The sequence below is a fragment of the Panicum hallii genome, chromosome 1, assembly GCF_002211085.1.
Source record: "Panicum hallii strain FIL2 chromosome 1, PHallii_v3.1, whole genome shotgun sequence".
NCBI lineage: Eukaryota > Viridiplantae > Streptophyta > Magnoliopsida > Poales > Poaceae > Panicum > Panicum hallii.
This window is the reverse complement of record NC_038042.1, coordinates 59,026,545-59,159,403: the sequence shown is the minus strand read 5'-3', so window position 1 is coordinate 59,159,403 and position 132,859 is coordinate 59,026,545. Positions and strand designations below refer to the sequence as shown.

The window sequence follows — 132,859 nt, the reverse complement described above, 5'->3', positions numbered from 1 at the left end:
CCTAGCCCAAAACGGACTCCTTGATGTACACAGCCCCGTGGCCCCGGGTCTGACAAGCCCCCGAGCTCTTCGTAGCTGAGTACTGCAGGCTCTTCGAGTATTTCTTGAAGCAATCTTCGACTTCTTTCGAAGCTCCGTCTTGAAATTTTTCTTCGAGTACTCTTCTGACTGCATCGAAGCTATGAGGTGCTCATGCCCCGAATTCTTTCTTTTATCTGGGGTGCGATGAATAATCGCACTCTATATGGAGTAGCCCCCGAGCCTTAGGTTGAATCAAAGAATCAAGCTGAGGGTCAAACTAGCCTTGAATCTTTCCTTCTTATCCTTCGAGTACTTTTGAAAAATAAGTAGTCGATGCCACGTGTCACAGCCCCCGAGCCTTGAATCCAAATTTTTTTGGAAAAAAGGATCCCAAAGGTCGTGGCAAAAATACTCCTGTTGGGAAAATATAGTCGAAGAGGAAGTAATTAGCAGAAATTAAACTCGAAACTCAAAAAATCTCTTTTTTCGGGACAGCTAACCCGGAAAAAATGGTTAAGCAAGTAACGGCCAAAAAATCCACCAAAAAACTGCCCGTGTCCAATTAATCCCATTGCGCGACGCTTCACCTTTCACACAGTAAACCACTGCCTGAGCGCTGGTTATTTAACCCCGCAGTCAGTTAGGGTTTTTCCTGTGCCTTCAGATCTGACGCGCCACCAGAGAAAAAACAAAATCCCAATTAAAGTTTGACCTGCCTGAGCCCTTCCGCCGCCCTGCGTAGTCGAAAATCTTCGAGCCCGCCACCGTAGCCCCCGAGCGTTGTGCGAACAACTCGTGGCTGAAAAGAGTTGAAATGGCGCCGAAAAAGACCGACCAAAAGGACTTGAAAGAAGCACAAGCAGCAACCGGCGAATGGTCAATTAGTAAGTGTTCTCGCCATAATCTAACAAATTTAGTGTTGGGAGGTCTGCTTCAGGAGAGGGATCTCATCAATTGGCGCCTTCCCTTTCGTGATCCATTTCCCATGGAAAGCGTCGATAAGATTGTTTCTTTCTGCTCTTTTTCTGAACGGGGATTCGCCCTCCCCACTTGTTCGTTCTTCCGTGGCCTTCTCTACTTCTATGGGATTGAGCTGCAACATCTCAACCCCAACTCGATCTGCCATATCTCCATTTTCATCCACTTCTGTGAAGCCTTCCTCGGAATTGAGCCACACTGGGCTCTTTTCCGCTATCTTTTCCGCGTGAACCCCAGCCCACCTCAAAAAATCCTTCTGCAATAGGGGGCGCTGGTATCCAGCTTAGGCAACACGCTAGTGACAAATATATATCGTACAAATTTCTTTCAAATGTCCCCGGGTGGAAACAGCACTGGTTCTATATTGTGAACCACGCCCCCCAACTCCCTGTGCGGTCCGGCAGGCCCCCTGTTCAGCGCGGCGAATGGACATTGGAGCCCAATGAAGCCGAGATGGACCAAGTAAAAGAGCTGCTCGAGTTGATTGCCGCACACAAAGAGACGGGGTAACCGGGGCATCTGTGATGTTATCATTCTTCAAACGCCGAATTCAACCCATCCAGCAGCGCCATACCTTAGATTCGAGTACATGGGTACTGAAGACCCATCCCGTATGTGCGCAGAAGAGCTTGGGGACGATGCTGCACTTGTTCGCGTCAAGCGAATTCTGCTAGATATGGATGCCGTCCCGTATGTTCCAGCGGGATTTACAGCCCAGAATCGACCACCAGCGGTAAGTGTTCGACTTCTCGACTTCTTCCCTCGATCTGAAGAGTTAATACTAACTGATTGTCTTAACACAGGATTCAACAGCATTGTATCGGAGTTACTCCCAACCCGATCTGCCCCGCCTTACCACATGCTGCCCAGCGCGCAGCCAAAGCACAGAAGGAAAAAATTGCTGGCAGCGAGTCGGCCGCGGGCAGCCAGGCAACTGGGGAGGGGGTGCAAGCAAACAACTCCTCCGGATCATCCGTGGAGTTATCTGACGACGCACCTCTAGTTCCCCGGTGGCGCCGGGAGATGCGGAAACGCAAAGCCAGCACCGCTGACCTCGCCGGGTAAGTATCTGTCAAACTATAAAGTGTCGAGTTGTTTCGCTGAAATATTGATAACAACTCTGCTTTGCAGTCCGTCGTCTTCTTTGCCCAGCCCCCAGCGCCAGAGGGTAGCCGAAACGCCCCTCACCGGGAATGACGCACCAGAGGCCAGACCCACAGAAGCGATGGGGTGGAACCGGCACCGTCTCGTGCCGAGGATGTAACGATTGCCGTGCGGGCCCTGCATCGAGGCAACTCGCGCCTTCGACTGAAGCGGCCCTGCCACCATCAGTGGGTGCTGCGGCCATCGCCACGCCAGTGTTGCCAGCCTCATCGACTTGCACGCCTGCACCACCGGCCACGAGTACAATGGTGAAGAAACCCTTGAAGCTGGTGTGGAAAAAACCAACGATGATCCGATCCGAGTGTAAGTAACGCTCTGGACCCTGCCCTTAGCCATGTGATGAAATCACAATAAAAGTGTTGTGCTGTTGTCTTAAGCAGGTCAACCGCTGCGGTAGCGCCAGAACTCGAGTTGGCTCCACCAGCCCCCGAGCTTTCGCCGGGTAGGCCAACGCGCTAGAGCCAGCAGGGAGGGCAGATGTAGTCGTGCTTGACTCGCCACTGCCCGAGCTCCAGCACGCGGAACTCGAAGCCCCTGGCGACGAGCAAGTCGAGGCCGCCACTGCCACACCTGTCGATGTTACAGGTAAATGATCCCACTGCCTTCTGCCGCAATCGTTGCTATGTTAAAAACCTGTCCTTTGCAGAGAGCCCACAGCCGCCAGCTTTGGAGGGTGCGGGTGCTTCCAGCGAAGGACCGTGCTGCCAACCCCTGGGGGAGAGAACACTGATACACTCCAAGAGATGCACCTCCCAGGGGACGATCTGAGCCGCCTGCGCCAAATGATCAAGGCGATCGACACGTTTGCTCTGGTAAAACTTGTCTAAACCGCTGGTAACTGTATGCTTGAGTCGGCTGTCTCTGACCCAGGAAATGTAGGACATGAACCAAAAAACTTCAATGAAGCTGGAAGAGTCCACCAGGCGTATCGACAAGCTGATGCAGGAGCGAGCCGGCTTCGAGCAGACCATCATCGAGCTCCAAGGCCGACTCAAGGAGCAGCGGAAAACCCATCAAGGTACGTTGAATTCGACTCTCAAATCGTACCCGTAGTCGATAACTTCATGGTCTGAAACCTGCTTATCATCGCAGAACTTAAACAACTCTTAAGTTATAAAGAGGGATTGCTTACTGATTTGAAGAACATGCTGTATCGCCGCGCAGATGAAGTCTAAGGTCTGCGGAAGGTGATGGACGACACGGAGAAGCAATCGCCGACTGTCTCCAGCAGATCAAGACTTTGGGCGAGGAGAAAGAGCAGCGCCAGAAGGAACTTAATGACTTGAAGACGGCGGCTCAAGAACTCGTAGAGATGGTGGATCCACAGGAAGACGGCGCTGGAAGATGGGCCACCACTACTTGATCGACTCGCGGGCGCCATAAAAGATCCTCAACTTTGTCACCGAAGCGGCCACATCTTACGTGGGTCATGCCCTGGCCTCGTGAAGTCCTTCTGGCCAAAGGCTCGGCTAGAAGTACTCGTGGAGGGTGCAGCTGCTGAGTGCACTGATGAAAACTTCCGCGAGTATTTGCTAGAGGTCCGACCGGTGGCTGAAAAAATTGTGGGAGACATGGTCCAAGGTTGAACCGTTAGTGTACATGACTTTGTAAATATAAGGAACTACCTTTGTTCTCTTGTACCTTGTATAAAGTTTAGGGGCTCCATCCGCTCTGTAGTAGGGACATGCGACTTCTGAGTGCAACGACTCAGAGAATAGTCGATTTAGCCCTTCGCGAGAGCTCATCGGGTGAGCTAGATAAGATCCCGCCAAAAGGGATCCACTCGTGCCCGGAACGCGCGGTCTGTGGCGCGACGACTAGGATGCTCATGGCAAACAGTCGAAAACTACCCTGAGGTGTAACCACCGCAGGAGTAGCCAATCATGCGGACGTGTTTAAACAAGTTAGATAGAGCCCGAGCCAGACGGGCCTAACCAGTTTGAAAGAAAATGATTAGCATCGCGACGACCATGTGCCACTAGCAAGTAGTCGATTTTGTATAAAATTTGAGCATGGCCAAAGCCGCCGCAGTTATATTCAAGAATTTACATTTCGGGTTGTGTGGCACAAAGCCGCCATATCGACCCGGAAAAGTAAAACTTGCCCTTGACACATACAGAAAATGGAGACGAATCTGCTTAGGGGTAGAACCGTCGCAGGTGCTGGATATCCATGAATTGGGTACATCCTGACTGTCGGGGTGTTGAAGTCGATAAGATACTGGACTTGTAACTCTCTTGACGATGAACGGTCCCTCCATCTTGAGTTAAGCTTGTGCAAACCCGACTCGTCCTGAACGCGACGAAGGACGACGTCGCCAATGCTAAACGACCTTTCCTTAATGTTGCGATCATGATATCGCCAGATTCCCTGTAGGTAACGGCTGACTGAACGAGAGCAGAGCAGCGAGCCTCTTCGACAGAATCCAACTCCAGCTGTCGTGCTTCGTCCGCCCCGCCTTCTTTATACATCTCGACCCTTGGGGATTTCCACATAATATCTGCTGGAGGATCGCCTCGGAACCGTAGACAAGAAAGAACGGGGTCTGCCCTGTGGCTTTTGAAGGTTGAGTCCTGAGCCCCAGACGACGTGTGGCAACTCGTGAATCCACTTCCCGCCCTTTTTGCTGTTGGCATCGTAAAGTCTCTTCTTGAGGCCGTCAATGATCAAGCCATTCGCCCGCTCGACTTGCCCATTTGCCCTTGGGTGAGCTACCAAAACATATTTGACCTCGATGGATGAGTTTTCACAGAATTCCCAGAATTGGTTGGCCGTGAAATTTGAACCCAAGTCAGTGATAATAGTGTTGGGGAAGCCGAAACGATGTAAGATGTCGGAGATGAGTCGACCACCCTGTCTGGAGTAAGTTTGGCGATCGGCTTGAACTCGATCCACTTGGTGAACTTATCGATAGCCACCAGAACATGAGTAAAACCTCCTGGCGCCGTTGCGAAGGGCCCAATCATGTCGAGGCTCCAGCAAGCGAACGGCCAGGAAGGCGGTATAGTGATGAGGGTGTGGGCCGGGACATGAGTTTGCTTACCGAAGAACTGGCAATTCTGACATCGTCGCGCCAGATCTTCAGCGTCGGACACGGCGGTAGGCCACCAGAAACCGGCTCTGTATGCTTTGCCGACCAGTGACTTTGACGCGGCATGGTTACCGCACACGCCCTCGTGTATCTCCCTCAATATGTCCAGACCGTCTTCTGTTGTGACGCACTTCATGAGTACTCCAGATCGTGCGCCGCGCCGATAAAGTTTGTCTTCGACTAGGACAAACCCCTTGCTCCGTCGCATGAGGCGGGCGGCAGCAGCGCTTTTGGGGTCCATCCCTGCTGGTAATACGAGATCTCGGATGAAGTCGATGAAAGGTCCTCTCCAGTCCTCACCGACCAGCAGAACCTCCCATTCTGGCTGTACAGAGCCAGTGGTGGTGGAAACCTGTGGTGAAGGGCTGATGGACGGGTGCTTCAGCTCCTGAACGAATACCCCTGCTGGACTTGTGCTCGGGTTGATCCCAGCTTAGATAAGGCATCGGCAGCGACATTGTGTTCCCGCAGCACATGATGAACTTCTAGGCCAGAAAATTTGTTTTCTAGCTTGCGTACTTCTTGTACATAGACTTCCATGGTCTCCTTGTTGCAGTCCCACTCCTTGTTGACTTGCTGAACGACCAAAAGTGAATCGCCGTAGACAAGTAGTCGCTTGATCCCTAGTGATATCGCCAAACGAAGCCCGTAAAGCAAGGCTTCATACTCGGCTTCATTGTTGGATACCTCCCAGAGAATTTGGAGGACGTACTTGAGTTGTTCGCCTCTTGGGGAAATGAATAAAACTCCAGCGCCGCCGCCATCGAGCTTGAGAGAACCATCGAAGTACATGGTCCAATGATCTGGCTTGTCAACTGGATTGGGAACTTGATTTTCCCTCCACTCTGCCATGAAGTCGACTAGAGCTTGGGACTTGATTGCAGTGCGTGGCTTGAAGTCGATCGACAAAGCCCCCAGTTCCACTGCCCATTTTGAAATACGACCCGTGGCGTCTTGGTTGTGTAGGATATCCGCCAACGGGTAGTCTGTGATCACGGTGATCTGGTACTCTTCAAAGTAGTGGCGTAATTTCCTTGAGGTGATCAGTATGCCATAGAGAAGCTTTTGAACCGCCGGGTACCGCACCTTAGACTCCGAGAGTACTTCACTGACAAAGTACACAGGCCGCTGCACGCCAAAAGCATGGCCTTCCTCGGAGCGTTCGACAACAATAGTACTGCTAATAACGTGGGTAGTTGCCGCAATGTAAAGCAAAAGGGTCTCACCCGGCAATGGTGCTGTGAGGATCGGGGGCGACTGTAAGTGCTGCTTGAGATCCTGCAGAGCCCGCTCGGCTTCCTCTGTCCAGTAAAACTTGTCTTGGCGCTTTAAGAGTTTGAAAAAAGGTAGTCCTCTCTCCCCGAGCCGGGAGATGAACCTGTTGAGAGCTGCCATGCACCCTGTAAGTTTCTGCACATCTTTGATCGTGGCAGGTGCCTCCATATAAGTGATGGCGGTAATCTTTTCAGGGTTGGCCTCGATGCCCCGGCTACTGACTATGAACCCGAGCAATTTGCCTGATGGAACACCGAAAACGCACTTGGTTGGATTAAGCTTCCATCGGTACTTCCTTAGGCTGGCAAAAGTTTCCTCCAGATCCGTGATCAGGCCCTCGGGACTCCGGGTTTTCACGACCACGTCGTCCACGTAGGCCTCCATGTTCCGGTGTAACTGATCAGCGAAGCACATCTGAATTGCCCGCTGATAGGTGGTACCAGCGTTCTTCAACCCGTAGGACATTGTCTTGTAGGCATAAGTCCCAAACGGGGTGATGAACGCGGTCTTGATCTGGTCTTCTTCCTTGAGAGCAATCTGGTAGTAGCCTGAATAACAATCAAGGAAACATAATAGTACACAACTTGTGGTCGAGTCGACTACCTAATCGATGCGAGGGAGCCCAAAGTGATCCTTTGGGCAATGCTTGTTGAGATCAGTATAATCGACACACATTCTCCATTCTTTATTCTTTTTTAATACAAGGACGGGGTTAGCTACCCACTCTGGGTGGATCACTTCTTTAATGAATCCAGCCGCGCGGAGTTTGGCTAGTTCCCGTTTGATAGCCTCCCGTTTATCAGGGGCAAAACGGCGAAGTCGTTGCTTCTTTGGTACAGCTTGTGGGTACACGTTGAGACTATGCTCGATCAGCTCCTTAGGCACCCCTGGCATATCCGATGGCTTCCATGCGAATATGTCTCGGTTAGCCCGCAGGAAGCTGACGAGCTCGAGTTCCTATTTGTCACCCAAGCCCGCGCCGATGATGGCTGTCTTGAATGAGTCGCCTTCTTGGAGCTGGATCGTCTTGAGAGCCATCTCGCCCGTCGACTTGACGCCCGATTGGCTCGCCTTCTTCGTCGGGATGTCTAGCTCAGCTTGAGAGAGTCGCTGTGCGGCCGCGAGTGCTTCAGCGGAAGCATCTGGCACGCGGGAAGTCGATGCATACTGGATGGCCTCTTGATTGCAGTCATAAGACTTCTTCAAGTCGCCTCGGAGCGTGAGCACACCACTGTATCCTGGCATCTTCAGAAGCAAGTAGACATAATGCGGCACCGCCATGAACTTGGCGAGCGCCAGCCTCCCCAGTATAGCGTGGTAGGAAGATTCGAAGTTGGCCACCTCGAACTTGATGAACTCGGTTCGGTAGTTCTCCCTCGTCCCGAAAGTGACTGGGAGAACGACTGTTCCAAACGGATGCGCGGCATTGCCAGGGACAATACAGTAAAAAGGAGCTTTGCTCGGAGTGAGCTTGTTGGTAAGGTCCAGACCCATCTTCTTCAGCGTACTGGCGAAGATAAGATTGAGTCCGCTCCCACCATCGATAAGAACCCGAGTAAGCTTGACCTCTGCGACCACGGGATCCAGCACCAGTGGGAACTTCCCAGGCTCGGAAAAGCTGGTCCATTGATCATCACGGGAAAATGATATGGGGACCTCCGACCATCGGAGTGGTCGTGGTACCGCCGGTTCAACTGATAGAATCTCCCGTAGCAGCAATTTCTGTTCCCGCTTGGAGCAAAAATCTTCATCACCGCCAAAGATGACGTTGACGGTCTTGGAGGCATCCTGGAATTTGGGCGTCTCAGATTTGTCATCCTGTTCCTCGTCTTCGGGCTCTTTGCCCCTCGACTTGTTCTTCTTGCCGTTTCCAGGAGAGCCAAAGGTGCGCTTGAGCTGAAAGCAGTCGATCGCTGCGTGTTTGGAGTTGACACACCACGGGCACTTCTTCTGCAGGAGTTTTTCAAACTGCTCCTGCGTGGTCGACTTCTTGCCCCGTGGAGGACGGTCCACAGCTGCGACAAGATCGTCTGGCTTGCGTTTTCGGGAAGAACCCGAAAAGTCCCGCTGGCCTTTGTCAGCCCGGTTGTTGTTGTTGCGCTTCTGGTTGAGGTCGGTGCGTCTTGAAAACCTCTCGCGCATCTTTTCTTCTTGTTCAGACCAGTCGTGCATCATGTCGCGTAGACCTGCAACCGTCTTCGGCCTGTTACGCCCAAAATCATGATATATACCTGGGTCTGTGAGGCCGTTGTAGAAGCAGTCGATAATGTCCTCTTCCGAGATGTTGGCGATGGTGGCCCGCACATCAAATAAACGGCGGGTGTAGGATCGGAGGAGTTCATTGCGCTCTTGCTTGCACTGGGCGAGGTCGTGCCGGGTTCCTGCTCGGGATATCGCTCCCTGGAAGTTGTCGATGAAGACCTTCTTGAGGCCTTCCCAGGAGTCGATGGAGTCGCTGGGGAGGCTTTCCAGCCAAGTCAACGGTGCAGGCTCCAAAGCCATCGGAAAGTAGACGACTTTGGTAGTGTTGGAGCCGCCAGCCACCTCAATGGCAGTAGAGTAACAGCGGAGCCATTGTTGGGGGGCCTGCTTGCCGTTGTACTTGGTAATGCCAATTGGCTTAAAACCCTCCGGGTACTTGTAGTTGTTGAATCTCGCAGTGAACGCAGGGAAACGATCGCTGCAGTCAGCATCGTCTCGCTCGGCTCCGTCGCCTCGAGTCGAGGACTGACCGGGCATCGCGCCCCTCATTGATCTTCTGGCGAAGATCAGGTTGTTGACGTGGAGGGTTGGGCTGCCTCGGGTTGTTTGCCGGAGGTGGCTGCCGCCTCCCACCGGTGAGCTGGCTTCCACCCACGCCATCATTGTTGTTGCTGCGTTGGGGTCGCGGGCGATTACCTGTTGTTCGACTTGGGGCCTGGCTTCGACTGTCTCTGACGCGCTCGTCCCTGACAAGCGATGCCGGAGCCTGCTGGTCCAACTGGACCCACGCCCGTTGGGCGTAGATGAGTGCTTGTCGGACGTTGGGGTCGTTGCTTCGCTCGAGTAATGCTGTTATCCGAGCAATGTTGGCCACAGGAGTCCTGAAGCCACGCTCATCTGCCGCGGCGAATTTGGCGTCGAGTTCGCGCTGTGCAGAACGTATGCGCTCGTTGGCTCGCCTTCTGCGAACCGCACGAGCTCTGTTCCTTGCCCGTCGCGCGTCGCGCTCGGCGTCGTTCTCGTTCTCGGCTTCAGCGGTGTCTTCATCTTCTGATATGCCATCAAGTGCGCCAATGGGGATGAGGGCATCATCGTCCCCTTCTTCCGCCATCAGGACTTGGCAAGTTGCGAGTTCTTCAGAGGGGGCTTCGACTAGCTCAGTCGAGCCCTCGGTTATGGTAGCCAACGCCCTGCCCTCCTGAAAAGGCAAAGGCTCAAGGTGGGCTACCAAGCGGTCTTCATGTCCGAGTAGATCGGACAGATTCATCCCCCTCCAATGAACAATTCGTCCTTCGGAGGTGGTGGTGATCATCAGCCCACAAGTGGCTAGGTGATCCTCAGCTTCCCGACATGCGGTGGCCTCGGAACCTCCAGCCTGGAGCAAAGAGTCCAGGTCCTTTTCCAACGTGGAAAAAGGAACAGTAGAGATAGACTCTGCCTCGGTTTCCCTGGCAGAGTCAAAAAACGGCAACTCGTCGAGACTATTGACAAAGTCGTCGAGCCTTGAGGCAAGTGTTTTTAGCTTGAAGGTGTCGTCGACGATGTGCCGACGGAAACCGCCTGCGCCATTGGCAACGCAAACCCACGAGCCAAAAACAAAGGTTGTGCTCTCAGGGAGCACGGGACTGGGGAACTTGAAAAGAGCCATCGAGTTCTCCAGCGGATCTCTGATGCGCTCCCCTACCTGGCGCGCCAGCTGTCGGGTTTTATCCGGCTGCCCACCGAGGGGTATACCCAAGGTGGTAGGTTTTCGGTTGGGATGCGCCGAGATCAGGAACTCGAAGGTGCAAACAACACAAGATTTAGACAGGTTCAGGCCGCAATATGCGTAATGCCCTACGTCCTGTATGATGGTTTGTATTGCTTTGATGTTGATCTGGTGATCTTGGTTTTGAGGGGGTCCCTGCCCCCCCTTATATATCCGGGGGGGACAGGGTTACATGAATCCTAGTCTGATACTAACTTAGAAATCGTACTCAAGTACAACTCGAGTAGTTTCCTTCTGCATCGACTAGTTCTACTCCACATGCGGGTAGAATACAACATAAATAAGGTACAGAACATGTCCTATCCCTTAGCCCAATACGGACTCCTTGACGTACGCAGCCCCGTGGCCCCGGGTCTGACAGATGACCCCATGCTGACGGCCGAAAACATAAAGACCTTCAAGAGAACCTTCAAAGAACTGTACGATTTTTCCTAGATAAGACCTGAGTATTGTTCTGCTTGTTCGTATTGACAAGTTGTTTTGACTCAATCTCCATCGTTACGCAGCATGTGATCACTCACTCCCAGAAGAAATCAGAGAAGCTGAGCGCGGTTGTGAGTGGTCACCAAGAGCTGGCTGCTCTGGACAAGCGCATCTGCGACGAGCAGACGAAGAACTGCTATCTAAAGAGGGAGCTTGATATGCTGAAACAGGAGAGAACTCGAGAGACTTGGCTGCTCAAGAACGACCTGCAAAACCTCGAGAAGGCAAACTACGAGCTCCAAAAACAGCTCAAGGAACAACAGGCGGCGCACCAAGAGCAGCTCAAGGAGCAAAAGAAAGCGCACCAAGGTAAGCCCTCGCTTCCCTCGGGTACGTTTCCTTAATGGGTTCCCCTGGTTGCTGAAATATCTTCACCGCAGAGCTTAGGAAAATCATAAAATACAAAGAAGATCTGCTTACTGACGTGAAGAATATGCTGTATCACTGTACAGATTACGTCGAGAGGCTGCAGAAGGTAGTCGCCGACACTGAGGAACAATTCGCCGACTGCCTTCGACAAATCAAGACGCTAGGCGAGGAAAAGAGACGGCGGGAGAAGGAATTGGAAATTTTCAAGGAAGCCGCCCTGGAACTGGTGGACATGGTGGATCCACCAGAAGAAGGCGAAATAAGCCCGCGGCCCTTGCTCGAACGTCTTCGCGGAGCCCCGCAAAAGGTGGTCAGATTCCTCTCGGAAGCCCCGGTCGCATGCGTCAGCCATGCCCTCGCCTTCGTAAAGTCTTTTGTGCCGAGGGCACAACTAGAGATATTTGCTCAGGGCATGGCTGCGGATTGCACCGAGGATCAATTCGACCAATACCTTCAAGAAGTCCAAACTGTAGCAGAACAAATAGTACAAAGTGTACTGCAGGATTAGGGTGTAAAAAACAAGTATTTACTTCCTTGTATATATAGTTTCTTTGATGTCTCAACTATGTGCCTTGGCTGAATTGGCATCCAGGCTTAAAAGGCTAAGTAGTAGACACTACTCCGGGTGCAGCGACCCGGAAGGTAGCCATAGCTCCAAGTAGGAACTCATCTAACAAGTTAGCCACAACCCGATCGGGTGGGTCTAAACTGTTAGGAAAGAACGCGAGCACCGTCGTGAGATTGCCGTGCGTAAGGCAGAAAAACTAAACTACTCCGAGTGCATCGACTCTGGATGTAGTCGAGGTCGCTCCTCATATGAGCACGCTCCACGAATTAGGTAGGAACCGGATAAGCGGATCAAACTCATTGGGAGCAAATGCGGGCATCGCCGCGGGTCTGCCTTATGTAAGGCAAAAAATGAAACTACCCTGAGTGCAACGACTCAGGATGTAGTCGAGGTAGCTCTTCATGCGAGCCCATCCAACAAACTGGGTATAAACCAGTCGAACGGATTGATTTTGTTGGGATAAATGCAGTAGTGAGAGACCATTCAAGGCTTTGGTGGAAGTCGATTTGTAGAAGGTAAGAACGGAGTTGAGGCCTCCATCCAAACATGAAGTCGATAAGATATGAACGTGGCCGTAGTCTCCGTAAAATTCATGACAAGAAGTCAATTTATATAAGTACTGCACGTGACCATAGCCTCCGTGTGTTCATAAAGGACTTTACAACCCGAATCTTGTGGCACATAGCCTCCAAATTGATTCGAGAGAAAAAAGATCGCCTAGGCGCTCGGAGATTCAGCTATCCCCGGACATCTTCTCATGGGTAGAACTTGCGCAGGTTCTGGATGTTCCAAGAGCTCGGGACATCTTGGCCATCAGGGTATTCTAGTCGATATGACCCTGGTCTTGTAACCTGCTTAACGACGAACGGGCCTTCCCATCTTGAGTTGAGCTTGTGCAGGCCGGTCTCGTCTTGGATGCGACGTAAGACCAAGTCACCTATGCTGAATGACCGCTCCTTCACGTTGCGATCGTGATACCGCCGAATCCCCTGCAGGTATCGAGTAGATTGAACAAGAGTGGTGCAGCGAGCCTCCTCAACAGAATTGAGCTCTAATTGCCTCGCCTCGTTCGCCTCGCCTTCGTTGTATATTTCAACCCTTGGGGATTTCCACATGATGTCGGCCGGCAAGATAGCTTCAGATCCGTACACGAGAAAAAATGGAGTTTGCCCTGTGGCTTTGGACGACTGAGTCCGAAGCCCCCCGTCGACATGTGGCAGCTCATGTATCCATTTGCCTCCCTTCTTGCTATTTTCATCGTAGAGTCTCTTCTTGAGGCCATCAATTATCATGCCGTTCGCCCGTTCGACTTGTCCATTGGCCCTTGGGTGTGCAACAGAGACATATTTGACCTCGATGCATGCATTTTCACAGAACTCCCAGAACTGGTTGGCCGTGAAATTTGACCCAAGTCTGTGATGATGGTATTCGGGAAGCCGAAGCGATGCAAGATATCAGAGATGAAATCCACAACCTGATCTGGTGTAAGCTTGGCTATCGGCTTGTACTCGATCCACTTGGTAAACTTCTCGATAGCCACCAACACATGGGTGAAACCGCCTGGCGCCGTTGTGAAGGGCCCAATCATATCAAGGCTCCAACAAGCAAAGGGCCAGGATGGCGGTATGGTGATGAGGCTGTGGGCTGGAACATGAGACTGCTTGCCAAAGAATTGACAGTTTTGGCACCTGCGCACGAGATCCTTCGCATCGGATACTGCAGTGGGCCACCAAAAACCGGCCCTGTATGCTTTCCCCACCAGCGTTGTTGAAGCTGCGTGGTTGCCGCAGACACCCTCGTGGATCTCCCGCAGTATGTCATAGCCATCTTCCTTTGTGACGCACTTCATGAGAACACCTGAACGGGCACCACGCCGGTAGAGCTTGTTGTCGACTAAGACAAAACCTTTGTTTCTGCGCATGACGCGTGCCGCCTCTGCGCTCCTGGCGTCAATTCCCGCTGGTAGCCTTTGATCTCGGATGAAGTCGATAAAAGCCTCTCGCCAGTCCTCCCCCAGCACCATAACCTCTCGATCGGGTTGTGGGGGACCCACGTCGATGGTTACCTGTGGAGAAGACTTGATGGATGGCTGCTTGAGCTCCTGGATAAAAACTCCCGGTGCAACCTGAGCACGAGTTGACCCCAGCTTGGACAAAGTATCTGCACCAATATTGTGCTCTCATAGCACGTGATGAACCTCCAAGCCGAAAAATTTGTTTTCCAACTTTCGCACTTCCTGCACATAGGCGTCCATCGTCACCTTGTTGCAGTCCCACTCTTTGTTGACCTGCTGAACAACAAGAAGAGAATCGCCATAGACAAGTAGTCATTTGATCCCTAGTGATATCGCCAAACGAAGCCCGTGAAGCAATGCTTCATACTCGGCTTCATTGTTGGATACCTCCCACAGGATCTGAAGGACGTACTTCAATTGTTCACCTCGTGGAGAAATAAGCAGAACTCCGGGACCGCCGCCATCGAGCTCGAGGGACCCATCAAAGTACATGGTCCAGTGCTCTAGCTTGTCGACTGGAGTTGGGAATTGATTCTCCCTCCATTCAGCCATGAAATCGACTAGAGCTTGAGACTTGATTGTAGTGCGTGGCTTGAAGTCGATTGACAAAGCCCCCAGTTCCACTGCCCACTTTGATATACGCCTCGTGGCATCTTGATTATGAAGAATATCCGCCAGCGGGAAATCCGTAATCATAGTGATCTTGTACTCGTCGAAATAATGGCGCAGCTTTCTTGATGCGATTAGAATTGCATATAAAAGCTTTTGAACGACGGGGTATCGTACCTTGGATTCGAAGAGTACCTCGCTGACGAAGTAGACAGGCCTCTGCACTCCAAATGCATGGCCTTCCTCGCCTCGCTCGACTACAATAGCACTGCTGACAACATGAGTTGTTGCCGCGATGTAAAGTAGTAGATCTTCCCTGGGCAATAGTGCTGTAAGGATCGGAGGAGACTGAAGGTGATGTTTCAGATCTTGTAGAGCCCGCTCGGCCTCCTTCGTCCATTGGAACTTATCTTGGCGTTTCAGGAGCTTGAAGAAGGGTAGTCCTCTCTCCCCGAGTCGGGAGATAAACCTGTTCAGGGCTGCCATACAACCTGTTAGCTTCTGCACATCCTTCATTGTGGCCGGAGCCTCCATATCAGTAATGGCCAAAATCTTTATAGGGTTGGTTTTGATGCCCCGATTGCTGACGATGAACCCAAGCAATTTCTCTGAAGGTACTCCAAAGACACACTTGGTTGGGTTGAGCTTCCACCGAAATCTGCGCAGACTGCTGAACGTTTCTTCCAAATCTGCGATAAAGTCGTCGGAATCCCTGGTCTTGATGACCACATCATCCACATAGGCCTCAAAGTTCCGATGCAGCTGATCCGCAAAGCACATCTGGATCACACGCTGATATGTTGCTCCTGCGTTTTTCAACCCGAAGCATATGGTTTTGGAGGCATATATCCCGTACGGGGTGATGAACGTTGTCTTGATTTGGTCCTCCTCCTTGAGCGCAATCTGATGATATTCTGAATAACAATCAAGGAAACAAACAAGGACACAACCAGCCGTCGAGTCGACAACTTGGTCAATGCGCGGGGGCCCAAAGTGATCTTTGGGACAGTGCTTGTTGAGATCAGTGTAGTCGACACACATTCTCCATTCATTATTCTTTTTTCTTACAAGAATGGGATTAGCTACCCACTCTGGATGGATTACTTCTTTAATGAATCCAGCCGCGAGAAGTTTAGCTATTTCCCGCTTAACCACCTCACGCTTGTCGTGGGCAAACCTTCGCAGGCGTTGCTTTTTCGGCACAGCCTTTGGGTGTACATTCAGACTATGCTCGATCAGCTCCCTGGGCACCCCTGGCATATCTGCTGGTTTCCATGCGAACATATCTCGGTTAGCCCGTAGGAAACTGATGAGCACGAGTTCCTATTTGTCACCTAAGCCCGCGCCAATAACGGCGGTCTTAGATGGATCACCCTCCTGGAGCTGGATCGTCTTGAGGGCCACGTCATCTGTCGACTGGATGCTCGACTTGCTGGCCTTTCTCGAAGGATCGCCACCCCGGACTGAGAGAGTTGCTGTGCGGCCGCGAGTACTTCTCCCGAAGCATCTGGCACACGAGTAGTCGAAGCGTACTGGATCGCCTCCTGATTGCAGTCATACGACTTCTTGAAGTCACCCCGGAGAGTGAGTACTCCACTGAGTCCTGGCATCTTGAGAAGCAGATAAACGTAATGTGGCACTGCCATAAATTTGGCGAGTGCCGGACGACCCAATATTGCATAGTAAGAAGATTCGAAGTTAGCCACTTTGAATTTGATAAATTCAGTGCGTTAGTTCTCCCTCGTGCCAAAGGTGACTGGGAGAACTACTGTACCAAGTGGGTGTGCCGTGTTACCTAGGACGATACATTAGAAGGGGGACTTGCTCGGAACCAGCATGTCCTTGAAGTCCAGGCCCATTTTCCTCAGAGTGCTGGCGAAGATAAGGTTAAGACCACTCCCACCATCGATGAGCACCTTGGTGAGCCTGACCTCTGCCACCACAGGATCCAGAACCAGGGGGAACTTGCAAGGCTCTGAAAAACTCATCCACTGGTCGTCGCGGGAGAACGAGATGGGGACCTCCGACCAACGAAGTGGTCGTGGTACCGCCGGCTCGATGGACATGATCTCCCGAAGAAGCAGCTTCTGGTCCCGCCTGGAGCCGAAATCCCCATCACCTCCGAAGATGATGTTGACGGTCTTCGAAGCGTCCTGGAACTGCGGGTTGCGCCCTTGGTCCTCTTGGTCGTCATCCTCGGGTTCTTTGTCCGCAGGCTTCTTATTCTTCTTAGCACCGCCGGAGTTGCTGAACGTCCTCCGGAGATGGTAGCAGTCGATGGCCGCATGGTTGGCACCTGGATGCCATGGGCACTTCTTCTGCAGGAGCTTCTCGAACTCTTCCTGCGTCGTCGACTTCTTGCCCCGCGAGGGACGATCCACAGCCGCGATGAGATCATCTGGCTTGCGTTTTCAGGGTGGACCCGAATAATCCCGCTGACCTTTATCGTTGCGGTTGTCGTTTGGGCGTCTCAGATTGCTATCTTGGCGCCGCGGGAACCGCTCCCGCATCTTCTCCTCCTGCTCGAATCAATCGTGCATCATATCACGAAGAGCCGCAACAATCTTCGGCCTATTCCGCCCAAAATCCCTGTAGATGCCTGGGTCGGTGATGCCATTGTAGAAGCAGTCGATGATGTCGTCCTCCGAGATGTTCGCGATGGTGGCGCGGACGTCGAATAAGCGACGTGTGTAGGACCGCAGGAGTCCGTTACGTTCCTGTTTACACTGAGCAAGATCGTGACGAGTACCTGTGCGAGCAATCGCTGCCTGGAAGTTGTCGATGAAGACCCTCTTGAGCCGTTCCCAGGAGTCGATGGAGTTGTTGCTTAGGTTCTCCAGCCACGTGAGCGGCGCAGGGTCCAAAGCCATCAGGAAGTAGATAACCTTGGTGATGTTCGAGCCCCCTGCGACCTCAATGGCCGTGGAGTAGCAACGTAACCACTGCTGAGGAGCCTGCTTGCCATCGTACTTGGTGATGCCGATCGGCTTGAAGCCCTCTGGGTACTTGTAGCTGCTAAAATGTGCAGAGAAAGCTAGGAATCGGTCGCTACAGTCAGTACCTTCAGTTTCAACTTCTTCGCAGACCTTGCGCCTGGAGGAGATCACGGACCGCGCGTCGCGGCCTTCATAGATGTGCTGGCGCAGGTCTTCTGGAGGAGGTCGACGGCTGACCTGTCGCGGGTTACCCCCTGGAGGTGGCTGCTGCCTCCCGCCAGGGGCCTGGCTCCCGCGAGCGTTGTCATTTTTGAGGCTGGGCTGAGGTCGAGGACGTCCGCTAGCCGTTCGGCTGTGGCCCTGGCTGCGGCTCTCGCCCACGAGCTCATCCTTGATGGTGGATGCCGGGTTATGCTGATCCAGCTGGATCCAGGCCCTCTGCGCATAAAGAAGTGCTTGACGCACATTCGGGTCATTATTGCGCTCGAGGATGGCAGTAACCCTGTCGATGTTGGCCACCGGAGTCCTGAAGCCTCGTTCGCTTACAGCGGCGAACTCAAGGTCAAGCTCGCGATGCATAGATCGCCTGCACTCGTTGACCCTTCGCCGCCGAATTGTGCGGGCCCTGTTCCTGGCCCTCCGTGCCTCATGATCGGCGTCGTTCTCATCGCCGGCGTTGGCTGTGACCTCGTCTTCAGAGACCGCTTCAAATTCGACGATGGGAAGATCCCCATCGTCCTCGCCTTTTTCTGCCATTAGCACCTGGTGGGAGGCGAGCTCAACGGAGCTCGTGTTGACTAGTTCTGTCGACTCCTCCGCCACGGTAGCCAACGGCCTACCCTCCTGGAAAGGCAGAGGCTCGAGATGGGCCACAAGTCGAGCCTCAGCCTCGAGTAGATCGGAGAGCTTCATCTCCCTCCAATGTACGAAGCGCCCCTCGGGTGTGGAGGTGATCATTAGATCACTGGCGCCAAAACTACCCGAGGCCCCCCGACATGCGGTGGCTTCGGGCCCTCCAAGTTGGAGCAAGGAATCCAGGTCCTCCTCCAATGCAGAGAAAGACTCAGAGAAGTTGGCCCCCTGAAGATCAGTGGCCAAGTTGCGTGAATCGAGTTGAGATCGGTTACGCGAATCCTTAGATTGGAACGAATCCAACCCAAGGGAAGTTGCCACAACGCTGGATGAAGTCGAGCCTGGAGTAGACTCCACCTCGATCTTTGTTGCGGAAGCATGGGTTGACAAGTCGTCGAGCCCGTCGACGAACTTGTCGAGGTTGCTGCGGTGATCCGCAGCGGAAGTCTTTGGCTTCATGTCGACGAGGAATCGACAGAAGTTGCCTGCACCGTCTGCGATGCAGACCCACGAGCCAAAAATAAATGCCGTGCTCTAAGAGGGAACTGACCTGGAGAATTGACCTGGAGAATTGGAAAGTTGCCATCGAGCTCGCCGGTGGATCTTCGACGCGCACCCCTACCTGGCGCGCCAGCTGTCGGTGTTTTACCGGCTGCCCACCGAGGGATATACCCAAGGTGGTAAGTTTTAGGTGAGGAGACGCCGAGATCAGAAACTCGAAGGTGCTAGGAACACAAAGCTTTAGACAGGTTCGGGCCGCTAGGTGCGTAATACCCTACGTTCTGTATGGTGATTTGTATTGCTTTAGGTGTAAAATGACCTAGAGATCATGTTTTTAGAGGGGTCCCTGTCCTCCCTTGTATATCTGAGAGGCCAGGGTTACAAAGATACTAACCAACTCCAGCTAAGGAATCGTACCAGAACATATTTCGGGTAGATTCCTTCTGTATCGGTTAGCTCTATCTCCTACTTAAACAGGATAAATAAGAGATAAACGAGATAAATAAGAGATAAAACGGACTTAATCTCTTAAACCTCTGTAGACAGCCTCGTGGCCCCGGGTGTGACACATAGCTCTAGCAGCCTTCTCTTCTCTTATATCTGCTGCTGCAATAGCTGGCAACACAGCTCGTCTTCTTGGAGCTGACGATACTAGTTCATATCTTCGTTTTTTACCCCTTCGGGTGCTGTACGCTTTGATCTTGTTTGCATTTGGGATGTTGATGGTTGTGCCGCTCGAGCAGCTTGACGCAGTCTCGTTCTCACTTTGGCCAACCTTTGTCTAGATCCTTTGGTAGGCTGCGGTATCCTCCGCGGGCACTCCCATTTGCTCGAGTCAAACCTCGAACTGTCCATCCGCAACATCTTCAACTTCCACATCTTCATTGCCTGTCTGATTTCGCTCCGGCACGAGGACGAGGGCTTGAGTATCCTCCGTCTGCCTTGCCGAAGCGCTGGAACTCTTTTTTTCGGTGCCATGCGGTATGCTAGGCCAAACCATGGTGGGCGCCAAAAATGTTGGTGGAGGGTATCCTTAGGGACGAAAAGGCATCCCAACAGCTCGTGGAACGAACCCCGAAGGCACAACAGAAGAAAGAGACGCCTTCGGTCCATACCAAATAATTTTACCCGTCCCATCAGTTACAGGGTGGTTATAGAGACAGTTCACCTACCTTCGAACGTAATTACACCTTTTGCTCCCAACAACCATATTCCAAGAATATTCTAAAGGCAAACAGTAATTTTATATCTAAGCCTCCTTTACAACTCATCACGGCCATCGGGTCCAGCTCGACTTGCTCATTTCTTCCACCCCTAGACTTTTTGACCTTCCCCCGCTTGGTCGCAGGTTAGCTTCGCTCCATGATCCTTCGGGAGGTCTTTGTCTCCGTGACTCTTCGGCTCCGATCAAAGACCATTGATTTGTTCACGAAGCCGTGGAGGGTCGCCGTCGCCCTTCGTCATCAGTCCCTTCGGCGCGATCCGAAGGTAGCGCCCCCAACAGAGATAGAGATGATGAAGTCGGGGTTCTGATTCAGCACAAGTATTGTTTCTGCAAAACTGACGAAAAGAAACTGCTAGTAATTCCCATGTACTGGAGAGGAAAAGGGTTGCAGGAAACGGTTTCGATTCAGGGGAGATGCGACCTGAATCTGAATGGATCGTGGCCGGCCAATCCGAAAGGACCGGCGCCTTATCTTGAGCTCAGCTTCAGAACGACCTGATCTGAGGATGGCCGGCGGTTGACGCCAACCATTCTTTTGGGTGAGATAAGACTCAGCTGCGGCGGATGGAAAGTGACCGCCGCTTTGAACAACTGGGAGGCGGAGATGGAGGATGGGCGTCGTCAGGAACTAGCTGAATCCGGTTCAGGTTCATTCAGTCGACAGGATCAGGATGGGCATGCATGACTGTCAGTTATCCGGGGGAGGATCCGACTAATCGTGTGGTGGTTATGGTAAGAGATGTCAAAGTTGTGGCCGCAGAAAACTACTCTGTACAGTACATTCGGGTGAAAGCGCTGTGACTGGAAGCGAGGGGATTCTGCACACTTGCCAGTCATTCCATCAGGATTCAGGATGAGGCACCATCACCTTGTGCGGTTGTTTCTGGCTGCCGATTTGGGGTGGTGGGCAGCCATTGCAGGGCTCCTTTCAGCGTTGACGACAATTCTGATTCGAAATGCAACTAGTGGTACTGTTTCATTTCCATTCAGCCGGTGGCAAGCAAGAATTCAGATTTCCTCGGCTCGGCGCTTGTTGGATTGCAAAGAAAAGGAGCCAAGTTTTGTTTGCACATCACAATATCACATGGTGTGTGGTGACCAGCCTTTGATCTGTCACCCCTTGTAGTTGCAGGCAGCCATCAAAGATTCCAGCTTTCTGCCTTTGCGCGAAAAAGAGAGGCAGGATCTGTTGAGAAGGAGAAGAGAAGGAAGGGAACCAAACCAAACCAAACCTGCTGTGCTGTCCGTCCTCCCACCCAATGCAAGCAAGGAAGGAAGGAAGGACTGCTGGTGTAATCCAAAGGGGATCCAGTGCAGTGGGGAATAATGGAATTTCTGCACAGTGCTGTTCGGGCTGCCGGGAGGGAGGAACACCAAACACATGGCATGTTAGGCAGCAGCAAGCCAGCAAGGGCTCTCTGACCAGACCGATAAGAACTGAACCGAAATGAGGCGAGGGCGAGGTTCCGCGGGCACATGGCCTGCCTTTGTTGTCGCCTCTGCCTTCGCCCATCGCTCCCTCTGCTGCTGCAAGAGCTGGCCTGGCCAGGCCAAGCTGGGGGGTTCAGAATCTCCGGCCACAAATTTCAAATTTTTGCTGGATTTTTTCGAGCTCCTGCACTGCAACAGCCCGTTTGACATCTGCACAAGTTGTAAAAAAGAAGAAGAAAAATGAAATCATTAAAATCACAGGTAGACAAGACGCGGCCGGAAAAAAAAATAAAAAAAACTCCCTTCCTACTTGCTAGTAGCGTCGTCGTAGCCGGCCGGTGGGTCTCTGTCGGAGGGAGCGTCGTGGGCGTCGCCTACCCAGGCCAAAATCGCGGCACCATTCATGCGCCTTTGGTTTCCATTCAATTCTTTCCGCTTTTCTCTCGCGTAAAGTTAGCTCCAAACCGGACTGGCTTTGTCCGTTTGTTTCATACAGTAGTAAAATAAAATAGGTTGTGGAAATGGGAAGGGGAAAAAAAAGGGCAATTCAGTCAGTTTTCGATCCAGTCGTCACCAAAGCAAGCAAACATGGGTGCGTCGTCTTCTGCTGCTCAAGCTTCAGGTCAAGCTGCAACAAAGCCTCCTCCATCCTCTATTCCTCTGGCTGGGCTACCTTCGGAGACCACTTTTCTAATCTGACGATGCACAACTCCTTGCCACCTTTTGGAGGTGCCGCCGAAACGATCCGTCGTCCATGGATTCGATCTCATCAGCAGGCACTGACGGGATTTCGTGTTGGATCCAGGTCATCTTGATTAAGATCCGTTTAATTCTTCCTCTTGCTATCCCTGTCAGGAAACAGTGAAAAGCACAAGCCGCCCGTGTAGCGCAAACATCATCGCATAGCTTTTTCCGCAGAGCAGCGGCCCTGCTGGTTGAAAGAGAGGAGGCGTCTTCTCCTCCTTTTCTTTTATTTTTTTTATTTTGTTTAAAGTTTGTTTTCTGGCAGGTGATAGAAGATGGGCATTGTCAATGAACATGGCTGTCTTGCTTCATCATGGAACGAGGATCCTACCAGTGATCATGCATGGAATCAGCAATGAGCCTCTCGCACGTGACCTCGTCAGAGTCAAAGTTAAGATCCACAAGTTATGTATTGCCTCCTCTATTATTAGTTGGATTGAAGGATGTTGTTCAGTTCAGGTTCAGCCTAAAAGAACATGTATATATTATCATCATCTATTAAGACCCAAAGAGCCGTCTTAGAGCGTGTTTGGATCCATTAGTGCTAACTGGGGTTGTTTGGATCCCACCTGTTAACAAGTGCTTGGATAGTTGGTTTTCTACTATCAGCATCTTTTAGAGTTAACAATATGGTTATGGATCTTCATGCGCTAACTTTAGCTGTAGCTAACTATTATCACTAACGAATCCAAACAGGCTAAAAGATAATTATCCGTCAGAGTTAACCATATGGTTGTGGTTCAAAGGGAAGAGAAATGTGGTGGCCTTTTTGTTGTTGATCTGAAGAAGAAGCGTTCAATTAGATTTGAGCTCTGAAACTGAAGAGGACCATGAGCCTGAACCTGAACGAGGAGGGAGAGAGCGCGCCAACGCCAAGGTGGGCAGGTGGCCCAGTTGGACGCATCCGGGCGCGGGTACGATCCGCGGGGCCCGCTGCCTCTGACAGCCGTCAGATGCCGAGCAGAGCGCCCGGATTCCCTCGGAGCAGCTGCCGCTGACGTCAACGCCCACTGACACCACCGGGCCCGCCGCCGCTGACGCGATTCCACTGGTCGACGACGCTTTCTTTTGCGTTCCACTCCCCGTACTTCCATCCAAATTACAACATATATTTGGTATCCACATCCTACTGCCTACATAGCTTTCGTATGTACTAGTAGTTTTTCAAGTTTAAATGAATACAAAAACTGAATTGAGGAAAAACCTCATGGCGTATCGTCAAATATACGCAAGTAAAACCTTGAAATGTACATCCCTTCTTTAGTCCTCTTTGTCTGCTCAAGACACATCATATTTGACCAAAAGGACCACTGATCCAATACGTTTTTCCTCATTTTAATGCGACCTTAATCGTACAAGAGGTCTATGGAAATATGCCTGGTTTTGTTTTGGTTGAGTAACCAAATCCATCCAACAATATGATCACTAGTTTATTAAAAATCAATTCATCATGCATGCTTTAGCATAGTTTCTAGGAGATCCTGTTCTTCATCCAACACAAATAAAAAGTCAACAAAATCACAAAATAAAATAAACAAGATTTGAAGAGGCGTCCTCGCGCCGCCACAAGATGAGAAGATCATCTTGCTCACTCCAAGTCCAAGGGTGCACGTAAGCCACACGAAATGCTCAAAGCAGCAAACAATAATCATAATTATCGGAAAACTGCAGGACCCTATTCAAAGAAGGCCACCCCCACAGTTAACGCAAGCCGCGTGCCAGCACAAAAAATAAATAAATTCTTCCTCTCCCCCCTCCTCGCAATCAAAACAAACCCATATATACCTCTCTTCCTCTTCTCCTCCGGCTCCTCCTCACCCATTCCTTCGCGATTCCATCCAATTCCGGCGCCGGAGTATCGCCGCCCGCCGGCTCAGATCGACCTCTGCTCGGGATGCTAGCAAACTCCAGCTTGAGTTGGCTGGCTCGCTGGAGCTCGGCTCATTGACAGCTCCCCTCCCTCCCCACCGCCGCCGCCCCCCCCCCCCCCCCCCCCCCAAGGCTCGGCCTCAGCCTCATCTCTGTTTCTTCCCCCCCTTCCCCTTCTCTCTGACTCTCTCCGCCCTAGTTCTTCCTTCCCTGGCGTCGACGACTGGGCGAGCGGCGGCGCCATTCGTCACGTCTTCGCCCAGCCCTTTGCCGGCGACGAGCATCCACCAGGTATGCCCGCGCCTTCTCTTTCCTTCTGCTGAACGAGACGGAGTAACCCAATCCCTAACAAAACTATTTGTATTCGGATCTGATCCAGTTAAAAATATGTTATCTAATAACTTCGATTTCGTGTGCAAAAGTTAGCTGTGTCCACCCCTGGCTACTATGCAACCCAACAAAGTTAGCTGTGGTATTCTTTCCTTTTTATTTGTCTGTGTTGTTGCCATGGTACTGAACCCCCTGAATCTCTTTGCTAGCGAAGCGCTCCGCTCCCACGGACAACTTGAGCTCAAGCGGATGAGCATGTGTGAGAAAGATCAGAATTTGCCCTGGGGATACGACCTTTTTCGCGATCCTTTTGCTCCTCCTGCCGGGTACTATGGACCTCCTCCCGGTTACTGTGATGGTAACTGTTGTCACCTCCATTATGGTAGGGGTAGTCAGAATTGTGGAATACCATCAGCTTTTTTTTTTCCATTTTCGTTTGGTGGATATAAAAAAACCATAGAAGTAGACAGCATTCTTCATGCGTGTATTTTTGGCTGCAGCACAACCAGATGAGACTCAGTTGCATTCCTCTCAACTCACATATGATTTGTACAACCCATCAGTAGGCATCTACCTTCCCGGTGCTGAAAATATCCATAATCTGACTTTAATTTCTCCTCCAAAGTACCACTTTTGCATTTGCCCCCTTTTTCCCCTAATGTTCTTTGTACGTTGCAGGTAGTGCTGATGATCATGAGCACGATACAGTATACATAGAACCGTCTAGTTCCTCTCCAGGCCCCGGCAGCGACGGTTATTTTGAGATGGAGGAGGAAGTAGGGAAGAGGTTTTACCCCATGGTCCCAGTCCCCGTGAGTCTACTGATCCTTTGAAGTCAGGTTAAGAAATAGTTTCATTTGCATAATATATAGATCTGCCTCCTCAACTACCAGAAGAATGAAAGTTTTGCTACTAAGGAAGCTTACCAAGACCATCAGCAAAAATGCCTGCATTCGTTTGTTCTACTGCTAAAATCTCATTGGGGGCAAAAAAGAACATGAATATGACTTTCACGGTTGGACCACTAACCTTAAATGCCAATTGACTTTAATTATGATGTGACAGAAAATTCCTCTAAAAGTCTTTAAATAACTGAAAGGCCAATTAACGTTGCATGTTCTTTGGTCTTAATGCGTGTCTTGGAAAAGTTACCCTAGGCTGATGCGATATTGTGTTAACCAATTTTTATTGGTGGAATTCTGTGAACAAAGCTATAGGTTTTGACTTTTCTTAGTATGATTTATAGTGCTACTCTCAGTTTCACTACCAAATAATCTTGATAACAGTATAGCAAACTGTCCTTTTCTTTCCCATTATCCTCATTGCTACGAAGGAAATTAAGCTGCTGTGAGTGGCTGTGCTGCATCTGCTTTTATACATATAGTTTCTGCGTCTCGGACTCCATTTCCAACTGTGGTCCAATAATCTGTCTCTGCCTTGTCCAGCATGTCCCTAAAATTAATGGAGAAATTCCATCAGTCGATGAAGCCACTATGGACCATGAAAGGCTGACAGAAAGGTCTGTCCTCTAGTTTCAGTTCTCAGTGAATTGTACTATTATGTATGCCTGCTAGTGTCATGAAATGCTTTTCAATCTTCACATTTTCAGGACCAGATTACTTGCATATAATGATATTTTTTATTCTATTCCTTTTTCATGTAAATTGTGTCCTGCTGGAGTTCAAATTTTCATTTGTCATAGTTTAGGTTGAAGTTGTATGAGCTGGTTGAACACAAGGTGAAAGGAGATGGCAACTGTCAGGTAGTATCATTCATTCTCACCTGAATTATTGTTTTTTCTTTCCTTCTCCACCTTTTACCATTCTTTTCTCAAATGATCTCTGCTCTTTTTTCTTATCCATCTTTCCATTTCCTGCCTTTTCTCTCTTTTCCCTCACAAACTGATCCTGTATATTGTGGACTTGGTAGACTGGTAGTGAAATTTCTCAGCAAGATATTGAACTAACCAATATGTACATATTTATTGGCGATTCCCATTATAACCTTCATGCATCATGTTCACAATCAATTGATTCTAATTGCACACCCCCAATTCCACAGTTCCGAGCACTGTCAGATCAACTTTACCAAACTCCAGATCACCACGAGTTTGTGAGAGAGCAGATAATTAGCCAGGTATTTAACCGTATAAATTTTTTCTTCATAATCCCTAGCAGCAAGCACATTCTTTCATCTGTTCTCTGATAAACCATCCTTTCCAGCTTAAAACTAACCGTGACGCCTATGATGGATACGTTCCCATGGCATATGATGATTACTTGGAGAAAGTTGCACGGTCAGTTGCACACACCATGCCGAACATTTTTTAGATTTGAGTACAGATTAAGTGCATGTGGATGCTTGTCTAACATCCATTTTACTGCATAAAATAACAGAAATGGTGAATGGGGTGACCACGTGACGTTACAGGCTGCTGCTGACAAGGTTAGCCTTTATACAATCGATCTTCCAGTTGTCGCTCCTGTCATATCTTGTTGCGTATAGGATCTGACAAGAATGTTATTCTTTTAGTCATCCTAATGTAATATAAGACAACAATCTGGGTGCAGTATGGAGTAAAAATTTTTGTGATGACGTCGTTCAAGGATACCTGCTACATCGAGATCCAGCCTAAGGTTCAGAAATCCAACAAAGGTATGCTGTATGCAGTTGATCCCTGCAGTGCTCAAAGGCCAACAGACCAAGACTGATTCGTTTTCCAGTGTTTGGCTGGTTGTGATATCAGACATCTGAATTTACCCCCTGGCTGTGGTTGCAGTGGTACTGTTGAGCTTCTGGGCGGAGGTGCACTACAACTCCATATACCCCCAGAATGGTGAGTAGCCTTGCTATTTGCATGCCAGGTCATCGTCGCCAACGTATGCAACCATATGTCGGCGCTAGTCTTTTTGCCTCAACACAATAATATAATCATCCACAACCCCAAACGAGCTCTGTTGTATGTTGCTAAAGATGGGCTTTGTGGTCTGTAAACGCTACAGATGCACCGAGGTCGCAGACAACAAAGAGGAGGAGATGGTGGCCGTTCTCGCAGCACCACCACCATTGATGGCGGATGGCAGAGGGCTCTCATCCCCATCATCTTCATCTCTCCGGGACTGGGATGGATGCCGGCACGGTGGAGCTCGTCATCATTGAGGATCAGGTGGTGGTCCTGGGAGCTATGGAGGGGCCGTCGTCCAAATGATACAAAGAGCGGCATTATGATTAATATCATATCCAGAGCAGAGCAGACCAGACCCGATATAGATACATGGGATGGGATGAAATAAGCATGAGATGAGGACTGTCCTCTGGTACATAGTTGGAGTGGAGGCCAGTGAATGCCAACTAAACTCTTGTATTATTGTTTGTATCTACAAATTTTGCCGGAATGAGGCTAGAATTACTGGGAAACGATTATGATAATAATTATGGTGATAATAAAATGGGCAAGAATTGAGATGACCCAGTTGCAGGCTGAGCTCTCTGATCATGTCCTAGTGTGGACTGGAGTAGAAAAGCACAGAGAGATTGGAGGAAGGAAGGACTGATGGACCCTGAATGAAGTAGGATTCTCTTGAAGGCCTAATATGTCTAACGTCTTAGAATAGGCCCAGAATGCTACTGGCTGGCCCATGAGGAGTCATTTCAGAAATGGGCTCCCACTTAGCAAAACTGAAAGGCCCACTCACCATTTCCCCTTTTTCTTTTCGTTCGTCCACCGCGACCTACCCCTCTCTCTCTCTCTCTCTCTCTCTCTCTCTCTCTCTCTCTCTCTCTCCAAAGAAAACGTGCCTATGCGTACACGCAGCAGGTTAATTGGCGGATGACTTGGTTAATAGAGCTTGGAATCGGTCAGGGTCAGCAGCAGCCTGCACCGACCACACGTACGCACGTGTGCTGTGTACCGACCTTCCTTGCTCCTTCCCTTCCTTCTAGACGGACTATCCTATCATCAATCCTATCGTCGTACTACACGTCGTCCGTCGCCGTATTGATACGATAATGAATGATGCGTCTCCTGTCGAAATGCACTGACCTATTTGAAACGGTGAAAAAATATTTAAAAGAACACTTGAGAATTTTGAAGCTTTGCGCATCCGTAGTTCATTACGGTATACTTCGCCATAAAAATTGTTCTTTAGAATCCATTGTTCTCACATACATGCTCACACCCAAATTTGTCATTTTCGTATGAATATGGTCAATCCTCTCTGTTTCCTTGGGCGCGATCATTAAAATACACTTTAATTGGTATCTTTTCTTACAGATACTTTATAGAAAAATAGGAAAAATATATTTTATTTATGAAGTATATTTCGTGATAAGTCTACCAATAACTTTTTTGAATAATGTCTAGACTCAAGACCTAAGATGTACTAATCTCGTAAGCAAAATTGATATGGCTTAAGACAATTTCAAACAACACTCCTTGTTGAATGCATGAGTATTCGTAATACTAGCTAGGGAGAAGGATGAAGGGAGGAACGGATGAGGCGTATGTTTGGTTTGGTAGGAAGAAAATTAAACAAAGGAGGACAGATTCCGACAAGTGCTAGTAGTGCAAGAAAGGAGAAGAATCGCTGCTGGCAAGAAAGAATCAATGCAGAAGAAAGATAGAAAGATAAAGCTAGCTCCTCTCCTCTCCTATCCGGTGCTAATCTAATACTACCTACATCCTAAATTACAAAAATTACAATTTATTTTGACTTTTCTACGTACATATGTTTTGCTATGCATCTGTCCTATGCATGAAAAAACTATGTACGTAAAAGTCAAAATAAATTGAAATTTGGGAGTAGGATGGCCAATGGCCGCCTGGGCGTCCGCCGCTCCTCCCTTTGATAGGATGAATGGCCATGGGAATAATAAGCTTGCTTTAAATTTGAATAATTAACCATGCATAGGCCGACGAGAGATGATACCGCCCGCACGCTGTATGAAACGAACGAAATTCTCAAGGAAAGCCGGCCAGTAGTGACTGCAACGGCAACTCTGCAAGCGCATCGATGCTTTGCTATTGGCTTGCTGCTGGCTTTCTTTTTCTTTTTCTTTTTGATTTGCTTTTTCTTTCCTCTGGTTTTATTTCCACAATGTTGGACGATGGAGGGCTCTCGATCGCTGCGTTTCGGCTTAGCACTAGCTAGCATCAATCAATTGACTTTATTTTAGGGATACTGCTAGCTAGTGTTATTCCTTCCATTGCCAAAATTCAAAGGCCAGAGTGATTCCTATGCGGTAGTGCTTTTCTTTTCTTTTTTTAAAGAAAGTGAAAACAAATTCCTCTCATTTAACAATAATCTTAATTTTTCTCGCAGAGCTAGATGCAGCAAGCGTGCAAAATTCAAAGGCCAGATTCTGATTAATAGGAGCAAGCAATGGTGTGAACTGGCATGGGGAGAGAGATGAGAAGGGAGGTGGAGGATCGGAGTCGGAGGTGAGCAAAGCACCAGATGAACCGGCTGGGTCCGCCTGGCGACCGTTGTTTTTGGCGCGCCGTCGGTTGCTTGTCCCACCCATCATCCCCATATTCCCCATGCTCCCCTTTCCTTCTTTAATTTCCTCCTTTATTATTATTTATTTACGACGAACATTTATTTAACTTGTTTCGCTACTCGATGCAAACCTAGGCGACATTTGTCTTGTGTGCACCCAAAAAAAGGAGTAGCGGATAAGAAAAAACAAGGACCGTCGATGCAAACCTAGGCTATATATATTGATGATGATGACGACGACGGTGGTGGATCAACTTAATTATGTATGTATTACTACTTATAAGTCATCAACAAAACTCTCATGATTTAGTTGCAATATAACAAGGTGTGAAAAAGAGTATAATATAACAAGGTGCGAAAAGAGTAAGCCAAGGGAAGGACGGTTGATCGGCCGGTGGCATATAGAAATGTCGAGGAATACATGATGTGTAAATGGTTACTATTCACACTACTATATTTATAAGGATAAATTCAATCCACGGGGTCTAATATTTAGTACTCCCTCCTCCATTCCAAATTGTAAGTCGTTTTGACAAATATAGATACATAAATTTTGCTATATATCTAGATACAAGTGTATATCTAGATGCATAGCAAAATCTGTGTATCAAGATTTACCAAAATGACATACAATTTGGAACGGAGGGAGTACCTGGTATGAGCAGGTAAAATTGAAACTTTAATAATTTTGCTAAGATGGTATTCCTTTAAAGCAGGAAATACCCTAAAATGCTACTTAATAACGTACTAGTTTGTGCATGCTTAGCAGCTAAGTATTAAATAAACTACATAAAACCGTGTTCATATAGTTTTTTTTAGCTTAACCGTGTTGGCAATAGCAAAAGGGACCTTGTCTTGTCCCTATCGTTTTACATTAAACAAGACTACAAGAGGGTGGTCGTCACGACGTGCAGCTGCGGTCGCCTCATCCTAAGCCTATGCTCCATCTGTACCACTAAGCTAGCTCTTGATCGTTGACTTCGGAGAACAATTCTATGCAGCGTCTTGGGAATTTAGCCAGAGCCAACAAGTTTTTTCGATCAATAGAGTAGAGCAGAGATAGATGAAAGATCTAAGAAACTGGTAGCTAACTTTTGCTTGATGCTTTTTTGTATGCATGAAGTTAAACAACATCTACTTTCCCGAGTAATGTAATTTAGTCGCTAATAGCGAAGGCATCCTAATCTAAATATTCTAGTGCACGCCGCGTCCAACATTGTTAAAAATTAATTAAAATATAGTGTAAATGGATTTTGTATGACCGGATCTCATCTCATCCCAGTTGCGTTTAGCAACCACAACAACTAATCAATCACATGCCTTGTTCTGCCTAACTCGATGGAGTATATATAAGGGTCAAGAGGAGCGAAGCATTTGGCGTGACAAAGCCACCATAGAAGCGGGAAGAAATTCGAAGAACCCTCGAAACAAGGAGAAAACCGGGGGGGGGGGGAATTCGCATCCCAAGAAGGCAAGGAGGCAGAGAGAGGGGGGGAGGGGCAGGCAAGGCAACCAGGCAGGCAGGCCGGCCGGCCGAGGCTCCGAGATAGGGACACCGAGGCGGGCGGCCAAGGCCAGCGGGAGGAAGCCAGGGGGGAGAAGCGAACAAGACCGCGCGCCGCGCGGGCGGCCATGTGGACGCCATGCGCGGACGCGGCGTGGACGTCGTGACACCTGCCGCCCGCCGCCCCCCAACCGCACCGCCATGACCCCGCCGCCGAAATGCGCCTCAAAACCCACCTCCGCGCCTCCCCACCTCCAGGTATCGCCCTCTCCCCAGTGCCGCTCCCCTGATCCGGTCACCGTTTCTTGATCCGGCTTTCCGGTCCCTCCGTTGCAGGTAGGGGGCATGGCGGAGGAGGCGCCACCGCCGGCGCCGGCGCCGAAGCTGCTCTACATTGCCGTCGCCGACGGCGGGGGCCGGCGGGCGTTCCGGTACACGCGCCCCGTGCTGCAGAGCACGCTGCATCTCATGGGATGCAAGCCTCGCCATGCCTTCAAGGTGCCTCTCCCTCTCCCCCTCTATTCACGCCTCCCTGCTCTTGCGTGTGATCTTCGTCCCAACCTCTGCGGTGCTTGCTTGCTTGTTCCTATGTTTACTTTGTTTGGCGTGCTAATCGCCTTGACCCTCTTCTGCGGTAGATCCCTGCATCGAAAGCTTGCTACTTTCTGTGGGGTTTGGGCGTCAGTCACCTCTTCTTGTTGCATGTCTATTATTGCGCTGGTATCTGTGGTTTATGACCGGCGATTTTGACATGAAAGGTGACATCTTTAAGTCTCCTGCTGATGCGCAGATTTGTTCTCGGCTCAATCCAAAATCCCCATCCCCTCATGCCCTATCCTTGTCAGGCTTGAGCTCCCCAACGCTTCAAGTGGCTCCAATTTTGCATTTTTGGAATCTGAAAAATCCAACTTTCCTTCCAAGTTCTTGTTCTTGCTGCAAACAGAATTTGTCCTTAAGTGATACTACTTTGCTTCTGGGGTCGCTGTCGCTGATATACTGTCATGCAACTGTTGCCTCTTAGTTCAGCTGGTGTGGATTACTATTGCTTTCTCGGAATTATTATGTTTGATCGATAAAGACAACACCATGTTGTGTGATGTAGACGCGTTTTGTTTGGCCTTTGCATGATGGATGATCTTTTTGCTTTCGGACCCTAGCTTGTTTGATGGGTACACGATTCTAGACAGTATCTGGCAATTGACTTGAACGGGTATCAGGTTCCCACTTGACGGGCCTTATTTTTACTCTGATTTGGTCGTCGTGGCTGGTTGACACCTTTTGTTCCGCTGACGGTCCAATTGGGTTATGTGTAAAAGCAATTACTTGTTGATACCTACTGCTCTGCAGATTGTGTGAAGCATTGACTAGACCTGCATTGATAAGAAACTTTTTCCATTCTTGTTGGCACCATCAGATTAGCAAGAGAGTATTCAACGTGATGAAGAGTGAATTCTTGGCTGCATCAAAGTTAGATGGGGTAACCAAACAAGAAAATTATCCTGCTCTTGGAGATGGTACAGATACTCAAAAAACTCTGGAGAGAAGTAGCAGCAGCATACCATTTGAATTATACAAGAACCAGACAACCGTTGTTATTTCAAGGGAGCAGTTCGTAAGTGTTGTATGCGATGCCCTCTCTTTGTACAAGTATGTAGGACCCAACCAGAAAGCTGACTTCCTTCTCGCTTGCAGGTAAAGTAACTTCATTGTAGCTGTATTTCTAAGTTCACATGAATTTAAGTTATAAACTTATATATATTTATCTGCCCATTTAATGCACATGTCCGTCATATCTAGTTCCATGCATGTTTGACATGCTTTCTTTTAAGTGAAAATTATTTGTCGTAACATGATGGATGTATTTTACCCATCAACGTTTCATCACAGCACAGCCACTCAAGCAACCTGAAAGTAATTGATAATATTTCTTTCTTTTCCTTTCTCCCACTGTTCAAATCAGAATTAAAGAGAGAAAGGAATCAGTGACAATACTCTTGTGTGGAACAAGCGGATGTGGCAAGTCCACTCTATCATCTTTGCTGGTATGTTTATCGTCTAGAGCAGTTGTCCATTTCTGGATTAGCAATCATTGAACCATATCAGCAATCCAGCAATTTGCTACAAGTCTGTTCATTTTAGTATCAAGTGCCCATAATACAACCAACTTAGATGTATCTAATCCTTTCTAGTTTGACTTACTGTTTAATTGCTTTAAGAAAATTTTATCAAACTCAAAGAAATGAGCAATGATAATTGTTGAATGCCTAATATGAGCTGTTTTTGTTTCCCAGGGTAGTAGATTGGGTATCACGACAGTAATTTCTACTGATTCCATACGACATATGATGAGAGGCTTTGCAGATGAAAAACAAAACCCTCTTCTCTATGCCTCAACCTACCATGCAGGCGACTATTTAGATCCTATTGCGGTTGCTCAGGCGAAGGCAAAGCGTAAGGCAAATAAACCAACAATTGTTTCTCATCCTAGTATCAGTGGAGGCAAAGATGTCACTTCAGATGGCAAATCTCATCATGCAAACTCAGAGTTACCACCTAGAACTGAATTGATTGGCAACAAGAAAATGGCAGTAGAAGGCTACAAGGCGCAAAGCGAGATGGTGATCGACAGCCTGGACAGATTAATTACATCCTGGGAAGAGCAAAAAGAATCTGTGATTGTTGAAGGAGTCCATCTAAGCCTTAATTTTGTGGTACGTATTAGTCAAGAAACAATGAAAGGGATATTTCATAACACTGTTTTCATTTATGCTACTTCGCCTTACTTAGTTATATTTCATGTTCCCTGATTAAGCTGTTCTACTTATTTTATCCAACAGATGGGGCTAATGAAGAAACATCCTTCCATAATACCATTTATGATATATATTACAAATGAGGAGAAACACATGGAACGATTTGCTGTACGTGCAAAGTACATGACTCTAGACCCAGCAAAGAACAGATATATCAAATACATCCGAAATATCAGAGCTATCCAGGAATACCTATGCAACCGAGCTGACAAGCATCTTGTGCCAAAGATTAACAACACCAATGTCGACCAGAGTGTGGCAGCTATACATGCCACAGTTTTCAGCTGTCTTCGCCGTCGAGAAGCTGGGGAGCAACTCTATGACCTCAACACAAACACTGTTGCCATGGTGGATGAAGAATACAGGAATCAGCGTGCAGCGAACACCTTGGGTTCTAAGGGCATGTTCCAGTTGATCCAAAGGAAGGGGTCCTCAAGGAATTTGATGGCTCTCCTGAACACTGACGGTTCAGTCACCAAAGCTTGGCATGTAGGTACAAGTGATGGCAATGGGAATCTCAATAATATTACAAACAACAAGAAGTCTGCTGAAAACACTATATTGGATCCCTCACAAATTGGGAAGGCGGAGGCAGTCAATCTCCACTTTGGTCCTTTTGGGATCAGTGCCTGGATGAGTGACACAGGTGGAACCAGCCATACTGGAAGTGTAGAAGACCTTAGGGTTGATTGCATGGAGAATGGTGGTAGAAATTTTTCATCATGCTGCAGTTCGCCGAAGATGTCAGATTCCACTTCTAAGGAGGTATGTTTTGATCTACCAGGATTGTGATTTGAGTAACATTTCAAACCTTGAGACTTTTTTATGTTTGAAATGTTATAGCATCCAGTGCAAATCCTGGAGGGCTCTTGATATGGCCATATGTTCAGAGAAAACTTCAGATTGTTCGCATCCGAAATTTGTATGCCATATGCAGTATTCGCAATCTAACAGTACTTTAACTTTATCAGCTTATGGAGGAGTACTCGGTCTATGGCAGCGAAGAAGAAGAAGAAGCTGATGACCCTCGCGATGGTGAAACTGACGAAGATCTAACCGATGAAGAAAGAGACAACCACGAGGTAGTGATACCTACCCCTCTTTCAATGTCAACAATTTTGATTGGTGTTTTGCTTCTAGTTGTTTCACCCACCAAACACTGAATCCTTGCAGATAGACGCAGGCTCTGTGGACGAGCACTCTACCAAATCAGATGAGGAATATGAGGATCTAGCCATGCGGGATGTGATGGAGAATGGTGACTGGTCCGATGACGAGCAAGCGGTGAGCAGCACCAAGAACTCACTAGCCCCGGAGGGCATCATCCATGGAAGAGGAACAGACGAAGATGACGGCATGGAAGGCCTATACCACCACAACCTGGACCTGTTCCTAAAAATGTCCAAGGAGGTAGCCGGCACCAGAATGCCGTGCGCGTCATAGCGCCACTGGCCCAGCTGGGTTGAGGGGAAAGCCAAATACACCGTTCACCGGCGCACGGATCACAGGCGGGTGACCTTCGAGCGGTGTGCTGTAGAGTGTAGACTAGTGGCCTGTAGCTTGGACCTGTCCAAAGTGCTCTCACCTGGCTGTAAAGAGATAGGACCTGATGCTTTGTCCAGGCAGCCATGTTCATATATGTATCTTTGGGAATAATATTCCGGGCAGCAGGCATGTATCCCTGGAAGAAAATAACGTCCCGGCTGTTAATAAAGTTCACCCCTTGGCCTAGAATCGCTGTCTTGAGTTTTGAGCGTGACCAATATTAGCCCTAATTAGCCTCTAAATTACAAGATGGACTGGACTGAGCTTAGAATTTTTAGCAAGAAGATTACGCCATTATATGCATCGTCTACAAAAGTTAACTACAACATTTGATAAGTATTATGCAAACGTTGAGAAAAAGAAAAAAAAGAAAAAGAAGAAGAAAAAAAAGAAAAAGAAGAAGAAAAAAGCCGATCTTTCAAGAGTTGCTCAGGTGCTGGCATTTGGCAGAGAGAAACATATGCATTTGATTTCAGCAAAATGTCAGTAAATTAAAGGCAGGCTTTACAGAGATTTAAACATCACCATGAACCTTACTTATACACTGACTGGTGAAACCCAAGGAAAAAAAAGGATATTCTACAGCTGTCCTTGATTCCCATCATCTATCATCCTAAACCTTTTACTTTCTGCTAATTGCTTTGCTTCTTCCACAGTATTTGCACTTCTTTATCCTGCTGCTTCCAGAGGGGAAAATAAACCATACAAATATACAGCTTGATTTCTCAAGAACAAGCAAAATCTCTTCTTCTGATTTCTTATTTATTTCCAGAGGCTCTCCTTTATTTACAGCAAAGGCTTTGGGAGCCTTTTTAACTTCTCCGGTTGTACTCGCTCAACATGACTGACTACTGGGGTAATGGTAAAAAGCTAGGCCTCGCTATCTGTCTGTCTGTCTGTCTGTACAGGTGTTATTCTGTCAACTAACCATTGCCATCTCAGCAAGATGATGTAGCACCAACACGCCGTTCTAAACGATGATAAAAACACAACCAATATGCAAATGCTTTAGTAACTGACCAGGAAAGATAAAAAAAAGGATGATAATTTCATCAGTATAATATAGCTTTTGGTCTCGGGATCTATTTACCTCCTGCAGCAATGAGCTTCTCAACACGCGCAACAATATGCTTTCCATAGGTATACCTTTTCAGTGCATTCAAGTGTACCTTGATACGGGAAAGAATTAATTCACGGTTCTGGTCATCACAGATCTCTAGAACCTTCTGCACCACATAGTTTCCAAACTGATCTTTCATCATTGCCTGGGAAGCATAAGTTCACATGACAAGTGTTGTGAGAATGCAAGAAATTCAACCCTGCAACAGCAGACCATGGTACTGCCGCAGAAATTAAGTTGCTCAGCAAAAAGAAAATAAGAATTACCTTCCGCTACTTATATGCTATCACAATTCAGCATCTAAACCGCATCAGGAGTTCAAAATTATTACCAAACATTTTGCTATCGTTCTTCTACCTTTGTCATACCAAAAGTGCTTTGCACTAAAGAACTAACAAGCTCAAACAGATTGTTGAAAACAAACCTGTAATGGCACATTTTCATCAGTTGTGCCAAGCATCTCATTGATCAGAATCTGGCGTTGCTCGGGAGTACCAAAAGTAAGACATTTCTCAACAACATTGGAAGCAAACTTCTGCTGGCTCATCTTCACTATCTGCCCAGCAAGTTGTGTAATTATAGTAGATCGCTCTTCTGGTTTCCCATGCTGCAGAACATGCTGCGAAACCAGGAACAGGATTATAGAAAGCTATTTCTTCTTAAATGAAATAACGCGCAGTTCTCCTGCGCCGTTCGAGAAAAAAAAAGAAAGCTATTTCTGAAAATGGGATGAATAAACATAACCCGAAAGCAATGGCAGGTCAATACAGAAACCACAACATAATACAACATTTTAAATAAAAAGGAAATATATTGAAAGTCAAACATCATACATTAAACAACAACAAAGCCTTTTCAAAATATCATATTTTGGGATGATAAAGCTGAATATCACCTCAACCCCATGTCAGAAAAATTGGCTCATGGTAATGAAGCAAAAGTAGAGACAGAGCAGTAGGTCTGTTGGTCACAATAGACAAGTCCTAAAAACCACTTGCTGTGGGTAGTAAATCTTACATGCACAAGAGATATAGCTACAATGGGTGATTGATTGACAGAAGAATGATTCGGTAATAGTGTGCATCACTTTTTGTAAAGGTGATATTGAAGTCATAACTCAGTACATCAGAAAAAGAATTAGAAAGTTACCTGGATTACATAATTGCCATACTGGTCCTCTGTTAAAGTAACCACAGACTGCATAATCTCTTCCATCATGGCATTTTGTGTGTTTTCATCATCACAGTGCTCCAAGACTCTCTGGTGATATCCAAGAATACATTTAGGAAAATCTTTTTTTAAAAAAAAGATGGTAAAACCAGAGGAAGGTCGATGTAACCTGAATAACACGGCAACCATAGGGATGCATGGAAAGCTCCACCACATGTCCATAGAAGGCTGAAATAATAAAGCGTATCCTCTCCTGAGGGATGCATTCTATACATTTTTGGATAACATGGTTGCCATTCTGATCACGAACACATCTCATGATAGATCCATCAAGCTCCAAAGCCATTTGTGTTTGTTGTTCCACTTCAACAACTTCCAAAGCCTACAAAAATAGTACACTACTAAGCATCCATAGAAATTCTGGATCACTACATGAGTGTGATTTAAACTAATACGGAGAAAACAATGTGCTTGTAGAAATATACATACCTTCTGAATCACTCGGCAGCCATACATTTGAAGACTCAGCTGTAACACATAACCCTTGAGTAGGCTTGCCAGTTGCTTCGTTTGTGTTTCAGTTCCGTATTCAAAGAACTGCCAAGCTCAAGCAGTTACCAATTCAAAACTAAGATCTCAATTTTACCTCAAATTTGCAAATTAAAAAAAATCAAATCAAACTTGTTCTGTTGCAAATAAGGTTTGCTTACCTTCTGTATGACATAATTTCCAAAAACATCAGTCATCAAAGTACGTGCCTGGGGAAGGATCTCAGGGAAAATCAGGTTCTTCTCTTCAATAGAAGCAGTTTCCAGTTTCTGCTGTATAAAGCGACTCCCATACTGATCCGAACTGAAGGGTGAGAGAGAGACAGAACCATATAAGCTTCATGAAAAACAAAGCAACTTGAAATCTGTTGGAATTCCAAGGAATATTACCTGAATTCAACCACATGGCCTACAATATCTAACAGCTCAAAAGATCTGGTTTTGTTGGTTTTGAATTCCTCCAGCAGGGAGGACCCATAACCATTATCCATCAGACCATTTTCCGAATTCCATGATCCCATGGATCCTCCAGCAGTGTTCCTCACCACAGATGGAATTCGGGTTAGTCGCTCTCCTTGCCTGGCATGACCTTGATGAGATGAGATATACGGACTAGATGGAGGACTTGTTAGATAAGTCATTCCCATGCCAAATGCAGGATCATTGCCATAAATATTTGGATTAAGAGCACCAGATTTGGTCAGGTATGGCATTCCATACTGAAGCTTTTGCTGGGCAAATAATGACCCAAGGTATGCTTTTTGGTATCCAGGACTATCCAGGTGACCTGTACTAGTAAAACCCCTCCCTTGGAAAGGACTCATGCTTGCAGTTGCACCAAGGGGGGAATCAGGGTTTGCCTGCAAATATTGCGCATACATTGTCTCCGTCGGTTGGCCCTGAAAACTGGATCCCCCATGGTTCGAAAGAACGTTGCCATAGTCCGCATCTGGACATGAAAAAACAGTCCAAAAGGTGAGTGAATGAAAGACATGACAGACAGACATGCATAGAGGAAGAGATGCGGAAAGGGATTAAGTGTACCAGGAGTCAGTTGATTGCTGAGCATGGATGAAGTAAAACCGCCTGCATGAGTCTTCATATGCCGTCCAGATATATCAATGCCAGGGCTATCACAATTCAGGTTCTGGTAGTGAGAAATTGATCCAGCTGAGCTCATCAAAGATCCTTTCTTGTTGGCATTACTGTGTGGTGATTGCATAGAGAACTTGCTATTGCTATGAGACGCCAGCTTACTAACATGCAAATTACTGAAGTTACTCCCCCCATTTGGAAAAACTGAATATTCAGGGGCATTAAGCGAGTCTTCATCAGTATTTTGAGCCAAACTTTGCTGTGAAAATTGCCTATGTTCCTTTGGTACATTGAACAGTACATCTGTCTGATCACCAAAGTTCTGGTAAACATGATTCTGAGCTTCAGTTTCCACATTTGACATCTTATTTCCAGATAGGCTTAAGCTAGACAGAGTTGCCGCAATGTCAGCACCATCATGATTAAGTGAAGCAGCTGCTATAGCTTCAACCTTTTTATCAGAACTCCCCATCCGAACTCCAACTGGAGGAAGGCAAGGGCTAGGAGTTCTCCGGATCAGCTGGGGGTCCGGGGTGGTGCTTCTTGAGACAGAGCCTACTGCAGAAGCAAAGGTATGAGACATTGACGAACCAAGACTTTGGACCCTGACCAGACTGGGTGAAGTGGATCCAGATCGCAGGCCATTCATGGATTCTGATCTGTTCTGCAGTTGTGGTTTAGGTGAATCAGATGACCTGATTGGATTTGGGCTCTCAAGAGCATTGCGGCTATTGGACCGTGAAAGATGACCAGCCGTAGCAGCAGGACGGCTAATATTTTCCTGTCATTGAAACAATTGCAGATGAGAATTGGAAAACAAAAAAGAGAAACATAATGCCATACACACTAATAAATATAGTGGTGATGCATTGTAGTAGCAGCCTATCAGTATCCGTGCAAGAAGTTTCATATGGCATCCACCAAGTTCACCAGTAAATGTAACTCTGGTTGATTTTAACGTTACTAGAGGTGTGATTTGAAGGCAACAAAAATAATCTGCTAATTTCATCTAGCATTCCACCAATAGATCAAAAGAGATGCATTAAGTAGTCAGTAGACCAAAAAAATGTTTGCTTATACCGAATCTGAGTTCTATAATTCCATTCACTACGAATGTTTGCTTCTACTGAAGATGTACATAGACATACAGCAACAAAATAAAATCAAAAACCAATGATGAAATATCTTCCAAACCTGCAATGCATCAGCAAAGCTCTTGCGCCGAGACCCAAGGCCATTGACATCTGACAAGCCAATGAGCCCATCGGTGCCCCTCCCGAGCCACTCCGATGACTGCTGCCGTGCAAGCCCATTCCTTTCACCTCTCCCCATTCTATCATTCAGCAGCACCTTCTCTCCACCACCCTCACATGCCCCTGGCTGCACCGAGAACAGCGAGTTTCCACCTCCAACCTCTGAGGGCCTCCTCCTTCTATCCCCAACACCTCCAGACACAGCCTGGAACCGCTGTGCCGCACGCCAGTCCTCTTTAGACACCATTGGTGGTGGAAGCCTTGGGTTGAGGTGCTCATTAGAATAGTAGTACGACAGATATGCTGGGTGTGAACGTATCTCTTCCTCAGTGAGCATGTCAACACCAGCACCGCTACTACTCCTGCCACCAAGATTGTTGACATTTAGTGGTGGACCAGAGAAGAGCGCACCAATGGCAGTGCGAGAGCCCTCGACAGTGGGGGGAGCGCTGCCACTGCGGAATATGCTGAGGTCGTCGGCAGATGATGTATGGTTCTGGTCCATCAGAACGGCCTGCAAGTCACGTTCAAGGTCTTCGAAGGTGGGGCCAGCTGCTGCCGCTGGAGACGGAGCCATCGCCGCAGCGCCTGCCTTTGTTGTTCCTTCTGCTTCCTTCAGTGAAAACCTAAAACCAGCAAACAGGCAATGATCAGTACTGTTGTGCCTAAGCTTGTATACAGACAGTTGGGTGGTAATCTGAGGTTTTTCAAGAATTCAATTGCAAGTACAATTGGATGCATCTTTCAAGAGCAGAGTGGATTATAGAACAAAAGAAATCGCTTCATCAATCGTAGGTCTTTGCCGTTATTTCTATCAAGAAAAACCAAACCTTTAAGTGAAGTAGGAAGCTGGCGCATCAAGTTGCCTCAGAAGGAAGAAACAGACACTAGAAGTCACTGAAAACCTAACTATCAGACGACATCCGGATGAATCCCCCGATGAAACCTTGAGGGGGAAAATATCCTAATCCGCGGGATGAAAACAATGAAACATTCCCTAGCCCAACTAAGACAGGCAAACAACACCAAAAAAGAAGATAAAACATCGCACAGCATCCCCCACTGTCGCACCCGGGCAATCAATCGATCGAGAACCTACGCGAACCCGATCAGAATCTCACCTCTAGAAGGGCCGCGGCAGCAGCATCAAACAGGCAGGCGGTCGACCCCCGGAAGCGCCTTCAATCCACTACGGAACCGAAAGCGCCGGCCGCCGCCCCATCCAACGGCCCCCGCGAAAGAAGACGGTGGCTGCTGGATTCAGCCGAGGATTTCGGGCGGCGATTGCCCTGACGGGAGGGGATTTATTTAGGGTTTGGGGATTGGGGAATTTGTGGAAGGCGGCTGCTGCGCCGGAGAGGGGAGAGGGGAGAGAGAGAGAGGCGCGGCGCAGGACGAGACGAATGGGAAAGGAGGCCAGCGGAGGCGGAAACAGAAAGCGACGTCTGGCCTTTTCTTCCTGGAGACCGGTAGGCCGCCTCTCGGGTCCTCCACAGCCGTCCGATCAGTTGAGATATGACGTGGCAGGGAAGACCAACAAACAATCCAATCCAGGGAGAGATTGAAATCGATGAGGCCATGTACAGATCATAACAAACCACGCCGTATCTGTCTTTCACTTTGTTTGATTTGAAACAGATTTATCTTTCTTCTTGATATAAAGGAACAGGATTGTATCTCCTCTTGCTCATGTGTTCCTTGCTTTTCAGGAGTGAACACAGAACGATAGTTCTAGGGTGCCGTACCATGTTTGCAGATGGAAAGTTGTTGGGTTGATTATCTCCTCTCTCGGTCTGTGGCTGACAAGTGGGCCCACACTCTGCGGCTGTGGGGCCAGGGCAGAGCGCGCAAGCTACTCCGACTGACGGGCAAGTCAAACGAGGATAATATCATCCATCATACATACCAGGAGCAGCTTGGCAATGAAGAGAGGAAGTGGCTGCCTATTGGTGTTGTTAATTAATAGAAATATGCAAAAAAAAAAACCTAATGCTAGACACAAGAAAGTGGCGAGGTTGCGATCGTGCTAAGAAAACATGGCGCAAGAAAGGCACTGGGGCATTGTTTGTGGTTGAGAAGAAGGTATATCCTCATCTCGGGCACTCATCTGGTATTAAAAATAGTAATCAAGCAAACAGGGGAACCTGCTGCCACTTCCCAATTAAATAAGCTCGTATCAAACTTGTCTTCTGATAATGCAAGACCAACATGCATACTAGCTATATACTAGTATTTGTGAGCAGGACTAGCATATTTTGGGAAAGCCTGAAAAAAATATTGTACTCATTGTGCTGCATCTGTATTCAAGTCTGTCACAATTGATGAATAGTTTAGAGTAGACAGCAGGCACTGGAACCACACCAGTACACCACTTCAACATGTGTTGCCGAGAAGTCCTTGACTCAATGGCTAATATCAAGGGCAGTCAGTACATAGGCAATAAGTCTTTCCGTATTGAATTATTGTTGATACAGCAAGTTCCAGTTAATACCCACACATGGATACATCAAGGACATCACAGGAACATCAGGCCACTCCTGGTAGCTGAATTCCATCATTCTTCCGATTCCAACACCAGAGAGTGCTGCCCTGAGTGTTTATGCACGATGAATCCATGTTCCGTGTCGCCTCTGACCGTGGGATCCTCTGACCGTGGGATCCTAATATGTCGATACAAGGACTGACATATTGCTCAAACTTTGAGCAAGTGGCAATACTGGATTATCTTCTTTGGCACACTTTTTTTTTGTTGAGGCGCATTGACACGCAACTGTTGCGCTAAAAGACACGCTGGATCATTCCTCCCGCTCGATCATCCTCCGGACATCGTCGATTACCAGCCATGATTTGTGTCCGCCGATCACCTCGTCCTGTTTCTGGGAGTCACTCCACAGCTGCACAGGACAAAGAATCGTCCTCAGGATAGACAGTAGCAAGATGGAAACCATGAAGAAGGCAACAAGCCCGGGTTGTACCTGTATAGAAGGCATCTTCTGCTCGAGCTCCGCGGTACAGATCACACAAGTTGGACAAAAGCAGGCAATAGCGTGTGTATTAATTTAACAGATATACAAGGGATCTAATTTGTCAGTTGTGTATATGTGTAATTGCTGCAGACAAGGTAATAGTGAGGCCAAATGCATCATCGGAGGATATTTGATATTGTACTCTAATACCAAAGCTAAAGGGTAAGTCTAGGAAATATATAGATGCAAGTTGCACGAAGGCCGGCAACTCTGCAACTGACAACAAAGTTTCCAGGGCCAATAAAGGAGAGGTTGCCAGGTTCCAGCACAACAGGAAAGAAGCACGCGAAAGGATTCTAGAAGCTTCTCATAAATAAGAAAAAAATTAAAAAAGCTTTGATCTTAGCATAATTGAACATAAATATGTTTTCAGATATATATATATATATATATATATATCAATACTGAAAGGGTAGACTTACTGTTACTCCAGCACGGTTCACAAGCTTTTGTGGAACTGCATTGACATCGACACAGTAGAACCGGATTCTGCATATTAAGATCATCGATTGTCAAAAACACCAGCAGCGTAGTTCATTGTCAATCTAGGGAGAAACCTCTCTAACCTTGGATGGTATTCTGCAGCCAACTTCTCAAGCTTAGGCTTCAAATATATACATTTTCTGCACCAACTTGCCATCCTACATATCGCAAAAGTACAAATTCAGGCATGGTCCAACAGATGCTTTGGGAAGTTTCAACAGACGCAACTACAGACACTACTCAAAATAAATTCGACATTAGTAGCATATTTATCATATGATGTAGGTTTTATTGCATAAACAACCTATGGTTGAGATAGATGAAGAAAATGATAGGTTGAAAATTTTTCTACATAAAATTCTATAGTGGAAGTACTTTCCTGCAATCACATATATGAGTTAAATAGACAAAAAAGAAATTGAACAATGGCACTGTTATTCATATGGTAAGGAGAATACAGGTAAGCTGTAAGCAACCTGTTGATCACTGAACCATACACCAGAACCAGGAGAGCATAACATTGGCTGCAACACGTGCACGCAATAGACACAAAATAAAGTTCGGTTCAACATTTAGGTTTCTAATCCGATATAAATAGCAGTTTTACTGTCAATATAGACACAGGTAGATGGAACTGAAAATAAGGAAAAGACAAAAGGTAGATTCACGAAAAGGCCACTGCCATTGATCACTGCGATATGCCGATGCAAATAATCCGTCCAACCAGAATGACATCAAACCAAGTCAAATACATAAACGCCCCGGCTACCACCAAGTGACTGAACATACGAACAAATGGACAAAAGGTCTCTTTACCGTTCACCCATGATGCTCAATTTGAGCTCCAGCAATGGCCGCCTGATCGGACAAACACGACCTGCTAACCCCGCAATCATACAGAAACGATCGCTTTATCGGAGAAAATAACAGCGGCAGCCTACACAATCCAATCCAGGAAAGTGGGGTTACCAGAGAAGGACGATGGGGAGGTCGAGCTGCTGCGCCTCCGCGAGGGCCCGGTCCAGCTGCTGCTCGCTGGCGATGGGATCCAGCTCCACCCACGCCGGCCCCTCGTCCTCCTCGTCCGCGACCCGCTCCTTGGCCGCGGCTGCCGCCGGAGCCGCGTGGCGAGGCCCCGGAGGCAGCGAGATCGCGGCCCACCGGGAGGACGGTTTGGAGAGGAAGCCAAGACGAGGTGGGATCCGACGGGTCCCAACTCGACCGTGGGACATCACCGCTTCACCGCCGGCGGCAACGGCGCCTGCGTGGGCTGGGGCGGTCGCCATTGCCGGCGTCAGACTGTGGGAGCAAGAAACGTGGAGTTCTATCTTTCGTTTCGTTTTGACCTGGTGCTATTGTACGAGTACGAAGAACCTGCAGTTCCTCTCTTTCCTTCGCCGACTCGTGTGACTGCATGTGGGGCCAGTACTACCAGAAACAACAGAAACTTGCACGTATCATAAGCCATAAAATTGGGGGGGGGAAATTGCAACAAAAATTCAGATAAAACTTCACAATCCAATGATCCAATCACTCCAATGTTTCAGTACCGTATTTCAAGCCCCAAACAACTCTACTCATACACTATGTTCATATGCCATACAATTTGGGGAAAATTGTAGCACGTTCAGAGTAACTTCACATCCAATGTTTCAGTACATTTGATCATCAAACTCAAAACATCTCTACACATACACAATAAAATTGAAAAAACAGTCAAAGATACATGGATATGGGACGGCGGGGAGGAAACTTTACATGCTATTACAATATTGGGGGAGATCTGAAGATTTCTACAGATGCCCTGGCTGGCAACAAAGCCAATGGAACAGGACTATGAGCCATTTGGTAACAAAATAAACTAACTTGTAAATCTACATGGCAGTACGAGGCGACTGGCAATGCTGATGGTGCATCCCGTCAGTTGTTTGTGATTTGGAACTCGGTGCCATCCTTCAAATGCCCCGTCGCAGTAGGGCAAAGCCAGCAAAGAATGTTTGGACCCAGGATCTGTTACAGATCAAATCAACCAACAATTCAGTCAAACGGAGTGCTAAACAAGAACAGGATAACTGATATGTAGATCTTTAACACCAAATTTGGAACACCGAAAACTGAAATCCTGATCTTGTAAGGATTGGTTTTGGATGTGGTACATATTTTTTTGATGTGAAAGTACCATTTGAATGTTCTTCCTCATGCCAAGATCGAACCGGTGGCGATATTTCTGCCCGCTCTTCTTTGCAAGCCACTTCGCTCTTACTGCCTCCCGGTACTGATGCAAAGGAGCCGAAAATAATAAAATATGGTGCAATGGAACTATGTAGTGGACGAGAAGTTTGGAATTCCAAATAGTAGCTTACCTCTATGGTTGTCATGTTATGACACAAGAGATAGATGTGCCAGCATAATAGAGAACCTATTGTCAAGCTTAAGAAGAATAACAGGACACCAGCCAAGATCTGCATTTTCAGTATTCAATTTTAAATTTGATCATAGTCTGGTGCTTATGTTAAAAGAAGTAAAGACATAACACAAAACTAAATAGAGAATGACTTCTACAACCTAAAAGATTACTTTGCAAGATTGGAATGTTTCCATCTATTATGCAACTTAAAAAATTACCCAAATCCATTTTTTGACTTCTCTGCAGCTAATACTTATATCGATCTCAGTTGAGTTGAAATCATGACAAACGGCTGACAGCTCACAAGAATTTTACAAGAAAAGGGTCAATTTTGTCATGCGATATACTAGTTAATAATTGTTCGTGATCATTTCCCTCAGATCCTAGCAAGTCAAAATATATCAACATGTGAAAGAGTACATTACTGGTGTATGCTATACCCTATATCCTAGTTGATCCTCTGATTGTGTAAACGAAAGTACTAGGATTTAATGACTATCTAAATATTGTACAAATCATATCAGCGTGGGCATACAAAAGCCGCATGCCAGCTTAACAAGATAAAATAGGCACAAAACCTAATCTTTCTGGCAACCAAGCAACCAAACCCAGTATTGGTGAATAATGGTACAAATTGGAAGAATAGTGGCATGACAGCCCAATATAATTGATTGAATATTTAGCACGAGAGGTTTCTGATAGCATAGTGAGAGCTCCTAGTTCAGAATAAAGGTCAGGGCACTTACATAGACTATCTTCACATAAAGAACATCAAACTCATGCTCTTTCAGAAAGAGATCACACAGAAATATCACCTGCAAAATATTTTGACACAATTGTGAAATTGCCGAAGATGCACCAACTTTGGTCCAGCATATAGTCACTTACAAATGAATAAAGAGACCCGATAGTTGCATTTAGGACACAGATGATGAAGGCTTTGTAGTTAGCATATCCCACACAGTTGTTGATCCAGACACAGTGATGATCCTGCCATCAAGAGCATTACCAGGACTTTTAGTTGCAGCAGTGTATGGCAGAACTGCGCATCAGTACTGACAAAGATGGTGCGCACCTACCATTTTCAGAACACACCTTTTGCAGACCCTGCAATGGTGGGATCGAGGAGGCTTGAACATGCAACATTTATCACAATACCTTGATTCCAACCCCCGCTGTTACCAAATACATAATCAGCATGCAAAACAAAGCACTAAGGAGTACTGATCGAGCAAAGTGACATGAAGGAATCAAGAAAAACATGTGATTATCTGGTGCATGCACATCCATCTCATTTAGCTCATGGTGACTGGTTCATCTCTGAAAACGATCAAGCTTGTGATTGGCAGCTGATGTAATGAGACCTGGATTCCAGCTGAAGCTGAACTCGTGCGGAAGGTGCATTTTATGTCAATTTACACTTCCAGGTGTTCCAATTGAACAACCCCCAGTTCATCACAGTTTTATAGCAATAAACCTAGTGATGATAGCCCCTCAAGGTTGGCAAGAAATAGAAGTAAATCCAAGACAAGGAAAGCAAGGAGCGTAAGCAAAGCCGAGAGAGAGTCCCGAGATCTCGGTTGTCCGACCTGTCCCTGCGCGGCTTCGGCGTCGGGCGCGAAGGAGGCGGGAACGGAGCCCGGGTCGGCAGCCGCGGCGCACACAAACGCGAAGAAGCACGCGACGACGGCGAGCGAAACGGCGGCCGCGTGGGCGGCGCCGGCCGGCGTGCCGAGGCCGAGCCAGTGGTCCAGGAAGACGAACAGCGTGGAGTAGTACACGAGCGCCATGAGGGCGAGCGTCCCGACAACGGCCGGCGAGGCGACCGCCGTCGCAGCCGCCGCCGCGGGGCCACCCCTCCTCCGCGCCATCTCTCCTCCGGTGCCGGTGCCGGAGCCGGTGGGCTCGCCGTTCGCTTTGTCGGGCCCCCTCCCGATCTCGCTTTCGTCTCGAGGCCTCCGTTAGAGGTTGCCCTGGGCCACCTGGGCTGTAGGGTGTATTTTGGAGGAGCTGGGCTGTAATGGCTAATGCACGTACAATTCTATGGGCTGGGGATCCTACAGGCCCTCCTCCCAAAACATTTGGGAATTCCAAATTGGGCCTCCAGTGTGTAGTAATGTAATGGGGCTCGTGCCCTTCGGCGCTAATACGCGGGCTAAATATTGGCGTTTCTTATGGGCCTTTTTCGTTGGTAGGCTAATACCCATGAATTGCACGCACACTGATTATAATAGGCTGTACTACGATTAGGGAAACTAGGATGACCTGCGCGCTTTGCCGCGCCCGTGAAGATATGAAGCATGTATCAAGCACAACCAGATTTAAGCTGCGATGATAAATGAACTAGAATCGGTTTAACCTGAGGTGTGTGTAGGATCGTAGCCCAAAGTATACATATAAATTCAACTAAGACTAGACTATAAAGTATACACATTATTTATTTTAGACAAAAAATAACTTATACTGTTTTTCTATGTCCGAAGATCCATTTATTGGTACTTGGATCATGGTTAGTATCATATAATGCTTCTTAGCAGGAAAATAAAAGATTAAAATAAATAGAAGGCTCCCTATTTGTAGTTACATACATAATTGAAGTTAATGCATTATATTTTAAAGTCAATCTGTTCAACTTGAAAAATAGCGCAAATATAATAGTAAAAATGATTGGTCCCCACTTGAAAGGATGACCTCCGGGGTGAGAAATAGTAGCAAGGCATCATAGCTCATAGGCACAAGAAACAAATTGGTTATTATATGATGTTTAGACCAGTCTTAGTGGAAGTTTCACAAGGGGTTCTGTAGGCATTAAATTTTATACCACAACTGCAAATTTGCCGATATGACATGGTCATTATGAAAATAGAGATGGGAGAGTTTTATGAGATGAGAGAGGAGTTTCACCGTCTCAGTTACCAAGTTCTCAATCTTGATAGCTGTACAATAAAACTATACACTGAGATGACCTCAGAGACAAATCAATATGATAATAGAGGTGCAGAAGATCTACCATCCTGCGTGGCTCTCTTACTTACCGCAGGCCTTGTGCTGCACAAGCGAACGCCAGCAGTACAAAATGGTGAGGAGACAATGACGTCGCACATGATGATCTATTGGGCTCAGTTCAATCGTCAGATGGTCCAACACTAAAGCAGCCCGCAAAACGGCTCATAACAGCAGCAAAACGTGAACAAGCACGTCAGCGGCAGAGGACGGTAAAAAAATAGCGTTGCGACACATGGCAGCAATTGATATGTTGAAACGGCAGGGTGACTTCCGTGCCTCCTTTTTCTTCCAGGATAAGAAGGTACTTATTTAGAATCCAAAATTCAGGAATGCTGTTGTACTAGGAGACTTTGTGCCATTGTGCAAGCTGAAGCAGGTTAATTAAAACTATTTTATCTTCAAAAGAAAGAGGGAAAAAGAAAAGATGAAATCATTTGGTTAGACGCCATCCAGCTCGAAAACCTAGTCGCGCATAGTTCTATTAGCAGTTAGCGTGTATTGGAAAGAGCAAAAGCTAGTCTTGAGTAGTGTTGCAAATGATCATCCAGCAGTGGTCCTCGATCGGGTAATATATATAGGCAAAATAGTCGTTTTAGTGTCTTAACTTTGAGCAGAGGATCAAATTCATCCCTTAATTTTTAGATTGGCTAATATAGTCCCTCAACTTTTATTTTTTGTCAAACCCATCCTTATACTAATATTATACTCCACAATAATATGAAATTTATGCAAAAAGTCCTCTTTATCCTTAGCTTGTTCCCTTCTAAATTCATTTAAGAGCTGAACATTATAAGTGTTTAACTTGAAACATAGAATTTTATTTACCCGTGTATCGTTTTATATTGCGGACGCATGGAGAGTAAAATTAAAGCTACTTATTGTACAACTACGTACCACCATATAAAATATGAAAATTGAGGAGGGGAAATAGTAACACAAAATAGTGGAAATTGAGGAGTGGAAAAAATCAAGGGTAAAAAAGATCTTTTGCATTTATATCATGTTATTATAGAGTGTTATATCAAGTTTGACCTCAACATAAAAGTTAATATAAAAGTTAAGGGACTATATTGCCAAGGGTCGAACTTGATCCTCGGATAAAGCTGAGGGACTAAAATATCTACTTTTCCACACATACACATACACTAGTGCTCTCTCTTAGCAGCCGGCTAGGTAATCATCTAGGTGTCAGCTTGCTACTTGTTTGTATATATACAATGCATACAGAGAGCCAGGCCGGCCGGGTGTCCTTAAAACAAGATACTAGATGTAGACCGGACTAAACTATGGATTAGCTTGGTTTGGAACCTACTTTATTAAGGCCCCTTTTGCAAGCTAGACAGATTATACAGCACGACTGCTTGCTGGCTGCACTCTTCGCCACTTCGATCTTCTTTGTTCAACTGTGATAAATAATGCTACCAATGCAATATTTTCTGGCATGACATGACCACTTGTTCATCTTCAAGCTTGAACCTGAGTTGTGCTAGCTGCTTCACAGAAACAATGCAAGGTGGGGCGGGTCGATGATATATATTTACATATATGATATATACATCCCCAATCATGTGAGGATCCATGTATGCTAGTACATGGTACATGGTACCCCCTGCCAGTCTCTGTGTCCCCATAGGTAGCACACGTACGCAGTGTCCACGGCTGCGAGTTAACTAACCGACTACTAGTACGTGTACGTGTGCCATACTACAGCCATGCCACTCACGGCACTGCAGCTAACAAAACGTACCTGGTGGCTAGGCAAGCAGCAGCACAAATGATTGGAGGACTAGCTAGGTAGTTGATTATGGAGATCATCATGATCGCTAGGCTAGGAACTCATCAACAGGAGGGCCTCTAGCCTAGTGGTTAGAGGTTAGCACCTCAGATTTTGAATTTGACTCTCCGTGAAAAATAAATTTTCTAAGATCTAATGATGTTGTACTAGCTTTCAGTGGTAGGCGACTTTTCCCTCGACAGCGAGGCGCATGTGGTGACTTCGTCAATCTCGAGGATTTGCCGACTCAGTCTTCGAAGATGCTCATAGGGGTAGGGTTTGCGTACGTACACTAATACATAACAGCTCAATAAACCCCTGTTGTCCCGGTTTTCTAGCCGGGACCGCCAATCCAAAACTAAAAGTCCTGGCCTTTAGTTCCGGGTCAGGCAACCAGGACCAAAGTGTGTTTTAATCCTAGGTTAGTGTACCGACCGGAGCCAATAAATTTTTCAAAAATAAAAAAAGCGTGGGACCCTGACCGCTCGCCGGCTTGGCCGGCCGGCGGCCACCGCTGGCCGGTGCCCTCTCCTTCTGTCTCTTCCTCATCCTACATAGCGAGCCTCCTTTCTCAAATTCCCCAGTCAATCACAACGCTAGCAAATTCCCCATTCCATTACAACAATTAAACCAGCATCAATCCTCAAATTAACCATATCCAATCTTCCATAAATTCCTACAAACAACAATAGCTCAGAACATTCCATCAACAGAAAAATAAATAAAAAAAACTATCGGTCTCCACCTCCAATCATAAAAAAAGATCATCAAGCGCCGGCCCATGCGCTCGCGGTCGAACCGATGCACGCCGGTCCTGCTCCAGGCAGCCCGCTCGCCGGCCATGCCGCCGCCCCGCCCCAGGCCGCCCGCTCCCCGGCCAAGCCGCTGCGCGCCGGCCCCACCCGAGGCCTCCCGCGCCCGCCCCACACGCTACCGGCCACGCCAGGTCTTGGCCGAGCCATCCGCGCTGGGGCCTAGGGCTGGCCGCACCGCCACGTGCCAGGGCCTGGCCGAGCCGCCCGCCCTGCGCCAAGGCTGGCCGCGTTGCCGCCCGCTGGGGCTGGCCGAGCTGCTCCCGCCTACACGTGGCCTTGACGCGCGGCGCCCTGCCCGCTCCACCCACCGGCGGCCCTTGGCCTCCTCCACCCGCGCCGGTCCCCGAGCGCTTCTCCTGCTCCTGGCCTGAGAGAGAAGTTGAGATGAGAGAGAGGAGTTGAGGGAAGAGACAAGAGAGAAGAGGATTGGATAAGGCATCGGTGGTGAGTGGCCAGAGGATATAAGAGAGAGGGAGGGTTTCTCGAGACTTAAAAGAAATCACCCGAGCCAAGAAAATATTTTAGTTTCCACCCGAACTAAAGCTTCCCTATTAGTCCCGGATAGAGACACCACCCGGAACTATTGTTTTTATTAGTCCTGGGCCCAAACCCGGTCGGGATAAATGTAAAAGATGAACGAGGGTAACTGTAGTAGTGGTACGTTCACAGGTGCAAGTATGCATGCATTGTGAGTGTGTAATCGGAAAAAAAAAACCCGGGAGTGTATTGTGTGTTGATCGACGTGGGTGAACAGTGCTTTTCCATAACCCGCACCAAATATAGGGCCAGGTCCATGTATAATTTCATGTCACTGTTATTAGCTTGCTTATTAATTACATCCAGATCGAGCTAGCGGGCCGGGCGGCGGCAGTACCAAGCAAGGAGGGAGGGAGGGAGGTACCATCAGATCACTGTCACTACTCACCATGCATGCTATGGTCCATGGACAAGGATGACAGGCTCAACAGGAGTGTACTACACGAGATGCAGGAGACACATTCGTACGCGCTAGCTATAGTCCATGCGTATAGCCCGGCCCCATCACAAATTACTCTGGGGCCTGGTACTACTGCTCCCTCCCTTCTTTCTAAATACTTGAAAAAATATTATTGTAAGAATTTGTGTACCTCAAGCAAGAACAACATGGTAGTGGTACAGTGGAGTCCGGAGGTTATACATGAATTATATATATAGTTGGAAATTATAAAATACTCATGGATTATTGTTCCGCTGATTTCTTTTGTTGTTGTTAAAATACAAGCAAGCTGAGAATGAAAACTAAAATGGAGGGGGCCATGGCAGTACGCTTTTGATTAGCCAGTAGGAGAGAGAAAATGGTGGACCGGGAAAGCCACGGTCTCATTGGCTCAGTACCTGAGGGGATGAGGAGATGGGCCCACGCTGCAGCGAAAACGAGTGGTGGTGACTCGTGAAAGTTTGGGCTGCTGGGCCCCCCTGCATTGGGCTCAATGGGGGCGGTACTAGGTTGTTGCCCACATCACAGGCACCCGGGGCCCGCCACCACCGCATCCAACTTCCCTTTCTTGCCCCCCTTCGTTGGTTTTTTCTTCATCCTTTCGCCCCTCCCCCCGCTTCAAAATCATTTCATGACTAGAACTTCGATTGCCGCTGCTTTGTATGTATATGGAGTAATGGAGAGGAGGATCACTTGACAGCAGCATTCTCTGTTTATAGGAGCTTGTGCATCGTTGATCTTTTTTTACATAGAGAATGGCATCTTATGATCCCATCCTAGCCTTCTTAAAGAAACAATCCTCTCTAACAGACCGTTCACGCTGTCCTAGTAATAGCCGCGTCATTCACACTGCTAAATAGGACATGACAACTTTATCTGCTATCTCACGGGTCGGTCATCAACAACCTGACCGGCAAACACATCATCCTACGTGTATATATTAAAAGTCATATAACCCTGATCCCAGTATTTACAGCGGCCAGTACATCCTGTGGGCGATTGTCGGTTAATATCTTTGTACGACTGCTAACTCACGAATCACGATCCAACTAATAAACACCTCATCCTGCGTGTTCATGTTCAAAGTCAGAGAACCCTGACCCCAGTATTTGTAGTGGCCAGTACATCCCATGGGCGATTGTCAGTTAATATCTTTGTACGGACGTTAACTCACGGACATCAACAATCCAACTAGTAAACATCTCATTCGATGACGTGTCCATGTTCAGAGTCATTACCATGAGCCCAGCCTTTGTAGCATCAGTTAGTTAGTAGTTCTCGTGGGTGATTGTCAGTCAGTATCTTTGTACCACTTGATCTAGAAATTTAGCCCTTTTATTCTACCCTTTATTAAAGAAATATCCATATTCTAGTCCCTTAATTATGCCATTCCACATTAAAATGCATAAAAGATGCAAAAAAAACCATCTCTTGATTAATTAGCCACTCGTCCTGTGTGGTAGGAGCTCGTCCCAGATATAGGCAGTCCTATGATGAAATGCTCTCCTAGTTTTTACCCTTTGTGGGTAGAGTAGGCAGCTAGCTAGAGAGGAGTGAAGATGCAATATATGCAATCATGCATGTGTACTCAACCACGCCATGGCTCAATCAGCGGCGAAAGCTTTCCATACAACAACTCATCCTCCTCGTACTGTCCTTTGTTTTGTTGCAATAAATAAACAAAACACTGCGGAGTATGGTGATTCCAGTGGGTGGGCGTTATGACCGATGATTTCTTTAGCTCTAAACTCCATACTAGAATCCAGGGTCCTTGATTAGGGTTCGCAACTTTTAAGGTTTTTTCTTCTCCTGCTCCAATGACTTGACTCAATGCATGGGGCTTAGCTAATAATGATGTGCATATTATTGTTGCTTTTGGTGCAACTAATCCTATGCGTTGTGTTCAATTGTTCCCTAGCAACTTTGCTACTCCTGTTTGGAAGCACCCCACTTCTTTTGCCTAGCTAGGAACATGCCTGCTTTTTTGCATTTGCTTCGGCTAAAGCTAACTGATGAGTAGTACAGGCCCCTTTATTCCTTTGTGTATGTGCCTAGGCAATTGACTATGCTTAGAAGAAGAGCATCTGCATTTTAGAATGCAGAGCATCTTTCAGGTGGCTCTCCCCTTTCTTTCCTTTTCACAAGGATAAGATCAATATATAATTATAAGATGGAATGCAATTAAGCCAATCAAATTGCTATCTCGGCCATGCAGTTTAAGGTCACATCAGATAGATGTCGTTTTTCCTTAATTATAGCATCCCTCTCCCTCTAACTCGTGATCAAATGCACTTTGAGTCGAATGGCAATTCCGTTCCGAATTATGAAATAGAAAGGTAAGCTTAGAGATAAACCAAACAACTTGACACACGTCATGCATACGCAGCGCTCCAAGTAGCCCACTGGTTGTTTAGTAGGTGTTTAACCTTTCGATTGCAAGGAAGGGCCGTCACTGATCGATAGAATATTGCTGGTGCTAGAAGAAACCAATATATGGACCTGCCGCAGCTGCATTAACAATGCTTTATTAGTTTACTGGTCGTAAACTAATAAGCCGCTGCGAACATTTAAAAAAACAAAGGAAAAAATTAAAGGCGAATAAATTGTACAATATTCAGAAGGGACCTGCCTGAGATCGAGACGAGGAATCTTTCGGGAGGGGAGGCAGGCTAGATGCCTGTGTATACTTAAATCATACTGTATTTAATTTTCATGGGATCGTTAACAAACTAAACTAATCATATCGAAGGAACGCCATGATTTATCAGCCCGGCAAAGGAATCAAGCCATATTCGTCCGGCACAGATTAGGGAGCTGAGGAACTAACACTCCGTACATCTATATAATTATCTTCTGTGTCAGTCCACTTCTTGCCATCTGTCGCCTTATATGTGATGGCACCGATTGATTTGAGATACGTGCTAGCGAAGAGTAAAATAAAGGCACGCATCTTGAGCTGATGATAAATGCGTGGTGAGGACACTTGATTATTGCTTCAATCTCAATAGTTTAATGTTCATTAATAAAAATTTTCATAAACAACCATGCATCCTATATATTCTCCACATTAAGATTTTCATCGTCGGTCGATAATTCCCGAAGGAACTGTTTCCTAGATGATATATGAGTTAGCATACAGAGGTCAATCTAGTGAATTAATCTCCACCGGTAGTGATAGCTGCCTCGCTCGTACTCGCTCCGTTCCGTTGTTTTGGTTTTTCTAAATACATAGCAAAAATTATGCGACCTACGGAATGGCTCGGAACGCTAGCTAGCTAGCTAGCTAGTACTAAGCGCAGCAGGAGGAGATTTAATTCGCATGCATGATAAGAGGGGTACTCATCGGTCAGGCACATGATCGACATTCATCGCTGATAATGGATTGGAGGGGGGGCGGGCAAGCAGTATATTCGGTTCCATTCGCAAGTATTTGCGAATAATTATCAGACTGGCACTAGCTAGGCGTGTGCATGCATGCATGGAATAATTATTAATTGGATCTGACGAACGAATCTCAAGTAAGTACATACTTAGCTTGCTGACTGGCAGATGAGTAAGCAGCTTAATTAGTAGTTAGTTGACTTAGGGAGTGTGGAGATGTCGACATCAAATTAAAACCAGCAGCTGCTTAATTACCACGGTTAGACTTCACATCCGCGCGCACGCAGGCGATCATCAGTAGTAGTATTAAGTAATCCTACTAAGTGTAAGTATCCTGGTTAACTACTGCTGACTAGTAATCAATCATCACGCACGTAATGTGACAGCCTGGGCCGCGTGCTTCGAGATGCGAGCCGGCCGGCCGGCCGGCGGCCCCTGATCGCCGATCCATACATGCGTACTGCCGACAGGAGATGACCGGCCGGGCCGGTGAGCTCAGAATAATTAATAATGCATCATGCATATATATATATATATATATATGCTGCTCTAGTTTCTGAATAAAAATAATCTGATCGATCGTCACTGTCTGACAATGCATGCATGGATGGTTTACTTGGATAGAAATTTGGATTTAGGAGTGGTTTATTTAATTTGGACACATCAGCTCTGCTTCATTCTCTGCTGGCTGGAGGTAATAATGTGATAGGCCAGGTTATATTATTATTGAGAGAAGCTGCTACTACTTAATTACTAGTCAGCAGCAATCGCAATGGTGTGGTAGAGCAGATCGGAAGAGAGGTCGATCGGCCGGCCGGCATGTTCTCGCGGGCCGGGGGACCATGGATGGTGGCCATGGCAGCACGCAGTACAGCGCCACCGAACAAACAGCTCAGACTGCAGCAGCGACGCACCAATGGTGGATGCGATGCTGTGTGCTGCTGCTGCTCACTGGCTCTGCTCAGGGAAGTCGTCGTTCCCATCTATCCTCTTTTATATTTTTTCCCCCCTTCTTCTTCTGCTTCACTTATTACCTTCTCGATTTCTCTGTATGTTTTTTTTTCCTGGTTTTGCATCTCTCTCTGGACAACCAGCACTGTGTTGAGCAAGGAAACTGATTAAGGTGGTGATGTAACTGATCACAAGACCTATGTAGCTGCGAGCTCCTCAAGTACGTACTTATGCATCTAAAATTCATGGTACTGTGCTATATATGCATATAGCTAGGTGAGACACCGGCCCACACCCATCTACAGTATCCTTGTCACACCACGGATCACGTCAGTGACAGGTTTCAATTAATTTGTGGTGTGGACCTTAACTTTAGACATGGACTGACCCGCCCGTGGCACCAGTAGTACTGCTGGCGGAATTGTTGCCTGGCCGCCCACCGGCCTCCTGCTGCAGTTCCCGGCCGGCCGGCCCCGCGTATGCATGCATTTCCACTCAACTTTAATCCAACAAGCTGCGTGGTACATGCATCAGATAAGATAATGTGCCCACGTTCTCAGTTACTGTGAAAAAAATACATATATAATGAGTTCATATATGAGATGTATTCATATTACACAACTTTTTTTTCAATAAGATAATGCATTTTTGTAGATATTGTCAGTCGTATTAGATTAGAAACTAGACACAGCTGTGGTGTGTGTAGGCCACACGCATGAGCAGCATTGGCTGGTGAGAAATACTATACTAGCTAGGTAGTTTATGGTTGGTGTGTGCCCGGCCCGTAGATGGCGATCTGCCATTGGTGGTCTCAGAAAGTTCTTCGAGAGCATAATTAAGGTTGCATTCTTGGTGGCGCTCGCTGTCATGGATACATGTGAGGGGTGGGGGGCCTGCACCACACCTGCAGGCTGCAGTGTAGAGCCCCCCTGCAGCCCTGCCCTGCGAAAACAACCGGCCAATCGGACGCAAAAGCGCGGGGCCGCATACATGTCAGCAATCCAACGCTTGCTTGCATTGTTTGGTCTCACCTCTACCAGCAACTTTTTTTCTTCAGTTTTATTTATTTATTTTCGTCTTTTTTTTTTTAATGAGAGGGAGATGGAGATGGAGATGGAGAGAGCAATCAGCAACTGCTCCGCCATCGCCGCCACTTCTTTAATCTACTGGGAGGGGAGAGAGTAATGCGATGCGAGTACTAGTACTAGTACTAGTACTAGTAGTCGATCCACCGGCCTTTCAGTGACTCTAAACCTTATCATTACTCTCTCTCTCTCACTAGCTCTTCTCCAGTAGTCCGTCCGTCCTTCACCTCGCTCCTCAGCAGCTCCATGTATGGAGCTTTCCTAGCTGGCGCCTACAACAAGCAAGGAACCAGCAGCAAGCAAGCAAGATCCAGTACTACTCCTCCCACTCATACTGTCATCCTATCTAGGGTTTTGCTCTGGCTGACTCGATCCCCGGCCGGCCCAATCTATCGATCCGCTTCTTCTTCTTCTTCATTCTAACCGGCCAGGCCAGGGCCGCCCCGGCCCGGCCGGCCTTATATATACCTAGCTCTCTTGCTTGCCTAGATCGATCCATGTAGCCAGCCAGCTATAGCCCGGCCGGCCCCTTCCCAGGTCTCATCACCTCCGATCCCTTATTAGCTCGTGCCCCGGCAATCTTCACCTTACCTTGTTCAATTCGCCTGCTATATGCTACTTTCTCTCTCGATATACGCGAGTGTAGATGGATCAATCGATCCTCGACTCACGCATCTCCGTCCATCCCCTTCTTTGTCCGGCGGCGGCGGCGGCGGCGGCTACTGTGGTGTACTACACGTGTGGCGCGTGGAAAGATAAGCAGATCGTGCGTGCAGTCCGGTTCTTGATTCTTCGCTTCTCTATATATCTCTTCCCTTTTTGATCTATCCTTCCTCACGGTGTCTAATTTGATGCGTTAAGTTCCTCTTCTTCTTGATTCAAATAAGCTCCTCTTTCATTCGTGTATATCGATCCAAACATATGTATGGATGTGGGGTCTTTCTTCCCCTCTTGACGGCCGGGATTCAGATATTAGTCATCAGAAGCATGTACTGCAGATCTCTCCATCTGTGGACCTTCATTAGCTTCCTGCCGGATCACCACGGAAGAAGCTACACGGGTTATTATGAAGCAAACAGTCGGTGCTTGCAGGTGCAGCACCATCAAGATTCACATCAAACTCATCTTCAGTTATGCGCTGGTTCGCACTGCATACCTGTTGAGATGAGAATCTTGATGATGCTGCATCAGCAGACACTCACTCATCACCTTGAAGCTAATAAGGGTGAGAGGATCCATCCGGTGCAGCAATTGGGAACGAACGAGTATTTCCTTCTTTCTTTCTGTTGCTATATGTCTTGCTTATTAATATGTTTTCACTTGAGTTGAGTTATTCCTCTCTCTTTTTGCTCATTTGTTTTCATCTTGCATGCAAGCCAAACTGAAGATAAATCCGAAGTGTTTATATTTTGCCTGATGTTGGGCCCAGAAAGAAGCAGCATTCAGCAGATGTGTTGTGATTTGCCCTTTCCTCACTCACTCCATTTCAACTGGCATGCATCGTCAAACCCTCATATTCTCAAGGTAGGCGAGTCTGATCTTGCTTGGTTTTATTTCCAGGTGGGAGAACCAAGCTATATGCTTGATGATTAACGAGGCCAGGCCGGGGCACCATGATTTTATGGTGTATTATATATTATGAGATTATTATTAATTGCGGGTTCATTCATTCCCTGCTGCTTTGATCTGCACGGCAGAAAGCGGAAGGAAGAGCTCACCAATTCCCTTTGCTTGGCACATCATTGTGTTGTGCACATTTGCTGATGTTGAGGATAATTTCCTCTGGAAGATCGAAGTGGCTGCTGGACATCATTAAGCTTACGCCGAGCTTAAAGGTTCTGGTGTTTTCCCGGGCCCCTTTTTGAAGTGAGATACATCTTTGGTCCATATCCTCCCTCGATTAAGATTAGTCCAGTACTACTGGTATGTAAGATTGACCACAGCACACATGCAGAGCTAGCATCATCATCCTATTATTAGAGCTAGCTAGGGATCGGAGGGACAAATTAATAAACACAGTCATCAAACATTAGTTATGACTAATTAGTTAGTATACGTATGCGAAGAGTTCTGTTTCCTTAATCATTCTCTGTCGTCTATATATAATGCATATACTTTATTTCTTCTTGTCCCAATATAATGCAAACCCAACACTGCTGCACTCGCGTCGGCATCATCACCTGACGATTGACGTACAGATATGCTGATCTACAAAATATTCCCAATCATCATTAGCTGAGATGTTGTGTCACCCTAGCTAGCTGCATATATTCTGTAGTTGTATCTGCAGTACTCTCTGCTGCTACCTCGCTCAGACATTATATATGCTTGCCTATTAATTTGCTCCTGATGCCTGTGTGCGTTTCCTCCTACACACAACCAAATGCAAAGTGCAGGCATCCTATCTCCCTCACCAGAGCCTACTTTATTTTTTCTTAATCGGTACTGTAGTCATCATAAGCTAGCTTAATCGTTCCTGGTAATAGATGGTATATAATAATGTAAAACCTTTAGAAAAATGGGACTGACCAATAAGTCTCTCCGAGATTTGTGTGTGATAGGTAAGATGGAAGGGTATCTTAGCTTATTGTGGTATCTATTTTATTTATTTATTTATTTAAAATTCTCTTCTGATAATGTGAATATATGTGCTGTTCATGAGTTCGTCATGCAGTGCCATGGTCCACACTGCGGCTACCAAGCTGCAGCAGCCATGATATCATGAGGAAGAGTGAAGAGAATAACACAATACCGGGAAGCAGTGCAAGAAGGGGCATGTATATGATCGATTCAGCAAGAGCAGTGGCAGTTGATGATATGGTGAAGAGATCAGCGTGCCTGAGTAGAGATCGATGCATATGCTGCTGCGCTTCAACTTGTTGGAGTGTGGACCATTATATTGCACTGCATTGCATACATGGATCGATCATATGGACGGGATGCAGAGAGAGGCAGGCATGCAGATGCAGGGGGTGGTACGTACGCAGCTAGTACGTTGCTATTATTGTGCCAAAGGAAGGGGACCAATACACGCATAATGCACACACCAGAGCAGAGCTGCAAGCAGGCGAGGGACAAGCCTTGCAGACTCTGGTGGCGGTGGTACAACGTACCACTGCTCAGCTCACTGGCCGGCCCAACGACAATGCCGCATGCAGTTAATAATAAAGGTGAAAATTTTCAACTCACCTTACCTACATATTATTACTTCTGCCTTTCTGCAGGCTGCAGGCTGCAGGTCTTTGTGTGTGTTTCTGTTCTCCCACCCTTTACTTGTAGATCTTTAATAGTTTCAGTTCACACTGCATGCATGCATCCATATATATCTGTAAAGCCTGCAAATTAATTTATGTTGGATTGCCACATACTTACCTGATGATGATCATATATATAGCGCATGCTGTTAGTGATATATCACCTGCTGAATGCAATAAGCTAATGCTGTGATCTTATTAGCCTAGTTCACACGCTGTTAGTGATACATACAGTATATAGAGTAGTACTATACTTGAGAGAACTAATAAGCTAAGTAGGATTACAGTGTAGATAGGTATAGTGCGTGCTGCACTATAAACTGTGGGGAGAGCTAGGAGTCGGGTTTTCCTAATACTGCATGCAACAATTGAATTGTTTCAGTAGCTAGCTAGCTAGCTAGCCAGCCGGGTTTGTGCGCGAGAATATGAGCAGCATGCAGGTCTGCAATGCTTCCTCGATCAGGCACGGATGGATGATCGATCAGATTGCGTGCATGCAGGTTCGAACTATACATTCTGATGCTGCTGCTGCTATGTATCTGTTTCTGACGCTGTCTCTAGCTAGCTATCTCATCTGATGGAAACTAACTTTATTATGATTTCTTCAGGTTACATATATATATACCATCAGCCACGTACGTACAATACACATATATATAGATCGATGTTGTGGGATCGATCGGCCATGTATAATCGCGTGCAGTAAATATACCGGAATGCGATATATTACTAAGTTGGTTTTAATTTGGGAGCTTGCATTGATGAACGAGAAGCAGCATGCACGCATAGCCTAGCTACTAATAAGCTGGCTAGCTAGCTATAGGCTACGTGCATGTGGTAGAGAGATAGATATATAGGCGGTCGGTCGAATACACACACAAGCAAGCAGCTAGGCTCCCTGGATCATATCATGCATGCATCGATGATCTTGTCCTAATGCATGCGTGCATGGTTGCTGCTGTCCCTGATCCTATCTCAAGGCCTGCGCGTATGTGTCGTTAGTCCGGATCCGAACCAAAAAAAAAAGAAGGATTACGTCAAACCAAACTAAGGAATATGCTTATTAATGCAAGAATACCCAAATTAAGTCTCACCACGTTCAGGCTAGTCCACTGCATATGGATCATGCACATTGAATAAGCACCACATATGTAGGTTTCTTTTTTTTTTGTGTGTGTGACATGGCACGCAGTTTTATCTTATCGCAAGAAAATATAGATATTTGGTTTTCTAAGCCAGCTCTAGGGTGCACAAAATAATCAAGCCAATGATGAAACATGCACTCGAATGAGCCTTCTAAAACCTCTGATTTTCTATTTTCTCAATCTCATCCGTCGGTTCAGCACCCTCCGATTTTGTTATTTCATTAGAAGACATGCATGCCATCTTGCCTGAAAGTTTTTTAATGATGAGGGGTCGACAATTTTAGTCTCTTACTATTTTCTCCAGAGTGGATTTTTTCTAGTGTAATTTCCATTTGCTTTCCTACATTTTTATGAAATCATCGATAATATAACTCCCAACAAACTTATTTCCCGTAGTTATGGTAGGTTGTTATCGTAGAAATCATTGGCCATTTATAAATTAAGGAAACTGTCGAGAAAAATTTTCTTGTAGTATTTGTCTATATATTCCACTTTATGATCAGTCTTCTATATAGGTTTTTGCAGTCGTGGTAATTAATCATGTACTCCTTCCTGACAAATACTAGTGCGTTCTGCGTTGCCTGTGCGTGCGTGCGTGTAAAAGAAGAGGAAAAAGAGAAGAAAGGCTGTCGTGCAGGGCACGGGGTGGTTTCTCGTTGGCTGCTGGCTGCGCTATGATGGAATGGAATATAGATAGGGGATGGGTGCACGTGATGCTGCAGTGCAGTTCCACCGCCGGCCTACCGACCCATGATCGAAGCTGCTGTACGGCTCGGCTGCTGCCACTGCGGCTGGCGGCTGGCGGCTGGCTAATCATTCTCGGCTCGAATCCAATAAATAATAATGTAGCAGCAATTCGATTCTAGCGCACTGACATGCATGGTCAGCAAAGGTAAAACTTTGACAGACCACTGGTTCCTAGGAAGACATGGTATTTTGAAGGAAATGTCCAAATACCAATCTTACTGTATCGACGATTTATAATCCCCATCAAACTCATCTTTTTTTCCATAAAGGAAATGCCAAATGTTGACAAACACGACTGCATGCAGCAACAGGCCGGAAAAGCGTCAGAACATAGGAGCGAGGCCCATAAGCGTCAGAACATAGGAGCGAGGCCCATTGGACTACAGCAAGATCGATGATGCAAAATAATAAAAGAGGAGCCTACGCTACAAGGGCCTGGCCCATTCATCTTCTTCGACTGTTTTTGGTAAGCAAAGGCCTAAACAAGAAAACTCATCCATCCCCCGTTGCAAGCTACCACTGCAAGTTGTGAACCCAAGAGAGTGGCTGTTTTTCATGGAATGGAAGACAAAAATGCGAAGGACAGCCAGTTTTACTCGGCTCCTTTTTGTCTACTCCACCTACAGGTAGTAGTAGTATACCTTCCTCTCATGAAAACAAAAGGCCGGCCGGTCGTTTCATGAAAACACACAGCTGATGAAGTAATGGTTTATCTATGTGCGAAGTCAGCTGAGTGACGACTAGAAGTAGGGCAGCACAAGACAACAACAGGACGGCTAGCTTCGTTCCAGAATTCAAAGTCTTTTTTTTGTCAGTCAAATCTCTTTGGAAACGGCCAGTCCTGCCCGGCCAAAAATACCCTCTTCCAAAGTGCTAAACTGGTGTGGGATGCGGCTTTTATGTGGCGAGAAAGCAGGCAGTCTCTCGTCTTGGCGCGGCAGCCTTGGTCTCTCTCTATCTCGTCTGGGCTGCTGCTGCTACGCCTGCAGGATTCTAATTTTCCAGCAGCGGCAGCAGCTCTGCCCTCTGGCCTCTCTCTTTCTCAGCTTGGCGGCTTCTCCCTTTGCTGTGAACTGTGATTGTGAAGGACAGACCAAACCAAACAGTGCCCTGTCCAAAAGAGCTGCTGCTTTTCTACTCTTCCTTCTTTCTCGGGGCCAATAGCAACACCACACTGTGCAAACTCATGTGCACCAAACAGTGCCCTGACCAAAACAACACAAGCCCTCGGTGCTTTGCTGCAGACTAGCAGCTGCTGCACCTCACCTCTGTCACAACCCACAGCTACAACCTCCTTTGCAGAAGCAACACCACCTCTTCAAACCCGGAGTTACCCTGGCACTTTCAATGCAGCATTGGTGTGCGCGATACAGACAGATTCAATGCAAAATGTCTCGAGATCATCATGTCAAAACTCTGATTTGTTCAGGCTACAAAGTTTTCTTTCCTTGTCCATCACAAATCACTACCAGGATCTTCCAAGAGCACTCACTACACTACTTGCATCAGTCCCCAAAAGAGCAGTGACCAGCTCCAACTTCAGCTGAAACAACTACTAGTCTACAAGTTTGCAACTTGCACTCTGCATCTGTTCTGTCTGTGTAACTAACTATCACTAGTTCCTCAGCCTCCCTACCGTGATTTCACCAACCTGTGACTGAGACCGTCAGTCCGGCTCAGTTCTCCAATCCCCCTAGCTAACGACCTACAGAGTCCATCGGATCAATCGAACACAGCAACCAAAACGAACGGAGGACGGATCGCAATCACATGACGGCGCAGGCGTTGGGGTTCTCGTCGCTGAGCATGAACTCGACGTTGGTCAGGGACTGCTGGTCGTAGAAGGCGGCCTTCCACGCCTCCAGCTCCGCCGTCAGCTTCTTGGTCGCCGCGTCCTTGCCGCCGTCCTTCTCCTTGACGTCCTTGTCCTTGCCGCCGCCGCCGTCCTGCTGCTTGCCGTCCTTGGCCGGCACCACGTCCACGGGGCGCCGCAGCTTCTTGCGGAGCTTCTCCGGCAGGGCCTTGGCGTCCATGGTCCCCGTCACCGTCACCTGGTTCTTGGCCATGTCCATCTTCACCTGCTCCACGCCTACACACCATCGAGTGCAAACGGTTAATGCACATCACATACGGTTCGCGATTGTCTCAATGCAGCAGTGATCCACCATGATTTCAGGATGCATCAGACTTGGATAGATAAACAACCTGGCGACTGCATGTAATGTACAGTACCTCTGATCTTGAAGAGCTTGCTGCGGATGCGGTTCATGCAGCCTTCGCAGTGGAGCCCCGTGGAGCCGATCTTGAGCACCACCGTCCCGACCACCGGCTGCATCGTCATCGTGCGGTCCATTCAACCCCAAAATCGATCAGCACAGCTTCAGTCGGGGAAAAAAAATGCTGCTTCTACTACTAATACTGAACAGTGAATGCTAGTACGGCATCCGCATTCTCATGCATGGCAGCAGTTGCTGGATGAGTAAAATAATCGAAGAATCCATAAGTAGAACACACAAAATTCATTCCCCAGAACATGATACGATCATGATTCATGAGGCACAACACAGCACCCATTTCATTTTTGTCTCTGTGAAACACAAGTGCTGCAGCGGTACTACTGCGTGTGCGTCAAAGCAGGAACCTGATCACAACAGAAAATTCACTGATTTGATCGATGGCATGCTACCAACATTGCCAATCATGCAAATTGTACTAGTCCGTCAAGTTCAATTTCATGAGAAAACCGTGTGGTTTGGTTCATCCCAATCACAGAATTCGGAGAATGAAAACAGAGAAGTCGTGTGTAAATAGTATTAGTACTCACCACCGTGGGCTTCTTGTTGTCCTTGCCGCCGCCCTTTCCCTTCCCTCCCCCACCATTGCCACCGCCGCCGCCGCCCTTGTTGTCCTTCCCCTTATGCTCCTCCTGGTGATCATCCTTGCCCTTTCCCTTGTCTTCCTTCTCGCCGTCGTGCTCTTTCTCCGGCTTGCCGTCCTCTTCGCTGGCGCCCTTCTGCTGGTTGCTGCCGCCGCCGCCTCCTCCTTTGTTGTTCCCCCCACCGCCCTTGTTGCCGGCATTGTTGTTGCCGACGAGGTCGACCTTCTTCCTGGTCTTCTTGGCGACACGGTTCCGCAGCTTCTTGGCGTCGAAGCGGCCCACCACCGTCATGGTGCCCTTGTCCACCTCCATCGCCACGCCCTCCACACCTGGCAGGCGGCACCGATGATCAGCATCACCTGGTTCGGAAAGAGAGAGACGGAGAGACGGAGGGAGAGGAAAGGGCGCGGCTTCAGCCTTGCCTGGGTAGCGGTGGACGGAGCCGCGGATGCGCTTGGCGCAGCCGTCGCAGTGCATGTCGACCTTGAGCACCGCCGTCACCACGGGGAGCGGCGGCGGCGGCTTCTTCCCCTTGTCCTTGCTGTCCTTGTTCTCCTGGTCCTTCCTCTTGTCCTTGTCGTTGTGATCCTTGTTCTTGTTGTCCTCCGCCGCCGCCTCGTCGGACGCGTCGTTGTCGGCCGCGACGGCCTGCTCCTCGCCCTCCTCCGCAGTCCCCGAGGCCTCCGCCGCTGGCTTCTGCTGCTGGCCGCCGCCACCACCTCCGCCACCTTCGCCGCCGCCACCGCCTCCTCCACTGCGCTTCTTCTTCTGCAATCAACAGCACAGGGAAGTGGTTAACAAATCATGAGAATATTATTAACAGGAACGCCGATCGCGGATAGATGGATCGTCGGGGCTGGCGTGGGGATGCGCGCGCAGCGGCGGCGGCTGACCTTGGCCATGGCGGCGGCTGGGTCCTGGACGAGGGCTCGCTGGCTCAAGGGGATCGCTGCGCTCCTGCGTTGTGCCTGCGTGTGCGCGAGTGATGATCTACTGCTGATCTGAGTGGAGAGAGGAGGCAGCGTGTAGAGGGAGGAGGGTTTTAGGAGCGCGAGCACATGGGCCCGCTGGGCCGGGGTGGGTTTTGCTTTTGGGCGTTGCAAAAGGAAAGAGGAGTAGAGGACACGAGCGGTTTTTAAACTTGTTATGGTGTGTTATCTAGGTTTTTAAATTTTAAAAATATATTTTGAATCCCTGAATTTGTTCCAAGGTGTCATGTAGATCCCTAGTCTTTCAAAATAAATTTTTAGATTCATAAATTTACCCCGCGGTGCCATCCAAATCCCTAAACTCTCAGGATATTATTTTTAATTTAATATAAATGCTGTTTTACTACTTTAAGTTAATGAAATTTTTTTTGCTACTTTAAATTTAATAAAATTTCTATTTTGATTTTTATTGAGAATATGAACAAATTATCTTAATAAATGTATACAAAGCGCATGCAAAATATAAATAGTTAGTAGGAAATATTCAGGATTAGTATTGATATCTCCATGTTAAATGAGAAAACTATAATATCCACCGTTAATATTAAATGATCTAGATTAACCCATGATGTGTGATTCATAAGCAGCAAATTCAGAATTTAAATGGTATTAGTGGTAAGATTTTTAAATGAATCCCTGAAAAAATAGTTTAATAAACAGTCAATCTTGAATATAATTAATTAATGGCAATTTTTAGGCATACGAAAATTTACCTTGATAATTTAGGGACCAAAATCACATATTGAGATAAGTTTGAGGATCTGAAGATGCATCTTAAGAGTTTAGAGGCCCGAATGACACCTCCAGATAAATTTAGGGATTTAAAAATATATTTTAAAAATTTAGAGACTTATATAACACCTGGAGACAAATTCGAGGACGTACGTGTATTTTACTCGAGAAAGAAGAAGCAGCGACGGTGTGCATCCGCCTCGGGCCCATGGCCACGGGTTGGGGCGCACGACGCACGTAGCTTGCGTGGGCTTAGCGAGCTGCGCACACACGTGTATGATGTCCCATCCCATCCATCCCACGACGGGCGCTTCACGGAAGCAGGAGATCTTAGCCGTCCAATGCCCAGATAGAGCCGTCCTGATCAAACACCTGGTTCGGATCCGGCTGATTTGTCAAGTTGGGTCGCGTTGGTATCAAATTTTTGGAGCCCGGGAGCCCAACCTGATGATCGCGACGAGCTGAAAAATCTCCTTTTGAGCCCACAACGGAACCAGTGTGGGGGCGGATTTGTCGGGCCGAGCAGTCCATGAACAGGACTAGTACTTCCATAGTATGTATCCTCCCTCTACTAGTATAGTAGTGTAAAGGAGCATGAAGAGGGAGCAGGCGCCAACCTCTTGCACGAGGGAAGGGTTATTTTGCTGTTTTTACAATGGCATGTGTTAAATTATCTTCTTGAAACAAGATTCGTACACGGTTACATCCACGTAGGAATCGAGATCGTAATACTTTCTTTACGGTCCAATTTGATTCTTACATATTTTTAGCTCAAAACTGAATAAGATTAAATCCGTCTCTTAGATTATACATGCTAAAATTCAAGATCCTCTACCACCCACGGCTACTGAGAAGAAAAACAAAAGGAGAGCTGGAAAACGAGCTGTGATTTGGAGCAGCCCAAGCTGGGTGAGGAAGATCGCAGCAGCCTTTCAGCCTTTGCACTGGTCTGCAGTTGCAAAGAGGGAGGACGGGAGATGCCCAGGCCAGGGAGCTACTCTTGTGCATGCCTCCCCTCCTGCCGCCGCCGCCGCTGCTGCAGGACAGGAGGATCAGCTGTGCCTGTTCCGCAGCGCGTATACCTCCGGATGCGAACGAGGAAGATCTATCATGCAGCGCAGAGCGGACGACTAGCTACTAGTGTACAAGGCGAAGGCGACGACCCACCCAGCCACCCAGGGGCGGCCAAATGCAAATACAGGAGGATCGTGGAGGAGAGGTGAGGAAAATCCTCGGCCGGCCGGGGCTGGAGGAAGCCAATGCAAGGAGGAACTGCCAGGTAAAGCCGACCCCAAGACCGGTCAATCGCAGAGCTGCACCTGCACTGTGGACGGGGAGGAGGCTGGCTGTCCCAGACTGGAAGCCCCGTTGTGCTTACGGCCAAACGCTAGGTTTCTGCGCCGCTTCCCCCGGCAGCGCTTACCCACCTTCTTCACAAAACGTGCGTCGGTGAGCAGCGGGAGCGGACCAGCTTCTGCAGCTTCCGCCCCCCGCGCCGGCTGCCTCCGCCCCCCGCGTCGGCCCCCGGCCTCCGCCCCCGCGCCGGCGCCTGCCTCCGCGCCCTCCTCGGCCTCCACCCCCGCGTCGGCGCCTGCCTCCGCCTCCGCCCCCCGCGCCCTCCTCGGCCTCCGCCCCCCGCGCCGGCGCCCGCCTCCGCCCCCGCCCCCGCGCCGGCGCCCGCCTCCGCCCCCGCCCCCGCGCCGGCGCCTGCCTCCGCTCCCCGCACCCTGCGGCGGCCCCCGCGCCCCCGCCCCCCGCGCCCTGCGCCGGCCTCTGCCTCTTAATTGTATGATTAATTGTATCATTATCTTATTTAAGAGTAATTTATGATTAATTGTATGATATATTAATTGTTAATAATTTATGAACAAGTTTCAGCTGTGCTAAATAGAGCCTGTGAGCAGCTGCTTCTCTGTTCAGCTAGTCACTAGCTGGCTTCTAAACAAGTTTTAGCTGTGATAAACGGGGGGTAAGTGTGCTGCAGCTAGCGAGTGCGGCGTAGAGAGCTCAAGCAAGCAAAAAGCAGAACAAAGCGAATCTAGCACTGCATTGTCCTGGCAGGTCGCTGTCTCTGGCCTCTGCACTGCAGCACAGCTTTAGCAGCAGCAGCGTCCTCATCTCTTCTCTTCTCTCTCTGGTTTGAACGACCAGACCAATGGACTGACTGATTGGAATCTGAGCACCCAACCAGCAGGGCCGGGGTCTGAATTCTGATGATCATTTCGTCCGTCGTTAGCTCGTTTCCACCTGCTGTCGATTCATCCCTACTTGCTGCTACTCGACTCGATCGTACGCCACTTGCTATATACTCGAGCAGATAGATACTCCTAAACTGCACATCGAGGCTGGTCGCAAGCCAACAACAACGCAGCCGAGGAAACCCGCTGCTGGTTACCCGACTTGTTCTCAAACCATTTGATTTGTTTCTTCTCTGCAATAATACAATGAGGAACATGTTCAAACAAACTCCTACTTTACTTTCCTTCACCACTCAAGTGCAAAATATTACAGAGCAGCATGACTTGTCTTGACAGCCCAGCATACAGTACTGATCACCCAACAAAACACACAACCACAAGCAGTAGCAGACCTCTCTACTGCTCTTACGGGTCGATCACAACAGGTAGGTCGATCCAATCTACGCTAGTAGTAGTAACGAGTACATTACAAACACACAAGTACTACTGTAGCTAGCACCGCAGCCGGTTCATCTCAGCACTCTGCGTGGGCTCAGCTGCTCTGCCGATCAGTAGGCGCCATGGCCGTGCCATCCGCCGCCGTAGGCTCCCTGTGCCGCCACAGAGGGGTACGCGTACGCGCCCCAGGCGCCGCCGGTGGCCGGGTAGTGGTAGGAAGGGTAGGCCTCCGGCTGCGGCACCTGCACGGCCCACGGGTACGCCTGCGCCGCGGCGGCCCCGTAGCCGTAGCCCCCTGGCTGCTGGAGCGCGCCCCAGGCGGCGGCGCCGGGCAGCACCTGGTCGGCCCAGGCGGCCTGGCCGCGCCCGTATTGTACCTGCTGCTGCTGCTGCAGGCTGCGGCGGAGCAGCTCCTCCATGGCGGCCTCCTTCTCGGCAGCGGCCTTCTTGTCGGCGGCCTGCTGCTTGGGGATGGCGAGGTCGACCTTCTTGCCGGTGGCCTTTTGCAGGCGGCGGAGGAGCTTCTCGGGGTCCACCGCGGACACCACCCGCAGCTCGCCCTTGGTCCACAGCGCCGACTGGTCCAGCGCCTCGATGCCTGAGCACAAGGAGAGGAAACAGGGGATTGCGAGGGGTTAGGCATATCATCAGGAGGACGGTCGGGAGATCCAGGCAGGAAAAGAGAGATCTTTGCGACGTACCGTGGTGGAGGGTGAGGTCCTTGACGCCGGCGCGGATCTTGTCGTCGCAGCCTTTGCAGCGGCAGTGCATGGGCACCCTGAGCACGAAGGCCGCGGCCTTGGCGCCGCCGTCCTTGTCCCCGCCGTTGCGGCCGCTCTTCTTGCCCATGATCGCGGTGGGCGGTGGCTAGCTACTACCAAGGACAGGAGGGGAGTGGGAGATCGAGCTGAGCTTGTGCGAGCTGCTGCGCTTTAGCTTCAGTGGTGAGGTGACAGAGGAGAGCTTTGCTGCGGGATAGCGATGGGGATGGACTGATTTTATAGAGCGGAAGCGGCGGAGCAGGACGAGCGGGCGGGGCGCTGGATGGCGAGTGGGCCACGTGGCCGGCTTCCGGGAAGATTCGTTGGCGCATGCAGGAGCGGCCGCGTCGGAGCCGAGCCGAGCCCGTCGAATGCTCCCAGAGTCTTTGGTCTTGGTCAGTCAACGGCGCACACACGGGATGGCCGTAACGACGGGGGAGCCGGCCACGGGCAGCAGAGGGGGAGGAGGGCGGCGACGGCGACGCGGACGCGCTTTCACTCGGGTTAGATCTGATTGACGTGATGGCGATGGAGACCTGGCTATCTTGCCATACAAGGAAGAACCCACGCTACCACTTGTGCTCCTCCCTGCTGCACGCTCCGTACGCTGCGTACGGTGCTTCTGCTGCTACGCTCACTCGAGTCCCTCCTCCCGTCGCGGACGTCCGTGTTTACCAAGATTCTCTCTTCTGTTGGTCGTTCAGCTAGCTAGCTATTCCATTTCCATACAAGCTGTGTTTCTCTCCCTTTTCTCCATTGTACTTCTAACCGTTCAGCGGTCCAACTCTTGTAAGGTGTTCTACACCAAAATCATCACCGGCTAGTCCGGCATCTGTGGTTTAATGAAATTCAGGTAGGGACATTTCAAAAACACACACACACACACACAAACACACACAAAGAAAGAAGAGTGCGAATTCAGATGCCTGCTAGGCAGCCCTTGCAGCAGGGAAGGAGGGCACGCACATGCCGCCGCTCTCCATCGCAAGCATGTGGGGAAATTACACGGAGCCTGCAGGCACAACCCAAAGCAGAACATTTCATACTGCCATTGGCAGTGGCACCTCGTGCTCGATCGTCGGTCGTCGCAAACATACAGTACACAGTACAGCATTGTTGCGGCGGCCAGGCCAATGGGGGCGCGAGGTGGTGATCCAGCTGCATGTTCCAAGTTCCAATTAACCAACCACTGTTTTAAAACAGCTTCATTCAGCGTGTCCAGCCAACGACAGGCCAAGAGGACGGGACTGGACCAGCACCAGCTGCTGCACCACCAACAGCAATGCAATCAGATCATCGCCAGTGTACTGTCAAAGACTACAAACTAGACAGACCTTGCCTTTGCGTGGTTGACGCGCCAGACCCGGCTTCCTTGTCATTTCACTGCACTTGCTTCCTAGCGTCGCCCAGTTCCAACCATTTCAACTCAATCCAAGGCAAAAAGGCATGTTGCTCAACGATTAGACTAGGGAGCCTCGCTCATCCTTAATCATCCTTAAGTCTATCTCCAACCGTACCCTCTAAATCGTTCTCATATAGAGAAGATTCCGTTCTCTATTGCTTCAGCAGTGTTCTCTAAATGGTCCTCTAAAATAAAAAATAAAGAGCGCTATAGATTTCCTCTATATATAGAGATTCTCTCTCCTCTTCTCTATTTTTTCTTTACGTTTTAAACACTGAATTAAATAAAAATAAAATATGTTCATAGCATTTGAGGTATGATAAATACATACGTACAAAAATTTAGAACAAAATAAGTTTCTAATATAAGGTTTAATATATAGAGAACGAGATTTAGAGAACGTTGTTGGAGAGAAATGAGATATAGAGGAGAGAATCTTGTAGAGAATTCTGTAAATGAAGGATATAGAGAAGGATACAGAGAACGACGGTTGGAGATAGCCTAAAGATACACTTAGATTATAGAGTAGTTACAGATGCTGCGACGAAGCAAAACGGAACATCCCACATCTTTCAAAGTTACAAACCCATCATCTAAAGGGCTGGAGCTGGCTGATTGTCGTCTAGGAGCAAGCAAGCAACTGGTCCATCAACGGCATCTGTGGGTGCGGATATGCATGTCAGAGCTCGTACATGGCCAGCGTCCCGGTGATGTCCGATGCAGCCCACACGCCCAACGAGCTCAAGGGCGCCGACCAGCGGTACCAGCATCGTTCCGAAGGCACCGTCTCGCTCCATGCTTCCTCGGGCAACGGCGGGGCGCTCGGGGTTACGAAGAAGGCGAACCGGTCAGGAGGCGCCTGAAAGATCTAATCTATTCATCAGCTCAGCTCATGCTTCTTAGATGGATACAGTAGCAGGTGGCCTACTAACCTACCACTTCTCTTGCAGACAATGAGACAAGTTATAAAGTAACCTGGATATGTCGTTTTATTTACCACGCCATTCATTAAACAAACCAGAGCCATTGGCAGCTAATATCTAACTAATCCAGTCTTTCAGCCTAATTTAGAACCATGAATGAATGGCCTATTCAATTTTCTTGTGAACAACAATCAAATAAAAGATAAAATGAAGGAACAAGTGCAACGCAACAGTACCAGCACTTTATTAACATCAGATATACCTATAGTATCCACTGTCACCACTAATTAGTTGCATCGGATGATATATTACCATCTTTGCCAACAAGAAACAAGGTTATCCGACCCAAATTACAAGTGACAGCAACTTCCTTCGTACCTGACCATATACGTTCTTGTTTTGCTGAGATGGTGCAGTGTGTCCTTCAGACAGGGTGCTTTGAGTAACTATTTCCACACACTTCTTTGTCACTGCATGCAACAGAGAACGGAGCTTCTCCGGGTCCATTCTCCCGGACACTTTCACCTCTCCTGTCTCTATTAAAAGATCAGCCCTCTCCACCCCTACAGCACAGGGTTAAATGAAGGGATAAATTCAAGTAACTTAACATCCAGTCCTACAAAAGATATGCACCATGTTGTTGTTGTTTTTTATTCATTTTGATTAAACTACAGCAGATTTTACGTTCAGCCTGAACTACATATTAAGTAAGAAATCAAAAGGGCAAACATTTTTTTTGGCAGCCAAGTAGGTCAGATAAAAAAGGAAAGAAGAATTTGCGTACCTTCTGAAAGGCTAATTTCCTTTACCCCATCATTGATCTTCTTGATACAACCATTGCATTTGCAGTGCATGTCAAACTTCAAAACATAAGTCTTTGAACAATCAACCTTGCACTGTTCCTGCTACAGAATAAGAAGAACAACTCAGCAAATATATGAAGAAATAATTGCACTGCACAAAATAATCAGATGCTTGAAGAGAGAATACCTTTCCCATGATCACTTATGCCCTACCTTGAGTTGGCCCTGATAGTTCACGTATCCAGGAAGGCTGTGAGCATAAGTTATACTGAGAGCAAGAGGTGAAGAAATAAGCAAAAATGTTAGCTTTCCCTGTGGTTGGCCATCACCTTCTTTGAAAGCCTGTACGGATGAATGGAAAGATTTCAATTAAAAATCAGCACAAATCATGTGTAATCTTACTTGGATGGCCAACAGTACCCAAAAAGCTTTATGCATATAGGAACAAAGAAGTATGACAACTGTTGCACCCAATTAGGTTTGAATTTTTGTAGCTACTTTGATCATATGGGTTTGTTTCTGATGTATTATTTATAAATGCAATCAATAAAGAAAAGGAAGGAGTTCGCCAATGCAATTACCAACTTTAAGCTTGTTTCTGCTTTTATTTTTCTGCATGTTGTTTAACGGAACGTTGACTCCATACTGTTCAGATATTACTATGAGTTTCTGAAAGGAGTTAGGTTTTCTGTCAGTATCACTCAACAGTACGCTACAGGTTTTGATTAACTAACTTCGGTAAGGTCAACATGAAGAACAATTTTTTCAATGTGTCCTCTGATCTCGTACCTACTCAAGTTATTCTTTGAGAACAGTTATGCCTTCTTCCTGGGGAACACCGACCTTAGGGTCCTGGGTCTTCAAACCTAATCTATATCCACACATACAGAGGGATTGGTAATTGCAAGGATTACAATAATGAATCACCTTTGCCTGAAATTGGATCTGGGAAGTATCGGTAATTGCAATCAGATGAACATTACCATTCCACGCCACTTTTAGTGGGTTTGCCTGTGCTCAGATTTGCGCCTTATAACCTTTCTCACCCTTGCAGCTACCTCTTTCCTCTTCTCATCAGAAAATAAACCAGATAAAGTTAGCTTTTCAGGCTTGTAGGTAGTATCTAACTTGAGAAGTTGCTTCTCTGCAAGCTTTCTAATCTTGTTATTTCCATGGATCTTGCAAGCTGTCAGAAGAGATGACCATATCACATGATTTGCTTCACAAGGCATATTTTGGATAAAGCTGTAAGCATCGTCAAGCTGTCCAGCTCTTCCAAGGAGATCAACCATGCAAGCATAATGCTTGGCATTTGGTTTGACACCGTACTTGTCCAACATTGAATTGAACATCTCACGCCCTTGCATGACCAAGCAACTGCGACTGCATGCACACAAGACACCCACAAATGTGGTCTCATCAGAATGGAGCCCCAGCGATTCCATTTCATCAAAAAGTGAAATAGCTTTCTCGCCATAACCATGGTGAGCAAGTCCATGTATCATAGCATTAAACAACTCGACGGTCTTGAATTCATCAACAACTCCACGAAACACATCCATGGCTGTCTGTATGCACCCATGCTTTGCATATATGTGCACGAAACTGGTGGCGACTCTTGCATTTCTGCTAATCAATCCATTCTGGTTCATATGACGATGAAGCCTTTTTGCCAGACCAATTGCACCATGCTGGACACAAGCTGAAAGTACTGTGACAACTGTCACCTCATCAGCCTCAAGTCCTGTCGCTTCCATCTCCTCGAACAACTGAAGTGCCTCATTGTATCTACCTGTCTGCACATATCCACCAATCAAAACTGTCCATGCAACCAAATCCTTATTGGGCATCTCATCAAATAACCTTTGAGCCACGTCGATCTCCCCAGCCCTCGCATACCCTGACAACATTACACTCCAAATCCTCACACCCTTTGCTTTCTCCACAGACAAATCGAACACCTTCCTGGCGAGCTGCACTGCCCCACACTTCACATACATGTCCACTAACCCAATTACCACCTCTGCAGAGTTGAACAATTTCAGCCTCAGCGCTCTCCTGGCAACCCCATGCACAGCTTTTGCCACCATCAAATCGCGTCGCTCAGCACATGCGCCCAGCAACGCTGTGATGGTCCATCCATCCAGCCGGAACCCTCCCTGCACCATATTCCTGAACACCCCAAACGCGCCGTCAATACGTCCAGACTGCACGTACGAATCGATCAGAGTGTTGAACGACACGGTGTTCCTCGCCGGCATTTCGTCAAACAGCTTGCGCGCAAGGGAGTGGAGACCGAATGAGGCGTAGAAATGGAGGAGCGAGTTCGTGGCGAAGATGTCGGGGGCGAATCCCAATTTGAGGAGGAAGGCGTGGATGCAGAAGCCGGGGGAAGGGGACTCGTGGCTGGAGCAGGCCGCGAGTGCTGCCGAGAGGGAGTGGGAGTTGGGGACGGTCTCCTGCTCCTGGGAGGCGGTGGCGCTGGTTGCGGAGGGCTGATGGTCGCGGAGCATGCCGAGGAATAGGCGGAGGGAGGCGAGCGGGTGGCCGGCGCGGAGGTGCGGGCGGAGGAGGCGGGAGGCGGCGGTGGGCGGGAGCGGGAGGCCGAGGAGGAGCAGCTGCGCGTGCGCCTGGAGGGAAGGGCGGCGGCGGAGGGAGGCGAGGAGGGAAAGGTGGAGAAAGCCACCGGGCGCGGCGGCGATGGTGCGGCCGGGGCGGCGGCGCATGGCAGTTGACGGGAGGCCTTGCGATGGCGGTGTGCAGACGCGCAGTGGCGGGCTGGACTTGGAGAGGACGGCAGCGCAGTTGCCTTCCGGCGTTTGAATCGGAGTCGTAAATGTGAAGAGGAGACGTAATGGAGAAATACGTATCTGTTCACCTTGATTGAGGAGATAGGACAAGGCCCGGCCCATCGAGCAACAGATGGGCTCCGCGGCCGACACCAACACCACCACGACTCGTCGTCGCGCTCCTCCCAGAACCCTCGCCGCCGCCGCCCACCGGAGCTCCGGTGACGCTGTTCTTCAGAGGCCATGGACCACGACAGGTAAGGGCGCGGACGCCGTTTCGTCCAGCATCACCTCTCCACCTCCTATTCTTCCAGCATAGTTTAGGCTGAAAGAGTTAGCGCCAAAGAGAGTGGTACATTGGTGGCGTGCATGATGGTTGTAGTAATTGCAAGATTTTCTTGTTTATTTTAGTTTCATGTACGGTTCGTGCTGATTACAGGTTGAATTCGCCGAGCACATCGGCGATTTCACTGGAAGTGATGGGTCACCGGCTACATATTTCACAGGTGAGGAGAACAGGCGAAGCAGCAGATAAATCTCGCTTTATGATGTGATTAAAGATTTTTTAAAAATTGGGCATTGTCCAAGCTGTAGTGATGATACTGAATGGTAGGTAATCAGAATTTTCTTTTGATTCTTTATCTTATTGACAGGATCCAAACTCCAAGCACCTTGGGACCACAGTCTGGGATGCATCAATGGTGTTTGTCAAATTCTTGGTAATTTCTTTGAGTTCTAGGCCCTCCTTCACAAGTTGATGTGGGAAAACATAGTCATGTGAACAGAAATAGATTTCGTTTTGTTTTTTTTTTAAAAAAACATTGACAAAGCACATCCACTACACATATTCTTTGGGCTTTCTGCACCCCTTTTCAAAGCTTGTTTGCTGCACCAGATGTTAATACTAGGATTTGCTTTCACGAAAATGTCAGCTAAATTTTATGGCCATCATAATGTTTGACATTTTATGGTCCGACTACCGCTTTATACAGGAAAAGAATAGCAGAAAAGGTCGGTTTTGTCCATCCAAGATGAAAGGAAAAAGGGTAATTGAATTAGGAGCTGGCTGTGGTCTAGCTGGGTTTGGTAAGCTGGATTCAACTGCCCATCAGATGTATATCTAGATGCTAGTCCTAGTGGTTCTCACTTTTAAAATTGTTTGCTTCTCCTTTAGGAATGGCCTTGTTGGGTTGTGATGTTACAACAACTGACCAAGTCGAGGTGCTCCCACTGCTTATGAGAAATGTTGAACGTAACAGATCTTGGATTTCACAATCGAACTCTGACTCAGGTTTTGTTAAGAGCACCATCTACTGTGCTACTCATAGTTGTAGTTTTGGATATAGTCAGATGGTGTTGTAATTTTGGAAATAATCAAGATTTAATTATTCAAATGGTGCATGTAAATGTACAGAAGTCATATTTAGTAAAGTTTCATTCAATTCTGACAAAGATACAGTGGCAAACAGGTCCCATCGGCTCAATTACAGTTGCAGAATTGGACTGGGGGAACAAAGAACATATTAAGGCCGTTGAACCTCCATTTGACTACATCATTGGAACTGACGTTGTAAGTTTATCCAGTGTATTTGAATCTTCTGAACTCCGCCTCTCAAACAGCAGATCCTACTTTCTAATGATTCAAACTTTCATGCGACACGCCACTTCATATTTCTGTGATCCTTGGATACATGGTTCAGTGAGAGTTTACTGTCACTGCAAATATATAATTACACACACAAACCTTGCTCTCAAACGTTTCGTTTTATTTCAAATTTAATTTTACTATTGCCATTTTTTCACACTCTTCAGATTCAATTATAATCTTGTCATCTTTATTACACAGCAGACAAAGCAGCAAACCATTACACTTTCAAGATTTCATAAATTAGATGTATACCAAACAATTTGAAGTTTAAATCCAAGGAACAGATGTTTAGTAGAATAGCTTGTGGTTGATTCTAGCAGGATCGATGATTCAGTGATGACGAAATGACTTACTCGACCCTTCATTTCTGCATATTCAAGGTTTATTCAGAGCATCTGCTGCAACCTCTAATGGAGACAATTACTGCATTATCTGGTCCTAAAACAAAAATATTGGTAGCTTCTGTCCTCCTTTTCAGAAGTTGTTTTTGTAAAACAGTGGCTTGAGAAGTACTGAACTGTTGCTTGCTATCCAGCTAGGATACGAGATCCGTTCGACGACAGTCCATGAAAAGATGATGGAAATGTGGAAAAGCAATTTCGTTGTGAAAACTATCTCAAAGTCAAAGGTATGGATCTCTGAACTTAGCCAATCAGCTAACCGTTATATCTTCTATTCATGATCACACCAGTTGTACAGATGCTTATCGTGTGTGTTCTGAGACAGATGGATGCAAAATATCAACATCCTAGCATACATCTCTACATGATGGACCCCAAAGCCCCATTGTTGACTGAGGCTGGCGCTAGCGATAATGGCAGTGAGGAGGAAGAGGATGTTTCGAATCCAGGGGAAGATGAAGATCCTGGAGTGAAGAGTGAACCTTGTTGTGGCTCACAAGAAGCTAGTCTTGATGATTGGGAAATCAGAAGATGCGGGGCTATGGCTGCAAGGCTTCTTAAGGATGTGAAATTGTAATGTGAATTCTTGCGCAGATGACGTTGTTTCTTTACCTTGTATTAATAGGATAGCGGGTGTTGTATACTTGTACTTTCTCCTTGGAGCACGTTGATTTGGTTTTCCTTTATATGTTCTCATTTCAAATGAGGAGAAGAACTCTGCAGCTCTCTGATATTGCCCTTGATCATTTAGCTTTGACGTTGCCACATTGTTGTTACCGGACATGGCACACTATAGATTTTTAGCCCTTGTTCCATCATCAATAGGTATTATTCATATATCCTCATGGAAAACAGTTGATTAACCTTTCTGGCACAAATAGAGTTTCTGCTGCTTCTTCCTTACATGTGGGCCGACCATATTTTACTCTACAGAAATTAGGCCCAAGCCCGCTCTCTCTCTCTCTCTCTCTCTCTCTCTCTCTCTCTCTCTCTCTCTCTCAAGCCACGCGCTTCTTCAGTTCCCGTTCGGCGGTTCTTCCCGCTCGATCCCAAATCGAAACCTCCCCCAAATTTCAAATCCGCGAGCGCAAGGGCTCGTCTCTCCCATGGCGATCGCCGCCAGTGAAGCCCTAGTCCCACCTGGAGCACGCGGCGGCAGAGCAACGGGGGCGCTCCTGCAGGCTGGACGCCCACATCGACCGATCGATCTCCTCCTCCGACGACGAATCCTCAAGTTGGAGGTATACTTCCATCTCTCTCGTCTCATCTGTCTAGCATCTGTTGCGATCGTTTCAAGGGTATGTAAAATGCTCGCTGATTTCACCGCGTGCTTTCGTTGCGAGCTCGATCTGACTGCGTTGTAAATCCCCTCCTTGCTTTGAGCGTGCCTCCCTGTTGGGTTGCGGTGGTAGGCGATCAGGCGAGCTTGCCTGCATTTTTCGATGTGCACAGGTTGCTGAATGCCTAGTTGGGCGCATCGTGCTCTGCAGATTTTGCTGCGCTTGACACCTGACCCTGTGTTGTCACTCGCTTCAGTGTCCTGTGATCTCTGCCCTTCTACCCTGTGGGATGCTTTGTTCTTGCCTGGCCTGGAGGCGCTTCAGTGTCTGTGGTTCCTGTAAATGCATAGGGGTCAAGTTAAATAAATTCATATTATTCGTTCTGACAAAGGATACAAGCTTCGCCTCGTTTCTGACCATGCAAGCTTTCATGTGACTATGTGTAATCTCAGCTATGCAAAAGAGGCCGACATCTATCTCTTATCCTACGTCTCTTGCACCGGTGGGAAGAACAAGTCTTATCTACCATGTAGGAAAAAACAAGGTGACAAGTGAAAAACCAAGATAAGACGGAAAGCTTTGTTTTGTCCATGACAGGTTTTCGCCTTCAGGATAAAATCCTCCCCCTGCGCTTCGTTTTTGCAGGAACAATGCAAAAAGGGATTGAACGACAATACCTTATTGTATTTTATTTTTTGTCCTGGCTGCATTTCAGTGAGGACATGGACATTTCCGCCCGTTGCCAAGTCGAAATGTCCACGACCATAGTGACTGGAGACTGATGAGGATTTGGCTGCCAAATCAAGAGTAACATGACGATGCCTGCGCTATCTTCATACACATAGGTACTCCATCTTCGTTAACTGTCCTTCCACGTTGCCCTAAAACACAAAGGTCCACAGAGCACCGAACACGTATCCATACACGTGTAGAGAAGTAGAGAACGCACTGTTCCCTCCACAGGGTTGAAGAGGACGATCCCGTTATCTGGGTTCTGGAGCCGTGCTGCCACCACCCACACGTACACCTTTGGACCTTCGATTTTATTCGACTGCTTTTCGGTTGGGCGGCGAGATTGCAGTTGCATTTTGTTGGTTTTGCGCTTGAAATTTGAGATCCTTTTCATAAGTCGTATTTTTGTAAATATCTACTCCACTACTCTATTCTGTTGCAAAACCCACTCGAACACGCACAATCTCAGTTGATTTCGTCATTTCTCCACTATATTGTGGAGCCATGAAAGGCCAAGTGTCCATCATGACATCATGTTGCAATAAAAAGCTTTTGCAAAGAGCGGAACTTGCTGTGACAATGTAGCACCTCGTTTTAGAGAAATGTCCAAAAAATAGAATCGAATTATAAAGACTACATTGACGGCTCCAAATTAATTTGAAATCGAGCTGAATCAGTTAAAGCATGCATGCACTTAATCAAAAGTTTTAGGGGACATTTGCGACAATCCCAGACGAGATATAAGACTTTGGGCTGGGAGGGGCTTGGGGTCTGACGTCATAAGATACCGTTGCCTGGGGGCCAACAGATTCCGTCAGAGAAGCCAAACGCCGGACATCCCTCTCCCGGCGCGCGGAAGATGCCATGCCAGTGGCAGGGCCGGCCGTCCTGCTCGCACTCGGAGGCAGCAACGCAACAACAAACGGAGCACCCAACCCCACGTCCTCCCCCCGCCTCCTCCACCCTCATCCCCCGCTCCTCTCCTCCTCCCTCCTCCGCTTGTTCCCGCACTTTCCATGTCACTGCACCACTGCTCCGCCGCCACCACGACGCCCGCCATGGCCGCCACCACGGGCAGCGCCGGCCTCTCGTCCGCTCCACCGTTCCGCCTCCTCGGCTCCTGCTCCGGCTCCGGCCCGGCCCAGCTCCGACTCCCTCCTGCTGCCGCCTGCCGTCGTCGTTCGCTACTCCGCTGCGCCGCCTCTGGTGGCGGCGATGGCGGCTCCAGGTCTGACCCGGCCCCAGAGGAGCAGAGGCGGCGTCAGGCCGAGCTGGCCGCGCGCATTGCGTCCGGCGAGTTCACCGTCCAAGGCCCTGGGTCAGCGCCCCCTGTTCCTCCTCCATCATTTTTCACGCGTTTATTTGTGCTGCTCCAGGAGTAATTTGGTTTCAAATTTCGGGGTTTCAGATGGATTGCTCCTCTCGTGGGGAGGCTGTCCAAGCTGGGGCCGCCGGGGGAGCTCGCCGCCGCGCTCCTCACGAGGCTGGCCGGAGCTGGTGCGGCCCGCGGCGGGCCGGAGATTCCGCAGGCGGTGGGATCGATCAACGCGGTCGTGGGCCAGGCGTTCTTCGTCCCCCTGTACGACCTCTTCCTCACCTACGGCGGCATCTTCCGCCTCAACTTTGGGCCTAAGGTGACGCGCAATTTACTAGAATTTGCTTCCGAAACCCAGTTGGGGGCGTTACCGCGTTGCTGACGATTTGAGTCTTGTGTTCTTCCAGTCATTTCTTATAGTCTCTGATCCAGGTATAGCTAAGCACATCCTGAGAGACAACTCCAAAGCTTATTCCAAGGTTTGGTATCAATCTGGTTGCATACAATTCGATTGTGGCTATCAAAGCTTCTTTCCATCAGTCGGGAAGATGTTCATTCCCTGAGTTGAGCATGCGATTTGATTGTGACTGATGCAGGGAATTCTTGCGGAAATATTGGAGTTTGTGATGGGTACAGGTTTGATCCCAGCAGATGGGGAGATTTGGCGGGTTCGGAGGCGTGCTATTGTTCCCGCATTGCATCAGAAGGTACTAGCTATCTAGTTATTAGTAAGGTTTAGTGTATCAATTTCTTTGTTTACTTACCTGAATTTTATTCTGCAGTATGTGACTGCAATGATAGGTCTCTTTGGAGAAGCTTCGGATCGGCTCTGCCAGAAATTGGACAAGGCAGCATCTGATGGGGAGGATGTGGAGATGGAATCTTTGTTCTCTCGACTAACGTTGGATGTCATTGGGAAGGCAGTATTCAATTATGACTTCGACTCACTATCTTACGATAATGGAATTGTCGAGGTTATTATTTGGATTTTGCTCTTTTTTTGTTTCCATTTATCTATGCTTCTTGTCTGAAATATTTACCCTTTTTTTATTGTGGGATGGTGATCAGGCAGTGTATGTAACACTAAGGGAAGCGGAAATGCGTAGCACTTCTCCTATACCCACCTGGGAAATACCCATATGGAAGGACATCTCCCCACGGCAGAAGAAGGTCAATGAAGCTCTCAAGTTGATAAATACTACTCTCGATGAACTAATTGCCATATGCAAGGTACATCTTTGAAGTACGTGGATCTTACTGCCTTACATGTTTGGATTTATAGAAAATCATGAGTTCATAACAGCAATATTGCCTATTGTTACTAATGCAGAGACTGGTAGAGCAAGAAGATCTTCAGTTTCATGAGGAATACATGAATGAGCAAGATCCTAGTATTCTTCACTTTCTCTTGGCATCTGGAGATGATGTACGATTCAAAATGCGAATTTCTCTATATACTTCAACTTCCTCATCTTCACATAGCTTCAATCCATCTACCTTAGGTCTCCAGTAAGCAACTCCGCGATGATCTGATGACAATGCTCATAGCTGGTCATGAGACCTCTGCAGCAGTCTTGACATGGACATTTTATCTTCTATCTAAGGTACGCTGCTGAAATTTCAATGCTTTATTGACATAGATATATCAAATGCTTTGGTGTTGTTTTTATTGTCTTCATCATTTGTACTAAGAAACCAACATTAAGCTAGTTACCTTTTTTTTATCTTATTGGTACCCTGCAGTATCCAAAAGTAATGGCCAAGCTCCAAGATGAGGTAGGCTCACGTTTTACGTTTTACTTCTAAGATGTTTTTCCACTCCTTCCAAAATTTCATGACTAGTATCACTCAATGCCACAGGTTGATAGTGTTCTAGGTGACAGTTTGCCAACAATTGAGGATGTGAAGAAACTAAAGTACACTACTCGAGTGATTAATGAGGTAAGAAACTAACAATGCTATCTCAGGGAATATGATTGATCATTGAATAAGAATGTCACCAAACCATTTTTGCTGCAGTCATTGAGACTATATCCGCAGCCGCCGGTTTTAATTCGTCGGTCGCTTGAGGATGATATGCTGGGAGGGTACCCAATTGGCCGGTAATCTTTTTCTAGCAGAATTTAAGAAACATTTAAGCCACCAATTCCTGCAAATATTCAGTTATAGCTCTAGTAGTTAGCCTTAAGTTTAGGCAATTCCTGTTGTTGTTGAAATTATATAAATAAGGTAGTTTTAGTTTTAAGACAATTGTGAGGACTAATCAGCACTATAGAAGTAAAATAATAACACAAGATTTCTTCTATTTTTGGGGGGTTTATTTGCTATATTTTTCAAATTCCATTGGTGGTATAAGAGATACACACTTGGTAGTAATATTAATTTAAACAATATTTTATTTTTCTGCTTCTTCCCAATGTTGTGCCGTCTGTTTATGGCACAATATTTTATTTTTCTGCTTTCAAAATACCATTGCTGTCGAAGTAACTTGATTTGATAGCTGCTCGAGGATATTTGGATATATGATACAGCTCATTCCTTTGGTGTTACAATCTGAAATGTTTTTGTTTCTTTTTTGTTTAAGTGGAGAAGACATTTTTATTTCTGTCTGGAATCTTCACCACTGCCCGAAGCACTGGGATGATGCAGAAGTTTTCAACCCAGAAAGATGGCCTTTGGATGGACCAAATCCAAATGAGATAAACCAAAATTTCAGGTTCCCTCTCTATCAGTGTACTGAAATGCACTTATAGTATAGTGTTGGCTTCTGTTATGCTGTTTTTTTCAGTCTAGTTATCCATATTTGAATGTGCTTATACTCTGCTTGTTCTCTGAAGAAATTTTGATTCTTTTGGATACTGAGTTCCAAAGTGATTTGGTCATCACCTCACAACTAAGTACTACTTTTAACTTTCTCGCATGCATCGAATTTTTCATGAGCAATTTTGTGGTACTAGTTCTGAGTTCTTACATAGTACATAGGGTTTTTAATGATGCAGCAGAATATATGGGCTTAACCTAGTCTAGTGATTGAGATTCTATGTCTCACTATTTTATTAGCTTAGGGGAACAAGGTGGGAATACTTCTTTTTTTGAAAAGTACAAGGTGGGAATACTTAGATTTCCTTTTAAGAGCATATATTTCAAATAAACAACAAAATGTTGCCTACCACCATGTTGATTAATGCCTGAAGGATTGTTTAATCACAGTGGGATTAACACAATCTCTTGGATTTTCAGTTACTTACCATTTGGTGGTGGACCAAGGAAATGTGTTGGTGACATGTTTGCCACTTTTGAGGTAACTTTTTTAGAATTTTATACCTGTTTATTTTTTTATTTCAAGCTTTTACAAGCCCAATATCTCATTTCATTATATTAGCAACAAAACTATCACAGCAGAGCATGCACATTTTGAACTCAAAATAAACATAGGCATCCTGGATCAATGCAGACTGTGGTGGCAACAGCAATGCTTGTCAAGCGATTTGACTTTCAGATGGCTCCAGGAGCACCTCCGGTATGCTTCTACCAGTTTCTGGTTTGTTATAGTTAATAACCATGCCCATTATTTATGAGCAATATGATAGGTTGACATGACAACTGGAGCAACAATTCACACAACTGATGGGTTGAAAATGACTGTTACTCGGAGGACAAAGCCACCAGTAATTCCAAACCTGGAGATGAAAGTTGTTTCTGATTCGCAAGAACCCACACGTTCAACCCCATCAATGGTTGTTAGTGCTGCTACTGTTGCTTCGGGAGAAGATCAAAGGGAACTCTCCTGATTTAGCAGTTTCAAGTTGCCCTGACATACAGAATGAGTATGTTCTTTGCATTCTCCTCAGAGTTATAATTCTGTTACTTATTTCTCTATATTATTTTGACTCTGCATGTGCATTTGCTCACATTTTCTCATATTTCTTCCATTCTTTGGCATATTTCTTCTGAAAGATTATTTAGGTATATCTATTTATATTGCTCTGGAAATATTTGACTTGTTACAACATTTGGTTGCGCAAGCAGTACAGCACAGAGAAGAAGTTTCCTGGTGTGCTACTTTTACAAGGATAAGATCTCAAACTCTTCCTGGCTTATTTCCGCCGATTCTACAGCGCATGCCTACAGATTATCTGCTTGCTGCCACTCAGAAGCACCATGGACATATTTACAAGAAGTTCTGACTTCCGAGCATGGAATGCTGCCCTTCTAAATCTTCAGCAGTCCTTCCAACTCGCGAAGAACATCAGCACGGGTAACTATACCTGTTGATAGTGTTTAGAACCCCATTAAGCTTGCAAACTCATCAATGTTAAATAATACAAATCAAGTATATATACATGCAGTCCTTTTGGCTCTTAACCGTTTGCGATTCTGATACTCACCTATCACTTGTTTATCCTGATTTACAATTGGTAGTCTGTGGATCTTCTTCTTGAGCATCAGAACTGCAGCATCTGTAGACATTACACATACGCTTAGATTCAACTCGCTAAAAGCATACATGAAAGAAAAAGGTGAGATGGAAACAACGATTACCCATCACTGTTTTATCTGATGATAGTGTGATGGCTGGAGAGGTCATTACTTCTTCAATCTTTGTTTTTGGCTGTTACAAGCAGCAGTAGATCAGTAAACAAATTTGATGTTCTCCTTTACCCTTGAAAGAAACTAGCAACTTGTTTTGTGCACGCTTGCACACAAGTTGTGTGTGTGTGTGTGTGAGAGAGAGAGAGAGAGAGAGACAGAGAGTGAGAAAGAGGGGAAGGGAGAGCTGACCCCATGAGAAGCTTTGGCCCGGTCATTCTTGACGACCACCCCAACACATCTGAGGCTGTTGTCTACGACTGGAAGCCCTGAGACGGCCTCAAAGTGGCATTCGACCTCCTCCAGCGTCTGCTCTGCTGTGGCCAGTAGCACAGGTGTTGACATGGTTTCACTCAAGAGAGCCACGTGCTGTATTCACAAAAAGAAAACGTTAAGAGTTCAGCTAGAGCTGAAGGAGATCAGAGAGCTAACAATAAAAATATCAAGAATTCCAGTTCAAGGTACCTGATCTCCTTCTTGGACAGTCTCCTGTGACTGAAGGTAGGCACGGAGATCATCGTAGCTGAGAAGGGAGAAGTTCTCAGGCCACTCGCCTGAGATGATCGCCTCAGGGTTCTCGTCGAGCTCAAGCCGGAGGCTGGCGTCAACGAAAGTCGACGCCCTGCACTGAAAGGTTGGTGATCCCTTTCCAGCACTGCCCCTAGCTCTTGTGTTGAACTTTGCCCCTCTGGCAATGGAGCAACTCTGGAAGGTGTTGATGCATGCCATGGATGGAAGGAAACTATTGGTGGGTGGCTCACTGGTTTCCGTGTGTTCTTCTGCAGGGGAGTGGGGTTTATAAAACGACTGTCAGGGAGCTGAGGTGGATAGGAATGCGTGGAAGGCCTGGCCCACCAATGGCTGGTACCGCTGACAAGGTACTAGTGATGGACTTCGACTTGATGGCCCTGCATCTCATTCTCATGTTGGATTACCATCTGCTGAGAAGGTTAAGAATTACTCGAGGTGTCTGTGTGATGATAGTGTGCATTTGTGCTTACCATGGGACAAGTAAGTGTTGGATCTGGATGTGTGCCCAACTCTGAGGGCGACACCATATGCTGCTGCATTCAGCGAAGTGTCGTCGCTCTGAATCTGGCCCCGTTTCGGATATGGATGGATTGACGTGGAATTTGGACGGGCCGCCTGCTGGAACTTGGGCCTCCCCTGCAATGATGGGCTCTTGTACAGGGACGGGGACGGCCGACGTGGCTAGCGGTGACTGGTCGCCGAGATTTCCGTGGGCCCCTTTCACGTGGCAGTGGATAAGGTGACTGAGTGAGTGCCTGTGATGAGTTGCAGTTTTTCCTCTAGTTTCGTGGTCGATGGCCTGTGCATTTGTCCGGGGCATGGTTGGCCTCTGTTTTGGGTACTAGTGCTGCACTTGCTCTAGTTGCTCCGGCGAGCTCACGGTATCGACTGAAACCGCGGGCACGGTATCCTCTGGTTTTGGTGCAAGCAATTGGTAATGCCAGTGATTAGCTGCCCTTCCTGTCCTAGTGTTTTGTAGTGCTTTTGCTGTCCTAGGCCGTGGAAATAGCTTGCTCGTTGTTGCATCTGGTCGCGGGCCGTGGAACACTCGACCAGGTTTGGCAGGCCGTCACGGAGCCCAACGCGCATCGCTGTTAGAAGCCCAACGTGATGCTGCAGCATCATGTTAGAAGCTCCGTAGCAGCAGCCCACTGCAGCATTATGTTGGGATCGGGCGGTAGTGGGCCGCTACGGAGCCCAACGTGCATCACTGTTAGAAGCAGCAACCAACAAGCCAGGCAGGCCGTTACGGGCACCTGTCCTGAGCAACCAAAGGCAGCCAGACCCTGCTGCTGCGTCACTGGTGACGCCAGCCGCGTGGAGCCCGACAAATTCACGAGTCATGGCACGTTCCGTTCCATGTGGAGATCTGTAGTATATCCATCCATACATATCCTCCACAAATGAACAAGGGGGCCATATTTCATGGGGCATGCGGCTATTTCCATGTAGAGATAAATATTGTTTATATTCGTATAAAATTAAAAGATGTTGGCTTATGCCATGGAGCTGCCTTTTTTTTTCTAATAATGTTTCAAGTAGACACAAAAGAACTCGGCTTCTGCCGTTTAAAAGAAGAGGAAGAAAACAAAAGAAGACTGAGATGGTAACTTCTTTTCATAACTATATTTCCTCCATTTCACAATGTGTGTATGTTCCGCTTACACTAACTAAATGTATTATTAGGATGTTACTTAGCAGTGACCGGGAGAAGGGAAAAAAAAAAGGAGCGCAGATAGATCAGTAAGAATCAGGCTTAAGGACAGAACGCAATTTCTGTCTTCAGTGGCAACGATCAGTCACAGGAGATACAAAAACTGCATTCAGGAAATGAAAATTGTTTATGCAGTTGACCGGGAAAAAGAAAACAATGGCAAGAAATATCTTAAACGTGCAAGCAAAAGCTTCTAGAGGGTCGCTACGCAAGTAGTATATCTTCTGGTCGGCATGGCCCGGTGTGATCCTGATTTCCTCATCCCAATCCCCGCCATGCCGTTGCCGTACGTCGGATAAACACCGGTGGCTTGCTTGCTTGCGCCGCCTGCTTTTCCTGCCGCTACGTGCCGGCGCCGCGCCATAAGAGCAACTGCAAGCAATCAATTCAATTCTCCTCCGCAACCACCCACCTCGCTTCCACCTCCCCTCCGCCTCCCTCCCCTTCGATAACCCCAACGCGCGCGCGCGGGCGGCACTGCACCGAGCGAGCCAGCCAGCCATGGAGAAGGCGATCGACCGGCAGCGGGTCCTCCTCGCCCACCTCCTCCCCTCCTCGTCGTCCTCGCAGCCGCAGCTGGAGGTGAGCTCCTCCCCTGATCTGCTGCTTGGTTTTGGTTTTCATTCGTCTCTCTGACGGTGCCGGCGGGTGCTCGCTGTTCAGGCGTCGGCGTGCGCGGCCGGGGACAGCGCCACGTACCAGAGGACCTCCTCCTTCGGAGACGATGTCGTCGTCGTCGCGTAAGCCTTCTTCCTACAGTTTTTTTCCCCTCATCCCCCCTCTTTCTTAGGGAGTACTATTTCCGTATCTGTTTAGGACAACTAACTCTTCGACGTGCTGACTGATGAAAAGTTACACACTGAAATTATTACCGCGCCCCATCGGATCGCATCGATTGACTTCAGTTAGTAATGAGAGAACCCATCTCAGCAATTCAGCCCACTAACCTTGTCCTGCTATTTAGCAACGAGAATGCGTAATCTAGTCAACTAATTTACAGGAATAAGTACAGATAACGCTACGCACAGACAGACGAACTCAATTGATCAAAATGTTCAAAGCAGAACACTTAGCAACCTCGATTGCAAGGCTTTGCTGCTTTGGCCCTTTCAGTATCAACTATTATGCTGCATATGTGTATCCGTTGACGGATACTATACCTCTTCCTTGTGTGCTGTCTCACTGCAGTGCATACCGGACGCCGATATGCAAGGCCAAGCGAGGAGGTTTCAAGGACACGTACCCAGAGGACCTCCTTACTGTTGTTCTCAAGGTTTGATTTTGTTATCTTGTTTCTCTACTAGTTTTTGCTACAACAGGAACTGGTTGGCCATGCTTAAACATAAGAGTTTTCATTACAGTTGGTTGACTGTGCTTAAACAGAAGTTTTCACGTGCTCATTGTCCATGTTCTGTTACTTTTGTTTCCCACCTGTAGGCTGTTCTGGACAACACTAAAATCAATCCAAGTGACATTGGTGACATTGTGGTTGGGACGGTGCTAGGTCCAGGTTCGCAGCGTGCAAATGAGTGCAGAATGGCTGCTTTCTACGCTGGATTCCCTGGTAAATCCCTATCATGTCTGCAACCATGGCACCCTCGTATGAAGAAGAGGATTCTACCTTCTGGGCAAAATTTTCACTATCCCATTTTGTTGTTGTAGAAACTGTTCCTGTGAGAACTGTCAACCGACAATGCTCATCTGGGTTACAGGCAGTAGCTGATGTTGCCGCCGCTATAAAGGCTGGTTTCTATGACATAGGTAATTGCAGCATGCTGAATACCATGCTAGTTTTGCTTATGTGCTTTAGTTTGGGTGCTGAATTACTGCTTTCCCTCCAAACAGGGATTGGTGCTGGTTTGGAATCCATGTCGATAAATTCCATTGCTTGGGAAGGACAAGTGAACCCAAAAGTAAGGATTATAAGTCACATTGTATATTGATATGGATGTTTTTGTTATTTCTATAACACATTTTTCTCTACAGATAAGTGCATTCCAGAAAGCACAGGATTGTCTTCTGCCCATGGGAATTACTTCTGAAAATGTTGCTCATCGATATGGTGTCACCAGGCAAGAGCAAGATCAGGCTGCTGTGAGTTCCTTAGGAACGAACTGTTTCAATTTAATCATTTCTTTCTTTCGATTAAGATGGTAATTAAAGCTTCACGTTTTATCAGGCCGAGTCGCATAGAAGAGCTGCTGCAGCCACGGCTTCTGGAAAATTCAAGGATGAGATTGTCCCTGTGCCAACGAAGGTAAGAGGCGTTGAAATTTCGTTTCCTAGCCCTCAACTCCTTTCAAGTAGACACTAGCAACAGTTAATCTAGTTTTTTAACTGTGTTAACTTAGCAGTAACTAATATGCTTGTTGTCGGACCAATTTTTCAGTCTACTTATCAAGGAAAACAGAAACTGATTTAATGATCGTTACGCTTTCCATATTGTGCAGATCGTTGATCCTAAAACTGGAGAGGAGAAGAAAGTTGTGATATCTGTTGACGATGGAATTAGGCCAGGGACCACAGCATCTGGATTGGCGAAGCTTAAACCAGTTTTCAAAAAGGATGGGACTACAACTGCAGGTATTGCAGAAGAGAACAACTTTTGCTGTCACTCCCTTTGCATCCAGAGTTTTTTCACTCTCTGCTGAAACATCTTCTGATAAATCATTCAAACTGTGTAGGCAATTCTAGTCAAGTGAGTGACGGTGCTGGAGCTGTTCTCCTCATGAAGAGATCTGTAGCTCTGAAGAAAGGACTTCCTATTCTTGGTGTTTTCAGGTACCTCATACGCCTTTCCATATATACATCATTAGTTCAAATTGTGTTTATCATCATTGTTTTGACCTATTTTTCCTCAATTCATAGTTACACTAAAATGTTTCTTGACATAATCTATTAGGAGTTTTGCTGCTGTTGGAGTGGATCCAGCTGTTATGGGTGTTGGTCCTGCTGTAGCCATTCCTGCTGCAGTGAAGTCTGCTGGCCTTCAGATTGAAGACATTGATCTCTTTGAATTGAATGAGGTCTGTCTATCTCTCATAATCAACACCTTTTCTCTCATCTATTAACAATATCTGATTACCGAATTATCCGCTTGCAGGCATTTGCCTCTCAATTTGTCTTTTGCTGCAACAAGCTGGGACTAGACCGATCCAAAGTAAATGTGAATGGAGGCGCGATTGCCCTTGGACACCCTCTGGGTGCAACAGGTAACTGAATAACTACTTGTATGCGAGATTGACAGGAAATGGACTGCCATTGGTACCTGTTACCAGATCGTCTGAGCAAAGTCATCTAAGCTGGTGATTCCATTTTTTTTATTCAGGTGCGCGGTGTGTGGCTACTCTTCTGAACGAAATGAAGCGCCGAGGAAGAGACTGCAGATTTGGTGTTGTAACCATGTGCATCGGTTAGATCTATTATCTCCATCATGCTCGTAATTAGATACTCACATTTGTATAATTACAAAGGCAAAGAATGTGTAATGAGTAAAGGCAATCTGACAATGTTGCATCGTGGTGATTGCAGGATCTGGGATGGGTGCAGCAGCTGTGTTTGAGCGGGGAGACACAGTAGATGAACTCTCCAACGTGCGGGACATCCAGTCACACAATTTTCTATCTAGGGATGCAAAGTAGAATTGCAGAAACATTATTATCTATCTCAAGGCGTCGCTCACAGTATCATCCTAAAGCATAAGCCTTCTATGTTAGGAATACGGAAAACCATATATTTTTTCACAGAAACTATACGAGGAATAAAGGGCATCATATGGTATCTTGTTGTAGCCACCCTTGAGAAAAAGAAAAGGGTGTTGTAACCAAACAGCTCAATTTTCTGAGCCTGTTCTCTTGTTGGTTTGTTTCCGGAACTGAAGAGAAATGAATTCCACCTTATCGCTTTATGTACTTGGACCTTGAGGATAAAAAGAGCACCTTTGTTTTTTTTCGACGAACAAGAGCACCTTTGTTCACCGCGATGATTAGGAATTGCAGATCTGTTGAGATGCAGGCTTGTCGCCACTGTAATGCTTTGCTGTTAGTTACCTCTTGTTCATTGGGCTGGAAGCTGGATGAACTGGTGCCGGGTTCCGGGGATACAGCTTTCCGATGGGGCCATTTCCGGTTAGCGGCCTATACGCAGTTTATGTGGAGAGGCAGACCATGCCTGAAATGGTCTCATCGTTAACCGTAAATTCTGATGCGTCAATGGCATCGCCTTGTGAGTTGTGAGCAAGAATTTGAAGCCTGCCGCAAGATTGCGACCTGACGTCATCTATCTTCTTCACCTCTACTACCGGTCGTACTGTAGTAGTTAGCAGATAAAGCACTCCTTTTTTTTGGACTAAAAAGGGTAGTAGAGTTTTATCCAATATCTTGACATAGGTTGCTCCGTAACAAATTACCATAACGAGGATACATTCCGGGATACATTTTTTATTCTTAACCAACATTAATGATACTCCATTCGTTCCAAATTATAGATCCTTTTGGCTTTCTAGGCGCATGCATCTGGATATACATATGGTAGCCTAGGGCAAGCTTGTTGTATAAAAAGGAATCAGCATGCGTCTAGAAATACCAAAATAACCTATAATTTGGAACAGAGGGAGAGGGAGTAGCTGGTTTCACAATAAACTTGCTAGCATCATTTTTACATTGTCAATGTTTATATTTTTTTGTTATTCAAGATCAAAGTAGAAAGTATTTAGTTTGGGATAAATCTAACATTTAGAACGGAAAGGGTATACTGCTACCAAAATACTCCATGCCCAAAGATAACAAAATTCTGGATGTAGGGCCCAAAGCTAACCACACTACGAACGAGAGAAGCGTAAAGCATGAAGTACGCTTTCGTTGCTACGATGTGAAGATTCCGGGCAAGGCGCTTTCAGTTGCATTCCCATGGATCCCCAATTCCTTCTGCTCCTCCACAACATAGATCGGTGACAGAACTGCTTGCTGAGCAGCAGGATCGAGCGGACGTGGGGCAGCCAGGCGGCACGCGCACAGGCGCAGCGGCGGCGAGTGCACGGGGAGCAACGCCGTGGATCTCGGCGATGCTTTGCGGGCTTGCGTGAAGGGCGTGCGCAAACGAGCTGAGGCGTCCGATTCCCTGCGCCTGGGCCTGAGCTCGGTTGCCTGAGCCAGGCAGCGCGGACCGGCGGCGATGAGCGGCAGCGGTGGAGGAGTCGGCGGCGGTGCCGGCGGGAGCCCCAACAACACGGAGTGGCGCTTCAATCAGACTCTCCGCAACGTGCAAGGGTAAGTCGATCTTTCCTCCCTCGCCCGAGCCTTTCCCCATCTTCGATCTGAGGGCGTCCAAATGAGACGGCTGTAGCTTTGCTTAGTGTCAGTACACTAGTGCAGTTCCTAGACATCATGTACGCTATCTGCTTGTAACCGTAAAATGATCTTTGGCTGTCATTGTCCAAACTGTTTGCCAGCATGCTCAAAGGACGCAGCTTTCCCGGAAAGGTTTTGCTAACCCGGCGATCTGAGCCTCTTTCCCCTCCTGATTATTCTCCAAGATTTGAGAGTGAGCATGATGAAGATGAGCGCAAGGAAGGTTCACAGGAGGTAATGTGCTATTAGTTTGATTGCTTTTGACATGTAAATAAGATGTATTGTAAGTAACTGATGGAGTTGACATTGTGCAGGGAGAAGGCCAAGCACCTGGAAGCTCATTTGACAATGCAAGTGCAAAGAAATCAAATATTCTGTCAACAAGTAGCTCAAATTCATTACCAGATGCCCAAGGGCTAGTTTCTGGGGCTAGAGCTACAGATTCTGCAAGAATCGATAAATTCACAAAAGAACTCTCTAGGCCAGCTGTTATATTAGGTATGCAGACTATTCTTTGTACTATATTATTTGGAATTCATCATCAATTTTGCGTGAAGTAGTTTGATCTCAGAGTAATCATTGCAGTAACATTCTTATATTAGGCATGGCTGGTCATCTCTATTTTTCTATTCGGATGCTTTTGCATTGTTTTGGTCAGGAGGGCAAACATCACAAGTATGACAATTTATTTACAGTGATAATCTGATGAGTTGTTGTTCGATGTATTATGTGGAAGCTATATTTTTCGCTTCAGTTTATCAATTAAGCTTGCTTTTTTTGATGATATAAAGTTACTTCAAATATGAGGGAAACTAGCATTTCAGAGTATCTGATTCTTCTTATACCCACAAACCATGAAGTAATGATGTGGCCATTGTTTTTTATTAGTAAATATCAATTTCTACCTCAGGTCAGAGCTGATAAATCGTAAATCAAGAACTCGTGCATATAAATGAAAGCCCTTTTGAGCTTTTCTTTGTCCTTTTAAAAACCTTTAACTTTTAATATATTTTGGTTCTTCAAGATTATGTAGAATTCAGTTGACATCTGCAATCTATCGTCCATTATGTAGACAATTTGCGTGAATTATCTTGGAGCGGTGTGCCACCATATATGCGACCTAATGTATGGAGGCTTCTTTTGGTGAGTAGAGACGCTTAGTGTAAAGATCGCTGAACTTCTTTTGAATATTGTTTTCCAATTTTTGAATTTAATATAGCTGGCTACAGGGATATGCACCACCTAATAAAGATAGACGAGAAGGTGTTCTAACAAGAAAAAGACTAGAGTATGTGGAATGTGTTTCTCAATACTACAATATCCCGGATAGTGAACGCTCGGATGAAGAAATTACTATGCTTCGCCAGGTAACATTTTGGGCCTATAACTTCTTGACTCATTCCCTCACCCTATTTTCTCGAACTCAATCATCTTACAGTCACCTGTTGGCCTGCAGATCGCAGTTGATTGCCCAAGAACTGTACCTGATGTTACCTTTTTTCAGAATCCTCAAATTCAGAAATCTCTCGAGCGCATTTTATATACATGGTAAGGTGTGAGCTTGGGTGGCTTGTTTTCTTTCTTTTTTGGTGGTGGTAGTGGGTTCATTAACTGAAAAATATATCTCTTTTCTAATTTTGATTCACTATTTTCCTCCTGATGTCAGCCTGCCGTATGCAAATATGCTTGTGTCCGGTGTGGATAATACTACATTTGTGAAGTTCTTCTTTATACATTGCAAGTCAATGTCTTATGTGGGAAAACTTGGTTAAGTGGGTGGATTTTGCACTAAACTTGCTCTTGTATTAACTCCTTTACTCTATTTGGCATGGATTGAGTCTTCTTTATCTTGACATCTGTATGGATCTTAATGCTGAACGCTTTCCTTCCTCTTGCACTAGCATGATTATTTGTTTCCTTTGAAATAGATTCGGTCTCACCTCACCCAGATGTAGACCGATTCTGTCAGGACCAGTGACTTCTCCGTCTTTTCGTACTTTCTTTTTGGTCCCTGTGCTAGTACATCTCCCATATTTAGTGCACTTTCTCCTAACACTTATATGCATTATTTTTAATTTTAAGTTTGTTTGCAGTAACATGGTTCTTGTAGCCAAATTATCATCCACATGCAGACCCGTTCTGTTGGTGCAAACATGACTTTTACTAATATTTTTTGACCTTTGGCGTTGTTATTTGTATTTAATATGACTGGGGTTGTATTTATGTGCTTTTCTCCATTGTTCTGATGTGGGGATTTCAGGGCTATTCGTCACCCAGCAAGCGGCTACGTCCAAGGAATAAATGACCTTGTCACACCATTCTTGGTCGTGTTCTTATCTGAGCACCTAGAGGGCAACATGGACAGTTGGTCTATGGACAATCTTTCGGCACAGGATATTTCTAACATAGAAGCAGACTGCTATTGGTGTCTCTCGAAGTTTCTTGATGGAATGCAGGATCATTACACCTTTGCACAACCAGGAATTCAGCGTCTTGTTTTTAGATTGAAGGAACTAGTTCGTCGTATAGATGGTAATGTTCCACTGATTCTCATATATATTGCCACTTCTTGTTCGACTTTCTAGCAATTTTTTCTCCATTTGTCAACTCTCATATATAATAGCCCTTCCGATTAAATTAAGATAATTGTGGTGGCATGGCGGAACTTTAAGGATTTATAGGACCCTTCTGTGGAGATAACTAGTATATATACTTGTAGAGCCATCAATTATGATGTGCCTACCCATTGATTGTTTGTGACATGATCTGCTTGTAATTTAGTAGGGCTTTTTTTCCCCTTATACTTTAAAAGAACTTATTCTTTACCTCATATTTTTGGGTTATATGCAGAACCTGTATCCAAGCACATTGAAGAAGAAGGACTAGAGTTTCTTCAATTTGCCTTCCGTTGGTTCAACTGCCTTCTGATACGGGAGGTTTGCCCTGTTACACTTTATGACTTGATTATATATTTCATGTACACGTAAAAGAGTTGCCAACCTGTCTCATATCCATGTAGATACCTTTTCATCTTGTCACACGCCTGTGGGATACATATCTTGCTGAAGGAGATTATCTGCCAGATTTTCTTGTGTACATCTCGGCTAGTTTTTTGTTAACTGTAAGTCCGATTTGCAGTATGTTAATGTGCTTTTATTCACCGATAGCATCTCAAGTTCCTGATTGTTTGAAACCGTCTCCCCCATCAGTGGTCGGACAAGCTGCAGAAACTGGATTTTCAGGAAATGGTGATGTTCCTTCAGCACCTTCCCACAAGGACCTGGGCGCACCACGAGCTTGAGATGGTCCTCTCCAGGGCTTACATGTGGCACACGATGTTCAAAAGCTCTCCCAGCCACCTTGCCAGCTAGGAACGTGTTCCGTGCCTGTAAGAAGCAACGGGCCTCATGTTCCTGCCTTGGAGTTGTTATATATCTCCGTGCTAGCGCTTTTGGGTCTATTTTTGTCAAGCACATGCTATTGGTTGTATTGCTCCGATTTGTATATTTTACTGAGGAATCGAGATTTGTGATGGAAATCGAAGAAGAATAGTAGCCATTGTATTGTTTGCCACTTTGGTAGCTTGAGGGTTTCCTCTTTGTACCTGATAGGCTGATACACACACAGTTATTCCAACAATACGAGATGCTTCTTCCTTTTTTCTGGCCACCTACTTGCAGCTTCCGGGATACTGTATCCTTTCCTGTGCTGGTATCAGATTCGGGTTGAGCTCAACCAGAATGCTTCAGTGTTTTTGGAAATTGTGTTTCCGTTTCAGTACCCAACCAACCGACCAACTCAAGTGTTCCTGCCAGCCCCGAGGGATTGAGCTGGATCATGGAAGCTTGTCAGCTGCCTCTGCAAGTCTGCTATGCAAACATGGGTTTTTGAATGCTGATGAAGTTTTAGACCATCTTGTGATGGTTGGATTGGTGCTGTGCTTACTGTTATGGGCCATCTACAACTGAGGAGCCATAAAAGATTGGCAGTGAAGTAAACTAGTGGTGGCTGCTAGCTCTGCCTCTGCTGGTCAAAAGGAGACGCACTGACTAGTGGTATGCAGAGCAGAGACATGAATGAATGATATAGGGGACCTTTTCGTCGGGGTGCATAAACAAATTACAGAGAGGGAGATGATTAGCCAAGGCATGAAATGATGGCCCTGATGCAGGCAGGAGGATCTCGGGCGCTGGCAGCTGGGCCCGGCTGAGTATTGGTTGGTGGGCCTGCTCCCTTGCAGCGAGACACCGGCCGGCCCGCACGCACCGGCTGCGGCTTGCACGCTTGTCTAGAGCTAGAGCATGATGGAATTCCCATCTCAAACCCTGATGTTTCAGTAACTGTAGCCCGCGTGGGGTGTGAATTTTGACCCGCCGACCAAATTCGGTTGAACTTACCGTGTGTTTGGTTGGGGAGTGCGTGGGAGCGGAGCCGCTCCGCTCTACTTTTCTGCATGTTTGGTTGGGAGCGAGAAAGAGCGGAATGGTTCCACCATGGAATATTTCCGCGAGATCCGGAACGAGAGCGCTCGCTCAAAACGACCGAACGCGAGCGCTCTCGTTCTCCTGGCTCCCCTCCCGCACCCCCCCCGCCCCGACGCCACCCCGGTCCGCTGGCGGGCTCCAGGGCGCCCCCCCACCCCCGCCGCAGGAGGGCCAGGCGCCGCTGCCCCGCCCCCCCTCCCCCGCGCCGCGCGCGGCTGCCCCCGGCGGAGGAGCGGGCCAGGCGCCCGGCGCCCCCCCCCCCCCCCCCCCGCGGCGGCCGGCCCGACGCGCCCCCCCCACGCTGCCGGCGGAAGGAGCAGGCGCCCCCCCCCCCCCCCCGGCGGATTCCTGGCGCCCACGGCTGCCCCCGCCGGAGGACCCAGACCCAGGCGCCGGACGCCCCCCCCACCCCCGCCGCAGGAGGGCCAGGCGCCGCTGCCCCCGCCCCCCCTCCCCCCGCGCCGACGCGGCCAGGCGCGTGCCCCCCACGCCGCCGGCAGAAGGAGTAGCCCCCCCCCCCCGGGATTCCTGGCGCCCGCGGCTGCCCCCGCCGGAGGACCCAGACCCAGGCACCGGACGCCCCCCCCCCCCCCCCCCCGCTGTCGGGCTCCAGGCGCCGCCGCCGGAGGCCAGGCGCGCCGGAGGATCAGCCACCGGCGAAGTCGAATGGTTTTGTTCTACCGCGCTCTCCAACCAAACAAAATATGAAGTGGCTCCGTTCCGCCTACCAAACATAGAACGGAGCGGCTCCGTTCTTAGAAATTGGAATGGAACCGTTCCATTCAAGTTGGCTCCCCAACCAAACGGACCCTTAGCATCGCCAGACCACCTATCGTTCAAAGTTGACAAAGCCCTTTCCCCATCTTTCTTTTCTTTCAAAAGATATCAATCATTTTTTCAGTAACTGATTGATTGATGGAGTACTAGTGATAACAATTACATTACATTAAGGGCAGGCAGAGGAGTCACAGAGAGACAGAGAGAGAAATGGAATGGTGGAATGAATGAAATGGGCGTGGTGGTGGGGACAACAGACTCGACAGCAGAGAGAGAGAGTAGGAGAGAGGTAAGAAGGCCTGTCGGGCCGGGCACGGGGTCAACAGTTGCCGCGCCCACCCTTGTCGGCTTGTCGGGGCCTCGCTTGCTTTGCTTTTGGTTCTGGGTTCCTCTCCCTCCCTCCCGCCGCTCGCGCTCTCCCTCCCCCGCTTCCGCTACACGCACACCCCAGGCACAACACCACAAGACGTGTACCCAGGCGTGTAGATTTGTGGGTGGCTGTTGCAACAAAAACTATAGTAGATTTTGTACCCAGACGTGTCTCAGTTACTATCCAAAAATAAAGCATCTCAAGCATGTCCTAGTATTCTTAATAAAGCATCTAAAGTCAAAGTGCATGCTGAAACGCTCTTTAAATATTTGGAAACCCTCAAGGCGGCTTGGGTTTCGTTGCCTATCAAAGACTAAAAAAATAAAAGAAGAGGGCCGCTGCTTGCTTCCAGTGGCAGGTTAACCGGCTGGGGTGGGTGGCCGATCATCGAATATTTTATGAGTACATAACAAACATTATTTGTCATTGTTATATATATATAGTAATTTAGATTGGGGCATGCTTCTAAAAAGATTAAAATAAATTATTCGGTTAAAAGGGGAAAAAATTAAGGCTAATGAAAGGTCTTTATTTGTGATTCCAATAAATGAATACTACTCCTTCCAGATTTTTATGTAGTTCCCGTGGCATTTAAAAAGGGTTTGGTTTGGAGAGGTTTAGAGCGTATTTTGTTTGGAGGGGTTTATTATAAACCCATAAACCTTTTGCATGGAGAGGTATATTATAAGTTTAAAATGATATTTGGTCGTAGGAGCTTATAAACCCCTCATATGGAGGAAGGGTGAGAGATGTTTGTGGGGTCCATAGAAAATAGGCCCTATAAGCATCCTTTGAAGAGGCTTATAGTTTTATGGGGCCTATGAGCATAAACTTCACCAATAAACCATCATATTTGGATAGAACGAGACTTATTAGGGGCTTATTGGTGGGGCTTATAATAAGCTCCTCCAAACCCAACAGCCCTTATTATGGAGGGGCTTATTATAAGCCTAAAGTGGTGTTTGGTTGCTGTGACTTATAAAAAGCTCTTATAGTTGGTAATGACATTTCTACCTCTCATTAATACGCCTGTAGGTGAGGGAGATGAGAGTAGTGAGAGGAAAGAGGGGATATTTTGGTGGGGTTTACAGGAAATAAACCATAAGCATCCCTTAGAGGGGCTTATAGGCTTACGGGGCTTATGAGCATAAACCTCACTTATAAACCTTCATATTTAGATAAAAATAAACTTATTAGGAGAGTTTATTGGTCTCTCCAAACCAAACACCTTTAGCTTGCACTTGCACACCAACTTAATCTCTTCCCGAATTAGGGAGGCATCAAGCTTCAACAATGCTTGTCATAGGCTTACAGCTGTCCAAATACTAGTACTGGTCCGGATGGACACGTGAGATGAGGCGGCTCACGTGATGAACCTTTTCCGGCCTTTTGTCCAACCCCTCCCATTTCCGCGGTGTTTAGCCTTTTCTCTCCTTCGTCTTTCGCATTCTGTAAACCCTACAAAAGCTACCCTGGGGCCCACCACCCAACGGGCAAGGATCAAAGGAGAAGGCCAAAATGCTTTGCATACCCCCTCCTCCTCCTCCCCTATGCATGCATTGTACTATCTTTAGTTGGTCTTGTAGATTAAAGTTGCTAACGTGCACGTTATTGTCCAAACATAGACTCAGAAATCAAGCTGCAATATGTTATAGATCGTTTTCTCCTTAAAAAAAAGAATGGCTCATCAATTAATATGTGGTACCATACAACCATTCAACGTCATATGACTTGTCATCGTTGTCTAAAAAAGTGCATGGTCTCTTCAATCCGCGTGGTGCGTCAATTCATGAGCTATTGTAGTAGATCCTTGCAGTCTCTCTATAACTTTCTCCACCAACATATGCAACAATTTTCAGCAACATTAGTAGGAAATGGCTTTCTAATGCTTGTTGATAATTCCTCTTGAATCCCAACATCCTTTTGCTTCGATCATAATGTCTTTCCCTACCCATTATCAAGATTTCCATAAGATAAAAGAGAATGCATGTAACCTCCAAAAATAAAACTATTAATATGGTTGCATTTTTGCTATTAAAACGAGGTCTATGATTTCAAGCTTAGCTAGAAGCCTAGAACCATACTCATATGCCGGCAGTTTATTAGTCAAGAAACATTATTATCGGTACGAAAGTCTTTACCCTATAATATAGAAAGTGGCCGGTGCCCCTAGCAATTAGGTGCTATCACGGCACCGCAGGGGCCACACGTCAGGATTGCAGGAGGCGAAAGCTTCCTATACTGCCCTGCACGCACACCCAGAACTCAGCTCAGCTCAGATAATAGTAACAGCTCCTTTCCTCCCTCTCGAGGTGTCTCTCCCAAAACACACCCCCTCGCCGCAGTCACTGAGCCAAGAACAAGAGCAGCGCGATGAGAGGAGGAGCGGGGCCCATGGTGGCGTTCATCGCCGGCGACCCGCCTCCGGATGCGGCGGCGGAGGAGGAGGTGGAGGAGAACTCTGGCGGCGAGGAGGAGGAGCAGGAGGACGACGAGCTGGAGCTGGGGCTCTGCCTAGGCTCCAAGAAGCAGCAGCAGCAGCCCCCGTCGCCAGCGCCGTGCCGGATCCTGACGGCCAGGGACCTGCAGCCGGGGGCCCTGTCTCCGGACTCCTCCGTGTCCTCCTCCTCCCCCGCGGCAGGGGCAGCGGCGGCCAGCAAGAGGGCCAAGGCGGATACAGCGCCCAACGCCACCACCTCGCCGGGGACGGTCGCTTCTGGCCACCCACAGAGGTGAGCAGCAAGAACAACTATGTGCACGCTTCTTCTAAATCTACGCAGAACATCTGCAAGCATGCACTTTATTTTTCAAGGAAAAAAGTTTGAATCTCTATAAGTGCCTACTTGTTCTGCTTGCTGTTAGGATCGTAGGATGATGGGTTACCGTGCATTTACACATAATTTGTTCCGAAAAATTAAGCCTTCTTTCTTGTTTATGCACACAACTCCCAAGGCTAATTATTTTCTGCCAAAGGCCCAAAGCCTTCGTTCTATATTGAAAGTTCTTTTTTACCATGAGCATCCTGAAAAACTCGGAGAGAGAATAAAAATGAGACTTTTGTTGGTTGCATTGCCCTTCAGATCTGCAATCTCCAATATTTTCTTGACAAGAAAACAATATCCTGATATTATGTCTTAAATACTGAATATGGCATCATTTCCTGAGGCCCTGTTTGGTTTGGAGGGGCTTATTAAGCCCCTAAGCCTCTTTTTATCCAAACCATTTTAGACTTATTTGACTTATAATAAGCCCCTCCATGTGAGGGGCTTATGGGCTTATAATAAACCCCTCCAAACCAAACGGGCTCTTAGTTAAAAAAAACCCATCATTTCCTTAGTTAAAAAACCCCCATCATTTCCTTGCTTGACGAGCTACGCAAATCAACTTCAACTAATCTCAATGGCATTTTCCGGTTTGGTAGCAGCTTTGGAGTGGTGGGATGGCCACCCATAAGAACTTTCAGGATGAACAGCCTATTCAACCAGGCCAAAGACAATGCTTCAGAGGCTGGCACCAAGAAGGCCGCCGATGAATCTGACATGCAGAAAGACAAGGAGGAGAGCGAAAAGAAAGGACGGGTTGTCGGTTGGGTGAAGGTGAACATGGACGGCGATATCATTGGAAGGAAGGTCGATCTTAATGCCCATCGTTCGTATAAGACCCTAGCCTCAGCACTTGAGCTAATGTTCATGAAACCATCCATCAGCCTTTGCACTTCTAGTAAGTCATACTCCGATCCTTTACTTTAACTAGTGTAGCGTAGTGCATATTCTGATCATGCCAAACTATATGGTGTAGAGGCATATAGCTCTTTTCTTTTTCTCACAACTGTCACTCCAAAGTGTAGTATTGCTGCTAATGGTAATGTTGCAATGCGTCGGAAATGCTATGGATCATTCATTTGATTGAACAATTCAGTGATCTACTGAGCCGATTTTTTTTCCAATAAGGAAGCTTTATTAAATTTCAAGAGCATTACTTCGAGTTGATACAAAGTCTTGAAATACAGTTCCGACCTCTGTAGCGGGATGCACACATGCATCAGGGTCTATGGTGGCAGTGGGGCTGCATACTCGAAAATATACTTAAGAGACGATGCTATTCTGAATATAGTTTCGTAAGCTTCTCAGAATGCTTTTTCTGCACTTATCCCTGAATCTGATTTGTATTGATCATGACATTATCAGGTAGTGCAAAGTCTCTGAATCTATTGGACAGCTCATCGGAATATCAGCTCACCTATGAGGACAGGGATGGGGACTGGATGCTTGTCGGAGATGTTCCATGGGAGTAAGTCGCCTACACTATGTTAACAATTAGAAGCTCAACACTAGATCTTATTGTTGACTGTTTTCGAAGTATCTTGGAATATCTGTTTCAGATGGCTTATTGTCCTTCTCTTCAGGATGTTTGTAGGTTCAGTGAAGAGGCTCAAGATCATGAGGACATCAGATGCTAATGGTCTCGGTTAGATTCCTCGCTCTCTCTTCTTCAACCCAGGCATAGTAAAACATTTGGAGGTTTACTGCATGCTGGCTATTTACTGAGTAGCTGGCTTTATAGCACTGTAATTAGCGAACACTTATGCATTTTGGTTGTACTGCAGGTCCGCGATTCCAAGGGGTTCACAGAGCTGCAGCTTCCGCACGAGGTAGAACTTGAGAAGCGCCTACGGCGTTCGGTCTAGAGAGCTATACCGCTGGTGAAGCTTGAAATGTGTTTGATATCACATAACAGCAGTCTGTATCTTTGGCATAGTTGTGAGATTACTTGTGTCTAGTGGAAATAGTAGAAGCGCTGTGAAGGAGCCACGCCACCGTGTTCTATTCTATTCTTTTTTCTTGCCCTTCGGTGCCCTCTTTGAGCTCTCTTCTGATGGCTACGAGCATCCTCCCCGTCTCTTCTGTCCACAATGTTTTTATCTGTGAGGCATGGTCGCCCAAAGTGTCGGTTTTTCCCCCTTTTGTGCTGTGGCAATAGTATTTGTTCTACTTGTTTCATATTCATGTTCATATCTGAATCGATGTGCAAATTGTTGTGGTCTGTGATGCCAACCACCGGAGACAAAATGTTAAGTGGAAAGCGCCATTTGCACGCCCGTTGAAAGCTGCTCCGTGACTGCTGCTGATAGCTCACTTTGCTGGTTGTTCATGGCGGATCCCTGTGCCCAACCGTGCCTCTGAACCTACCTTGCGAATGGACAAATGCGATGGCGCGTTTGAACAGGAGCCCGAAAGCTACGTTGCCTTTGCAGTGCAGCCATGGAGCATGCCGATGGTGTGATCAGCACAAACCGGTTTCTCTGTTCAGAAAGTCTGGACTTGAAATTCCTACAACCAACAGAACATAGCTGACACAGCAGAGGATCACACTCCAGAAATCTTGCAGCAGAAATTCTCAATAATTCTTCTTGTTGAAAGACGGATCCTCGATAAATTTCACAGCTCGCAAGCAACAACAATGGCAGGAATGGTCCAATCTGAGCATGGAATACCAGGAAGCTGAATAGATGCCATCGGGAAATGCAGAATACACACAAGGACAAACTACTGTTCGTGACCACCAAGCGGTCCACATGGGAAATGTTTGAAACACAGCACCACGACTGGACACCCAGAATACACAAAAGCATGCATACAGTTCCATGATATCAAACGCTGGTGAGGTAGCATGGCCTAAACTCGATCAGATGAAAGCTGAATCTCTCCCTGGCACTCATTCTGCACGCTGTACCACTTCACCTGTATGACTCAGTGCGTTTCGGCCTGCTTTGGACTACCGCCTCAATCCTGTCGATAACCTCCGGAGTCAGCAGAGGAATGACATCAAGAGCCTTCATGTTCTCCACAATCTGTTCATGCAGTTGGCAAATGGGGCGGAGGTTAACATTACCAGTTTAACAAAGCAAAAATTCTCTGCAGAGCAAAATGTACCTGGCTTTCTTTAGTGGCTCCTGTGATCACAGATGAGACATTGGGGTTTGATGCACACCAAGCAATTGAAAGTTGAGCTAATGAAACACCAAGTTCAGCGGCAATAGGTTTTAGCCCATTCACTTTCCGGAGCGTCTCGTCAACCAGGGATCTGTTTGCCAAGTTCTGGAAATCCAAGGTACACGAAACAAATCAACTATAAAATACTCAGAAGGCATAACAACAGATTACTGAGTACATATTAGTAAACTTAACTTAAAGATAAAAGCTAGTAGCTGCTAACAAAAAGGATAATTCCTACAAAGTTGTGTCACATTCTTCTTATACATTGATTCTGCAGTGTGACATCAAGCAACCATAAGCTAACATCTAATGATTAGCATAACTTATACAGCAATTGCGAGTTCGATGCCATGATTAAATAGCGGTGTAGTTGAACAATGTTGGTCAGCAGAAACTAGTAGTTAGCTATTTTAATCGCTAGCACTATAGTAGCAATGTAATGTACTCAAAGAGATAATGACATGAGGCTGGGGAAGTAAACCTTAAGTTTTGGTAATTGGTATTCTAAATCACTAGAATTTAAGAACAAGAGTACTGGCCTGATGTAAAATAATTACCTTGTAATTGTCTAGGGCAAACCTGCTATCAGCGGGTATGTTCCCTTTGCCATATTTTCCAGTTAGTACTCCTGAAGCTAGAGGACTCCAAGTAGTTAAACCAATACCATACGTGCTGTAAAGAGGTAAAAACTCAGATTCAACCTGCAGAAAAGCAGTGCTCTTGTAAGACAAACTGCATGCATAGGCTGATCTGTTTCAAACAAAAGATTCTAGAAATCATTCAAGAGTAAATCGTGTTTATTATTGAACCATGGAATCTCAAATAGATATGTCCACAAAAAGGAGAGCGAATATCAGAGACACAAATAAACATGGATGATTCTAATAGTGCAAAATGGCAATTCCATATCAGAAAGTTTCATTGCTAAGGGTCTGTCCTTGCACACAGCCAGTGCTGTTGTAGCTTAGTGGGTGTTGTGGTCAGGTCTTACTTGACAAGCATAGGTGATTAAGTTCTTGCAGGTTTAGTGGGTGTGTGTGTGTTTGGGTCTATGTAAGACTCCTTCTCTTCTATTAATACAATGATACACAGCTCTCCTGCGTGTTCGAGAAAAAAAAATTGATCGGCCAAACCAGCATGATTAGGCATGCAACAAACTGTATCTGATTCACTACATAGATTAAAAATGAACAATACTCTAATAGGCATGCAAAAAATTGTATCTGATCCACTACATAGACTAAAAATGAAAAAATATCTTTACAACACTGGATGACAAACCTGTTACTATCTGAAACTAACAATTTTTTTTATTATGCTCACTGAATTGTTGATGTAAAATGGACATGGAAATGAGAAATCCTAGCAAAGTTTCAAAATAATGTAACTGAAGGATGAGTTGATGAGAAGTATCAGACGTATCACTTGTCAGATGTGTCTAAATAGCATGTACCCTAGAGTCTCAAGATGCAGATTAGAAGTTCCTCTAAAAGGTAGACTGCATAACTTGCTGTTTCAGTTTCAGTAAAAAAAATGCTGTTTCATTTGGAACAACGGTAGGTAATGCAGTTAACATCCCAGGCTTCCACAATTGTTCTGGTATCAACCATGAAAGATCCTTGCAGTAAAAGGTTCCTAGTAGCTTCTGAGTCCCCCAGTTCCATTTTTGAAAGAATAACAAATGAGCTGAGTATAGTTCCTCTTTTTTTAATCTCTGGTTACAACCATTCCCCATTGACAAAACATAAATTTTTGTTTATGTAATTATGTTCTTGTTGCTGTAACCTGAACCAAGGTCTGCTCCTGAACTTTATAACACATCTACATCCCAGCTGCAGCGCTTAAGTATAGCAAGAATTTAAAATCGAACCTACAACTTGCACAAGCAATTTTCATGAATCATATAATTTTGTTTAATTAGCACCGAACCTGGAATGACTAATCACTACCAGCTAATTTAAATGCAACATTGACAGGGAAAGGTTGGTGGCTTCTTCTGTTTCATAGTGAGTTTAAACCAAATACTAATGGACTCCTTGACTAAAACTAAATTGACCGCTCGACTAAAACTAAGCATCAAACTGAGTATCCATTGCTAGCATAAAACATATTCCTTTTTGTCTAGCTCTAAATTGTCCATACCACGTGGCATATTGTTACACAAAAGCTTTCATTTCATTATCAGCATTGAGCTGTCTTATGCCTGGCATCGTACATGGCGCAAAAGCATACACGACAATGCATGGTTGGCATCGTTGTCTAGTTTGGTAGCTACAGCATTCCTAGAGCTGTGCAGAGCTGTGGGTTACCATCAAGAAAGATTATATTTTTAGGAGTCACCCTCCTGGAGGCAGCCAGGCAGATTGATAATTATCATACTATCTGCCTACCTGGTGGGTGAAGAAGGGGATCTGTCATCTTCATCTCAACAAACCAATGCTCTCACGAGCAAACCAGGTAGCTTGCTGATGGAGAGAACGGTACTACTCGTGACCATGCGTGCCTACAAAACAGAATCTATAGCAGAGGCCATTCCTGTCCAACTATCTACTTTGCCTCATCAAAGAGCGAATAAATGCCAAGAAGAACCGTTACCTAATCCAAGTATCCTACCCACAGCAGCAGCAATTGTACTGAATTCCAATTAAATCAACCAAATATCCCCTTCCCATCTCAACAGTCCTGTGTTCCGGGACATGAAAAAAAAAACTACTCCAGAGGAGAGTACTGCAGCTCCCAAGTCAAAGATCCAGCGTCAGTGAGTGCGGTTAACTAAATACTATACTATCCATTGAATTGGAGGAAGTTATTATTTAGGATCCCCATCCCCGACGAATCCGCAAGTACGGCTGAACAGCGCGCGACAAGTACCAATCCAAGGCGTGAAATCCACCTTGGGATTGTACGAAATCCATGGCGTGAAATCCGCATCATTAATGGAATCGAGTTTTCGAGGGAATGGATTAGAAGATTTGACTGACCTTGTGTCGCGAGAAGAGGTTGTACTCTGGCTGCTCGACGATGGGTCCGACGAGGTCGAGGCGGTTGGCGACCGCCCAGGCCTCGGTGATCTGCTGCGCGGACCACTCGGATGTGCCCCAGTAGAAGGCCCATCCCTGGTCGATGACCCAGTTCAGGGCGCGCACGGTCTCCTCGATGGGCGTGGAGGCGTCGGGGCGGTGGCAGTAGACGACGTCGACGTAGTCCATGTCGAGGCGCTTGAGCGAGCCCTTGAGGCCCTCGACGATGTGCTTCCGTGAGAGGCCCTTGTCGTTGGGCCCCTGCCCGCCCCAGAAGAGCTTGGTGGAGATGACGACGTCCGAGCGGCGCCAGCCGAGGTCGCGGATGGCCTGGCCCATGATCTCCTCGGCGCGGCCGTTGGCGTAGACCTCGGCGTTGTCGAAGAAGTTGACGCCGGCGTCGCGGCACGCCTGCAGCAGCGCCTTGGCCTCCTTGACGTCCAGCTGGTTGCCGAAGGTGACCCAGGCCCCGTACGAGAGCTGGCTGACGCGCAGCCCCGACCGGCCCAGGTTCTTGTACTGCATCTTGCTTGCCTGGTTCGTGGCCTCCCTCCCTCCTTCCCCCCTGGGTGGCCCGCTCGCGCTGCGCTCCGATCTGCGAGGTGAGGGGGGAGGAAGACGAAGCGCAACTGAACAAGGCAATGGAACTGGAGGCAGGCTGCGCGGTGTGGATGTGCCTTATTTCTACTCGGCTGCTCGCAACTGGCGCCACCCTCGACGGACAGGTGGACCGGGCTGTGCGGGACCCACCTGCAGTGGCAATGGATGGGACCGTGTCACGTGGGATGTGTGGTAATCTTTCCTTCCTCGAGGGTGGCTTGTGGTCCCCGGTCGTCGGAGGGGCGTCCTGCTGCTGACTGACAGGTGGGGCAGGACACGGCTATACAGGTAATGCCGGGTGGTGGGGTAGGCGAAGCTGGAGTGACAGAAGAAAAGGGCCTCCTCAATCCGTGGCAACGACTCGGCGAGAGCGACCGGCGGTCCAGTAGTTTCCGGTGCGTGTGCCACTGCCACGCGGGCCCCGCGTACCGGGCGACGAGGAGATGGACGAGCCAGAAAGGAAAAAAAAACTGGATTATGTATGCAAGCTCTTGTTGCAGAGTTGGTTTTGTTTTGCTACGGATTATTTATTCTGTAACGAGTCGTGTAACGTTGAGTCGTGACGAAACCTTGCTTAGGATCCGTAGAATCGATCAGGTCGTCATGTGCCTGCTCATGTGATGCGATGCGCGGGCTTTTCAGCTTGCCCTGCATGTTCTCGCTGTCAGACCCTTCCCTGCTGCTGTGCACGTGACAAGGATCCAAAGAAGACGCGCCCCGGGCCATGCGGTGGTTGTTGGGGGCCTGTTGTACATACACTGGGCCTTCCATCTTGGCCCAGCTACCCATTATACCCCTGGGCCTTCGTCTCATGTCTGTTCCACCTTTTGCTCTCTCTCCTTTCTACATGTGGTCATCTTTCGCGAGGAGTTCAGAGAATCTGAAAAACACAGAAAAGAAAAGCGTTCAGAGAACAATAATAGACGTGGTGATGGAGGAGCTGCCATCAATCTACCTTAGCTAGAGGGACAATGATTGCAGCTATATTCCGATGGTCGGAGTGGAATGGATGGAGCACACAGGAAAGCGTACGAAGAAAGAGAAGGGATTCTTCTTCATCTCTCACCTTCTTTTTTTTTCCTTTTTGTGGCGGCTTGAAATGAACTGGGCCCAAAGCTAATGGCGATGAGCAATCTGTGACTGCTGGCTACCGTCAATGATGACGAAGACGAGATGAATGAGCAAACACTGCGGCTTGGAAGTGAAGTGGCATCATGGCACCATTGAAGGGCAGGTGTCTGTACGGTGCCAATACCGAACAGTAACTTGTTGGGTCGTCATTGCTGCGTTGGAATGAGCAGGCAAGTGGTGGGCCCTCGCTGCTGCTATTGTTGGGTGGGCCGGTGGGGCTCCGCGGGCCGTGCGTGCGGGCGCCCATCCTAGTCTTCACCCACTTGCAAACCAAGCAACAGCCTCTCTCTCCTCACTGCCTAACGGCCTAGTTAGGAGCGGAGCGTCGTTCCATTTCCCCTGCCTTGCCCTCCCTTCGCCTCCACTCCACCTCTCTGCCTCTGCGTCGACCATTTCTCCCAGCCCCGAGCGCCCCACCCTCGCCTCGCCGCTGGCCTCGCGTCCCCGATGGCGGCGACGGCGGCGGTGGCGATCCACCAGTTCGCCGAGTGCATCACCTGCCACGCCTGGAGCCCCGACCAATCGAGTAACGCCCTCCCCCTCCTCTCCCCCGCTCTAGATCTCGCTCGTTCGTATGCGCCCATCCGTTCCGATTCTGAATCGCTGCGGCTGGTTTCCGTCGGTGGTTGACCAGGCACGGGGGCTCCGGATTAGTAGGCGTTGGTTCCAGGATCAGATTCCTAGGGTTTCGGTTCGTGCGTGGAGTGTCTCTGTCATATATAGGGATCAAACGCTAATTGCCATGTCTAAGTGTTATTCCATGAACAATCAGATGCCGGGTCTATTTCCTCAGGGATCCTCTTCGTTTCCACCATTTTTGTGTACTGCCGTGTATCGTTCGCATTTGGCTTGCTTGGTGCCACTTCGGCGTTTTGGATGTTTTCTGTTAAAAGGCGAACCGATTTTAAAATGCGCCTCAAGACAATTTAAGATGAAATGTCAAGTGAAACAAAAATTTCATGGACTCTGTTAATGGTGCCAAGGCGTGTGTAGTGGTATACCATATAGCAGCACTAGCTCATGAGCTCGTTGTACAATTATGAATGTATCTTCATCCATGGACCATGTTGGTAAACAGACATGGTTATAAGGTGAAACGGACCAGTGTTTGCAGTAGGCACCTTCTGAAAACACCCTTTTGTTTATTTTTGCCCTTATACAGCTCCATTTTGCTCTGTTACTTCGTACTGCAAATAGAGGAGCATGTGAAATTATACTAGTACTGAAATATGCATTATATTTACTGTAGTGCCAAGTACTCTTTGAGAAGCATGCAAGTTGCTTGGAAGGGTGAATGAACCATTCGGTTCCTGATTTTGTTAAACATTTTCCTTATGACGATAATAGTCTGTAGGAAAAATGATCATGAAAATTCATTATTGCATTAAATATTTACCATGAAATGAGTGAATAAATCACGGCTGTCCTCTACTATCGAGTTGGCTATGGTGTATGCCATCATTTGAGTTGTTTGTAGGAAAAGTGCCGCAAAGTAGATGATGTGTTTGCTTGCAATGGCAAACAGCCTAGTGCAATTTAAGAAAAAAAGCATTGCTTTCCTTCTTATACGGCTAAACATACATGACATTATACATTTTTTTTTCTATTCTGTAATTGCACCTATCATGGAGTTTGATCTTTAATTTGACTGGAAACCTTCTCCTCTCTTGCAGTGATTGCCTTTTGTCCAAACAACAATGAAGTGCATATTTATAAGTTTTTCACAGACAAGTGGGAGAAACTTCATGTTCTGTCAAAGGTAGATGGTCCTGTTTGCTCACAAGGAATCTTTTGTACTTTCTTATAAGAATGCAATTCATTATCTTATTTCTGTTTATATTTAATCTTGCAGCATGATCAAATAATTTCGGGAATAGATTGGAGTAGATCATCCAACAAAATTGTAACAGTTTCACATGATAGAAATTCGTAAGCATACGTCAAAGTGCAGATTCCTAGAAGATGTATCTTTCTTCTTATTCTAACAGTTAATCAATGCATTTTTTTCCTCTTCTTGTACTGTCTGCAGATATGTTTGGACACAAGAAGGATCTGATTGGGTACCTACCCTTGTTATTCTAAAATTAAACCGTGCAGCTTTATGTGTTCAATGGAGCCCGAAAGGTTAGTTGATGATCTTCCCTTCATATTCTCACGCTATTGGTCAAGTGTAATGCTCTCCTCTTTCTCCGTTCCACACACAACATGAAACTTTTGAAGTTTGATATTTTTTTTCTTTGCTGCTTCTGATCGCCTGGCTACTTGATAGATGTTAGCTCAAAATTAAGTAATAAACAACTGACTATCATATGATTTAGTTAGTTGCTTAGTTAATCATATTATCTCGGCCTTGCTTCCTCATTTCTTTGCAACACCGTGCTGATCATATTGAAAGAATGTAATTACTTGTAAGGTGAACATGTGAAAGAAAAACCTTTACAGTGATTTTTTTATTTTTTTTCAAATAATTATGATCTATTTCCTTGAAACTCTTTATGTATTGTTTGCAGAAAACAAGTTTGCTGTGGGAAGTGGTGCCAAATCTGTGTGTATTTGCTACTATGAACAGGAAAACAACTGGTATTGGTCCTCAGTTCCCACCCTTTTCATCCATTGACTACTGTTTTCTAGATGACCGTAGTTTTTCACTACCTTTTGTTGTACATCCTAATTGGTGACTGATGAGCCATTGAACATGTTTTATACTGATCTATTTCTAGCAATTAGCAAGGTTGATGTGATACTATTGATTTGCGTCTTTAACTGTCTTCATCCTGCGCTGTGCTACAGGTGGATTAGCAAGGTTATCAGGAAAAGGCATGAATCTTCTGTCACTAGTCTCGCATGGCATCCAAACAATGTGAGTTTATTACTGTTACCCCCTTTAAGAGTCTTCAGTAGGAAACTTAGGACACAATTATTTTAGTGTTCTCAATGTGTTTTATTTGTGACATATTCATGCCATTTATGAGAATCTCCATCAACGCCATAACAAATATTGGATAACGTGATGCAGTTATTTTTGCTGTAATTTTTCTTTATATGTAAGTCACTGTATAGAAACTGGTTTTGTCATGTAGATGCAAGGCCTGTTTCCATTGAATGTAGTGCTGGTTTGACTGCTACTGTTTTTCTTCAGATATATCTTGCAACAACGTCTACTGATGGTAAATGCAGAGTATTCTCTACTTTTATCAAGGGTGTGGATACAAGGTGGAACATGCTAGCCTTACATCTACAAGGAATCTAGGATCTTCAAAATGCTTTATTGTCTCATACTTTTTTTTTCATTTCTGACAGGGGATCGCAATCAAGCACTGCAACTGATTCAAAATTTGGAGAGGTATTTTTTTAACCATCCGTTCGATATTATGCCACCTATTGAATGCAGGGGCGGATCTCCAGGGAGTGGGGGTGCAGGGGGGGTGCTGCAGCACCCCCTGAGCCCATGTTTGTCTCATGTAGAACTAGTCCTTTAGCTCTGAAGTTCACATATAAAGTATGAAGTTAGCTTAATTAAAAGAGGTTCAGCACCCCCTTTAGGTTTATTATGGCTCTGCCCCTGGTTGAATGTAACTGTATTTCTCATAGTTTGTACCTTAGCAAGGTTCAGATATGTTTCCCTGTTCATTTGTTGCATCACTAACTAGGCTAATGACCGCAACTGAATATCCATAACATTTGTCAGTAGTAACTAAAAAATTAAGTATACCAACTTTTTTTTTATCACCCTGCTTATTGTTGAAAATTACACTACATCTGTTTATGAGCTAAGCTAAACTTAACTTTGCACTTAGTTTTTTTTTGCGAAATGTTTGCCCAAATCCTTCCATTTGTCATAGACTTAGGGTAAATCATTATTTTTTCATAACGAGAACAATGCTTCGTATTAAATCTATTTTTTCATGTGGACGACTGGAAGTGAGTATATATCCTTTTAACATTCTTCTCCTGTGTTATGTGGATGCAGCAAATTGCTCAACTTGATTTATCATCTACCTGGGTATTTGGTGTAAGGTGGTCAGCAAGTGGAAAAACATTGGCATATGCAGGTTATTTCTCCACTGCAGATTGTTGTTATTGAGAGTTTTCCAAATACACACCATTTTTCACCACACCATTTGTTACGCATAACAACTGTGCTGTTGTGCTGACATGTACTTTGATTCCAGGGCACAACTCCATGATTTATTTCGTTGATGAAGTTGAATCGGCTCCTGCTGCACAAAATTTGGCGCTGCGTGATCTGCCTCTCCGTGATGTGGGTCAGCATTTTCCCTTCTGATATTATTTAGTCGCATGTGGTGATGTCTGAGTTTCATAATGTTGAACGACTCTTCAAACTCTCAGGTTCTTTTTGTCTCTGAGCGCATGGTGATTGGAGTCGGATTTGACTGCAATCCTATGATCTTTGCTGCTGACGAGACTGGACTTTGGTAAGCAAAGATATATGTAACAGCTCTTATCTTGTGTTGCTTGTATTTCCTTTCCCTTTTGTTCTTGACGTGCTATGAACTGAGTTACTGCTTCCTGTACCACAAACCATGTAAATTTTTATGGATACCTTAAGTCTGTTAATTCTTTTAATCTCAGTACCCTGGCAAAATACTCTATTGCACTTTTTGGATAGAAAACATTTCTACAGGATATGCAAGCAGCTCTGATTTTCATCTATGACAGCTAAGCCTTTACAAGTTTTATGTCCATATTTCTTTTCACCATAGCTACACCCTTTGATGTGTAGGAGTTTTGTAAGATTCTTGGATGAGAGGAAAGCTATTCCATCAACTTCTAAAGCCTCACAGGTCTAGCGCATTTTTCTTCCTTATTTTAAATTTGTGTTATACCTTGTCGTTACTGTTCTATTGTATGAGGGTGGTATTCACTCTATGATCATCAAAGGATTGCTTTGTCCTGCATGGGTGAGTGTTAGGTGAATTTCTGTTTCTGTATTGCAGGCCCTGCTTGCAAAACAGTTTGGTGGGTTATCTGATTCTGAATTTCCTTTGAGTCGTAAAGTATAACCAGACCTTTACGCTTCTGGATCTTGTTAAGGCTTTGTTTGGATGCACCCAACACCAGTCCAATGCAATGGTGGGCTGGGATTGGGCCATAGCAGGCTCTAATGTAAATGGTTCGCAGCATGTCACCTATTAAGATGCCAAGCTATTCTAGGTTTTGACTGGTTAGGAAAATCGGTACTAGATTACTAGACACAGCAGACGTGGTCAGTGTAAATCATCTTTTTTTTTTGCACTTTGCTGTTATAGCTAGCAATTAGCGCATACTTGTGTATTGATTTTATTGAACGCTAAATGTAATTAGTTCAGAACCTGAAGCTTTCCCAGGGCTGTGAAATGTAGTTTAATAGTAGCTGACTATGACTTTATGGCTATAGTGCTGCTGAAGTTCTGATCAATGACAGAAACTAAACTATGTGACTGAGTTGAACTCAGCAAGTCAACATCACACACGAACTAATCCTGAAAATTTTCGATTTCAGCTCTCTGAAGCCCTTGGAAAGCTATATGGCCAATCAAAGCAAGGGACTAGTAGTGACTCCGTTGAACCATCAAAGCCTCGTGGTGGTGCCCATGAGAATTGCATAACGTACACTCTTTAGCTTATCTCCATTTTGGTACATCCAGTGATGTGCTCTTATTGACGATTTAGACTAATACTTTCTTCATATCATCAGGTGCATCGTACCGTTGACAAAAGGACGTGATGGTACTATAAAACGGTTCAGCACGTCAGGTTTATATAATATATACATAGCTGAACCTCCCCAATTGCTTCCAGCTCTTTGTTTGAACCTATTTTGACATTCCTTGCCAAATGGTTTACAGGATTGGATGGTAAGATTGTGGTATGGGATTTGGAAAACCATATCACAATTGCAAAATAGCTCAAAGGAAGGTTTCATATCGATCAAATTGAATGAACTTCTGCCGTTACCCATCGTAATCATGGACCTTTCTCGGCAGCGGGTCCTGCAGGTTTTCAAGATCCAGGGCCAGCCAGGTAGATTGCTTATTTTGTTGTACCTGTACACAAAAACGTTTCTTTAGCGTAGGAGCAGCTTGCATCTATCAAGTAGCATCATTTTTGGCGAGTAATTTTGTCTTTTGAATCCCATATATTGTGTAACCTGTATAATTCTAGCTAGGTAGGCAATGACTTGATTCGGCATTTTCCAGTGTTCTTTCAGCGCCTGTGTAAAATAACCACACGTGGAATTTATCCGCGGATGCTTTTACTGGTACTTGTGGACATCTTGCTTGTTCTGCTGAGACGCACTTTGATTCGTTGGAACCTGCAGCATTGGTAGGCTCGCCAGGCTGTTGAAATCTGTGAACACGTATGTGTAATCCACAGTAGGAGGGGCATGAAATCAGGCCCTGCTGAAATGTGGCCTGTGGGGACCGGCCCTGTTGGTGGATCCCCATACGCTAATCCTTCTCAGGCCCTGTTGGTCGGCCAGCTTTGGCTGTATTTGCATGACCTTTGCTTTTGTTCTAAGAGTGAGCAAGTCTAGCGGCTGCCGAGCAGATCACTTTCTGCTGTTTTGCAGTCTCGATCACGCAACATGCCGCCGCGTCAGTTGGAACCAGTTTGTTCCATGGTTGTTCAGACTGTTGGCGTAAGTGGTGTGGCTATTTGCTGCATCAACTAGGCAATGCTTGGTTTAGAGGCTAGTGTGTCGATCGAGATAAATTTAGCATGTCTCTGTGTTTTGGTTTACACTTGGTTTAATGCTGAGATTTGGTTGCTTTGCAAGGGACACAATCACACAACCAAAAATTGGTGGCAGTTCCTAACCCAACTTGGGTAGGCCTGGCGATTTTCCTGCACAATTTAGCACTGCCGAATTCTTTTTAGCCATGCGAAGACTTCGACAAACTTTGAGCAGAAATCAAAGAGCCCGAGCTGAAATAAGAATCGATTGCAGAGCCAATGATGATGATGATCCAGTTTATGATTTCTCTTTTGTCCTTTTACCGATATTACACAAGGCAAATTGCAATATATTTCTGAATCAACATATCATGTAGCGGTAAAGATGAGTACGTGCACAGAAAAATATTCCAGGTGTTGGGGGTAACTAGCTAGCTCGCTTAGATTGGGCTCCCGAATCCAAAGCCCCAGGAGCAGCCGGTGGAAGCAGCAGACTGCGAGTTCATCGTCTCCCTGGCGCTCCACCTCCGGACGAGCTCCTTGTACTCCTCCTCCTCCACGATGGCGGCGCCGACCTTGCTCTTCCACGCCTGCTCCGCCTTGGCGAGCTCCATCTCGGCGTCCTTGATGAGCGAGTCCAGGTCCAGCCCCAGATCCAGCCCGATGTCCAGGCTCACGCTCAGCCCCTTCTCGATCTCCTTGCTCCTCGCCCAGTACTTGTCCTCCAGCATCGCCAGGAACTCGTCCTCCACCTTCTCCACGTCGAACGCCGACGCAACGGAAGCGGCCTCCTCCGACAGCTCCATGAACAGGCACGGCTTCTCGTCCTCCTCGTCGGCGGACGACACCGTGTCGGGCAGCGGCCGCCTCGACCGCGACGACACCGTGCCCTTCTCCATGGTGATGAACCCCGCGCCCTCCTCGTCCACGTCCTCCGCCACGCGGAAGGCCGAGCCGGCGCCGGCGCCGTCCATCTCGGCCACCGAGTTCTCGATCGTGATGAAGCCGCCGCGGTCGGAGCGGATGGACGTCGCACGGCGCGCCGATCCGGATGCCGCCGCCACCTGCCGATTGCGGAGGCAGCTCAGGTCAGGCAGGCAGGACGCGTAGGAGCCCTTGCCCTTGTTCTTCTTCTCGCGTGCATGACCTACATAGTACACGAACATGAGCATTGCGCCATTGCCTGATGTAAGTTGTGAACGATCATGGAGTTGTGCACGAAGATATGAAGAACTACAGACGTAGCCTCGTGGGGAAATTAAAGGTTTTGAATTTTGATGAATAATCTAGGCATGCCAATAATCTACTGTCTTTGAATATTAATTGCATGTATTTGTATAGTAGTAGATGTAATTAAAAAAGCTTCTGCATCAACGTAACTAAACAATCACTTACCATTAGCCCCATGGTTCTCCTCGGGCTCCATCACTCTACAGTAGATGCTGACGCTGAGCACCGCACCGGCTGCCGCCCCGCCAAGCGGGAAGCTGAGCGCCTTGCCTCCGAACTTGGGGTTGGAGGTCTCCGCCGCCGCGACCTCGGTGAGGTCCACGGGGAACGCGCCGAGATCCCCGTTCGCGGGCGAGTCCAGGAGCGCCGCCCACACGGTGAAGCTCCGCGGCGTGGCCAGGAGCACCTCGTCGAACGCGGCCGCGCCCCGCGTCACCCGCGCCGGCGCCGTGTGCTCTCCCTCGCCGCCCTTGCTCCGCCACCCGACCACCACGCCGCGTCCCTCCGCGGCCTGGGGCAGGCCGGTGACGTGCTGCACCTGCAGGCACACCACGCAGCGCGCGCGCCGTGGGAGGAGGCCGCCCAGGGAGCCGAGCAGCCTGCACTTCCACTGGCCCAGCGCGCCCCGGCTCTCGCCGCGGCCGCCACCGTCCGGGGATCCCCTGGCCATGTGCAACAGGTTGAGCTCCTCCGCCCCAAGTGAGGAGGAGCCATGGTGATGGTGCTGTGGCTTGCCAACCATCGTCTTTAATTTGTGATGGAGAAGAGCTAGCTGTGGAGGAGCTAGCTTAGCTAGGTGGAAATATGTATGAGACTAGCCAGCTAGTGTAATTAGGTGTAAAGAGGCCGGAGAGGAATATATATACACATGAAGGTACAAGGTGATGATTTGGGTAGCGTGGCATGTCTCACCATGCATGTGGCTGATGGGTGGTGTGGAAGCAGGATGGGGAGGGCTGCCCTAATGTGGAAAGGGGGGACCTGTGGGCTAGGGTTTTGCAACATTCTCTGCAACTTATGTTTTACTATAACAAGAGGGGAGTACTGATCAATCTTTGCAATGGAGGCATGCTAGTATGGCCTGCAAGGGAAAAGAGAGCCTTGTAGATCTCTTTCACTATCTTGCAAGTTGGGCTCTTGATACCATGCATATTGCTTTGCCGCACTACAACCCCGATTCAATTTCACAATTTGTTATCTGAAGCTAGCTGGCATTATTACTATATGTTGTGGATATTTTTCAAAACTGAACTGTTGGTATGAACAGTATCGATGCAGCTAGGTTGCTCAAAAGATTGTTACGTAAGCTACGTACTGCTGCCGTTTTTGCAGTGAAGAAATATAATTTAATCAATAATTCCTGCAATAAAATGGAGATCATCATAACAGAAGCAGAGGCCAACTAGCTAGTTTGGGGTGTGAGATCTTAACCACACTATCTGGAGGGAACACGGTGCATGTGCCATGCAGAAAGTGAGGGGGATTAGCACAAGAACTATGCACAATTAATCCTAAAAAATCTGTATATATGTGGTCCTAACCCATTGGTTATGGTGAGTAATTATCTGTTAATTAGTTTAAGGAGCAATGTTACATGACAATTGACAACTGTCACAATGGCCAATGCCAAAGGTGCATTTCTTTTTTCAGCCAGGGACCAGCAAGTACAAAACTTGCCACCTGCAAGCATAGCTGCAGCCCTAGCTTGAAGGGCCATCCAAATCCATCCTTGGACTTAGCCAATTCTTTCCTCTTCTCGATCGTGTGCCTGCCTGCTGCTCGTTTGTGCTTTGATTTGATGTTTTCAAATGGGTCCATTTTGGGGGTCCAGTTCTAGGGAGGATTACTAGCTGATTTGATATGTCCACTATTTGCATGTACTACGCCTGTCTTGAGGTGAGGGTGTGTGATACCAGCTAGGTGGATACACTCATACCAATGGTTTGACTTGGTGTGAGTGTAGTGTAGGATTAGAAAAAGATAATTATAACTTAGATTCACTGGCAAGAATTTCCCATGATTGTATCAAAGACTAAGTAACTAGGAAGACATTTAATCTATTTTAATTTGCTAGTGACTACAGGTATATATATGTCAAGAAAGCATACATACTATGCTAATTTATTGGGAGCATGCCCGGTAAGTAGTAACAAAAAATGGTCTGTTTACACCCTCTGAATTTGTCACCGAATCTGAAAAACGACTCCGAACCCAAAACAATCAGAAATCTTGCATGCCGCAACTACAAGTTGGTTGTCACCAATAATAATTTATCAATTTGGTCGCGTGCGCCTTTTGGTTGGAGGCTCATCAGCATCATCCGCAAGTTGCTGTTCCCCGATCCCTGTTACGGTCCAGTTGATCGAAAAGCATCTGAATCATCTCCATCTTTTACTCCTCCAAAAGCAGAGCATACGTTTCCCGATATAGAAAGGTGGCAAGAGCACGCAGTAGATCGATCGATCGATCGATGAGCTGCTCCTCGAGCGAGGTCGCTAGCTCGATCGTACGTGCAGCTAAGCTAGCTATAGCTATAAGGCGGATTTGACAAGATCTTTCTCGTCTGTTCAGCCCTCTTAAGGCAAATTGCATGCTGCGCTCGCTCCCCAGTGTTAGGCTTATGCCTTATAGCTAGCTCTTGATCTGTGCTTGCATTGCACCCTAGCTGAGTAGCCGTGATCGACATCGCCCAATCAGATCCCTTCCACATGAAGCTTGTGCCCTCATGGTACACGCCTAGCCCTTTAACAACTCCACCTGCTCACTGTGTGGCCTTTCGTAGCCTTGATTGGACACGCGCGCTCCATGCGTGCAAAAGTGTGTGAGCGAGGTTCATGCATGCAGTAAGCAAGCAACGACTTCGCTTGCTTGACATCAAGGGTGATGACATATCAATCGGCAGGTGTACATGCATGAACCGATTAAAGATCGGGTAAGCTCATGGTGCTCAGCCCAATCTAAATATGACACACCGATCCAAGTTAAGGGCCGGCGGTGCATTTCACTCGAGAGTGTGTGTGTGTGTGTGTGTGTGTGTGTGTGTGTGTGTGTGTAGAACTGAAACCCACCAGCTGCTGCTTTCAATAGAATTCACACAGTCTAGCTAGATCATCTGCCATGGTCTAACTCTATGGCGATGCTTCTGTATTGTGCAATGTTGGAAGGATAATTCGTACAAGGTTTTGCATATTGATTTTCTGTTCCTGGATCATATACTCTGTCAACTTTTCTTGGCAGCAGGTTCTTCTTATTAGTTTAAGCTGCTCCACAACTTCGGTCATCTGTGGTCGCTCTTCCCCCTTCATACTGAGGCATTTCCTCGCGAGTTCAGAAATTGCTCCAAGTGCTGGCTCCATCCCTACTACCCCTACTATGCTTTTGTCCAGCATATCTTGAAGCTTGTTCTCCTTCATCGCCATCACGAAAGATGATGCGAGTCCTTTCCGTTCACTGGAATCCTCAGAATAGATTGCGGTCTTCCTCGTGATTAGCTCCAAAATCACAACCCCAAAACTGTAAACATCACTCTTCTCTGTTAGCTGCCGTTCCTGCAGATATTCAGGGTCTAGATAGCCGAGAGTTCCTTGGACAACTGTCATAAAATGGGTCTCATTCTTCACAAGCATGTGCGATGCACCAAAATCAGTCACTTTTGCCATGTGTTTGTCATCTAGGAGAATGTTTGAAGATTTCACGTCTCCATGTATTATGGAGGGGAATGCAGATGAATGGAGATACGCTAGCGCTTCTGCAGATTCTATGGCTATTCTTAGTCTGTCATCCAATGAGATGGATGGCCCTTCACTGTGGATCAACTGGAAGAGAGTGCCATTTGGGATGTATTCATAGACCAACATAGGAACTTCCACTTCTAAACAGCAACCTAGAAGCCTGACCACATTCTTGTGGTTTATTTGAGAAAGTATAATGATCTCCTGCACGAATTCATCCTTCTGATTTGTGTTGCAAACTTTCGAGCGCTTTATGGCTACAGTTCTTTTATCCTCCATAATCCCCTTGTATACCGTGCCATGCCCCCCTCTTCCCAGCTCTCTTCTCTTATCAAAATTGTTAGTTGCATTCTCTAGTTCTTCTTTCGAGAATACTCTTACTGTTTCTACTCGTCTTGATCGCATTTGTTCAAGTAAAATAAACCCACCATTTTGCTTGAAGAAACCATCCTTCTCTTTGACGAGCTTTCTCTTTTGACACTCGATTACCAGAGGAAAGATGCAAACAAGGAGAAAGACTGTGCTGATAGAAATACCTGCGTGCAGTCATTAGAAAACTTTTCTATGAAATGAGATCAATAATGGAAAAAAAGGGATAAAAAATTGATATATTGACACAGAGAGTCTTCATAATAAAGCATTGGCTCCTGTTATTTTGCTAAACTGCATGAAGAAAATAAATAACTTGAAACAAGGTTCTGGAATTATATTATATTATATTAGTAACATAGAGCCTAGACCATTCAGCATTATTTATCAAAATATGGTTCTATACTAAAATTATCTGCAAACTTGTAGTTTCGTGTCTCCATGAGTATTGTTGCTATGTATGATAGATCAAGATTTACCTAAGACCATCTTTAAAGTTTGTGTATGATCCAGATCCTGGTAGGGACTGCAACTTATTGTACTCGCATTGGTGCTTTGAGTTCCCTTTGGACATGTGCAGCTGTAGCTTCCAATTGTGTTAGTGCATTGGCCAAGGCAAAGATACTGCTCAGGGAAGGCGCATTCATCGATGTCTGTTAATGCAATCAGGAATTCTCATTAGAACATCTTGGCATATTTCGATCGAGCGCAAGAAGAATTGAAGATACCTTGGCAGCCTTCTTCTAGATATGGATTTCCCCCATAGCCGCTGGAACAGTTGCAGAGATACCCCGGGCCATTGTCTGAAGGAACGCACTCACTGTTCTTGCTTCGACATGCATAGGATGACATATTCTTCTTGGCTTCGTCACAGGATTCTTTCCCAGCAACCCAGTTGAGCACCAGAGGCACGCCATCACTGTACTTATGAGCAAAATTGTAGCCTGCAAGATCAGAGATATCAAACCTGAACTGTTGGGTCTCGATCACAAACGCATAGCTGCACGGGTTGAAGCCCAGCACGCTTGCACTCCGCCTTGTTGAGAAGGTGGTGTTGAAGTACGTGAGGTTTGCTGGGATGGATGTCTGGCAACAACCCATGCCGGTGCACTGGCCACTGGTGTCAACGCTCGCCTCGCTGCTGCAGAAGGACACGCATCCGCTGGTGTAGGAGTTTGTGTTTTCACCTTGGATGAAGGCGATGGTGTCGCATCCAACTGCCGTGAACTTATTCTTGGTGTGCGATATCTGGTAAGAATGTAGATCTATGGGGGATCTAATGAAATTGCTGATGCCGTTGCCATCGTAGCAGTCCCACGTCAGATGCTTGTGGACTCGAGCCTCCCCTTGCAGCAGGAAGATTTCGAAGGCCCAGACATTACTGCCTTCGCCACCGAGGTAGGCTCTTCCGGTGCTGTGGTCGCATGTGACCTCAAGGCCGCTGCGAAAGCAGCCGCGGCCGATGCCGAAAGGGTAGGGGATGCTGAGGTTGCCGCACCTTTCCTGGCAGCCAGGGCGCGCCATCCCTGCAAGTGCCGGCAGGCGCGTGGTGCTCATCAGTATCGTGGTGGTGAGGAAGAGCAACCAGCATGTTGGTGAGCGCCAGGACATCATGACCGCGGGTCTCTTATCACTCCTGATGAAATAATGCCCATTGCGCTGCTGCTGGTGCTGCTGCTGGAGGCCATTACATATTCTGGAGCTTATGTGGTGGTTGTACTAGTTTGGCCCTTCTGCATTGATGGATACAATGCAAAGAAGGGGTTGCTTGCTGCCAAGGAAGTAAAAGATCGAGCGATGGGCTCCTGGAACCTCCTGTTGTCTGTTGGGTTGTTGTGATGCTACATTTTTGATTGGTCTATGTTGGTTGTTCTCGGTTATCAACTGCTTGGGACACAGGTACTACTAGTACAACAACAACCACAATTGGCAGCCTGCTTTGCCTACCTTTATACTCGGTCAGCGTAATCCAAGAGGCATGGTGTCATTCGCTTGTCCCATTTGTTTGATTTGGAAGGAAGGAACAACACACAGCCGGGCAGCCGGCCGGCCCGGCGGCCAATGCCAAGAGAACGCGTGGATGCAATGGAAGAATTTAATGACTCGACGTGATTGTGCACCGATCCACTGACACGAAAACTGAAGACCCATGCTTGAAAGGAGCATGCCCAACAGAATTTGCAAACTAAGGCTGCCAAGAACACGCACAGCACCTCATCATGATTCTAATCTGTTTGATTATGTGAACGAGTGGTCTCCTGGATTGCATAGCTCATCAACTGAATAATGTCGCTGTCTGGGACGGCATGGCTCGCTGGCAAGGATGATGTGATCCGAGCTGCACGGTTTTGCCGGCGGGCAGCAGAACAAAAAACGATTTGACTTTGCCTCGGAAACGGTGGCTGCAGGTTTTAACAGTAGGATGAGTCAGTGCTGAGAATGTTTCTGGGCAGGATGTTGCCTTTTACTCTCTGATGAATTATTGTCTTGTTGCAATGCATACGGACAGGGGGCCGGCCCATTACCTTTTGTGGGAGGGAGTCTGGCCACCGCAAAATATGGGCCACGGCCCAGGGGCCCAGGCCTTACTTACTTTTCCGTCGAGTAGACTCGACATGACCCCGAAGACGTCCTCGTCTCCGCCGCCTCCGCGCCACCGGGCGGCGTTGCTAATAATGCTCCTCAGGTGCCGAACCATGGTAGCGGCTGCTCCGCGCCACCGCGAGCCTCGTTAAGCCTACGCAGCCGTCGCTGTTGCCGGGGAGCGCGATCCGAGCCGACCACCCGTGACGATTGCGGTATGCTGCTTGCCCTGCGGAATTAGGGTTGGATCCCCATTCGCTTGCTCGCCTTGAAGTTGGGGAGGGATCCCGAGATGCATTTGCGCGTTAGGGTTCCGCATCGTACTTCCGTCCTGGTTGGGGGATTCCGGGATTCGATTCGATTGCTTGGTGTAGGGTTTAGGGGTTTTCCCCACGATTGTGCTGTTCATGGTGACTCGCAGCTTCTCTGAATTGCGACGTAGCTCCTCTTATCTTATGGTCGCTAGTTTTGGAACCTGTAGGCGCATGCTTTGGTTGACCGCGCCCTCAATCTAAGGTTCCCGTATTTCTCGTGATTTGGTGGTTCAATCCGGGCTAGATTGGAAACTGTTAATGCCCTTTTTGTTGGCTTTAGATGTGTTAGGATGTTGCACTGGATGAGCATTGTAACCATTCTGTGGTATGGTTTGACAGGGTGGCATACCTTGCTTGTGCATTATTTCAAACTCGGTGGCATGTCTTGCTTGTGTATTATTTCAAACTCTGCATCATTTGATGCTTTACATGAATTGTAAAGTGGAAACCATGTGTTAACCTGTAAGTATGAACCTGTATTGAGGATGGAGTCTAATTAACAAGCTGGTCAGGATGTTTTGAGTGCAGTTGTATAGTAATGTGCTTGAGCAGGCACCGAATGGAATTCTCCCAAGTACCCGGGGAAATGCCTGCTCCATGTTTTTATGTTTTATATTTTTGTAATGCATTTTAAGAGTAATACTAGTAATCATATGTATATAGCTAGCTATACAAGCTTGTTATTTGTATATATCTTTTTTTTTTCCAAAGGAGATCAATTGAACATCCCTTCTCTAGTGCCTTGTGGAAATACTTTCTTTATTGTCCTTGACATTACAGTTGTCCTATTCATTTGCAGCAGCGTCATTAGTCCATTAGTCAGAACTCAGAACACAGGGTAATTAGTAAAAGAAACCATAAGGACGACTGTAATTGAGTACTGAATGATACAAATATGTAGCAGTTCTCTTCATAGTTGGCCAAGTCAGAATGCAAATCTTCAGCTTGTATGTATGTCTCTAAACTTTGCCATTTAGCCTTGTGTGTGTAAATGCCACTAAGGTCAGATCTTTATCAAAGTTGGAAAGGCTTATTTTGTAGCTTCACTTATGAAATTATATAGTTGACTCAGTGTACTCTTTATTGCTAATTCAAGCATGTACACGGTGATCTTCCAAATTTGTAGCATCCAATCCAGATTCCAAAGCCCAAACACAATCCAACATCACAGAAATGAAAGCCCTTGCTGGCATGTGTGTGGTTTCCAATTTATGTTTCAACTTTTCCTAGTCATTTTCTTCTTTAATGAAATGACATGGAGCTCTCCTGCATATTTGAGAAAATTCTTTTGTAGTTTACTTACTTGATATGACTCTTATTATTTTGAATTAAAAAGACTGAAATTAGTTTATGCTTGTTCTTTCTGTCGTACAGGGTAGACGGTTGTGCCTTGAGACTATGCTTGTTTTTATTGGAGTTGGAGCTTTTCCGAACATGATTGGGAGTATTTTCCTGCTTCCAGAAGTGGCCTCATTCTGCCAAATTTGCCGAGTCACCAGGTATTCTGACAGTTTCACCATCTAATATTAAGGCTACACTAGTGGGCTTACTATCCATATTGTTCTGGGGTGCACGGTGTAGGCTATGTGATGTGCTAGTCTGTTCTATTATGACTCAAATGTGCAGTGTTTCCAAGACACCGCTAGTGTTGTTTAGGCATGTCATACCAAGATTCTCTGTAGAGTATTTGGGCAATTGATTGTGAATTTATTAAAGCATATTTTCTAAATCTAGAGATGTGATGTGAATACTTAGTGGATTCTAAGCACACCTGGCCCTTGCTATTCTTGATGACACGAGTCCCCCCCCACCCCCCCCCCCCACTGGCATGCTGTAATCACTGATCTTATTATCCGCATATTCCTAGCATATCCCACTGCCTGACTCCTGGTCATTACTGTGGGGAGCTGGAGTGCTGCAACTGTGATGCAGTTGGGCAGTTGGGAGCCATGGAACCACAGGTCACAGGATTTCTGTGGTTGTGTTGTTGTGTGACCAAAATCACACGTGGGACATGCAGGGGCAGCTTGCGTATTATTTCATCTTTCTCAACGCAAAATCTAGGTCTGAATCCTTTACCACATCTTCCAGAAATGCCATTAATTGTGCGTAGTGATCCAGCTGGGATTTGGGTGAAATTTGTTCAGGTGTTTTTTTTACCCCAAATGCATCTGGATGCTCACGTATGATCAAGCTTGCTAACCTAGTTGCACTTGGTGCATTGGCTTTGATAGGTCAAATTTAATAGGTTGATCTTGTTACACGACAGTAGTGCTTGAACTATACAATTTCTCAAAACATTATAAACGAGGTACAAATAGAAGTGTTTAATTTTCTGCTTTTTGTAGTATATGTCTGCCATATACGGCTCTATATTTTAAGTAGTAAATCCATCTTCATCATTAAGAGGCAGAGTAACTCATCAAATATGTGTGCTGGGATTGAATGTTTCAGAGTTCAACATGTTGCATTAGCTTTTTAACCGGAGACAATAGCACCAACGAGCACTGACAAAGTCTCTCCTTTTTCTTCTTTCAGTTACCATATCTGTAAAATGTTCCAGCTGCTTAAATAATGAAAGGCAACCAGTTTTGCTATAAGTTATCTCATGGTAGAGTGAATTTTGTGCTGATTTGACATATCAACCTTTCTGCAAAGAGGGGGATGAATTTTTGAACTACATAGAAAGTTTATTAATGATGTCTATTTATCGTTCTATTCGCTGGGTTGTGAGGTGTGTGTTAGCAATTGGTTTATGCAAGATTATGAATGGCTATTGTTTTGGACATTTTGGTCTCTTTGTTAATTTGTTAAATCAAGTGTCCTCAGCAGTTTTTGTCAATTATATGATATCAGATACTTATCCAAAAGTGATAGGTTGTTTCCCATTTTTGTAAAAAGAATGTTTGAGCAATGTTTTGAGGCACCCGAGGGCTTAGGTTTGGCAATGAGTAGCTTGACTCTCAACGTATCAGGTTTCTGATTCTGGGCTTGATTGGTTTTGTTAGATTCAGTAACATAGGCTTTACATTCTCCATCACTTTGTTTTTGTTTTTTTTTTTGAAAAAACCGGCAGTTCTCCATCACTTTGTGCTATGCAAGATTCTGAAGTCAACTAACTGGAGGTTTAGAGCATAAACCTATATGTGTTTATGTAGAATTGTGAGCTTCTACTTCTCCATTTGCTCCATAAGAATTTAATTAGCCAATCTCGGAATTGTGAGCTTCTGCTTCTCCATTGCGACCTATATGTTGTACTGTCATACATCGAGTTTGTCACATGTTCTATGACCTATTACTGTCTTGATCAAAATTGAGTATATCTGATGATGGATATGTTGCAGGGATGCAGCCATTTTAGGGTTTTACTTTGTTCAATGACATAGCGATGGCTTCAAGGTATGTATGAGGTATGGTTTACAATTCTTGAGTGCAGATGCCGGATGCTTTTGTTTGCTTCACAATCATTGATGGTGTGAAACTTCAATATGCCGGACATAGTATTTTTGGTTTTAGTTTTTGGCACCAACATTTTTACATTCTCATATCTAATCTTCCAGTCCCTTCCGTTTTGCTTAAACCCCATCTTATCCATGGAAAACTGTAAACCCTTCATGTCTTTCATACTAATTTACAAAATGTGAACCATATGGCATAAGTAGTTAAGTAGGTTTGATGACTGATGTCTTTTTACATTTTTAGTTGTTGCCCAATCACTGCAACCTAGGTTTGTTATCATGTGCTAAATGTGCAGTGTATTTACAATGCAACCTAATGTGCCAAGGGCTGGATCATTATTCTCTATATCCTTGAATTCACTTTATCTTCTATCTCTGGCATCCGTCATCAATGGCAGGTAGAATATATTTGTTTGCATTGTAAATGTTGCTCAAGTACCTATTCCACATCTTGTCAGGTTGTAAATGTGGTGATTTGCATGTCTGGCGGAAGTTTTAAAACAGCCAAATTGCTGAACGTGTCCTCACTCGTATGTTACAGACTCCTTCAGAGATGGATACAAGATGGAATTGGTTTGAATGGAAGACTTTTTTTTTGTGGAGCAGTTTAAATTTGTAGATTCCCATGCAGTAGGTTCTCTGGACTCCTAGACCTCCAATGATTTTTGTATAGATAGGCCATGACCGTTTGTTAATGGGACTTTGCCACCTGTGATAGGATGGTATTCCTATGATCCTATCGCGCTGTGACGAACTGTTGAGCATGCGAGGTATCTGGTAGGATAGGCACCGGTGGCCTTGCTAGGGTTGGGGCTCTATTGAAATTTTAGAATTCATGCTTCACCTAGGCCTCACCTGCTTGATTTTTTTTTTAAGTAGTGATGAGGTTGTGATTATTTCCTTTGTAAAAAACTAGATTTAATTTAGTTAGGATAGTCATTGTAGATTGTAAATTTAAAACCTTAACAGATTGCATTACATTGTATCATTGTTTATGAATGTCCTGGTTTGAGCAAAGCAAGTTGCAAGAGAGATCTGTGGGCATTTTTGTGCACAAAAATTTTGCGGTCGAGGGAGTGGGGAAAGATTCAACTGGGCTTAGATGGGCCTCTGATGTCCAAGGAAATACTCGTGGGCCTCACGTGACCGTAAACTGGATCGTTATTTGGCGGATGCTGGCAGATGGGCAGTATAGTTCACTGTACCAATGAAGACATGGGCCTCAGATGGGCCGTCCCATGATTCTGGACTGTGTTAAGTGCGGCAACATAAAGCTACGATATTGCGCCGTTTGTAGGCCACAGAAAGTTACAATATGGGCCGTCAGCGGGAAGCAAAATGTTCTGTTGTGGGCCGTTAACGGGCTACAAAATGTTCTGTTGTAGGCCGCTAATGGGCCACAAATGTTACGTATGGGCCGTTCGTGGGCCCAAAATTACGGCATAGGCCGTCAGTGGGCCACAAAGTTACGATATGGGCTGTTTGTTAATGAGCCTGAGAAAGTTACATATGGGCCGTTTACGGGCCAGGATTTTTGGATATGGGCTCGAGGTTTAATGGGCCTCATTTCGGCCAATAATGGGCCATGGATGTACCGACTTGGGCTCTGACGAGCATAAATGGACCCCTTGTGGGCTATCAATTTGGACAGTCACGGGCCAGAATGTTTAGGCCGTCGTAGACTCAAAAATGTGATGGGCGGACCGGGTGTTTGGCCTTGATAATGGCCTAGTTAGGGAAAATGGAGTCGTAAGTATAAAGAAACCGGCATGGGCCTATATAGTGGGCTCGCATCGCTATTGGATAATTTGGGCTAAAGAAGTGACCGTGTTGGCCCTCCTGGACCTTCACGTGCATCTTGGTGCCACAGCACACACATCTGCATGGACATTCGTTTGTGCCAGTAACCGATTTCACTGGTTGGCGTTAATACTTTTTCACCAAAAGGACGCGACCACACTGGAGAGTTGCGTAGGGACGCATCCGTACACCAACGGACATACCTTTTGGGTTTATTGATCTAATCTAATGGCTAGGATTAGGCCTAACCTATGGATGAGATTATTTCTAATCTTCTGATTTGTAACACTCCCCCTTTTAATCAAATCTTCTTGAGATTGATGTAGTTGTAATCTTGGATTCCTCTAAAAACCCTGTGGGAAAAATATGAGGAATATGTATATTTGTGTGATTTAAACAAATCACTGTCTTTAGTATCCCATTTAAAAACCCCTGTGGGGAAAAGTATCGGAGATACGACATATAGATAACTCCCAAAAAAACCTTTTCAGGAAAAATATGAAGAGTATTATGTAATAATACGTCGCTAAAACTCCTTTAAAAACCCAGTGGGAAAACTAGGAGAAAATATGACGACATATTATTGGTATTGCCTCTAGAATAACTTCACATGAAAAATCTTTTTAGGGAAAACCATGGATAAGTTGTGAGAGCAATATGTGTCTTTGATATTTCCTTAAAAAACCCCGGTGGGGAAAATAGAAAATATGACACATGCTTATATTAATATTACCTCGTTAAAACCTTCAACAAGAAACCTTATAATTAAAACTTGTTAAAGAAAAGAGTATAATGTAATGCAGGCATAGGTTAGCATCTA

General features: G+C 46.7%; 20 protein-coding genes and 3 long non-coding RNA genes across 42 annotated transcripts in view; 11 read left to right on the top strand and 12 right to left on the bottom strand.

Annotated features, from left to right (window-relative positions):
• LOC112899178 (MAP7 domain-containing protein 1-like) overlaps nt 1-11,949 on the top strand; it is a 40,885-nt gene extending 28,936 nt beyond the window's left edge. The window contains exons 6-8 of the mRNA XM_025967542.1: nt 11,006-11,291; nt 11,435-11,586; nt 11,944-11,949. Coding sequence (XP_025823327.1) covers nt 11,006-11,291; nt 11,435-11,586; nt 11,944-11,949 — 444 coding nt within the window. The remainder of the gene's footprint in view (nt 1-11,005; nt 11,292-11,434; nt 11,587-11,943) is intronic.
• A 7,601-nt stretch (nt 11,950-19,550) lies between these two features.
• LOC112883196 lies at nt 19,551-20,747 on the bottom strand. The gene is made up of 2 exons (XR_003226774.1): nt 20,478-20,747; nt 19,551-20,391 (listed from the first exon to the last, which is right to left on the bottom strand). It is a non-coding gene; the product is annotated as an uncharacterized LOC112883196 (long non-coding RNA).
• Nucleotides 20,748-24,009: 3,262 nt separating this feature from the next.
• On the top strand, nt 24,010-27,902 carry LOC112883142 (OTU domain-containing protein DDB_G0284757-like). 9 transcript variants are annotated; one of them, XM_025948406.1, is made up of 12 exons: nt 24,010-24,391; nt 24,640-24,788; nt 24,931-25,011; nt 25,109-25,242; nt 25,876-25,949; nt 26,138-26,192; nt 26,492-26,566; nt 26,653-26,726; nt 26,827-26,875; nt 27,001-27,085; nt 27,210-27,266; nt 27,433-27,902. In XM_025948406.1, exons 2-12 carry the CDS (start codon nt 24,680-24,682, stop codon nt 27,498-27,500), a joined length of 861 nt encoding a protein of 286 aa, XP_025804191.1. In that variant the 5' UTR covers nt 24,010-24,391; nt 24,640-24,679; the 3' UTR covers nt 27,501-27,902. The 9 variants fall into 9 exon arrangements, with proteins under 9 accessions (XP_025804191.1, XP_025804182.1, XP_025804175.1 ...); XM_025948397.1 differs by having other exon boundaries at nt 24,011-24,391; nt 24,645-24,812; XM_025948390.1 differs by having other exon boundaries at nt 24,011-24,391; nt 24,640-24,812.
• A 3,508-nt stretch (nt 27,903-31,410) lies between these two features.
• Nucleotides 31,411-35,979, top strand: LOC112878717 (P-loop NTPase domain-containing protein LPA1-like). The gene is given in 9 exon segments (XM_025942923.1): nt 31,411-31,598; nt 31,601-31,690; nt 31,769-31,930; nt 32,847-33,124; nt 33,393-33,474; nt 33,724-34,143; nt 34,270-35,010; nt 35,217-35,327; nt 35,419-35,979. Coding segments are annotated over 9 exon segments (2,181 nt in total). The 5' UTR covers nt 31,411-31,571; the 3' UTR covers nt 35,689-35,979.
• A 253-nt stretch (nt 35,980-36,232) lies between these two features.
• Nucleotides 36,233-42,405, bottom strand: LOC112878716 (pumilio homolog 1-like). The gene is made up of 11 exons (XM_025942922.1): nt 42,098-42,405; nt 40,918-41,602; nt 39,673-40,504; nt 39,019-39,577; nt 38,791-38,932; nt 38,570-38,677; nt 38,250-38,462; nt 38,060-38,170; nt 37,335-37,529; nt 36,881-37,055; nt 36,233-36,760 (listed from the first exon to the last, which is right to left on the bottom strand). Exons 2-11 carry the CDS (start codon nt 41,551-41,553, stop codon nt 36,729-36,731), a joined length of 3,003 nt encoding a protein of 1,000 aa, XP_025798707.1. The 5' UTR covers nt 41,554-41,602; nt 42,098-42,405; the 3' UTR covers nt 36,233-36,728.
• Nucleotides 42,406-43,268: 863 nt separating this feature from the next.
• LOC112878827 (thioredoxin-like 3-2, chloroplastic) lies at nt 43,269-45,843 on the bottom strand. The gene is made up of 5 exons (XM_025943057.1): nt 45,455-45,843; nt 44,569-44,643; nt 44,425-44,491; nt 43,952-43,969; nt 43,269-43,870 (listed from the first exon to the last, which is right to left on the bottom strand). Exons 1-5 carry the CDS (start codon nt 45,769-45,771, stop codon nt 43,772-43,774), a joined length of 576 nt encoding a protein of 191 aa, XP_025798842.1. The 5' UTR covers nt 45,772-45,843; the 3' UTR covers nt 43,269-43,771.
• Nucleotides 45,844-46,026: 183 nt separating this feature from the next.
• LOC112894561 (probable protein S-acyltransferase 15) lies at nt 46,027-48,844 on the bottom strand. Its single transcript, XM_025962315.1, has 7 exons — nt 48,482-48,844; nt 47,972-48,067; nt 47,781-47,882; nt 47,639-47,707; nt 46,849-46,947; nt 46,665-46,760; nt 46,027-46,495 (listed from the first exon to the last, which is right to left on the bottom strand). Exons 1-7 carry the CDS (start codon nt 48,761-48,763, stop codon nt 46,406-46,408), a joined length of 834 nt encoding a protein of 277 aa, XP_025818100.1. The 5' UTR covers nt 48,764-48,844; the 3' UTR covers nt 46,027-46,405.
• Nucleotides 48,845-59,045: 10,201 nt separating this feature from the next.
• LOC112878803 lies at nt 59,046-62,265 on the top strand. Of its 2 annotated transcripts, none has more exons than XR_003225875.1 (2): nt 59,046-60,145; nt 60,268-62,265. It is a non-coding gene; the product is annotated as an uncharacterized LOC112878803 (long non-coding RNA). The 2 variants fall into 2 exon arrangements; XR_003225874.1 differs by having other exon boundaries at nt 60,257-62,265.
• A 3,527-nt stretch (nt 62,266-65,792) lies between these two features.
• On the bottom strand, nt 65,793-66,367 carry LOC112899170 (heavy metal-associated isoprenylated plant protein 3-like). Its single transcript, XM_025967531.1, has 2 exons — nt 66,259-66,367; nt 65,793-66,115 (listed from the first exon to the last, which is right to left on the bottom strand). Exons 1-2 carry the CDS (start codon nt 66,365-66,367, stop codon nt 65,793-65,795), a joined length of 432 nt encoding a protein of 143 aa, XP_025823316.1.
• A 91-nt stretch (nt 66,368-66,458) lies between these two features.
• On the bottom strand, nt 66,459-67,806 carry LOC112899164 (heavy metal-associated isoprenylated plant protein 34-like). Its single transcript, XM_025967521.1, has 3 exons — nt 67,798-67,806; nt 66,851-67,567; nt 66,459-66,497 (listed from the first exon to the last, which is right to left on the bottom strand). The coding sequence occupies exons 1-3, from the start codon at nt 67,804-67,806 to the stop codon at nt 66,459-66,461; spliced, it is 765 nt and encodes a 254-aa protein (XP_025823306.1).
• A 3,273-nt stretch (nt 67,807-71,079) lies between these two features.
• On the bottom strand, nt 71,080-72,220 carry LOC112901481. The gene is made up of 2 exons (XM_025970410.1): nt 71,963-72,220; nt 71,080-71,859 (listed from the first exon to the last, which is right to left on the bottom strand). The coding sequence occupies exons 1-2, from the start codon at nt 72,108-72,110 to the stop codon at nt 71,372-71,374; spliced, it is 636 nt and encodes a 211-aa protein (XP_025826195.1). The 5' UTR covers nt 72,111-72,220; the 3' UTR covers nt 71,080-71,371.
• Nucleotides 72,221-73,816: 1,596 nt separating this feature from the next.
• On the bottom strand, nt 73,817-77,964 carry LOC112880059 (pentatricopeptide repeat-containing protein At2g22410, mitochondrial-like). 9 transcript variants are annotated; one of them, XM_025944550.1, is made up of 6 exons: nt 76,134-77,964; nt 75,940-76,021; nt 75,338-75,492; nt 75,132-75,252; nt 74,726-74,910; nt 73,817-74,292 (listed from the first exon to the last, which is right to left on the bottom strand). In XM_025944550.1, exon 1 carries the CDS (start codon nt 77,874-77,876, stop codon nt 76,149-76,151), a length of 1,728 nt encoding a protein of 575 aa, XP_025800335.1. In that variant the 5' UTR covers nt 77,877-77,964; the 3' UTR covers nt 73,817-74,292; nt 74,726-74,910; nt 75,132-75,252; nt 75,338-75,492; nt 75,940-76,021; nt 76,134-76,148. The 9 variants fall into 9 exon arrangements, with proteins under 9 accessions (XP_025800335.1, XP_025800311.1, XP_025800327.1 ...); XM_025944526.1 differs by having other exon boundaries at nt 75,940-77,964; XM_025944542.1 differs by having other exon boundaries at nt 73,817-74,283; nt 75,940-77,964.
• Nucleotides 77,965-78,040: 76 nt separating this feature from the next.
• On the top strand, nt 78,041-80,697 carry LOC112893805 (protein N-lysine methyltransferase METTL21A). Its single transcript, XM_025961307.1, has 9 exons — nt 78,041-78,196; nt 78,379-78,445; nt 78,593-78,658; nt 78,932-79,025; nt 79,114-79,230; nt 79,409-79,509; nt 79,968-80,042; nt 80,123-80,215; nt 80,314-80,697. The coding sequence occupies exons 1-9, from the start codon at nt 78,183-78,185 to the stop codon at nt 80,563-80,565; spliced, it is 879 nt and encodes a 292-aa protein (XP_025817092.1). The 5' UTR covers nt 78,041-78,182; the 3' UTR covers nt 80,566-80,697.
• Nucleotides 80,698-83,016: 2,319 nt separating this feature from the next.
• On the top strand, nt 83,017-87,585 carry LOC112892514 (protein LUTEIN DEFICIENT 5, chloroplastic). The gene is made up of 15 exons (XM_025959684.1): nt 83,017-83,318; nt 83,409-83,634; nt 83,723-83,794; nt 83,912-84,022; nt 84,098-84,289; nt 84,384-84,545; nt 84,646-84,741; nt 84,818-84,919; nt 85,059-85,091; nt 85,176-85,256; nt 85,335-85,417; nt 85,900-86,031; nt 86,556-86,616; nt 86,770-86,835; nt 86,906-87,585. The coding sequence occupies exons 1-15, from the start codon at nt 83,017-83,019 to the stop codon at nt 87,104-87,106; spliced, it is 1,920 nt and encodes a 639-aa protein (XP_025815469.1). The 3' UTR covers nt 87,107-87,585.
• On the bottom strand, nt 87,274-88,695 carry LOC112892683 (uncharacterized protein YtoI-like). The gene is made up of 5 exons (XM_025959841.1): nt 88,371-88,695; nt 88,098-88,274; nt 87,858-87,927; nt 87,704-87,775; nt 87,274-87,583 (listed from the first exon to the last, which is right to left on the bottom strand). Exons 1-5 carry the CDS (start codon nt 88,632-88,634, stop codon nt 87,528-87,530), a joined length of 639 nt encoding a protein of 212 aa, XP_025815626.1. The 5' UTR covers nt 88,635-88,695; the 3' UTR covers nt 87,274-87,527.
• A 1,705-nt stretch (nt 88,696-90,400) lies between these two features.
• On the top strand, nt 90,401-94,061 carry LOC112892601 (3-ketoacyl-CoA thiolase 2, peroxisomal-like). The gene is made up of 14 exons (XM_025959756.1): nt 90,401-90,732; nt 90,814-90,890; nt 91,339-91,423; nt 91,588-91,714; nt 91,813-91,911; nt 91,996-92,063; nt 92,137-92,244; nt 92,330-92,407; nt 92,601-92,733; nt 92,835-92,931; nt 93,053-93,176; nt 93,254-93,362; nt 93,479-93,562; nt 93,682-94,061. Exons 1-14 carry the CDS (start codon nt 90,652-90,654, stop codon nt 93,789-93,791), a joined length of 1,380 nt encoding a protein of 459 aa, XP_025815541.1. The 5' UTR covers nt 90,401-90,651; the 3' UTR covers nt 93,792-94,061.
• A 943-nt stretch (nt 94,062-95,004) lies between these two features.
• LOC112878751 (GTPase-activating protein gyp1-like) lies at nt 95,005-99,167 on the top strand. Its single transcript, XM_025942964.1, has 10 exons — nt 95,005-95,417; nt 95,600-95,732; nt 95,813-95,996; nt 96,571-96,641; nt 96,728-96,865; nt 96,955-97,046; nt 97,759-98,030; nt 98,349-98,434; nt 98,518-98,619; nt 98,708-99,167. The coding sequence occupies exons 1-10, from the start codon at nt 95,323-95,325 to the stop codon at nt 98,867-98,869; spliced, it is 1,335 nt and encodes a 444-aa protein (XP_025798749.1). The 5' UTR covers nt 95,005-95,322; the 3' UTR covers nt 98,870-99,167.
• Nucleotides 99,168-103,398: 4,231 nt separating this feature from the next.
• Nucleotides 103,399-106,141, top strand: LOC112898244 (auxin-responsive protein IAA10-like). 2 transcript variants are annotated; one of them, XM_025966681.1, is made up of 5 exons: nt 103,399-103,861; nt 104,554-104,849; nt 105,317-105,419; nt 105,535-105,596; nt 105,736-106,141. In XM_025966681.1, exons 1-5 carry the CDS (start codon nt 103,503-103,505, stop codon nt 105,789-105,791), a joined length of 876 nt encoding a protein of 291 aa, XP_025822466.1. In that variant the 5' UTR covers nt 103,399-103,502; the 3' UTR covers nt 105,792-106,141. The 2 variants fall into 2 exon arrangements, with proteins under 2 accessions (XP_025822466.1, XP_025822420.1); XM_025966635.1 differs by having other exon boundaries at nt 104,551-104,849.
• A 398-nt stretch (nt 106,142-106,539) lies between these two features.
• Nucleotides 106,540-110,812, bottom strand: LOC112898157 (probable voltage-gated potassium channel subunit beta). Its single transcript, XM_025966559.1, has 4 exons — nt 110,107-110,812; nt 107,683-107,826; nt 107,063-107,227; nt 106,540-106,980 (listed from the first exon to the last, which is right to left on the bottom strand). Exons 1-4 carry the CDS (start codon nt 110,668-110,670, stop codon nt 106,867-106,869), a joined length of 987 nt encoding a protein of 328 aa, XP_025822344.1. The 5' UTR covers nt 110,671-110,812; the 3' UTR covers nt 106,540-106,866.
• Nucleotides 110,813-112,190: 1,378 nt separating this feature from the next.
• LOC112898068 (actin-related protein 2/3 complex subunit 1B-like) lies at nt 112,191-118,151 on the top strand. Its single transcript, XM_025966499.1, has 15 exons — nt 112,191-112,402; nt 113,550-113,635; nt 113,729-113,805; nt 113,906-114,000; nt 114,387-114,456; nt 114,667-114,736; nt 115,016-115,089; nt 115,177-115,219; nt 115,847-115,928; nt 116,049-116,137; nt 116,227-116,312; nt 116,621-116,681; nt 117,380-117,486; nt 117,575-117,633; nt 117,726-118,151. Exons 1-15 carry the CDS (start codon nt 112,324-112,326, stop codon nt 117,782-117,784), a joined length of 1,137 nt encoding a protein of 378 aa, XP_025822284.1. The 5' UTR covers nt 112,191-112,323; the 3' UTR covers nt 117,785-118,151.
• Nucleotides 118,152-118,936: 785 nt separating this feature from the next.
• On the bottom strand, nt 118,937-120,057 carry LOC112878965. Its single transcript, XM_025943248.1, has 2 exons — nt 119,950-120,057; nt 118,937-119,701 (listed from the first exon to the last, which is right to left on the bottom strand). Exons 1-2 carry the CDS (start codon nt 119,978-119,980, stop codon nt 118,995-118,997), a joined length of 738 nt encoding a protein of 245 aa, XP_025799033.1. The 5' UTR covers nt 119,981-120,057; the 3' UTR covers nt 118,937-118,994.
• Nucleotides 120,058-122,912: 2,855 nt separating this feature from the next.
• On the bottom strand, nt 122,913-125,408 carry LOC112878576 (wall-associated receptor kinase 3-like). The gene is made up of 3 exons (XM_025942839.1): nt 124,613-125,408; nt 124,463-124,537; nt 122,913-124,051 (listed from the first exon to the last, which is right to left on the bottom strand). The coding sequence occupies exons 1-3, from the start codon at nt 125,406-125,408 to the stop codon at nt 122,913-122,915; spliced, it is 2,010 nt and encodes a 669-aa protein (XP_025798624.1).
• Nucleotides 125,409-126,501: 1,093 nt separating this feature from the next.
• On the top strand, nt 126,502-131,082 carry LOC112902533. 2 transcript variants are annotated; one of them, XR_003230601.1, is made up of 4 exons: nt 126,502-126,682; nt 128,156-128,280; nt 130,126-130,180; nt 130,698-131,082. It is a non-coding gene; the product is annotated as an uncharacterized LOC112902533 (long non-coding RNA). The 2 variants fall into 2 exon arrangements; XR_003230598.1 differs by having other exon boundaries at nt 130,126-130,191.
• Nucleotides 131,083-132,859: the final 1,777 nt, after the last annotated feature.

What these genes read in the sequence shown, in the direction of transcription:
- LOC112892601 (XM_025959756.1), top strand. Translation starts at nt 90,652, where the DNA reads ATGGAGAAGGCGATCGACCGGCAGCGGGTCCTCCTCGCCCACCTCCTC. An exon ending in TCCTTACTGTTGTTCTCAAG is followed by an intron (nt 91,424 to 91,587) that starts GTTTGATTTTGT and finishes TCCCACCTGTAG; the next exon opens with GCTGTTCTGGACAACACTAA. An exon ending in AAGAGCAAGATCAGGCTGCT is followed by an intron (nt 92,245 to 92,329) that starts GTGAGTTCCTTA and finishes ACGTTTTATCAG; the next exon opens with GCCGAGTCGCATAGAAGAGC.
- LOC112892683 (XM_025959841.1), bottom strand. Translation starts at nt 88,634, where the DNA reads ATGGCATGCATCAACACCTTCCAGAGTTGCTCCATTGCCAGAGGGGCA. An exon ending in CTGTCCAAGAAGGAGATCAG is followed by an intron (nt 88,275 to 88,370) that starts GTACCTTGAACT and finishes TTGTGAATACAG; the next exon opens with CACGTGGCTCTCTTGAGTGA. An exon ending in GGGCCAAAGCTTCTCATGGG is followed by an intron (nt 87,928 to 88,097) that starts GTCAGCTCTCCC and finishes TGCTTGTAACAG; the next exon opens with CCAAAAACAAAGATTGAAGA.
- LOC112878751 (XM_025942964.1), top strand. Translation starts at nt 95,323, where the DNA reads ATGAGCGGCAGCGGTGGAGGAGTCGGCGGCGGTGCCGGCGGGAGCCCC. An exon ending in TAGGCCAGCTGTTATATTAG is followed by an intron (nt 95,997 to 96,570) that starts GTATGCAGACTA and finishes TCCATTATGTAG; the next exon opens with ACAATTTGCGTGAATTATCT. An exon ending in CGGCTAGTTTTTTGTTAACT is followed by an intron (nt 98,620 to 98,707) that starts GTAAGTCCGATT and finishes CTCCCCCATCAG; the next exon opens with TGGTCGGACAAGCTGCAGAA.
- LOC112892514 (XM_025959684.1), top strand. Translation starts at nt 83,017, where the DNA reads ATGTCACTGCACCACTGCTCCGCCGCCACCACGACGCCCGCCATGGCC. An exon ending in TCTTGGCATCTGGAGATGAT is followed by an intron (nt 84,742 to 84,817) that starts GTACGATTCAAA and finishes CATCTACCTTAG; the next exon opens with GTCTCCAGTAAGCAACTCCG. An exon ending in TGGCCAAGCTCCAAGATGAG is followed by an intron (nt 85,092 to 85,175) that starts GTAGGCTCACGT and finishes TCAATGCCACAG; the next exon opens with GTTGATAGTGTTCTAGGTGA.
- LOC112878576 (XM_025942839.1), bottom strand. Translation starts at nt 125,408, where the DNA reads ATGGCGCGCCCTGGCTGCCAGGAAAGGTGCGGCAACCTCAGCATCCCC. An exon ending in TCTAGAAGAAGGCTGCCAAG is followed by an intron (nt 124,538 to 124,612) that starts GTATCTTCAATT and finishes TTGCATTAACAG; the next exon opens with ACATCGATGAATGCGCCTTC. An exon ending in CACAATTGGAAGCTACAGCT is followed by an intron (nt 124,052 to 124,462) that starts GCACATGTCCAA and finishes GACTGCACGCAG; the next exon opens with GTATTTCTATCAGCACAGTC.
- LOC112878965 (XM_025943248.1), bottom strand. Translation starts at nt 119,980, where the DNA reads ATGGAGCCCGAGGAGAACCATGGGGCTAATG. An exon ending in GGAGAACCATGGGGCTAATG is followed by an intron (nt 119,702 to 119,949) that starts GTAAGTGATTGT and finishes TGTACTATGTAG; the next exon opens with GTCATGCACGCGAGAAGAAG.
- LOC112901481 (XM_025970410.1), bottom strand. Translation starts at nt 72,110, where the DNA reads ATGGGCAAGAAGAGCGGCCGCAACGGCGGGGACAAGGACGGCGGCGCC. An exon ending in GGACCTCACCCTCCACCACG is followed by an intron (nt 71,860 to 71,962) that starts GTACGTCGCAAA and finishes CCTTGTGCTCAG; the next exon opens with GCATCGAGGCGCTGGACCAG.
- LOC112898068 (XM_025966499.1), top strand. Translation starts at nt 112,324, where the DNA reads ATGGCGGCGACGGCGGCGGTGGCGATCCACCAGTTCGCCGAGTGCATC. An exon ending in ATCAAGGGTGTGGATACAAG is followed by an intron (nt 115,090 to 115,176) that starts GTGGAACATGCT and finishes CATTTCTGACAG; the next exon opens with GGGATCGCAATCAAGCACTG. An exon ending in GCTGACGAGACTGGACTTTG is followed by an intron (nt 116,313 to 116,620) that starts GTAAGCAAAGAT and finishes TTTGATGTGTAG; the next exon opens with GAGTTTTGTAAGATTCTTGG.
- LOC112883142 (XM_025948397.1), top strand. Translation starts at nt 24,680, where the DNA reads ATGAGCATGTGTGAGAAAGATCAGAATTTGCCCTGGGGATACGACCTT. An exon ending in CTGTTGTCACCTCCATTATG is followed by an intron (nt 24,813 to 24,930) that starts GTAGGGGTAGTC and finishes TTTTGGCTGCAG; the next exon opens with CACAACCAGATGAGACTCAG. An exon ending in TACAGGCTGCTGCTGACAAG is followed by an intron (nt 26,876 to 27,000) that starts GTTAGCCTTTAT and finishes ATCTGGGTGCAG; the next exon opens with TATGGAGTAAAAATTTTTGT.
- LOC112899170 (XM_025967531.1), bottom strand. Translation starts at nt 66,367, where the DNA reads ATGACGATGCAGCCGGTGGTCGGGACGGTGGTGCTCAAGATCGGCTCC. An exon ending in CAAGCTCTTCAAGATCAGAG is followed by an intron (nt 66,116 to 66,258) that starts GTACTGTACATT and finishes GATGGTGTGTAG; the next exon opens with GCGTGGAGCAGGTGAAGATG.
- LOC112878716 (XM_025942922.1), bottom strand. Translation starts at nt 41,553, where the DNA reads ATGGCTCCGTCTCCAGCGGCAGCAGCTGGCCCCACCTTCGAAGACCTT. An exon ending in GCTTTGCTGATGCATTGCAG is followed by an intron (nt 40,505 to 40,917) that starts GTTTGGAAGATA and finishes TTTCAATGACAG; the next exon opens with GAAAATATTAGCCGTCCTGC. An exon ending in GAAATTATGTCATACAGAAG is followed by an intron (nt 38,678 to 38,790) that starts GTAAGCAAACCT and finishes TGAGCTTGGCAG; the next exon opens with TTCTTTGAATACGGAACTGA.
- LOC112878827 (XM_025943057.1), bottom strand. Translation starts at nt 45,771, where the DNA reads ATGGCGACCGCCCCAGCCCACGCAGGCGCCGTTGCCGCCGGCGGTGAA. An exon ending in CTCCCCATCGTCCTTCTCTG is followed by an intron (nt 44,644 to 45,454) that starts GTAACCCCACTT and finishes TGCGATATGTAG; the next exon opens with GATGGCAAGTTGGTGCAGAA. An exon ending in GCTGCAGAATACCATCCAAG is followed by an intron (nt 44,492 to 44,568) that starts GTTAGAGAGGTT and finishes CTTAATATGCAG; the next exon opens with AATCCGGTTCTACTGTGTCG.
- LOC112898244 (XM_025966635.1), top strand. Translation starts at nt 103,503, where the DNA reads ATGAGAGGAGGAGCGGGGCCCATGGTGGCGTTCATCGCCGGCGACCCG. An exon ending in GCTTCTGGCCACCCACAGAG is followed by an intron (nt 103,862 to 104,550) that starts GTGAGCAGCAAG and finishes CCGGTTTGGTAG; the next exon opens with CAGCTTTGGAGTGGTGGGAT. An exon ending in CATCAGCCTTTGCACTTCTA is followed by an intron (nt 104,850 to 105,316) that starts GTAAGTCATACT and finishes TGACATTATCAG; the next exon opens with GTAGTGCAAAGTCTCTGAAT.
- LOC112898157 (XM_025966559.1), bottom strand. Translation starts at nt 110,670, where the DNA reads ATGCAGTACAAGAACCTGGGCCGGTCGGGGCTGCGCGTCAGCCAGCTC. An exon ending in ACCTCTTCTCGCGACACAAG is followed by an intron (nt 107,827 to 110,106) that starts GTCAGTCAAATC and finishes GCTTTTCTGCAG; the next exon opens with GTTGAATCTGAGTTTTTACC. An exon ending in TTGCCCTAGACAATTACAAG is followed by an intron (nt 107,228 to 107,682) that starts GTAATTATTTTA and finishes TTGGATTTCCAG; the next exon opens with AACTTGGCAAACAGATCCCT.
- LOC112899164 (XM_025967521.1), bottom strand. An exon ending in ACAACAAGAAGCCCACGGTG is followed by an intron (nt 66,498 to 66,850) that starts GTGAGTACTAAT and finishes TTACTCATCCAG; the next exon opens with CAACTGCTGCCATGCATGAG.
- LOC112880059 (XM_025944526.1), bottom strand. Translation starts at nt 77,876, where the DNA reads ATGCGCCGCCGCCCCGGCCGCACCATCGCCGCCGCGCCCGGTGGCTTT.
- LOC112894561 (XM_025962315.1), bottom strand. Translation starts at nt 48,763, where the DNA reads ATGGCGCGGAGGAGGGGTGGCCCCGCGGCGGCGGCTGCGACGGCGGTC. An exon ending in TTTATGTGAAGATAGTCTAT is followed by an intron (nt 46,948 to 47,638) that starts GTAAGTGCCCTG and finishes CTGAAAATGCAG; the next exon opens with ATCTTGGCTGGTGTCCTGTT. An exon ending in ATAACATGACAACCATAGAG is followed by an intron (nt 46,761 to 46,848) that starts GTAAGCTACTAT and finishes CCTTTGCATCAG; the next exon opens with TACCGGGAGGCAGTAAGAGC.
- LOC112893805 (XM_025961307.1), top strand. An exon ending in ACAATCGAACTCTGACTCAG is followed by an intron (nt 79,231 to 79,408) that starts GTTTTGTTAAGA and finishes AGTGGCAAACAG; the next exon opens with GTCCCATCGGCTCAATTACA. An exon ending in AAACTATCTCAAAGTCAAAG is followed by an intron (nt 80,216 to 80,313) that starts GTATGGATCTCT and finishes GTTCTGAGACAG; the next exon opens with ATGGATGCAAAATATCAACA.